The sequence below is a fragment of the Magallana gigas genome, chromosome 2, assembly GCF_963853765.1.
Source record: "Magallana gigas chromosome 2, xbMagGiga1.1, whole genome shotgun sequence".
Classification (NCBI taxonomy): Eukaryota; Metazoa; Mollusca; class Bivalvia; order Ostreida; family Ostreidae; genus Magallana; species Magallana gigas.
Window position 1 is genome coordinate 9,453,883 of NC_088854.1, and position 144,179 is coordinate 9,598,061.

At 33.9% G+C, this 144,179-nt stretch overlaps 8 protein-coding genes and 2 long non-coding RNA genes across 31 annotated transcripts; 4 read left to right on the forward strand and 6 right to left on the reverse strand.

Moving 5' to 3' along the window:
* The first annotated feature begins 14,629 nt into the window (after window positions 1-14,629).
* LOC105347796 (uncharacterized) lies at window positions 14,630-23,885 on the forward strand. 7 transcript variants are annotated; one of them, XM_066074913.1, is made up of 8 exons: window positions 14,658-14,762; window positions 16,147-17,063; window positions 20,130-20,241; window positions 21,263-21,532; window positions 22,719-22,803; window positions 22,899-23,031; window positions 23,184-23,274; window positions 23,434-23,885. In XM_066074913.1, exons 4-8 carry the CDS (start codon window positions 21,312-21,314, stop codon window positions 23,519-23,521), a joined length of 618 nt encoding a protein of 205 aa, XP_065930985.1. In that variant the 5' UTR covers window positions 14,658-14,762; window positions 16,147-17,063; window positions 20,130-20,241; window positions 21,263-21,311; the 3' UTR covers window positions 23,522-23,885. The 7 variants fall into 7 exon arrangements, 4 of the variants coding, with proteins under 4 accessions (XP_065930985.1, XP_011455307.3, XP_065930983.1 ...); XM_066074911.1 differs by having other exon boundaries at window positions 14,746-14,762; window positions 23,195-23,274; XM_011457005.4 differs by lacking the exon at window positions 16,147-17,063 and having other exon boundaries at window positions 14,744-14,762; window positions 23,195-23,274.
* On the reverse strand, window positions 19,268-20,518 carry LOC117681519 (uncharacterized). Its single transcript, XR_004596168.2, has 2 exons — window positions 20,295-20,518; window positions 19,268-20,009 (listed from the first exon to the last, which is right to left on the reverse strand). It is a non-coding gene; the product is annotated as an uncharacterized lncRNA (long non-coding RNA).
* Window positions 23,886-28,113: 4,228 nt separating the features above from the next.
* LOC109619426 (vesicle-fusing ATPase 1) lies at window positions 28,114-42,543 on the reverse strand. 3 transcript variants are annotated; one of them, XM_034446417.2, is made up of 21 exons: window positions 42,297-42,543; window positions 38,701-38,801; window positions 38,439-38,538; window positions 37,342-37,460; window positions 37,048-37,193; window positions 36,513-36,559; window positions 36,305-36,393; window positions 35,848-35,990; window positions 35,598-35,664; window positions 35,177-35,309; window positions 34,957-35,031; window positions 34,737-34,827; window positions 34,275-34,349; window positions 33,645-33,928; window positions 33,248-33,404; window positions 32,770-32,903; window positions 32,413-32,479; window positions 32,056-32,135; window positions 30,364-30,560; window positions 30,096-30,147; window positions 28,114-29,661 (listed from the first exon to the last, which is right to left on the reverse strand). In XM_034446417.2, the coding sequence occupies exons 2-21, from the start codon at window positions 38,799-38,801 to the stop codon at window positions 29,593-29,595; spliced, it is 2,226 nt and encodes a 741-aa protein (XP_034302308.2). In that variant the 5' UTR covers window positions 42,297-42,543; the 3' UTR covers window positions 28,114-29,592. The 3 variants fall into 3 exon arrangements, with proteins under 3 accessions (XP_034302308.2, XP_065930981.1, XP_065930982.1); XM_066074909.1 differs by lacking the exon at window positions 42,297-42,543 and adding an exon at window positions 39,008-39,152; XM_066074910.1 differs by lacking the exon at window positions 42,297-42,543 and adding an exon at window positions 38,904-38,950.
* Window positions 42,544-43,352: 809 nt separating this feature from the next.
* Window positions 43,353-47,428, reverse strand: LOC105347798 (surfeit locus protein 6 homolog). Its single transcript, XM_011457008.4, has 5 exons — window positions 47,318-47,428; window positions 46,955-47,156; window positions 45,769-45,900; window positions 45,405-45,551; window positions 43,353-44,425 (listed from the first exon to the last, which is right to left on the reverse strand). The coding sequence occupies exons 2-5, from the start codon at window positions 47,151-47,153 to the stop codon at window positions 43,797-43,799; spliced, it is 1,107 nt and encodes a 368-aa protein (XP_011455310.3). The 5' UTR covers window positions 47,154-47,156; window positions 47,318-47,428; the 3' UTR covers window positions 43,353-43,796.
* A 212-nt stretch (window positions 47,429-47,640) lies between these two features.
* LOC105347800 (40S ribosomal protein S18) lies at window positions 47,641-50,851 on the forward strand (the record flags this gene model as incomplete). Its single annotated transcript, NM_001305367.1, is given in 6 exon segments — window positions 47,641-47,660; window positions 47,663-47,664; window positions 48,039-48,137; window positions 48,255-48,341; window positions 49,997-50,190; window positions 50,736-50,851. Coding segments are annotated over 5 exon segments (458 nt in total), but the record flags the coding sequence as incomplete, so codon positions are not given.
* Window positions 50,852-58,209: 7,358 nt separating this feature from the next.
* LOC136272704 (heat shock 70 kDa protein 12A-like) lies at window positions 58,210-61,045 on the reverse strand. Of its 2 annotated transcripts, none has more exons than XM_066074914.1 (5): window positions 60,908-61,045; window positions 60,316-60,653; window positions 59,992-60,213; window positions 59,730-59,880; window positions 58,210-59,600 (listed from the first exon to the last, which is right to left on the reverse strand). In XM_066074914.1, the coding sequence occupies exons 1-5, from the start codon at window positions 60,945-60,947 to the stop codon at window positions 58,927-58,929; spliced, it is 1,425 nt and encodes a 474-aa protein (XP_065930986.1). In that variant the 5' UTR covers window positions 60,948-61,045; the 3' UTR covers window positions 58,210-58,926. The 2 variants fall into 2 exon arrangements, with proteins under 2 accessions (XP_065930986.1, XP_065930987.1); XM_066074915.1 differs by having other exon boundaries at window positions 58,211-59,600; window positions 60,811-60,947.
* A 3,305-nt stretch (window positions 61,046-64,350) lies between these two features.
* On the reverse strand, window positions 64,351-80,197 carry LOC105347805 (uncharacterized). The gene is made up of 22 exons (XM_066074916.1): window positions 80,013-80,197; window positions 78,586-79,656; window positions 78,366-78,479; window positions 78,182-78,255; window positions 77,860-78,005; window positions 77,069-77,175; window positions 76,780-76,920; window positions 76,203-76,361; window positions 75,751-75,871; window positions 75,485-75,563; window positions 73,733-75,383; window positions 73,500-73,575; window positions 68,128-73,404; window positions 67,728-67,949; window positions 67,260-67,334; window positions 66,937-67,070; window positions 66,687-66,841; window positions 66,325-66,408; window positions 66,060-66,189; window positions 65,740-65,835; window positions 65,574-65,641; window positions 64,351-65,353 (listed from the first exon to the last, which is right to left on the reverse strand). The coding sequence occupies exons 1-22, from the start codon at window positions 80,193-80,195 to the stop codon at window positions 65,248-65,250; spliced, it is 10,269 nt and encodes a 3,422-aa protein (XP_065930988.1). The 5' UTR covers window positions 80,196-80,197; the 3' UTR covers window positions 64,351-65,247.
* Window positions 80,198-80,502: 305 nt separating this feature from the next.
* LOC136272899 (histone-lysine N-methyltransferase trithorax-like) lies at window positions 80,503-91,760 on the reverse strand. The gene is made up of 18 exons (XM_066075961.1): window positions 91,557-91,760; window positions 90,773-90,875; window positions 90,428-90,556; window positions 89,267-89,986; window positions 88,515-89,090; window positions 88,235-88,396; window positions 87,657-87,806; window positions 87,224-87,547; window positions 86,879-87,068; window positions 86,249-86,296; window positions 85,743-85,882; window positions 83,571-83,878; window positions 82,898-83,002; window positions 82,274-82,384; window positions 81,797-81,934; window positions 81,514-81,606; window positions 81,117-81,237; window positions 80,503-80,660 (listed from the first exon to the last, which is right to left on the reverse strand). The coding sequence occupies exons 1-18, from the start codon at window positions 91,722-91,724 to the stop codon at window positions 80,503-80,505; spliced, it is 3,744 nt and encodes a 1,247-aa protein (XP_065932033.1). The 5' UTR covers window positions 91,725-91,760.
* Window positions 91,761-94,642: 2,882 nt separating this feature from the next.
* LOC105347801 (dixin) lies at window positions 94,643-117,598 on the forward strand. 9 transcript variants are annotated; one of them, XM_034446434.2, is made up of 19 exons: window positions 94,643-95,481; window positions 102,203-102,271; window positions 104,130-104,259; window positions 106,722-106,847; window positions 107,271-107,404; window positions 108,570-108,667; window positions 108,994-109,229; window positions 109,710-109,852; window positions 110,107-110,184; window positions 110,468-110,572; window positions 110,913-111,017; window positions 111,214-111,267; window positions 111,558-111,704; window positions 112,025-112,126; window positions 112,605-112,775; window positions 112,993-113,077; window positions 114,346-114,469; window positions 114,776-114,819; window positions 115,355-115,494. In XM_034446434.2, exons 1-18 carry the CDS (start codon window positions 95,122-95,124, stop codon window positions 114,807-114,809), a joined length of 2,301 nt encoding a protein of 766 aa, XP_034302325.2. In that variant the 5' UTR covers window positions 94,643-95,121; the 3' UTR covers window positions 114,810-114,819; window positions 115,355-115,494. The 9 variants fall into 9 exon arrangements, with proteins under 9 accessions (XP_034302325.2, XP_034302324.2, XP_034302321.2 ...); XM_034446433.2 differs by having other exon boundaries at window positions 94,644-95,481; window positions 112,993-113,086; XM_034446430.2 differs by lacking the exon at window positions 114,776-114,819 and having other exon boundaries at window positions 94,644-95,481; window positions 112,993-113,086; window positions 115,355-117,598.
* A 5,590-nt stretch (window positions 117,599-123,188) lies between these two features.
* On the forward strand, window positions 123,189-135,889 carry LOC117692793 (uncharacterized). 5 transcript variants are annotated; one of them, XR_010710729.1, is made up of 8 exons: window positions 123,189-123,653; window positions 125,675-125,811; window positions 126,513-126,599; window positions 126,931-127,050; window positions 128,265-128,300; window positions 128,699-128,902; window positions 129,886-129,949; window positions 134,304-135,889. It is a non-coding gene; the product is annotated as an uncharacterized lncRNA (long non-coding RNA). The 5 variants fall into 5 exon arrangements; XR_010710728.1 differs by having other exon boundaries at window positions 123,195-123,653; window positions 128,699-128,897; window positions 134,314-135,889; XR_010710725.1 differs by having other exon boundaries at window positions 123,197-123,653; window positions 128,699-128,897.
* Window positions 135,890-144,179: the final 8,290 nt, after the last annotated feature.

Genomic DNA, 144,179 nt, shown 5'->3' on the forward strand with positions numbered 1-144,179 from the left:
ATGTCTACTAAATATTTGTATTGTCAAGTACATGTACATGTATTTAGAACAAAAGTTTCTCACTGCATATCTGATCTTGCGCTGCACACAGAGATTATCGAAAAGTGAATAACATTTGCGTTCGTTTGAGATCTCATACAACTCAACACCAATAAAATATTCAATCCTATATTTTTCATGATTAAAATCATTAAGAAGAAATCTATATTTCATCAGCATTAACAGACTTTATTGGCCGAACCTTGTTCACCCTCAAATAACTTTTTTCCCACTTCACCGAATGGGTCTCTGGTTCAAAGAAGCTCCCCATGTTTTCAAGGGTTTGCTAATTCCGAGACCCATTTAGTTTGTTACGTCTCCGTTGCCGATATTGACCACTTGTTGCACTTTGAGGACTCGATACAAAAACGTGAATGACGCGTACCTTGGAGTCGGTAAAATGTGGGCTGTCCGCGAGATTTATGGCAGTGTAGTTCAGAAGCTAATTACAGGCCCTCGTCTTAACATGGATCCGTTACGTCCAATCCTTTGTAAATTTCATTTTAAAATTGTTCAGCCCTCTCTCGATAACAAATTAGGAAAACTCCTACACGGTGCAGCGACATTTCCAACGTTTTTATGTAACATTAGATTTAAAGACTTTACCCAACTATCATCTTAATTGATTGCTGTGTAGGTACTAACTATTGATGTTTAAATACCGATGTCAATATTTAGGCAATGACTAATTTAATTAAGAACGGTCATGTATACCGACATTGCCAATGAGGGTTAAATCAGTGAATTTAACTTCTGAGATTTTGCAATTGCTTCGCTGAGATTAATTTTTTTCAACAAAGGAATTCCTTTTTTTCATCCTTTTTTATAATGGAATTAAAAGATTAAAACTTTTGAATTTTATTAAAAGTTCCAAATTGCCAATGGGTTTTTTAGTTTATAAAACTTTCAATTATCTCTCAAAGCAGAGTTCACATCATATATCTCTATGGAATTTAACTCTGAATTTGAATCACAAGCCAACTCTACAAAACAACTGGAATAAAAAATAATTCTTTTAATTCTTTCTTCGACAATTTTGAGATAACAATTACATATTCTCACGTTCAATGACTTATTTTCGATTCTCGGTCAACGACGATTGGGTGCAATTAGAAAGGCCTAATATTCTTCATTTTTTTTCCTTCAACATTCTAAATTATAAGGGAACGTTATTTGTATGTGAGTGAATGCATGTCAACAATATTTTATCCATGAGTACGAGTTAAGACAATAAATAGAACAAAATAATATATACTAGTAACTATCTGTTCAAAAAACACAATTCTTTGCAAAACTGATGACTTTTTTCAAGCAATGGATCAAAACACCGTTTTTGTTTTAACATTTCATATCCGATGTACAATTTTTAATCTTTAATTTTAAGATGAAGAAACTCTTATTGAACAAAAATGATTTTTATAAACTTGATGGGGTATTGTTCTACGCGTGATTTATTTTACTCTATGTTGATCTTCTGTACTTATTTTCATGAAAACTAAAATGTGTAAATAAGACGGACAGCAAGCTAAAATTGTTACACGAAGCAGAGGTCGACTGTTGATTCAATGATCCGTGATGAGACTGAGGAAGTGACTATCCAAACCTTTCGGAACCCATGCATATTTTTCATAGACTTGTCAGTTTAATGGCGGTGGTCTCGTCTTCAAATCTATGTCCCAGGAGTAAAGAACCCGTTTTGTAAGTGTCAAAAACCTAGTTTTTACTTTATTTATACACTGGGACTATGGCCAGATAACTATTGCTACACTCAATCTCTGTAAACCTGTCAAAAAGTTTGAATTATCACGCTATATCATGTACCTACATTCAATTTTACAAAGAAAACAAAATAAGGGATAAAAGGAAAAAGATTGTTTGCCTTTTCAACAAATGTACAAAAAAATGTTGCACTTTTTCCTCAGTGGACAGGAATCTATTTGTATACTATATTTAGAGGCAAAATAATTCGTTTGTCATTGCCGCCTTTTACAAATGCTAGTCTCCTACATCGAAAAAAAAAAGAGAAATTGTCCAAGATGTTAATAGCGTGCGATCTCTCACTGATTAACAATTTTGATAATTAGCTGATAAGTTAAAGGACCATAGACATCGGTCTTCACAATTTGCTTTGAGTATTTTAATCCTTCGTTTTTAAGTCCTACATGCTTTTAAGTGTTCTATTTGTATTTTATTTGGACCTCATGTCGAAGAGGTTAAATTTCTTTAATCGCTTTGTTTCAGGAAGACAGAGGCTTAATTGATTCCTAAGAGATAAAATCTGTAGATGCTTCGCGGCAATTTATATGGAGACAAACATAAAAGGGCTATAGTATGAAAATGTATCCTATTACTTAGCACAACGTCATTGCGATTTCGTCTTTTCTTCCTTAGCCTTTAAACGAAAGTTAAAGAATTGCAAAGTTCGAATTATAAAGAATTTCAGTGTCACATGCAGGTATCCAAAAGTGCAAGACTCCCACCAGACTTCCGGTCCGAAGGACGTTGCTTGAATGGCAGGATTTTTTTTTCTTCTTTAACGTTTCGGAAACTGATGTAAATGGTTGCTTTTAAATGAATAAACATTCATCTGCACGAAAATCACAAGGTAAAAACAAAATAAAATAGTCGTGTGATAATTGTCTTAAAAAAGGAAAACATGTGTTTAAAGCAAGACAATGGTAATCAATTGCCCAATGAAATTAGGCGCGGTGTAAGTTTCATTCACGAGTTATCGTTTGCGGCGACACGGTGAAATCGACGAGACACATCCGGTTGGTGTCATTTCCTCGCATGGAAAATGTTTAGAGAAGTCGCATTAACAAGAAATAGAATCTATTGATGAAAAAACCCCACAAATAAACTAACACTATTTCAGATTACAAAAACCGCCGATAAATTTTCTAGAGTTGGATATGTTGAGGTTCATACATTTATTTGGTTCAATGGTCGTGCTGAAAAGACCAAGCTTAATTTTCTTTAATGGCCTTATCGTTTATGTGCCAGAGCAAAAGAATATTCAGAATTGATTTACTTAATTATTTATAATATATCCGCAATTTAAACCTGTTTGGGATTATATCTTTTAGATGGTCAAAATCTCAAATCTATAGTATTTTATTCAGCTTGAAATTATGCTAATGAATATTATCGAATGGATCGCCAAAATAAGAGATTATCAATCGATTTTTGATTTAAGAAAGGGATGCCTCGGGTATGTCATGAACATTTGTATTATGTTGTAGACCGAAAAGGAATCAATCTCAAATGATATTGTAAGGAGCCTTTTTGCAGTTACAAAAATTTTATATATATATATAATTTTTGTAACTGCAAAAAGGCTTCTTACAATATCATTTGAGATTGATTCCTTTTCGGTCTACAACATAATATAAATGTTCATGACATACCCGAGGGCGTTTCAGATCTTCAGTTCGACCTCTTTTATTCGAAGAAGCTAACTTTTGTTTGTCAAGTGCATTAATAAAAATCAAGAAGAGTTCAAAAACATAAAATTGCTTGTTTTGATGCAATTATTTTTAAATAAATTAATAATAAACATGAAATAATATCCAGCGATGAACACGAAACATTGCATAACAATATAGCCAGTGACTGAGCATTTCAGACGAGCGGACAAGAACCTATAAAACTCCCCATTCAAGTCTCTTAGATTTTTAAAAAATAATATGATAGCCATCTTGTATCCATATGCTAAAAGTTTAGCTGAAATTCGTCCCAATGAGTTGAGTAGTCATTTTTGACATGCATCGCAACATCTAAAATTTTGTTTTCTAAGAAAGTAGATCCATGAGTGGGTGCCTTGTTTTGGTTAAGAGGGCTCCATGGTCGTAGCCATTTTAAGACTTTATTGATCTTCTTAATAAGAAGAGCTCTCTGTCAAAATATACGAAAATATTCAAATAAATTCTACAGCTAAAACATTTGGATTCTTTCTTTACTAAATTATAGTTTATAGATTAAAATATAATACCTTAAGGTAGTCCATCAATAACTATCATATTTCATTTCTAATAGATTGCAAGGTTGATCACAAACATCTCGGGGTTTATTAAAGACTCGCCTTTTAAATTCAAAAAAAAAATTGAATATAACAAATTGATCACATTTTAAAGTTCAAAATGAAGTCTGTGGGGGAAATTGCACATTTAAATATATCTTTTTAGTACAAGTAATTTTCTCACAAATCTTTTAGTAAAAAGCTGCAAAAATTATCCCTTTTTTTGAAAATGAAAAAAAAAAATCATAATTTACCGTACATATTTTGAGACTATGATTTTATCACATTTTTAAAGGGCAGACAACTCTTCTAAAAAGTTTCAAATGCAAATCGTTCATTTAAAGCTGCTTGGTCCGATTTTTTTGTAATTACAGTAACAATTTTTTTTCTTTACAAACCATTCATCTACGAAAATTAGGGACTTTCTCCTATTTACACCAGCAGAATCAGTCTCCTTTCAAAATTAGAAATATTCAAAGTAAATAAAAATAATTTCTTTTTGAGCAAACGAAAAAACAAACCAAAATGCATCACGGGAATGTTTAGAAAAGGAAACCGTTTGGTTTCGTCCCCCGAATAATTGGGTTTATTCAACCCGCGTACACATGTTTATTTGTAATTTGTCTGATCATTTCGACCTTTATTTAAAGCGATGTCAAAGTCGTAATACAACCATACCCGTCTCGTTGTCAGGGTGATCTTTAACATGAGGCGAAATAACGCGGTACCCTTTTAAAGTTGTTTGTTTTGTTAGCAAATTTTGTACGTATTTTTCTTTATTCAAATTTGGCTTTTTTGACTGGGAAAACTACTGCAATGTCTATTATTATACATATACTTAGCATAACCATCGTTTAAAAGCGTGCATAAAATTTGATGTAAAATCGGACCAAGCAGCTTTAATTGACAACATGCACATTCCCGAGTTCGGTTTATGTCAGGCTCATAATAATTCTAAGATACGTATTTTATGTAGTTTAGATCAAACTTAAAGTTTAAAGTTTTGAAGAGATCTGGTGGGTAATTTGTCAACCGTCTAGCCTCCTTAAATATGTACCCCCCTGATTTTAAGCTTGGTCTCACTTCAAATTATCAAAAAAATAATTAATAAATGTAAGGGGGAAGGGGGTTATTGTCTACCCGTCCTCTTCTCTTGGTATTTTGAAAGCCACCAAAACACAATTTCATTCCCATTCATAGGCGTCAGAACCGGGGGTGGGGGGTGGCTAGCCCCCCCCCCCCCCCCCCCCCCCCACGGATTAGGATTTTCATGATTTTTCTTTTTTTTAATCTTTTATTTTTGCTTGTCAAGATTTCTGAGGGTTAGTCTAGCCCCCCCCCCCCCCACACACACACACTTTCAATTTGCTTCCGACGCCACTGCCATTGATAATCATCTTAAACCCTTCTCCCACGTTTTTTTTTATTACTAGTAAACTAATCAAAATGCCCATGGTAAAGACAAATCTTTCATTAACATATGGGGTTTTTATTTTCAAACTACATGTAAATTATCTAAATAACTGTGGTCAAATTCATGGATTGAACACTTTTCATTGTATATAAAACATACAGTGTGTTGGAAAATAAGTTCTGAAACTTGCTATAGTTTCTTACCCTCATCTTAACTTAATAAACTTAATCTTCAGCAAAGACCATTGTACTAAAATGTCATGTGTTAGACCACGCAGCAACATAATCATAAAATTGTTTATAGAATTCCAAGAGTGCTAAAGTGCCATTTATAAAGGATCTCTACCAGATCTCCATTAATATGTGTTTTGTGAAAAGATAATCTCCAAAAAGCTAGGTGGTGAGATTTTTTCCGAAGCAACCAACTCTTTTTTATCATCCAGAGGATTTATGAATCTGCATACCCTCCCTAAATCGTCTCGTAGGGTGATAAAGGTCTATATTACGGGTCAATATCAGAGTCCTCGAGGAGAGGGGAGTTTGATGCAATATCACTCTGCCTTCAACAAATATTTGTAGGTGCCTAAGTACTGTTTGGTCCAATGTTTATGTATCAATTCGGCGGGGACCACAAAGTTTGGCTAAAAGTTCTCAATTAATTTGAATTTAATCTGACAGTCGTCTAAACAATGAGATTTAAGATAATTGTGTAACTAAATGTTATTCTTTTGATTTTTCGTAAAGGTACCAGAATGAAGAGTGTTTGGGAAAAACTTGTTGTTTAACAATATTAACGATACGTTTATATTGCATACAAATATTTACGTTTGCTTTCTCTTTGGGGAAAATCTGTTTTCAAAATATTTTATAAATTGACAAAGGCTTAGTCTATAAATGAACAGGTACAAGAATATCCTCTTACTGTTTTCTTCAGGGATTTTTTTTTAAAGATATAAAAATAATAAAAAAGATATTAAATTATGGAAAATAAATTTGAAATATTTGAAGAGTATTTTTATCATGATCTGTTGAAAACACTCTACTATTGTGAAGGGTAGATATTTTAATTTAGTTTGTATTATGAATATAACTCATTAGATTCATGCTTCTCAAAAAATTGAAGCAAGATTTCGGTTATTGATTTCAATATCGCGGATGGTCAAAGCTATAATACAGAGAAGAACTGGTTTCTTTAAGTCTTATTTTTTTCTCTGTCTTGATTTCTGATACGTTAATGCGATGCATCAGGATCAACTGACAATCTGAGTGGGTTTAAACATTGTATTTTTTTAAATTACTTATAGCATCTAGAGTTTTTGAGAAAAAAAAACCTTTTTTTTTACTTAACCGAATGACTGAGGTTAGTAGATACATATATCGTTATTCATTTTTTGCAGGTCTTACTTAAAAATTTGAATACAGCCGAGGAAAGATAATTCTTGTTAGTGGTAAGTCACTCGAGCAATTCCCTTAACTTTAATTTACAGGTTGGAAATAAAATATCATTATATCTACACATAAAAGGCGAAATTCGTATAGGAAGATTTTACGCGATTTTGTGAAGTAAATTATGCGATTGATTATATATTGCAAGTAAAATTCCCTTGAAGCACATTTGAATGTAATATTCATACTTGATTATCAAATCAACCAGTATTACCTGAATAAAAAAAAAAAGAATGGTTTACAAAGTAAATTTTAATTGCTATCTTTACACTCATTGTGTTATAGAATTGACAAGGAGGTGAAAATAATAACATTATTTATTATAAATACTAGACTTTGACCCGTGCGTGCACGGGTTGACATTGCAAAATGATGATATTGGACATTTACGAAATAGATACTTCGACACATCGTATATTTTTTACATATACTTAACCACAATTTAGGCCTACAATAATGCTATTAATTTCACTACACTCTGCCTAGTTAGAATAATCTAACTGTGTCTCGGGATAGACCTTCACCCCAGTTAAAATTTCTCCCATCAGAGACATAAATAACAGAGATTGGCAACTCTTAGAAATCTTAAACAATATAATAATATCTAATATTCAATACTATATAAATAGTGCCTGTTTGGGAGGGTAACAGTTGAAATTGACACCCCGAGAAAACCATTGTCAACCGACGCGAAGCGGAGGTTGACAATGGTTTTCGAGGGGTGTCAATTTCAACTGTTATCCTCCCAAACAGGCACTATTTATTTTGTTATACTGAATGTCTTTTTTAAAAATTTTAAGAAAATTTTACTGCTTTTATATAGGAATAACGTGAATTCTACAGCGAACCGTACGCGCATAATTTTCGCGCATGTAACATTTTTTAATGTTACCCGTTGCCAAGTGCGTTGCTAACGCTGAGGGTAATAGTAAATATTATTAACTGCGTCTTAACCAATCAGATTTCAGTATTTAACATGAAAGTATAACAAAATATAGTATTACATTATACTATATCATATCACATAATACATCACAAATTTGTAACATGTGATATTAAAAAAATGATGTGATGTTGTATTGTTATAAGGTTAGGTAAAAGTACTTAATTCAAACTTGCATTGTTGTTCTAACAATAAAAAATATTGATGACAGAGGTGGCTTCAGATGCAGAGACTGATCTCCATTATCAAGGATGCTTAAAAATATCTTAGTTATTACTGGTCCTAACTTCACCAAACTTGCATATATAATGCGTCTTATGATACTGATGCACCTGACAGGCATGAATGCTGAACCTGAGCCATAGGTTTCAGATGCTGGAGGAGGTTTAGGTTTTAAGAGCTGTATTGTAAAATACTTATCATATTTAATACATAATATGATATTGTATCATATGAAACACAATAATTTAATATAACATTGTATAAGTCATATGATACAATATCATCTGCTATAATAAAATTAATATTATATAAATAGTGCCTGTTTGGGAGGGTAACAGTTGAAATTGACACCCCGAGAAAACCATTGTCAACCGACGCGAAGCGGAGGTTGACAATGGTTTTCGAGGGGTGTCAATTTCAACTGTTATCCTCCCAAACAGGCACTATTTATTTTGTTATACTGAATGTCTTTTTTAAAAATTTTAAGAAAATTTTACTGCTTTTATATAGGAATAACGTGAATTCTACAGCGAACCGTACGCGCATAATTTTCGCGCATGTAACATTTTTTAATGTTACCCGTTGCCAAGTACGTTGCTAACGCTGAGGGTAATAGTAAATATTATTAACTGAGTCTTAACCAATCAGATTTCAGTATTTAACATGAAAGTATAACAATATATAATATTAATACAATATCATTTTATACAAAATTGTATCATATGATACTATATAAATAGTGCCTGTTTGGGAGGGTAACAGTTGAAATTGACACCCCGAGAAAACCATTGTCAACCGACGCGAAGCGGAGGTTGACAATGGTTTTCGAGGGGTGTCAATTTCAACTGTTATCCTCCCAAACAGGCACTATTTATTTTGTTATACTGAATGTCTTTTTTAAAAATTTTAAGAAAATTTTACTGCTTTTATATAGGAATAACGTGAATTCTACAGCGAACCGTACGCGCATAATTTTCGCGCATGTAACATTTTTTAATGTTACCCGTTGCCAAGTGCGTTGCTAACGCTGAGGGTAATAGTAAATATTATTAACTGCGTCTTAACCAATCAGATTTCAGTATTTAACATGAAAGTATAACAAAATATTATATAATCCAATATTAAATTGTACAATATCATATCATTTGATACAGTTTTATATATTACAATATCATATTTAACAATTTAATGTGATACTACAATAAATTATATAAACCAATATCATATTATACAATATCGTACCATATGGTATGATATTTAATATTATACAAAATCGTATGATATGATACAATATCATAAATTGCAATATATTATGAAACAATATCATTCGATAAAATAATATATAATACAGTTTTTATAAAATACAATATTGTATAATGATGCACATTACTATATATAACAATATCATAGTACAACATCATATCATAACGTACAAAATTATTGATATACAATATCATATCATATCATATCATATAACTATTTACAATATAATGTATGATATTATATAAATAGTGCCTGTTTGGGAGGGTAACAGTTGAAATTGACACCCCGAGAAAACCATTGTCAACCGACGCGAAGCGGAGGTTGACAATGGTTTTCGAGGGGTGTCAATTTCAACTGTTATCCTCCCAAACAGGCACTATTTATTTTGTTATACTGAATGTCTTTTTTAAAATTTTTAAGAAAATTTTACTGCTTTTATATAGGAATAACGTGAATTCTACAGCGAACCGTACGCGCATAATTTTCGCGCATGTAACATTTTTTAATGTTACCCGTTGCCAAGTGCGTTGCTAACGCTGAGGGTAATAGTAAATATTATTAACTGCGTCTTAACCAATCAGATTTCAGTATTTAACATGAAAGTATAACAATATATAAATAGTGCCTGTTTGGGAGGGTAACAGTTGAAATTGACACCCCGAGTAAAACCATTGTCAACCGACGCGAAGCGGAGGTTGACAATGGTTTTCGAGGGGTGTCAATTTCAACTGTTATCCTCCCAAACAGGCACTATTTATTTTGTTATACTGAATGTCTTTTTTAAAATTTTAAAGAAAATTTTACTGCTTTTATATAGGAATAACGTGAATTCTACAGCGAACCGTACGCGCATAATTTTCGCGCATGTAACATTTTTTAATGTTACCCGTTGCCAAGTGCGTTGCTAACGCTGAGGGTAATAGTAAATATTATTAACTGCGTCTTAACCAATCAGATTTCAGTATGTAACATGAAAGTATAACAAAATATATTGTTATACTTTCATGTTAAATACTGAAATCTGATTGGTTAAGACGCAGTTAATAATATTTACTATTACCCTCAGCGTTAGCAACGCACTTGGCAACGGGTAACATTAAAAAATGTTACATGCGCGAAAATTATGCGCGTACGGTTCGCTGTAGAATTCACGTTATTCCTATATAAAAGCAGTAAAATTTTCTTTAAAATTTTAAAAAAGACATTCAGTATAACAAAATAAATAGTGCCTGTTTGGGAGGATAACAGTTGAAATTGACACCCCTCGAAAACCATTGTCAACCTCCGCTTCGCGTCGGTTGACAATGGTTTTACTCGGGGTGTCAATTTCAACTGTTACCCTCCCAAACAGGCACTATTTATATATTATCATATGAAACAAAAGTGCATCATATCATAGAATACTATATCATAGGAATCAAATAACATGTATATCATTTAACAACAAACCTATCAAGCAGGTCTAAATAAATAAATGCCCCCCCCCCCCCTCAATCTAGTCACTTTGAAAATCAAGCACCGCTTTGCCACTTCAATATTGCTTCATTTGAATCTTTTGATACTGACGTTTACGAAAATCAACATAAGGAATTAAAAAACAAATTATTGTAAAATAATGTCACATGTATATTACATTCTATACAATGTACAATTAAAATTGTAACATTTTTTCATATACCCCCCGGTATTGAGCCTATATTTCAACTGTAAAGTTAGAAAGTTAGAAATGTTGTGAATTGCCAGACATTTGTGTTTGCTCTTAAATCGTCCACCCATACTGAGTGTTATGGGTTTAGTTTTTACTACTGATGATGAAAGCCTTGTCTACAGTCACCGCTCAACATATCAATGTTTTTAAGTTTCCTTCAATTCGAACATGATGACTTCACCGGTTCCCAATCTAGTCTAGATTGTGTTAGAGTGATCTCTATAAATTTTATCTCACTTCCAACCTTCTTGGGCCTTGAAATTAAAAAAAACTGTTGATTATTTTTTCCGTTTTGTGACATTGCACGCATCGTGTATTTATTTTCTAAGGCAACCCTACTGATTTGAACCTATGTCTATTCCATCATCCAAACATTGTGCAACATTTATTTTGATACGCAAGCTAGATGATTTATGTTCGTACATAACAAAATGGCCGGTATACAGAATTCACATTCTCTCTACAAAATTTGGTGAACCCATATAGGGTATTGTTCGAATTTGTCAATTCGTGAGTGATATATAAAGGGGACTGCGGAAGTAGACGGGAGGGCCAGTACATATCCACTTCTCTGGAAGCAAACCCAAACAGTTTGGTCCTCAGTAATTGTATCCTGTAAACTCGAAAACACCAAGATTTAAAAATCGCAGAACTTTCCGAAAGACGACCAGTCGTTACTGAGGTGAGTACTTCAACATCATCGTAAATTGTCCAGCATGCCAAGGCTCATGATAACCTTTCCGTCGATGGTTGATTTAATTAACTTATTAAACATAGTATCGGTTTGATCGTCAATAAACTACAAAGAAGGTGTTGCAGTTCCTATGCTAATTTTTCCTAAAGGAGATAAAATAGTAAAATTAAAGTTACAGAATTCGATTTAAATCTTTTTTCCATGCAACGTTGTACATAAAACAGTGTAGAATTTTATTTGGAAAGTTTGTAGTAACTTATTTAAGACCATGAAATAAATCTGAAAATGGTTACACAGACAAATGTGGCAGAATTCACGCTATATAAAAGGTGAATCCTCATCATTGTGAAAAACTGCCTTCTTGAAACAAAATTAATTTAATCTTAACGTTCAGAGTAAGACAATTTCTAGAAAACTGCCATTTCCGATTTTTGTTTCAAAGAGGCATATTTTTAATAAATCTTACTTTTAGAAAAAACCATTGATGCCTTTGAAATCTAAAAACGATGTATTAAATTTTCCCTTATTAATTCATGTCTAGGTTAGTCGAATGGTTACGCAGTAAGAATAGACTAAAACTGTGTCCTATATTTTTGACTGGGTTCGAATCCCGAAAAAGTTGGAATTCTTTTTTTAATTTAATTTCTTTTAATCACATGGAAAGGCGATGGATAGAAATAATTTAAGAATGTCAGAATAAAGTTATTTAAACTCTTGTTAATGTAATATTTTGCATGCCTGCTTAATTTTTTTCAACATTACTGTGTGAAGTCCCCGATATAAACATGAAAAACATTTTCTTCTGAGCAAGAGATTTTAAAACAAAGTACTCAGTATGCATCAATGTAGAAAATTGATTTTTCACCCTTTTTATGAAATAAACTGGTATGCTGATTTCAAAGACACATGAACAGTTTGTTAAAAGCAATCAAAATAATTTTAAAAAGTTTGAATCGGTAATAAAGCTATACATTACTGAAAATATGTACTGATAAATGTGTTCTACCCTTTTATCTAGACTTAGCGTTTATCTAGATATTATAGAAACATTGGATGATTATGATTACAACTCTGACGGTTTTGAAGAGCCAGAATCAGATTTATTCATGTACCTCAAGAATGATATTTAAAAAAAACACGCTTGACATTAGTAATCAAATTGATATATGTTAACATTCGAATACAGAATACATGTATATGATTATCATTCTAATTGTATTTGGTGGCTACCGTGTTCGATAGAAATGCGCGTAAAATGTTTGTTTATTTTGCCTCCGTACGGAACACACCCGCTATGTAAATATAGTACTTAGCCTAGGTCACGCAAGCCGTTTGACTCCCCTAGACGTTTGTTGTAGAGCAAGTATTGACAAATGTTTAGGTGACCTAGACTAATATAGTACTCAACGTAATGAGTCTATATTTAGATATGGCTCTCAAGCGATACGGATATTAAAAGGTCTATGGTGTCATATCTCTGCCCCTTGTGTGCAAGTTATTTTTCTATCAAATATGTTGACATGCAAGAAAAATACGTTGACATGCAAGATAATTATGTCAACATGCAACATAATTATGTTGACATGCAAGAAAATTGCAATCAGATAAGAATTATACAAAATCTAAAAAATTCTCAAATATCGCCCACCTGTGACAACCAAAATGCTAGATGCTACCTTTTTATGGCGACATGCAACTTATTTATGTTAACATGCAAGATAAATATGCTGAAATGCAACTTATTTATGTCAACATTCAACTTATTAATGTCGACATGCAACTCATTTATGTCAACATGCAACTTACTAATGTTGACATGCGAGATGAATATGTTGACATGCAACTTAGTGATGTTTACATGCGAGATAAATATGTTGACATGCAACTAATAAGTTGTATGTCAACATAACTAAGTTGCATGTCGACATAAATATGTTGCATGTCAACATATTTATCTTGCATATTGACATAACTTAGCTGCATGTCGACATTAATAAGTTGCATGTCGACATAAAGAAGTTGCATGTTAACATAAATAAGTTGCATGTTGACATTAATAGGTAGCGTATCTAGCATCTTGAATGTCACATGTTGGCGATATTTGATATTTTTTATAACTCTTATTTGATTGCAGTTTTCTTGCATGTCAACATAGTTATGTTGCATGTTGACATAACTATCTTGCATGTCAACATATTTATCTTGCATGTCCACATAATTAATAGAAAAATAACTTGCACACAAGGGGCAGAGATATGCCACCATACTCGCTGTTTTGCAACACATTCTTTCTTTTCTTATTTATGTAATTGAGGTCTTTCTGTTGTAAATGTATCTTTTAAATAGTTTCGCTCCAACAGCTCGAAACCCAAGGCCAATTCCGCATTCAATCCCCAACTCTCTGAATTTTTGTCATCTTATTATCAAGGTATAATTCATATTTTGTTCCGTATGGCTACGTGCAAAATTTTATGAGGGAAATCTCAACAGTCGCCAAACCTATACACATACCTGTAGTTCTATGAAGAAAAGTTGGGTAAGGTTGTATAGGTAGAATGCATACGATACTTACTAAAACGTGCAATTTAAGGCACACAACAGTAGGCTAGTTTTGAACATATTGACATACATTCTGTACAATAAATCCATAAAAAAATGTACCAGTCAGTTTCATACTTTGTTGCCGTTTTGTTTGCCCGACACTTACTGTTAGGCGAACCAACCTAAGAGTTGTCATTTGTATATGTAAACAAACCAAACCACTTTGACAAGTAAAGTAAAAACATCTGCAGTAAAATTTATGAGGGTATGTAGGCATATATTATTTACACAGAATGTGGTAGGGTAAAGGGTTATCACGGGAACAAGCACTTGCATAGAGAAGATGGATCTTAGTTCATAAGCTTGCACTTCCAATTCAGTCTTAAATTCTTTCATATGATCGTTTATTGACTGTTAGATTGGCGATCGATGGGTGTAGAAATCGAGAACTTCATCTCTATCACTTCGATAATAAGTAAGTAGGTTATACATGTTCTTTATATATAAACAATAAAATAATTTGTTTGGTGATTATGCGGGTTATGTAATTTTTCCTCAATGGTCGCTACCTTGATAACCGGCATGAATCATCAAAGAAAATATTTATTGTTTATACTTCAATACTTTTTTCAAAGTCAATAAATCGATAGATAAAATTGAATAATTTAATTCTGGTTGTAACACGCTTTCTGATTGGTTGAAAAAATTATTTTATATCGTATAAAGAATGTTGCCTACGTCACAGTAAGACTAACGTCAAAAACGTATCAATCCGCCTGCATTACGTTTGAATTTTGTACAATTTAATGTCATTTTATAGATCAAATGGTTATCAACAATTGATAGCAAAAAAATTAAATTATCAGGAATGAATGCAATATTTATTAGTGTTATACGATATAAAATTGTTTGGAACAGTTTACGCTTTTTATAAACTGCATCGCGATAAACCATTTTATATCTTATAAAACTAATAAATATTTAATTCATTCCTTTAGTAAAAGTAACTAAATTTTGGTCAATGTGTATCAGTACATCAATTGAGAGAGAGAGACTTGCAAAGATTTTTCTTAAATACCAGTACTGACAGCGACATAAGTTTAAATTTAACTCATATGCTAGAACAATGGTTAAATACAACTTTGTAGTAGACAATTATGATTTTGTAAACTGAACATATCCAATAACCAACTGTTGAAGAGTGTCGTTACTAAATCATTGTGTGAAATCATTTATTCATTGAAAAGTGATGAATGGTTTTAAGGAGAAACTCATATACGGGTAATCATACATTTGCAATGGCCATACGTTTTGATTTCCCTTAAAATACAGATTATTTCGAACGAGACTTTTAATGTACTTTCATTAGTTTTTATTAATTCACAGTATCAGTAAGTCTTATCTTGAAGAAATAGGGTTTTTACAATAATTTCTAAAAACAGGGGTCAACCGTCAGCGTTTTCTTAATACCTTCCTGGTTTAGACACTCTTTTTACTCTCAGTAGGATTCTATTTACTTCTAAACAATCACATTGCATCCATTTGATTAAGTATCATTTTAGTACTTGTTAAACTTAAAACAATACGTAAAAACCACAACTGAATTCAAACAGGAATGTTGTTTTTTTCTGTAACTTTATTGTAAAAATATGGTGGCATATCACACAAGGGGCAGAGATACATGTATGCCACCATATAAAAACATTAGTAAAAGATTTTTTTTTTAAACCAGAGATTTCTATTTCTAAAAAAAGGAAGTCAGAGATTTTAAAATCTGCAGATCTAGGTAAACATTTCTTTATAATTTTCAAGGAGTATGCGATTGAATTTCTTTTAAAATGAAGTTAATTTTAATTAAGTTGCAGAGGGATCATGGCAACATACTTACCGGCCCAAGTTGCCATGAGCGGTTGTGATTTGTGCAACACTGGTAGTAGTCTAACAAACGTCTGTGAAGTTTGCAAGAAAAGTATGTGCATTGACTGTTTCCAAACACACGGACATGACCAAGCCAAGAAAATTTACAAGATAGAATTTAAAGCATCTCTGGAAACGACGACGGGAACCATCTACAGTATTTGTGTTACAAGGGACCAACACGTCTGGCTGTATACCTTTGACAGGCTAAATAAGTTGACCATCGACGGGAAGGTTGTCATGAGCATTGGCATACCTGTACAATTTACAGAGATGTCAAAGTACGCAAGGAGTATTGATGTCATGGGCGACAAAGTACTCATTTCAGCGACCGACAAAATCCTTTGCGTTAACGACGGGTCGTCTTTCGAAAAGTTCTGCGATTTTGGATCTAAGGGAGTTCGAGTTACCGGAATACACGTTACTGAAGACCACACTGTCTGGGTTTGCCTTCAGGGAGGTAGATATGTACTGGCCCTCCTGTCTACTACTGGAGTCCCTTCGATGTATCACTCACGAGTTGACGAATGCGAACAATACCCTATACGGGTCCACCAAATTTCAAAAGAGACTGTCTGGGTTCTGTACACCGACCATTTTGTTCTGTATGAACTTAAGTCATCTAGTTTGCGTATCATGAAGGTGTTTAAACAAAATGTGGATCATGGAATAGACATAGGTTCAGATCAGTATGGAAACTTGTTGGTTGCCTTAGAAAATAAATGCAAAATGCGCGTTATGTCACAAAATGGAAAAATAATAACAAGTTTTCTATTCCAAGGCCCCAAAAAGGTCGGCAGTGAGATAAAAGCTATATACAGAGATCACTCTAACAACATTTGGGCTGGATTTGAAAGCGGTGAGATTATCGTGTTCGAATTGAAGAAAAATTGAAAAGCATTTACATGTTTATTTTGAGTTGCGACTGTTGATAAGGTTTTCACTATATGTGGGACAAACTAAACCGATCCACTCAATAATTTTGAGTCTACGCTAACTTCTCATTTATCTTAACTATTTTTTTAATGATTTTTCTGCTTTGATAAAGGCAATTTACATGTACAGGTACACGCTAAGTATCCATTCAAAGTATCAGCAAAATATGTGGATTTACTTTGCCACATTCTGATAAAACCATTCGATGCTTTGTCATTCAGTTTTGTGATAACGGGAAATAATATATTTCAGTTTTAGCCCTCATTTTCTAATTTGAAATCTTATTCCATGCATCCAGTATGATTTTTTTGGACTGAAGGAATGCCTGCATTGAGTGAAGAATGATGGTTACTCATTGCTTGTATTGGGTGACTGCAAAGATGAATAAAGGCATTGTACGAATAAAGAGTCGCTCAATGCAGGATTTGGAAGACTAAAGAATCACTAGGCATTGGACGACTATGGAGTCGCTCAATGCAGGCATTGGAAGACTGAAGAGTCAATGCAGGCATTAGAAGAGAGAAGTATCGGTCAATGCAGGCATTGGTAGACTAAGGGGTCGCTCAATGCAGGTATAAGACGACTGAATTTATAGTGACTCAGTGCAGGTATTGGATGTATTTATAGTGGTTAAATGCAGATATTGGATGACTATTGATTATAATGAGTTTCTCAATGCAGGAATTAGGTGTTTTGGTTTGTCAGTACGTTAGTTGCTTAATGAAAGCATTCCATGGATGTATGGTGGTCTAGGCACAGAAATTTGATAACTTCAACCTGGTTGTTTATTCTGTTTCTCAAATGCAAAAAAAATTGCAAACTGTTTATTGGCACTATCTTTAATTATCAAGTATGTAAGGAACGTCTATTTATAGTATGCCGACTTTGATTTTTCTACAACGACGGCACTGCGCGTGTTCGACTGACTTTCGTAAGACTCTGTATTGTTTGCAGGATTAAAGAGCAAAAACAGATGTCTGGCAATTCACAACTTTTCTAATTTTACAATACAAAATAAAGACTCAGTGCATAAATCAATGTTACAATTTTTGTTCCTACACTGTAACAAAGAAGCAAGAATTTCATTGGGGAATCGGATGACATTTAACAATTATTCTATTTAATATAAAATGCAATAATGAAATTCTTGATCCGATATCCTAATCAAAATAAAGTGCAGTTTTCAACTATTTTTTCTTGTATGTAATGGTCAATTTTTTTTCACGTTTTATGGACGACAATAATCTAAAGGTGCGGTAACATGATGCAATTTTTCATCCGATTTCCAGTCTTTACTATACGATTTACAATCGATTTTCAATTTTTAAAACATATTCAATGGCATTATTGTACGGAGGCAAGTCGTTGTGACCTCGCTATTCGCAGAGAAGAAATGTAAAATAGAACGCCCCTCCGATTTTCAATCGACTTTCAGACTTTGCTTTAGACTTTCGACTTCGGTGATCATATAATTTTAGTCGAAAACGAATCGGGTGAGAAAATTGGATGGAAAATTAGATGCAAACTCGTTACGTATGACTGCACATATAATTTTTAACCAATTACACATATACATTTTTAAGATTTAATAAAGTATCACTATTAATGCACACTCCAGTGAACTTTGAATTTTACATCCCTCTGTGACGAAACTGGCATGAAAGTATTTTGCTGCATAAAAATAGATGAAATAATTTTCCTGTTATGTTGTACTTCATTTTTACCTACTCTGAAACCATAAAATAAGGTTTCGTCCACTAATACAAGCTATCAAACAAAAACCTTTGTTACATTGTAAATTCTCATTTTATAGAAGTTTTTTTTTCTTTTCAAGATCCACTACAGTTGAGGACATACTTGATATTTTCTTAACTACTGATATCAAAAAACGTTTTATATTCGAATTATACCCGTTCCAAAATGACTAAAAATATTAGATTTTTCCCCTTTTTCAGCTCGTACCATAGCAATGGTTCTCAGTGTTCATTTTTAAATTCTTCCATGCAAAATCTTTATAGTGGGATTTTTTTCAAGATTCCTTTATTAATTTAAGTTTAAACAAAAATTAAATGTGGAAATTCTGTTTAGTCACAATGGGAACACTTTAAAAATACGCTTTACTCCATGTTTTTCTTTCTGTCGAAAAATGACAATTATTTTTATTGATATACCCTGGAAATCCAAAATTACCATTACTGACAATATGTTCTTAAATAGGCATTAAAATGCCATATTGACATCTTTGCATGCCCTCTGTTATATGCAACAAGGTCACATAGCAACAAATAAACGGTGTTAGATTTTCTCACTTATCGAAGTCCATCAAAGTATAAACTATGAAGAAAATCAATGCGATGTCACCGAATTATTGTTCTTACATGGAATTGATTCTTGAGAAACCCTTTTCCACACACTCGTTTCACATACTGCATTGCATCCCTGTTATCAACATTTGTCATAATGTTGTCCCACTGAGGAAAAGCACCTACAGCCTAGTGAGTCTACAGAATTAGTTGTGGAGCATCACATGGACCGAGAGAGTCTTGTGGGTGAGCATCACGTGGGCCTCGATAATTTACATCACGTGGACCCCGACAGTCTAGCAAGTCTACAGAACTGGAGAGTGCACCAATGTTGCAATTGATATATTCTAATGCTCAATTATTTGTAACATTGTTATTCAGCAGCTTTGATAAAGTTAGCACAAATTTTGTTGCAAACGCAGTAACATTCGTTTTGGGATTTAACTCCGTTTTGGGAGTCCCGTCTAGACTGAACTCCTGGCTTTTCGCGCATTGTGTGTCAAAACCAGCGCCCTCTGCTTTCGGTAAGAAGGAATGAGTTGTGTCCCTTTGTCCTTTGAGATACTCTGTAAAACTTACAGGAATGTATTATCATAAGATTGATGGACAAATAGCTTCTAGAAGTTTTCATGTACATGCATTTTTAAAAATCTGGTATCGTGCATTTTTTACTTCATTTAAAACAGAAATGGGATGCCATACATATTGGCCTGGTCAACAATGATTCAGCGATGATTTCTATTGCCACAGTGAATACAACATTGCATTTGGATTGCGTGAGACTTCTCAATTTTAAAGGTAAATTTCAAGTAAACACAATAAAACAAACTGACATTCCTTTTTAAACTTACCGTACCTCTCCTGTTGGGTTTTAAAGACGTCGGAGTACTCCTTTCTGCACATTTCATTTTGTTCTTGTATCCCTTGAAACCTCTCTCGTCGAGGGCGATCAATGCCGATCATGGCTTTTCAACAGGAGACACTCCCCAACCCAAGAACAGGAACATGTCGTCTGTCATTGTCGGGTTTGTGCTAAACAGCTAGAATATTTACAAAAACGAATTTTTTCAGATACGGTGACACGTGCGTGTCATGTGGTTTCTTCTTTTTTTTTTTCTTTTTCTTTTTTTTTCAAACTGCATTCAGGTATTATTTAAGTAATATTAATGTATTATTTGTAAGTATAGTAATCCCAATACATGGGCCTAGCTATTTATTTTTAGAATGTGCGTTTCAGGCACGTAGCATCGGGGGGGGGGGGGGGGCGGTGATTATGGAGGCCCCCTTTCCCCCCATTTTTGGGACCATGTGAAAAATTGAAAATAAGGAAAAAAACAGTAAATGTGAAGTAATATGCAAACATAAAACACTACCCCCCCCCCCCCCCCCCCCACACACACACACACACACCCAGAGATCAGGGTTTTTTTTTATAATTCTGGGAAGTTCTTTTTTTATATTATTTGCTATTCGATATTTTTTGGATGATTTATGAGTCTGCCCCCCCCCCCCCCCCCCAACTCAAGATCGATGCAACGTGCCTGCGTTTGTTCGATCATCGTTTTCAACAAATGTATTAAAATCCATGTCAAAAGATATATGCATTCTTTGCCTTTTTTAACAATGCCGGGTATTACTTGGGTTAGTATTGAGAAAAAACATCAAAAATTGAAATATTTTTATTTACATTATTAGTTGTTTTCTTTAATATACTTTACGACGGCTATAATGATCGAGGCATGTTATTGATTTCATATAAACAATATACCGGTAATTCTTTTAAAGGTTAAAACATTCTAAGTCAAATGTTTACATTCAGAGCAAATCGAATACATGTACCACTGAGCACCATTTTCTAACCGGAACTCATGGATCTACAACACAGATGGCTAAGCACAGCTGTAGATGTCCTGAAAATCTCAGGAGATCTCCCTCAAAAGTGGTGGGGTGTGATTGAAGGAAGATACAGTGAAAAACAGCGACATTACCACACCCTGCGACATCTGGAGGAAATGTTCCAACACTTTGACAAACATTTTAAGAAACTGAACCAACCGGAACTGGTAGTCCTAGCAATATTTTTTCATGAGTAAGTACTGAGTAGTTTGATTTATAAGCCCATTTAATGAAAGGGTCCATGTCCAGATATTGATATCACAAAGAGTACAATTTAAGGCAAATGTGATTTTCTGCAAAGTGGACATGTCAATTGAATGACCGACTGAATGAAAGTGATATTGTTATTGTCAAAAAAAAGTCTTAATTGTATTTCATAATACGCAGTAAAGTTGTGTCCTATACTAGTGGTATGATATTCTATATATCATATAATTATCATTCAAATATTGTGATACGCTCCTCCTACAGTTCTATGATACGCTGTAATATTCTTTTGATACACTACCACACGTGTTACAATACTTGCACGAGAAGCTACAAATTATTTTCACTTCTTGCATGCATGCATGTGTAATTCAATAAATCTTTTCATTTTGCTTTATATTTAGCACTAAATGAGCATCTATACTACTATATTAAAATGATAGACTCTAATTTTTGGGGCTTTAATACCGATAAATCGGGAGAGTACTGTCTTTTGTTTTATATATTTTAACCATCATTGGTACTTAAAGATTACCAATTTGTCTTTATTTTTTCTCAATTAAGCTTCGCTAATTAATAATCAACGAAAATTCCCATAAAAATCACGGAAATCATCTGGATTTTTTATGGATTTTACAATCTTGCGCGTGCGCATTACATTCACGCTAACGGGATATTTAATTTATGTTTCCATGAAATCATATTTGCATGAATAAACTCAGAAACGATAATACAAATTAGTGTAAATTTTCATTGGAAAATCGTTTCGGAGCGATTCTGCAATTTTCTGCTACATTACGGGTATAAGGGAGGCATTCTAACTGTTGTGGGGGCCTTTCCCGAGACACAGTTAGATTATTCTAACTAAGGAAAATGTAGTGAAATTAATAGCATTAATGTGGGCTTATAGGTTTGTTATGTAAATGTCAACAATAGGGTGTGTCGATGTATCTATTTTTGTCCAATATGCAATGTTGACCCGTGCACGCACGGGTCAAAGTCTAATAAAAGTTATTTAATGTAGGTGATGTGACGAAGATTACGCATACTGCAGTATTTGATTCAAATACTAGTATTTTGACTTGCCATACAATTAATTTAGCACATTTAATAATAGTTAGAAGAATTAAATAAATACAAAACCCAATATTGCATATTTATCACTTTTCCAGTATCATATATGACCCGAAGGCCAATGATAACGAGGAAGAAAGCGCAGAAGTTTTCTCGCAGTTCTCTAAAGAGGTTGGCAATTTGGTAAGAAGTTTGTCACTACTAGTACTAACAAAAAATATTAACCATATGAGCTAGATTTTAATCATTTTTATACCCCCCCCCCCTCTATTTTTTAGGAGGCTGACAAGACTGATGCGGTAATGAAATGGATTCTACAGACAAAATCTCACAGCGTTAAAGAGAATTCCGATAAAGATTTACAATTCTTTCTGGATATGGATATGGCGGTTTTAGGTAGACCAAGTGAAGGTAAAAAGATGAAATGTTTATCTATTTTATTATTTGCATTCAGAGCAAAGGCAAACCAGCTTAATGTTAATTTCTATGATCACGCAAAGCAAGGGAACAAATGGATGGAATGCGTTTAAATTGCTTTCACTGTCACTATTGTCTGAAACCAGTCTTTTTCCAGACTACAAGAAGTATGCAGATCAGATTCGTGAAGAATACATCCATATTCCTGATCCGGAATACAAAAAGCGCAGATCAGCGGTACGTACATTTAAAAAGTGTTGAATGATTTTGTATGTTAGGGTATAGGGATGTTCTTAATTGATGCTCTCTATCGAAAAGAACTTTGCAACTATTAAACTTATAGTCAGTGCACAATATAAATGATTTCGCTGTTGTTTTGATTTCTCCATTACCCAGGTTTTGCGGGGCTTTTGTCAGCGACAGAGGATATTTGCTACCGACGAGTTTCACGAAATGTACCATGACATCGCCATTCAAAATCTAAAGACGGAAATATTGTGTTTAGAGAAATGATTTTTTCCTGAAAATACCGATATCCTACACACATGGACCAGTGATAATTTTTGTTAAGTGTTCATTTTTTATGTTAATGTACGAGTGTATTTATTTATTTATGTACATCTTTTGTTTTATAAAAAATATTTAGAACCATTTTAACAAGAGCTTGGACTTTGGGTAGTTGTGTCAAACAGAATTTGACGTAGGCCTGTCTATTTCATTGCATACACTCAGCCATGGCTCTTTAAAATCAACAAGACTTGTCTGGCTTTTGAGCTAAAACTACGCAATCGGTGCATATTTTGCTTAAAACCGCGTCATTTTTAACTTGTTTTGACGCAAGAAATAGATAGCTACGTCAAATCGAAAGTCCAAGGTCTTGTTAAAATGGTTCGAAAATAAATTTTGAATTCATAAATACATTCAGTTAACGTTACATGTCAATGATTAAAAATTAAAATAATTTCACTAAAATATATCAGTTATTTTGATTTAGAATGGTAACATGCTGAGAAGCTTGGCTTAGATCAATTTTAAAGAAAATGGCATCGTAAAATATAAGCACGCCGCCATAGGGCGCTGTTTCTTCCATTAACTCATAATACAAGGCATACACGGATATTAATTATCAAAGTTTTGGATTTCTGGCCCTTTGAAACCCCTAATTTCATTACTTTTGGTTTACTTATGGTAATTTATAGATAAACAACTAATGTACATTATTAATCAATTTTGTAAATTATAACAAAATATTGCTTTGTAAGAATTATGATAAAAAGAACCAATCCCTTTTTCTTGATACTAAATGAAGAGACTTGTAATTAAAAGCATATTTTGACAACAAGTGTTCAGGTATTGTTAACCGTTCTTGAGATATACATGTATATCTGGACGACAGTGTTTTAAGGACCAACCCATAATTATAAATTCCTTAACGGAAGACCTTTCAATGTATATCGTTCTGAAACTTTAGAGAGAGAGACTATCATTGAATATACCCTCATTAGGTCTTAATTATATATCAAAGTTTATATAATAACGCTGATTTAGATGCTTTTCAATTACACAATACAGTCACCTATATGTAGAGTTTATATAATTGTGTTATGCATGAACTATTTACATACCAAGCAGTCCAGTTATACAGTCCGCAGAGAGAACGTTTCCTGTCCCTGAAGAACAGTGCTCTTTTAAAATTATGTTCGTTTTTGGTATATTTCTGTGTGAGCTGTGTGGTATAAAAGGTGGATCTGTGTGTTTTTAGGTCACGTGACATTGGGATATAAATAGCAATTGCGCGGGTTTTGTGGTCATTCTACCGCTCGTTAGAACGTAGCGAAGGAGTAATGGCTACCAGTAATGCAAGTTCTGATCCGGACATACATATGTCTGAGGATGTTTTATTAGGCGAGGCTAACGGTGAGCAACTTTCGAATGACGATGCTGTGTCTTTGTTTAACAGTTCTTTGCGAAAAGCTTTACAACAGCAAAACGAAGTTATTGTAGTGTGAGAACAATAGCGATGCTGCTTCCTGGTTTTGCAGGTTTTCTTAGATTTAATGAGCTTGCTAACATAAAAGGGAAAAACATACTGTAACTTTCAAAGATTTGTATATGAACAAGCAAAACCGATGTATACAGACGTGGAAATGAAATAACAATAGCAAAGACTGGAGGGAAGTTGTGTCCTGTTTCGTGGGTAAAGCATTATTTGTCACTAGCCGAAATCGAAAACAATTAAGAGGATTATATATTTAGAGCAGTGCGTTTTTACAAATCTTCTGAAAAATATATGCTTTGTAAGATTAACAAACCTATATCGTATACAAGAGCTCGAGAATTACTGATGGAAGCATTAGAAAAAGTCGGAATAGATTCAAAAGCGTTCGGGCTACATAGTCTAAGAAGTGGAGGCGCTACAGCTGCAGCTGAGAAAAATGTGTCGGATCGTCTTATTAAAATACACGGTCGGTGGAAAACTGATTATTCCAGGGACAAATATAACAAAGACTCTGTTGATAATAAATTAAAAGTGTCTAGTAGTATTTTGATTGAATGAATTTGATAAATATATGTTGATTTGTTTTACAGTTTACAACCGTCATCTCTTTGTAAGTTCTACGTTCTAACGAGCAGCAATCCATATTCATGAGTTTGTTATTTTTCGATTGATTCAGCATATTCATATCATTATAGAGTATAATTATTTTATATTCGGACGAACGGAGTGAGGGAGAATATAATTAAAATTATGTTCGTTTTTGGTATATTTCTGTGTGAGCTGTGTGGTATAAGGGGTGGATCTGTGTGTTTTTAGGTCACGTGACATTGGGATATAAATAGTAATTGCGCGGGTTTTGTGGTCATTCTACCGCTCGTTAGAACGTAGAGAAGGAGTAATGGCTACCAGTAAATTGTTATTATAATTATATATGCAATATGTGTGTTCAATATAATGGTGTTGGTGTGTGTTGTTTGTAATGAAATATACAGTATAAACGTTCTAACGAGCAGCAATCCATATTCATGAGTTTGTTATTTTTCGATTGATTCAGCATATTCATATCATTATAGAGTATCATTATTTTATATTTGGACGAACGGAGTGAGGGAGAATATAAACCACGTGATCAGGGGTTAACCAATTTTTTTACTTCCTTCTTGGGTTTGGCCGTCCCTTTCCCCCTATTCTGACTCACTGACGGGATTCCACTAACTAATCGTGAGTCGGGATTCCACTTACTAATAAATGATTACAACGCATCAATGTATCAAGTGTCATATAAGTACTTGCAAACCTTAAAATAAAAAACAATAAAAACCAGTGAAAGCAACAAGCCAATTTCAATTCAATTGGACGGGGATCATGGCAACTTCTTCATCGGTCCAAGTTGCCATGAGCGGTTGTGATTTGTGCGAGTCTGATAATAGTCTAACAAATGTCTGCGAAGCCTGCAAGAAAAGTGTGTGCATTGACTGTTTCCAAACCCACGAACATGACAAAGCCAAGAAGGATTACAAATTAGTATTGAAAGCTTATCTGGAAACGATGACGGGAACCATCTACAGTATTTGTGTCACAAGGGACCAACACGTCTGGCTGTATACCTTTGACCGGCTAATTAAGTTGACTATCGACGGAGAGGTTGTCATAAGCATTGGCATACCTGTACAATTTACAGAGATGTCAAAGTACGCAAGGAGTATTGATGTCATGGGCGACAAAGTACTCATCTCAGCAGCAAACAAAGTCCTGTGCATTAACGACGGGTCTTCTTTCGAAACGTTCTGCGATTTTGGATCTAAGGGAGTTCGAGTTTACGGGATACATGTTACTGAGGACCAAACTGTTTGGGTTTGCTTTCAGGGAGGTAGATATTTACTGGCCCTCCTGTCACCTATCGGAGTCCCCTTGATGTATCACTCACAAGTTAACCAGTGCGAACAATACCCTATACGGGTTCATCAAATTTCCAAAGAGACTGTTTGGGTTCTGTACACCGGCCATTTTGTAATGTACGAAATTACATCTAGTCTACAGATCAAGACCGTTTTTAAACCAGAAGTGTATCATGGAATAGACATGGGTTCAGATCAATATGGCAACTTGTTGGTTGCCGAAGAAAATAAATCCAAGATGCATGTTAGGTCACAAAATGGAGAAATGATCAAGACTTTTCTAATTCATGGCCCAAGAAAGGCCAGTATTGAGATAAAATCTATTTATAGAGACCACTCCAACAGAATCTGGGCTGGATTGGGATGCGGTGGAATCATCGTGTTTGAATTCAAGGAAAACTGAGAACACTATTACTCTGAGCTGCGACTGTAGATAATCTTTCACTATTTGTTGTAATTAATGTAACTAATCCATCACACTCAATATTAAATATATAAGGTAATATCTATTTGAAGTACATGTACATTTACTTTTTGACCACAATCCACGATGGCACTACCCGTGTTCGATTGACATTCCTATGACACTGTATGACGTACATCATTAAAGGGGCATGGTCACGATTTTGGTTAAATTTCATTTTTCTGTTTTTATTATTTGCAATGCTTTAGGAATGCATTTCTAATGATCAAATGAAATTTGGGTGCCAGTCATTGAGTTTAATGCAGGATACAGGGCTCACAATTCTTAGTCATGAAAACAAGGCTCGTGCCCTATTTTTGTTTACATAGGATCAATATACATGTACCAGTAAAAAAAATTTCAAGCAGGTTTGTTTATCTTATTATTAATTTAAAGCATAAATAAACAGTTCCTAACGATTAACACATTCATTTTAGGTCTAAAACTGGAATTTTCACATCAACATTCAAAATGTATACAAACTCTTTGTTTGCATAGCGAAGAATTCTAAGCTCTGTAACTCGCTTATAACTCTTCAAATGACACTCAAATTTTGGTTGCCTATTAAAAATGCCTCACTGAAGCATTTTGAATATTAAAATCGAAAAAATAATTTTTGACCAAAATCGTGACCATGCCCCTTTAAAGGGCAAAAAAACAGACTTTCAATTCACAAAGTTTCTAGATTTATAATAAAAAATGAATCAATGCACCAATTACTGTTATAATTTTTTAATTTTAATTGTATCATTGTTCAGAGGTATTGAACAACGTAATACATGTAGCTGTAATCCTGCACTGGATTCAGGAGGATATAATTACGTTCAACAATTAATTATTCTATTTTATGTGCAGAGAAAAATCCATCCTACCCTAACTCCTCTCAGAACTAAAGTGAAGTTTTGTTGTGCATAATTTTATTGTATGGAATGATCATAAATTCTTTTTGTGTACAATGGACAACAAAAACTTAGGAATGAGTAAATATTGTAATGAATTCCAAAGGTACATTATAGTTGCAAAACTGTTACAGTAGCTCTACGAGAAGTTGAGGCTGACAGACCGTAGAGGTACAAGTCCATCCATACATTATTTTGCTTTTTAAAATCTTTACTTAATATATTCCTAAATAATTTTAATAAGTTCAAAACTGTGCACAGCTTTTTTATGTGCAATAAATATACAGTTTTGGTAGGGATAGAACTGAAGTTCTAAAGTCCGACAACCCGAATTTCCCGTAAATCTACAATTCCTTTAAAATAAAAAAAAAAACCACTATATTTGACATTGCACACTTCAATGAACTTTGCTTTTTTCATCTCTAAATGATGAAACTTGCAAAAGAGTATTCTGCTGCATCAAATATGCATTCCTTCTTCATATACAAGTTCAACTTATATTTATACAAAATATTATATATAATTTAAACTAACTTCGTGTCTATCCTTATTCAAAGCAGGTTGCAGATTGATATATCACAATAAATGTTGAGGAACACTAAAAACTTAACATTCCCAACAAATCAGTTTGGTTTGACTAGGATTATACATTGATAATTACATATTAATTAACATTTGTTTTGCGTTGTGAAGCAGTGATTTTTTATGCTGGGTTTTCTGCTTCTCTTCCTCTGAAGCTGAGACAAGAACCTTGGTTTCTGAGACAATAAAATTTTTAAAACATACAAACTTACAGATGTTTTAGCATACCTAATTTTAAAACACCAAATCCCACCTTGAATCATTTTTTAAAAACCCATGTTGATAATGGGTTTGACAGAAAATTTAATTTTAATATATTCACTTAACTGTTAATATGGGGATGGGGGGGGGGGGGGGGGGGTAGTAAAGCCTCTATAAAAATATGATGTCAAAATGAGTTTACAGGCAACAGAATGGAATGTAAATAAATTGTACAATCAGTTCCTCTTCATCTCTATAAATTAAATTAAAACTATACACATGATAGATAACAACATACTAACTTCCATTACAATCAATACATGAATTCAAAAGTACAGAACAATAATCCATAGTACAGTACTAGTATCATAGTCAATAGTACAATACTCAGTAGTACCGTACCACAGCAAGCACAAGTACAATAGTCTGCACTACAGTACCTTGGTCAAAAGTACAAAAACACTAGTCAACAGAACAGGTTACAAGTTCACACTTTTTAATGACCTCTACATTCTACATTTCTAATCCACCCTCCTCTTCTAGAACACACAAAAACTTGGGGATTCTGTGCGATTCATCAATCTACAAACACAATAATTGAAAGGTGTAGAAAATCGTCAAAGATAATATACTCTGGTAAAGGAATCTCTAAGACTATAGTTTCTTTAAAGCAGCAATGCTACATGAGATGTAATCAGAGTAAAAACCTCTATTTAAGTCACTTAAAACACACTATTGTATGTGTAAAATTGTCAAGTAATTTTATATTTGTCCAAGTTCATAGTTGATAACTCTTTAGTAAGGTATTTCATATGTACAGTGCATATTTTTTTTAAGCTGTGATGATGATGTTCAGTAAATTAAATAAGACTGAATGAAAACGAGATCCCAAGATGTTCCCACTTTTGCAGATGTCCACAAAATGAGGACTGTCAGACTCCAATTAAATCTGTCAAGTTGTAAATAAAATCAAGTTTTCAAACATTTTAATTCACAAAATGGATGCAAGCAATTACCTGTCTGGCCATTTCAATGAGAACTAGCAGTTTCTTGATACCGATCCACAACCTGTGTGAAAGATTAAAATAGAAAATGAAGTATGGAAGAATGAACAAAATACGAACTAGTATACACTTTACCATACCAGCCATTATCAGTTGGATTACCTGCATGTAAAACAATTACAGCCAATGAAGGTCTTTGGTATAAACTATAAGTCCCCACTTCAACATCCAAAATAACATGCACTGGTTCAACAATAGGTAGATCCCTAAAGTGATATACCTTTTTCCTGCAGTTTTCTTTCTGATAATTTCCAGCTCACTGCTGTTGAAAGCATCCACATTTTCTAAGACTGCCATTAGATGGTCATTGGTGGAGATGTTGGAGGCGTGTGTGATTGTTCCAAAGATCTGTGCCATGTCCATCTCCTGTAGAACGTCTTTTCTGCTGGATGTTCCAATCACCAAGAGTTTGCGACCCTTATCATAAATAAAACAACTTCTTTTTAAATATTGCAGTCTATATACATTAATTAATTATTTATCACTGGTTCTTCAAAAATAATTTTTTTTTACTATCCTTCATTACAAACTACAACAAAACTCAAACATAACGAACACAGATATAGCAATTTTATGGCTGTAACTAATTTTTATTCATGTCCAGGAGAAATTCTTGTATAAACCTGTAGAAAACTGTATATAACAAACACTGCTATAACGAATTTACAGTTTTAACAAAGAACTATAGATGATAAGAGTTAAATTTGGCCCCCATAATTGCCATTTTTTAAAGTGTTTCGGGTACAATAAAATGTTATGTTATAATTTAGAAGAGTTGATATAAAATATATTTTTCACATTTTTGTTTGATTTATTTGCACTCCCTTGCAGTATATGACGTCAGAAGTGATGCTATTTCTATAATTCAATTTAAAATCGGTCGAAAATTGACATTTGTCTCATCTTTTTACGAATGGGAAATATAGAGCACATGCTTGAACCAGGACAAATTTTTTGTCACTTATTAGTCTTGTCTAGATATATCTCTGATTAAAATATTTTGTTGGTTCAACCATGCGCTCTATGTTTACTGAAAGAAAAACTGCTTGAAAACAAGCTTTTTATGCTAAATTGCAAAAATTGCAGGAAAAGGTTGTCTTTACAATGCCATATTTCTAAATTGTGGGCACTTGAATCAAAATGGACATTAAGTAAAAACATCACATATATATCTGTACAAAGACAGTAAAATAACGATATTTCTTTTAGGGGGCCATTTTAGGCCCATACAATACATGTATATAGTCTACCCACTGGCGAAATTTTAACTTATTTTATCATTTACATAAGAAATCTTTTCTATTATAAATTTCATTGAAGATACATGAAACTAAATTGCATATATAAAATAATCAAATTCAAATATTATTTAGAATTTGTTTTTAAAAAGTATGTCTACCCACTGGCGAAATTTTAACTTATTTTATCATTTACATAAGAAATCTTTTCTATTATAAATTTCATTGAAGATACATGAAACTAAATTGCATATATAAAATAATCAAATTCAAATATTATTTAGAATTTGTTTTTAAAAAGTATGTCAACCCACTGGCGAAATTTTAACTTATTTTATCATTTACATAAGAAATCTTTTCTATTATAAATTTCATTGAAGATACATGAAACTAAATTGCATATATAAAATAATCAAATTCAAATATTATTTAGAATTTGTTTTTAAAAAGTATAAGTGAAAATATATATTTACATTTTTGTAAGTGGTTATGATATCGATTTTATAACCTATTATAGTTTGAAGTACTGTCAGCTGATTATTTCATAACAAAACAAAAACGTATATCCAATTACGACTATAACAAATTTTTTCCATGGTCCCTTGAAATTCACTTTAAATGAGTTTTGCTGTTTCACATTTAATCATATTAATGAAAGGAAAATTCAAAAGTACCTTAGGTGGAGTTTTCTTGAGTAAAACCAACAGGGCTTGCAGAACTAGATTGGAAAATCGAGGTCCAATGGGTACATAGTCTGAAACAACCAAAACAAAACCATGATAATCAATTGCATTATCATTATCTTTAATCAAACAGGGCTTCAATCTAGATGTTACTTAATAATGCAGATGTTTCATTCTCTTATTAAATTTTACAGAACAGAATAAACTGATTATGAAATATGAGGTAAATTATTTTAACATAATTTATGCCTCATTAATCTTTACCAACTGGTTGGGACTTAAGGTATCCAGATAAATGGGAATCTACTGTAATTGCACACAGTATACCACAATATGACATATACAAACCTAGCAACCGTTCTATGTCATCAACGATGATACAGCTAAGGGGAGACTTGTAAGCATCATCAAACATCTACAACGACAAGTACCAGAGCACAGGTCAAAGCAAGAAAGAAGATTTATAATACAATATTAAAACCACAACTTTCTACCTAAAATTCAATTCATTTGATAGTAAATATGGTTCGACTGCTCATCATATCTAATGGAGTGATGATTGCTCAACGGGTTGATATACCGATAATTAAGATATAAAATACTAATTATATCTATTGATAATAAATAAATCTTTTACAATGGCCACTGTCAGAGTAATTTATATATGAGTATTTTCATATCCATCCATATAGTGATATACATTACCTTTTTGATGGCCTGACACTTTGCTGGCTCTGTGAAGCCGATCATGTTCTCCGGACTGATGACCTTGATGAAGGGGAAGTCGGAGTTTTTGGCTATCTGTGCTGCCAAGGACGTTTTGCCACTGTTGGGTGGACCTAAAAATATAACACTCCTCCATAATACCAGTCCACAAGTGTTAAATTTTGAGTTGAAATGATTTAAAGTAAAAACATCCCATGAAAGTTTTCATAAAGGGTGGAGGAACTTCAATTACAATATGTAGTCATTAAAAATATCAGATACTTTTTCTTTAAACTCCCATGGAACATGACACCTGTATACAGTTCCACAGGACAATACATCTTATTTTCATTGTTATGAAATGCACATCTGATTGATTGACATGTATAACAGAAGTGGTCTGTTTCTTTAACAGAAATATAGTAAACGACTTGAAACAGAAATATAACAATAAAAGCAATAAGCCTATGGGCCCCACCTTCTACAAGCACAGTGACTAGAGGTGTAGTGGTACTGGTCTTGGCCTGGGATATCAACAGATCCCCATCCTCTAACACTCGGTGGACAGGGTCCCCCCAGGTGATGATCCCATTGGCTATGTACTTCTCAAACTCATCCTTACTACTTCCAAACGCCTGAAATTTGAAATACAGGTTTTTATTCTTCACACTCAAGACAGAATATACACTGCATCAACACTTTTCCTAATACAGTCAACAAACTTAAGATGCTTTGGAAATTAATTTGAATAAAAAGCTAAAAGTCAAACTAATTTAAAAACAAAAATAAAACAGAAACAAACAGGTCATGTACCTTTTATCTACGGTATTTTCTTTTAAAATGCTTGAGCCTCTGAATTCTTCCCCAATACTTACAGGAGTACAGTCATATTCCAGTGCATGTATGAAGTCCTTCCGTGTGATCAGCAGTTTCTCCACGGCGTCAGGGTCCACTTCCACTTTGTTTGTGGCTTTGATCAATCGGTTCATGGCTGTAGATTGGGCGGCCTTCACCAAGCCCTCAATCTCTGCCCCACTAAAGTTCTTTGTGAGGGCCGCTAACTCCTCAATATCAACATCAGGTGCTAGCTTGCCATTCTCTTTCATTATGTGAGTGTGAATGTTTAAGATTTGGAGCCTTCCTTTTTCATCTGGTAAACCTGCAGAAAAACAAGATGTGTTCTAGAAATACAATTCTGTTGAAAGAAGGAGCAATGTTAAAATTTATTTTAGAGCTTGACAAAATAAGCGCTTAGAGCTCCAGTTTAGTTTTTCTATTTATTAAAAATACTTTAGGTAATCTTGTTTCAATACCATTACTTAATCAATAACAAACTGCATTAAAGCACAGAGATTGCATTCATATTAACAAAAACGTTTTTCTTAATGACAATCCTACATGTATCTAACTAGCACAATTATATTTAATTTGAACAAAAAAAAACCAAATACTGTAATTACTGTTACACAAAATACATGTATGGTACACACATGATGGTTACAAACCTATTTCCATTTGGACTTCTAATCTTCCAGGACGTAACAGAGCTTCATCAATCATGTCTTTTCTGTTTGTCATTCCTTAAAGTAAATTATGCTTATAAAAGTCAAACATCATGTTTATTTTCTCTCCCCTCTTCAAAACAAAAAACCACAATTCAAACTGTTCATAAAGTAAAATGTTTCCTCAGACAAGTTATACTTGTAATGAGCAGATTCTTGTGTCATATGTGGTTCCTGCAACTACCAATCCCAGTTCTTAAATTAGCTTTTAATCTTTAACTATTGGTTTATTCTAAATGATTTACATTTTTCACTTCTGTACAGATATTAAAAATAAAATGTTTGCTGTTTGAAAATTGTTCAGTTTACAATGGTGTTTAATTCATTCAAGTATGGAAGTCTAATAATACAGGAATGTACATGTATGTGTCTTTTATTTGTGGGTACTCCATTGCTATGGTTTACCTATGACAAGGATGTTGTTCAGCTGATTCACGCCATCAATCTTTGACAACAGCTGATTGACCACTGTGTCATGAACCCCTGTGTTACCAGCCTGCACAACAACAAAATATAAAAAGTTCCTTTTTAAAATCAAAAGCTCAAAATTTCAAGCACGTTAAGAAAAATTAATATTGAGGAGCATTTTGGACTTCGAAGAACATCAGATTTTCAAGCGACTTACCACTGATCCTCTGGATTTACAAATGGCGTCGATCTCGTCAAAGATGATGATGTGTAGACCACTGTGAGGCCCACACTGCAACAGAATACAACCACAACTAGTCAACATAATGATTTAAAGAACTCCATAATCTTATTAAGTTAATTAATGAAGTATAATACAAATACAACAAATTTGAATTTTTGGTTTCTTAAATCTAATGACTGACTCATAGCCATACCCTTTGCTCCTCTTCCTCAGCCTCAGCAAACAGCATCCTAATATTTTTCTCTGACTCTCCTACATATTTATCCAGAATCTGTGGACCATTGATAATCTTGGGTTCTCTGGCATTCAACATTTTTCCAATTTGTCTGTATGCATAAGAAATACAGGTTCCATTATAAAAAAAGAAAAAGAAATAATGTCTGGGCATAATACTACTGGTAAGTAGCAATGGTAACCTCTCTTTTTCTTATCAAAGGCAAACATGCTTATAATGAATCAATGCTTACAGAGCGTAGGGATTTTCATTCCCCATGGCTTAATTACATTTTGTAAACTTGACGGATATAAGGAATTTTGCTTATAGTGAAGGAAAATCTCCATTCCCTCTCGTTATAAGCATGTTTTACTGTATATTCAGTGGGGATAATTTATACCTGGCCATCAGAGTTTTTCCAGTTCCTGGTGGACCAAACAGAAGAATTCCTTTCACATGCTTCATTCCTGAAATCATTGCATTGTGAGTGAAAGTCAAACAGTTTGTTACTCAATCTTTAGGTAATACATTTATTTTTTTTATATTCCACTATACTTGTGTTGATAGTACCATCAGCTGGCAATTTCTTTTGTAGGAAAATATATATATATATATAGGAAGAACTCTGTTGACTATATTTTTGAACTTACCTAACTGTTCAATTACTTCAGGAGGAAAAACTCGAGAGGCAAAAGCTCTCCTGAAAATGGCTGAAAATTCGTTGTCTAGACCGCCTATTCCCATCTTGTTGAAATCCCAGTCTGGGTTAATGATGGAGGTGAAAGCTTGCTTACTGAAACAGTTACATGTACAACAGTTTATACAAGAAACATGTGTATATAGATATATGTAATAAGTATAACTTGAATATTTCTCAATAGTATTTGAATTGATCATTTTTTTTTTAATTTACGAACAGAAAAATTATTCTTTATCTGATTATCACTTTAAGAGCTTAATAAAAAATATGGTTTAATTTCAATTAATTTTTTTTTGGTATAATATTTTTTTGTATGATGAACATCATTAAAAAGAGATACAGCACTATATTCACACTATCCTTATTGTTTTGCTCTCACAGTGCCATTACTGACACAGAACCCTCACCTTTTGGATTTTCCTGTTAAGTTGATTGTGGAGGCATCAGACTTCTCAAATACTACCGTAGTATTGGGGGTCAGCAAACCCAGCTGAGACTGTTAAATAATGAAACATCACCTTATATGCACAGTACAAGTAAAACAATAGGTTACCAGTAATGCACATTTTTGCAATCAAGATCATTTTAAGGATATAAAAGTTCCAATATACTTACTCTCTTTGTGGTCCCACTACCATCCTTCATTCTGGTGAAGTCAATTACTGCAAAATATAGCAAACATCATTAGAAAACACATTTCTGACACTCTCCAAAACAAAACAGTAAAACTGTTGACATTAAGGTGTTGAACTACAGTGGAAATCCTCCATCTTTGTCAGAAATACTTTTGCATCATGTAATTTATCACCTATGCTTTTTGCTTACTTAAAGTTATAAATAATGCTGAAGAGAAGTGTATATTGATTGTAACAACTAACATTTGCTTACAAACATTTAAAGAGAATATCAAAGGTAGAAATTGTAAAATACAATGAGATGTGGCCAAGCCGTGATCTAATTTTGGCATCTTTTGTGATCACTTTTACATCCCAAATTATTGAATACACAGTAATTATATTCTGTATAATTTTCTATTATAAACTTTTTATATAAAAAAATTACTGACACAAATTAAAATGTTATCCATTTACCCCATTTTCAAAAAATTTGTGACACACAGAAAAAAAGGATATAGAGCATGTCCATTCACCTTCAATCTCCTTGACTGCGATGACTAGAAGTTTTTTGTCTGCAAACTGAAAAGCCAGACTCTGGCCCTCTGTAAAAGCCATGTTATTGAACTGCATCAGAAACTCAGCTGCCATTTTGTCTGTGTCATGTGGATCCAAATTAGCACTATATAAAAGAGAAAATGTTAATGTACAGGAAGAGGTATTACTACAGATTAACAAAAAGATGAATTTTATTAAGAAATTTACTTATATATAGATCTTGGCATATTTTACATGAAAAACTCACTCCACATCAGTCATGATTGTCTTACTTTTTCTTTTGAAGAAAGTCAACCTCTAAGACAATAGTCCCAATTGTGTCAGATTTTTGGTTGAACATAAATGACTTTACAGTCAAATCTTGATTTAATGAAACATTGGCCCATCTTCTCTGAAAGAAAATAATCATTCTAAAATTAATCATGGTTTGGCATATACATATACATGTAAAATATTCATAAAAATAAAACTAGGGCCTAGCGCTTTATAGAACTATTATTTTGTCAGTAATTTTTTTATCATTAATGGACTATAGTAAGAAAAATTCTAGGATCTGACATATTCTTCCTCACATAAGCATCCTAAATTTCTGTCCCCATACACACTGAATCATCAATAACTAAAACATTATTAGCTGTATATTTTGAATTTGTTTCGATGTTTTATCTTACCGGTAATTGCTATTAAGATTATTCTAAAGGCAACTTATACCTTTGTTATAGATAAGATTCATTTCAAGCAAATGATAAAATTTTCATCTGAACAAATATCATACCAAAGAACCAAAGAATATATAGCAAATCAAATTTTGTACAGGACAGCAGTAATGAGTTTTGATTAAATTGGAACCCATAAATGATTTTCCAAGAGAAATATGACAAATAGAAATTAATGTATTACATCATTTTTTGTCATTAAATTTTACAAAACAATTTTCTGACTAAAATTGTTTTCATTAATTCATAAGTATTGACAATTTAATTAAGAAATAAACAGCAATGTTAAAAAGTTCACCAGGATATGAATTTTTTTGGGTTGTCACATCATCAAATCTTGTGAACCCCAGAGGGCTTCTCAGAATATTTGATCACGCATCAAGTTCATATCCCGGTGAACTTTTTAACATTGCTCTTTATTACTAAATATTTACATTTGAAAAAGGCAATTTGTCCAGAATTGTTAAAATTACCAGGATTTTATATTCATGATATCAAAGCGACAAGCTATTAATAGTAATTGCTATGATGATTGTGACATCATGAAAAAGTTCAAACAACTTTGAACTTTTTCGCTATTCTACATGTTCTATAGGAAACATATTTGCAAATGTAAATATTAATGTATAACACTGGATACATAAAATCAGTACCTGCATCAAATTGAAACCCATGTAGCCTTTCTGCATGCGATCACAGTTTTTCACAGAAAAAACAAACTTCATGTGTGGGGAGGTGTATATTTCCACATGCCTGAAATAAAAACCAAACATTTAATTAAAAACGATTTTTCATATAACTTCTATTTTCAAATGCACTTATTTACTGTTGTCATGCATGTATTTAACATCCAAGTAATCATCAACATTAAAAGATGGCAAGTCTTTAAAATAGCAAAATACAAAATGTAAAGACCTGCATTTCTTGTCATCTAAATCTTGAGGGGAGGCGATGACAAAATTGGTGGTGGATAACTCATCCGTCGGACACTTCCCCGCCTTCATTGACAGCGCCATCTGTAAAACCAATCACAAAATTTTCAATCTTTCCTGGTTAATGTAGGTCTTAATTACTGTGTTCTTGTCTCAACTTTAAAATTGACATAGCTGAAAACATACAGAGCATCAAATTTTCATTGATTGCTCCAAAGAACAGGTCAAAAGAATCTGTAGCCAAAGCAGCAGTGTATTGATTAAATGCCACTTAACATCAGTAAACCTACATCAAACTCTGCAATTCACAAAAATCTATCTTTTTTGCCTCAAAGTGTCATTTCATTTCATGACTAGTTGCCTCTGCACATATCTGGAGAAGAAAACAGTATCAGACACACAAGTGACCAAACTGAGGTGTGTAACATTGTATAGATCCTGACAAACTAGGTATTGATTTCATGTCCACTAAAGACAGCAGGGTGAAATATTCCCCTCTGACATGGGACAACACTCTATTCTAGTGATAACAATGCATTATTCAACATCAACCAGATCAAAATTTCAAGTGATATTTATTCTTTATTTTATCTCAGGAGAGCAATTACTGGTAATGTTTATTAATTGTAAATGCAATGAGGAAATTGTATCAATTAATGTTTAAAGCAACATTTATAATGAAAAAAAAATATCATGAATAATAGTTCATTATTAATGAACACATACATTAAGTTTCATTATCAAAATATACTGGTAAAATTCACATATAAATTACACATGTAATCTATCTTATGACATTGAAAACTAAAGGCCATATATCGGCCATTATGTGACAGTCAGGCTGTTAAGTGGTATTTGAGACACTGAGTCCTACATTAGCTTATTCTACCCTCTCTTTGGTCTATGAATGAAACGGTCCATAATATATCATCATTGATTTGACTTAATATTTCACTCCAGGGAAATGTTCCCTGTATATAACATGTAACAGAGTATGCACATGTAGAATAGCATTCAAAACATCAGCCAGCAAAAGTAATTAGGTCTCAATTACCAAATATAACTTTTACAAAAGCAGAAGTTGGCTTCAGGTCTTAAATTGATATTTTAAAGATAACTCCTCTGCAAATGCAATCTCATACGAGGCTATCAATGGATATCTATGCAATTATCAGTACAATAAAATAAAATTGCACAAAGTCAGTGTATGTTTAAAAACAAAGCCATTGTATCTTATTGATAGATTAATGTTTGCAATATCTTTCCACAGACTTCTGAGTACATTGCAATGTTCATAACACCAATTACGCCAAGAAGCTTCATTATAATGGCATTAACTTTGTCTTTAAAAGTTCGTCCATGAAAATTAAGCAGTTTTCATGTTATGAACTATTAATGAACCAGTGTACAAACAAAAGATAGATCAGTGTATTGACTGCATACATCATTGCAAAATTCCTGATACCAAGGATTTCCTACGATTGTTCAAATCAACACACCCAAAATAAAACCCAGCATCCTTCCTCTTCCATACAATCATCCTCTTACAGATTGATCCCACAATCAAATCAATCAGACCCATATAGAAAAAGGCACTCGGACTGGTTATACCATGTAATCAATAGCAGAGATCCCCAGGATCAAACCTGTATCAGTCTTTGTAATCTTTGCTGTGATTTACTGACTGGTTATTCAGTGGCTGCTGAGGAAGAGAATGAAATACTGATTCTGGCCATGAAAGCTAGAAGTCTGGTGTCATCAGCATCACTAAATTCGGCATTTATTAATTCGGCCTTAACATTGCTCGACATTTTCAGCATGAAATTCTGATGCTCTTATTCGCTTTATTCATTAGGAGTCTCCGTGCCATCAGATGTGTGTTCTCTGTAGTTATTTGCTTTATTCTGTGTTTTGTATCAACATTTTTATTGATTAATTTCTTGTTAAAAATGTCTCTTGCATAAAGATTTATGATAGAGAGAGAAAGAGAGAGCATTTACCGGTATTTAGCAAAATTAATCATAGCAAAACATGTCAAAGCAAATATTTATATCTGACTTATGCAAATGCTTCTGACATGATGAAAAAATGATGCAAGAAAACCTAACAATTTTGACTACTATCTTGATTAATTCTGCTGCTTTAGTTTCTTTAGCAGAGATATGAAAATGCAGATCATAGACTGAGTGTCTGGTAAGATAGGGAATCGATCAAAATTCCAATTCCAATGAGCATTGTTTCTGATGTAACATTTCAATGTTCATTGGATGGGCAAATAGTACAGCTATTTCAATGTGGTCAATGTTAACTCTACAATTTACACAAGCACAAATTAAGCAGGGTTTATATAGACACCAATGCAACCTCCCCATCTGCACAGTCAGGAACTTTTATATCTGCCACTGAAATTGCCTCCCCAAAGTTGAATACCTTCTAATGCCACTGATGACTATACCATGTCCCAAGTTTCTGCTTCCACTTCTTTTTGCTTAACATTTTGACAATCATAAATACCTTTGTGCCAAAACTGAGTTCATCCACAAGAATAAAATAAGTCCAAATTTTCTGTTTTGAAACAACCCCTCTACCGCTTCACGTTTCAATACACAATCAAAAATAGAAAGTCTATGGGGATTTTGCATTGCAGAAGACACAAAAAATATAAACCTGGATGTTACATTAAAAAAGTTCTTCTTAATGGAGAAAAGATGTAAACAATCTTGATTAGTAAGAAAAAAAATTTCGTTCATGTATTTTAATTTCTTTGGGTAAAAACAGACGAATTGGCAATGAAGAAGTCTAGGATTTTTTCCTTTTCATCGATTCCAATTGTACTTCTATTCTCGTATAAGAAGGTATATTAGAAGAGACTGCTACATGTACCTTGAAAACCTATATCTGTAGGAGGGTCTGAACTTTGTTTTGTTTTCCGACTGGCGAAACATTTAAATTACAAAGAATTACATCAAAATGTGTTAAAAGGTGATTAAATCACTATCCTAAGGCAAACTATAGGACAAATGCCATCATTTCATATCTTTCTGTATGCATATTAAAATAGAGCAACCTAATGTTATAACCTACATCACCAGGTCCAGTACAATCTCCAGATTTAGCTATATAGCTTGAATAAGCTAAATAGCTTTATCAAGCTATTCAGAGTAGCTTCATTTAGATATTTTGTCATACATTTTTCTTAAATGCACATAATTTGATAAATAGCTTTATCAAGCTATTTTGAATAACTTTATAAAGCTATATAGCTTTTTCAAGCTATACAGCTAAATCAAGAGATCTGATCACAGGATTGTGCACATGATATGTGTTAAGTTGTTTAATCCACGAATCTATACAGAAAAATTGAATGCTAAAAAATTGGTCCGTGCTTTTGCATTAGACACACAGGCTACAATGGACAGTGTAACGTAGGATATGTAACCATGCTGACAGTTATAAGAGACAAAAGCAGCTGATCGTGCTGATACAACTCGACAGACGAAATTCGGACGGATGAGTACTATGAACACCCAAAATCAAATACACCTAAAATATTGACCAAGTAATTAACAAGGTACATACCTTTTTTGGTCTGTCTGTATTCTAGAAATCTTCCTGGTGCTTATCGGTTTACTCCCTCTTAGATTCGTTCATCTTTCTCGATATGATGACTAAATTCAAAAACAATTCGGGTTTTTTCCCGGAATATGAGATCTCTTATTATCATAAATATATCCGATTTAAATTAGGCCTATATAGAAAAACAAAATCAAAATCGCACAAATCCTTCCTTATTGCAAGGTTTTCATATATCCTCTAAGTATTTATGCTATATTTACTATGTTTTGTAGCATGGTTCCATGCATGTTTTGATGATTTGGAACTTCCGGAATTTAGGAGCTAAATTTAGAATTCCACGTGTACCGTTTCTTGTCATCGAAACATGCGTCATGTGTATTTACTACACGGTTAAATATAGTCCGAAATATCTGACGTTTTCCTGGCTTTTTTAACGATTTTGACTAGAGTAGAAATATGTACCGGTAATAGGATAAAAGGATATAAATTTAAATACCAGTAGATTGAAAACAATGGTTGGTCCGGGAATCGAACCCGGTACCCCTGCATCTCTAGTCAGGTGCTCTACCAATGAGCTACCCAGGCTGATATCCAGTCCATATAGCCCCAATTACTACATTTCTCCCTCCTTAAATGATCCTCACTCTACTCTTTGCCTCCGAAGATCACCCCAAGTTCGGCAGGTCATGGCACCAAATGTAATTAGAAAGGAGAAATAATGATGGACTGGACCAGGATTTGAACCCAGGCCCCCTGAATCTCTAGTCAGGTACTATACAAACAGAGCTGACTGCATGGCGCCGGTATTTGAACATGTCTGACAGCAACATTCCCCCCCTCCTCTTAAATGATCTTCACCCTGGAAGATTACCCATGGCTCTTCCCCTGGCAGGCCTCAGAATGTATGGAATAGACCCAGGGTAAATCCCTGTACACCCTTGATTGGACCTGGATAACTAATAATCTCCATACTAAATGTAATTAAGTTTACAGGTATGCTGCACTTTTAAATAAGTGTTAAAAACAACTTCTATGCAGAAGGCAGAAAACAGTAAAATAACCAAGTATAGTGTGGTTTTATTAAAATATCTGAAACATTGGACATGGCCAACTTTTGTATATCTTACATACATTATTTCTGACCAAGTCGATCAGACAAAGAAATACACATTCATGTAAGACAATCATTCATTTTGACAGCTTTAGAAGTATGGTACATGTAAAAACATATATCACATATCATGTTCAACAATCATGATCAGATGAAGTGTTGTGTGATATTAAACGAGAAATTTTTCACTCTATATACCTGTATATCTTTCTACGCTTCAGAATCAAATATAAACAAAATTGTGAAAAATAGCAATTTCATCTGAATTAATGTACCGGTACATGTAAGACAAGTGTGCCTCTCTGGTCCTTAACATTCATTCAAGTAACAATTTTTTTCTTCATTAGAAAAATAATCAAAGATAGAGCACTTACACATAAAAAAATAAAATGCTAAAATCCTGGAATCATCCTGCCTTTCTTTTTAGCCTGTTTAATTTTCTTGTCTTTCTTGGTTTGTTTACGTTCCTTGATATTTTTCTGTCGTTTCTCTTGCCTTTTCTCTATCTTTTTATTCACAGTGTCCTGTCTCTCAGTCCACTTTGCCTTCTTTTTCTCCCTCATTTTTTCTTTCTTTTTCAGAGCTTTCTTCAGCAAAGCTGGGTCATCCTTCACTTTCTCTCCCTCAGCTCTCAACATTACACTCTGCCATGCATTTCTCTGCTCCAGTTTTTTTGCTTTTTCAGCATCCTTCTCTTTCAAGTTTTCTATCTTTGACTTTCTTTTCTCTATTTTTTCTAAGAGTCTTTTAAAGTCTTTCCCATGTAAAGAGTTTTTTGGTTTCTCCTTTTCATCATTTTTCGTAAAGTCAAATTTGCTGAACACAAGTTTCCCTTCCTTATCAACTACAGATGGACGTTCTGGGGATTTGTAACCAGCCATAGCATCACCATTTACTTGTCCAGCAGCTTTTAATGCAGGGTTTTTATTTTTCTTCTTTTTCACTTTGGATTTTAACTTGCTCTCTTTCCTTCTTAGCCTCTTCTGTTCTTGCACTTCTATAGAAGTTAAACTCCTTTCCTCTAAAATAATAAAATATTGATCCATCAAAAATTATACTCAATGTAAAATTAACTGTAGTCTGTCAGTAGAAATGCACATCAAGAGATCCAATATTGAATATTTAGTAATAAAAATTAAGCATATTGGATATGCTTGTAGCTTTGAATTGTGCACACATGACTATTTAATAATTAAGCAATACTTAAAGGGACATGGACACGATTTGACTTAAAATTTTCAAATTTTATTTTTCTATTTTCAATGTTCTTCTGATAAATATAGAAGTTTATAATGCTTTGTCAGAATTTGAAAGTCAAATATCAAGTTATAAGCAAGATACAAAGTTCATAATTCTTTGTTTTGTAAACAAAGCTCGAATGTTGTCATTTTTTCATATGTGTTGTATTGGTGAAAGTTTCAATCAAATGTATCTTTCTTTTGTTGATATAAATAGTATTTATGAAGATACTGAATTAGTTTAAATTGTTTTTACATGTCATTTAGTCAAAGAAATGGTAATTCTCTACATTACATTTTTTGTAAATAACAATAAGACTCGAGCTTTGTTTATATAACAACTAATTCTTACTTCTGTATCTCGCTTGTACATGTAACTTGACTTAAACATTCAACATTTTGGTCAATCGATTAAAATGCACTAGTAAACCATTTTACACACAAAAAATAAAAATAAATTTTTGATCATAAATCGTGTCCAAGTCCCTTTAAATACATCATGATATTTTTATGTTGTTTCCTTTTTTAAAAATTGATGTAGAAGTAAAATATATATCTTAATACACCATGATTTTCTACAAATAGCTACCCAAGTTAATAGAGAAAAAAAACAGCTAAAAACAGCACTTTTTTGGTGCAAAAAAACCCCCATTTACATGTTTTAAATTGGCTGAACAAACTCTCTAGTCTAAATTTCACTTTTTTTTTATTAAGCTACAGCTCTACAATTATGATACAGTCATACGGTACATAACTACGTACTGCCAAGTTTCTGCATCTCCAGCAGCTTCTGTTGGAGAACGTCCAGCCTCGCTGCCTTGCTCACGTCTGGAGTTCCCTCACCTCCTCCCCCTGATTTCTTGTTTTTCCCCTTATGCTTGTGTTTCTGTTTCTCTTTTATTTTGCTATCTGTTTTTCAACAAAAAAAAGGCTGAAAGGTCAAACTGTGTTTTCAATAATGCAAAGAGTCAAACATAAGTCACATATTTTTTATGCCCGTGAATTAAACACTGTCACACACCAAAAAAAAGAAAAAAAAAGATATTATAACATTTTGTGAGAACCCCTTGGATATATCTATAAATAGTTTACTTATCATATTTTAATCAAATACAGTTTTCCTTACATGGTTCATCTTCTTCTGCTGGTTCAGATTCAAATTGGATTTGAGACACGGTTTTGCTTTGAAGAGGATTAAGTTTCTTTTTCTTGTTTCCTTTCTGTTTTTGTTCCTTTTTCCTCTTTTTGCTGACATCACCTTAAAAAGTTTAAAACAAGTTTTTGAAAATGCAATTACAAAACAATTTCCATGTTTTACCATAATATTATAAGATCAACATTTCATCTTTTGAGACTTTAATAACAAAATATTGAGTTTGTTATATTCATTAGTATTGGAGAGTGCAAGTAATCAGCTACTAATACATGTATTTGTTGATTCCTTGATACGCTATACAAGATACATGTCCATACATCAATCTTAATTACTTTAGAGTTCAGGGCTGCGTTTAACAAAGGAACTTACGTCAAAGTCGTAAATATTAACAGTCTCGTAGAATGTTCTTTAATGAAAAAAATATATATAAAACCATTTGTTTACAACTATTTCAATTCCCATAATTATATTTTACAGGCATACGAATTAAACACTGATTAGTTTGTGATTAATTAGTGTTTAATAATTTGGTCGTAAGTCATAAGTTCTTTTGTAAAAGGCAGCCCTGATATTAACAAGTATTGAATATTATGCAAATAGTTGGAAGTTCTTTCAGAACCTTTTTTATAACAAGCTTTAATAAATACAAATACAAATATTTTATTGGCACAAACACAATTACAATAATTGGCAAAGGCCCAATGGATATACAGGAACATCATTGCATGTTTACAGTAACTGCATGTACAGTATATATATTTTTACTGATATATATAGATCAGTTTAACATTTCCTTAGACTAATTGACATCTGTGTTCAAAGCAGTCATTAATGAATTTAACAGTAATTTTTAAAATAGTATGTATTTCACTATTAATAAATAAACTTATCATGATACATGAAATTTCAATTTTTCAACAAAGACAGATGTTTTGTTGTTCTGTAATGGGATGGGAGAAATAATGATGGGCTGGACCGGGATTCGAACTTGGCCCCCCTGAATCTCTTGTCAGAATCTCTACCAAATGATCTTTCTGGCCCTGGTATTCGAACTGGTCTGACCGTAACAGTACAAAGAAGGAAAATTATCTAATGCCATTTATAAAATTCATAAACTGAGTGTTCCCCCAAAATTCCACATGAAAGAGAACATTACCATCTATTTCATCTGACTCTGATGTACTGTCCTCACTCTCTTGGAGAAGTCTGTCTTTTGCATCATCAGAAAAAAATGATGCTGGTGGAATGGTATCAAGAACCCTCCTGAAGAAGTCAAGGTCAGCCTCTGGACCGGGATTCACAGCTGTGTTGTCATTGTCTGAATCATCAATGTTCACCTTCTTTTTGGCCTTCATTTTCTGATCAATATAGAAAATTAAGAAAGTTACCAATCTATAGTAAACTTCATGAAGAACCACTCTAAATAAGCAACCTTGTTCTTCAAATACCGATTTCCTTGAAATGTATTTGTTTTGATCCAATTGAACTAAATTGCAAGAGACTTGAATAAATAGTTTACCTTATAAAATGGAAGAAAAGAAGAATTATTGCAAAATTAAGGGAAACATAGTGATAATTTTCTTGCACGTGTTGAAAGATTCTGAAAACAGGAAGTGCTTAATAATAAACTATTTAGGAAATGAAAACCAATACCAGAAGGAGTTCCGAATACCAGTAAAGAAAATATTTTTAAAATGCGTATATTTTCCTCTTTAAATGAAATTTATTCTACCAGTTAAAAAATATTGCAAATCTGTGCTAATTAAAAAATAAAGAGAGTCATTAGTTAAAAAAATTAATCCGGAAATAATGTTGGGTTTTCGTATATTACTTGTTGAAGCCCTTTTCCGCTGAATTATCAACATGGTTGGTTCCTTTTAAAATAACAAGTTAAATCCCATTCCATCTACGACGTGCAAAGCTCAAAATAAAAATTAGAAGTGCCCAAACTGTGCAAAAATAAATGAATTTTTTTATTTGTTGCATATTATCACTGTATACCCATTAGTTTGATTCTCACACTACTGGGAAATGTGAACTGTCAGGTTTCGAAAGATTTTTCGAGCTTTGTATGTAGTTTGGGTAGTAAAGAAGAGAACGAGCAAAAACATTTCTCGCGTCTGTAAACTGTCTAGTATGGTCTGCAAAGGAACCCACGTTTCAATATTTTTCGAACACATGAATATCGTGTTGGAATCTGAAGCGAAAATACGATTAACTGTTTATGAAATTTCTTTCAGGCTTTGATACTGCCAGAGAAGTTTCAGCACATTCTTCGTATCCTCAACACAAATATTGATGGACGAAGGAAAATTATGTTCGCTATGACTGCCATCAAGGTAAGATAATTCTGATCAGATTACTTATTGAACAAGTGAATCAATCTAATAAAAATTAGATCACATCAGAACCCTTCATTCATGATCTACTTAAGGTATCATTTTTTGCTTTTCCAGGGTATCGGTAGACGATATGCTAATGTTGTCTGCAAGAAAGCTGATGTAGATATCACAAAAAGGGCAGGGGAACTATCAGAAGAAGAGGTAAAAATATTTGTGTTGTTTAGATTATGAGAGATGTTACTTTTATAGACATTCAACAAAATAGGTGAATCATGATGAATTAATTCAGCATGTTCCACATTTATTTATTCATTTCTTTGAAGCTTTTCCATCCCAAGCAGAAATCTAATTATTACTGTTCCATCTTAGAAACGAATACATAAACATTGTTATCCCCTTGCGCAACTTGTTGCGAGGGGGGGTATAGCATCACTGCTGTGTATGTATGTGTGTCTATTTTTAAGTTTTTTAGCAAAGAACTATTAATATATGATACAAGTTAATTTTGGCTCCCATAATTTGTCATTTTTCAAAGTTTTTCGGTATAATAAAATGTTATGATATTTTTTAGAAGAGTTGATGTAAAATATATTTTTCACCTATTTATTTGCACTTACTGGCAGTATATGACGTCAAAAGTGAAGTTATTTCTATAATTCAATCAAAATTAGTCAAAAATTGACATTTTTTTTTATCTTTCTATGAATGGGAAATACAGAGCGCATGCTTGAACAAGGAAAATTTTTGTCACTTATAAGTCTTGGCTAGATTCATCACATATTATTATAAAATAATTTGTTTGTTCAAGCATGCTCTCTATGTTTTCTAAAAGAAAACCTGCTTGAAAACAAGCTGTTTTATTCTAAAAAATGCAAAAATGGCGGGAAAAGGTTGTTTTTGCGATGTCATATTTCTAAATTGTGGGAGTTGAATCAAATTGAACATGATAAAAAACGTCACATATATATATATATATATCTGTACAAAGAAAACAAAGAATTACAGTAAAATGATGATGTTCATTTTAGGGGGCCATTTTAGGCCCATATCATATATAGTCCATTGAAATAAAATCCTCTCATAAATGTTCATCAAACTTTGTACACTTCTTTGGCATGGTAAAAGGACAAACCCTATTGATTTTCATTTCAGTTGATTAAATATTTTTTAAATTATTGTTAAAAAAAAAAAAATGAAGTTAAAACAGGAGTTTATGTACAATTTGACAAAAAAAACTGTGTAATGTTAATAATTCTGAATTGCCTTTTTCAAATGTAATTATTGGTAATAAACAGCAATGTTTACTAGTTCGCCGGGATATGTACTTAGTTGATATGATCAAATCCTGTGAAGCCCAAAAAAGCTTCTCAGATTAATTGATCTTGTGACCACGTGAACTTTTTAACATTTTGTTTACTTCCCTATTGAAAAGATGACACTGAAAGTAGTTAAATGCTGTACAATTCCAAGCATTATCGCACAATTATTAGCAAAGTATAATTTCTTAAAGCAGATATTAAATTATCACTGTAAAATTTAATTAAAAATGTAAAAAAAAAAAAAAATGGTTCATTGTAAATTGTTTCGCCTAGAGTACAGCATTCATTTTGATACTGGCATATCATTTCGCTGAAGTGATAAAGAATAATTCTCTAATCAGAGGGTCAGTGTGTAGCTCAATGTATTCTGTAAAAATCTAATAGAGTGGAATTTATATTCTGTTCAATTATATAGTGCTGAAATGAGGTTTTTTTTCTTTTTATGTTAATAAATAACAAGTTTTTTTTTTAATATAACTGTTTCATTGTTTACATTGAATTACCTATTTATAATCCAGTAAATGTTTTCTGTTTCAGATTGACAAAATTGTCACAATTATGCAGAACCCTCGTCAGTACAAGATTCCTGACTGGTTCCTTAACAGGCAGAAGGACATTAAGGATGGTAAATTCAGCCAGGTCATGTCCAACACACTGGACAACAAACTCCGTGAGGATCTGGAGCGACTAAAGAAGATCCGAGCACACAGAGGTCTCCGTCACTACTGGGGGTAAGTCTAACAAACATCTGGCTCAAGTCTTGGTAATCAAGACAATTACACACTGCCCCCAAAGTCTCTGCATATGTGTCATTCATGTACTCTACTAAGAAATGAAAAGCCAGTCCACTTAGAATCTACAATCCTTTATCATTGCTTTTGAATACATTATGATAACATGAAAAGTAAACTGATATGAGTTATTTTAATATTTTTTGCACAATCATGATCAATGAATGCTATTTGTGTAGTGGAGTATGCTTTTATTAACAAGGGATTAGCTGTTAGATGTTTTCAACATAAAAATGATATCTATTCAATCCTTGTGATGGATGGTGCCATACTTTTCATAATATTAATATCCCAAAAAAGTGGAGTGGCTAGTTGACTATTAGATTGATTTTCCCTTTAATGTATGTGATTGAAATTTAATTTTTGATCTAGAACTGTTCAGATTCAGCATACATGTAGATATATTATTATAATTTACCAATATCTGTCGAAGATGAGGTAAAGTATGACTTCTCTGATCACTGAGCTGTTTTGGTGTTTTTCAGTCTAAGAGTGAGAGGACAGCACACAAAGACCACAGGAAGAAGAGGAAGAACTGTCGGTGTGGCCAAGAAGAAGTAAACTGTGTAAATGAGGGAGGAAAAGTAAAAAAAAGTGTATCAAAAGAGTGTTTTTTGTTATCATTGCTAGATGTGTAACCTGATAATCTGTACTTGTATGATGAGCTAAAAAAGGAATCATTCTTTGAGTATTATGAGGTGATAATTTCGGTCGGGGCGTGATCTAATCCAATAAAGCCCGATGGGCTTTATGATGCATTTGATCAGGCCCCGACCGAAATTATCACCGGTTGACAATGGTTTTCTCGGGGTGTCAATTTCAACTCTTACCCTCCAAAACAGGCACTATTTATATATAATACATGTGATATGATATTGTATTCCGATCAATATTTATCATATGATATTATCTTGTATATGATTTGGTACAATATCATATTGGGTATTTCATATGATTTGGCATATGATAAAAAAGTAGGATTTGATTTAATGAAATATATTATTTATGCAATACTGTATTAATATCATACAATATTGTATCATGATTTTATAGAATACTATTATATGACATGATGTGATAGAATATGTATTAAATGATACAATATATTGCATTGTATGATAAAAATATATACAATATAGTGTGAAGATGTGCATATTACAATAGTGTATCATTATTTGAAACCATAGTGTGCCATATTATATAATATTTTAAAGTACAAATATATTAGGTAGAGGGTGTGTGTGTATATATATGTGTGTGTGTATATATATATATATATCTATAGAGAGAGAGAGGAGATAAATAACGCCAAGTGCATGTGATATTTAACTTTAGTTTTGATAAAAAATGATAGTATGGTGATAGCATAAGGGTGATGCCTTGTCTCGGTGAGCTCTGTGATCTCTGATTAATTATGTTTGCCGAATGTGTTTGTTGTGAGTGATTTGTGTAAATCTTCAGATATTATGGATATTCTGCCAGTCATTTGAGATAACCGTTTAATCCGTTAAACTTTCCTTGTTGAGTTATCTATCTTGACTCTTCAACACTGTCGTTCAAACTATAATAATGGAACAAGTGGCATAAATTATATAATACTAAAATAATCATAGAAATGGCTCAATGGGAAAAGAAATGGCATGTATAAGGCCAGTCCAATCCCCAGCTATCAGAATGAGAAATGTACTCCCATTTTCTGAGGTTACAAATAAGATACTAATACTCTTCTGCTTTATTTTCTGAACATTATATCATGATCCCACACATTCTTTTGTCCATATCTGTTAAAAAATTGTATAAGCAATTACATTTAAAGGAGTAGATTTCGAAAAAAAAATGGATGATTAAAAAGGGCAGAAATTAAAGAAAACGACAACCCACGCAGTGGAGAAAGAGAGAATTTGGGCCCCGTCTTTCACACAGAGCTCAGGTATATGCAGTGAACAGAAATATAGTTTAAGATTTATTTGTAATTTTAAGGGAAAAAAATAATTTAAACCAAATGCCTCCATAAAGGAAGTATGGGGTATACTTGATCACCTTGTTTGTCTATCTGTAGACAAAAATAGAACTACTGTGCGTGTGTGGAACACTATCTTGAAGATGTACATCTGCACTTTTCATTTAGCTAAGACAAAAGTTTATGAATTTTCTTTTTTCTTGGTGTATGTATGAGCGATGCGGTTCACCCAAGACCTCTAGGGAAGGGGGGGGGGGTCTTATTGTGACGCATTCTTCAGTGATCGATGGGCTGTGGTAAATCTTATTCAATAGCGTTGAAAAGTTCTGCTGTAATTGACGTTATTGACGTAAACATGTATGTTTACAGATCGTATTTTTCCTGTCTGGCTGTATGATTCTTGTAATATTATGTGGTCAAATATCACAGAACTCTGCTTTAATTGTTCCGAGTATGTGTGTTGCCCATGCAAGAGTTACCGAACATTTGACAAATATTCACCGTTTCATCGCCTCCGATATCGCATGGTTTTTGGCATTTTGAGCTTTGAACATTTTTAATCCTTTAATATATTTTCCTACCAACGTAGTTTATTTCAAAGGTGATAATATGCTGAAAGATGGTCAGATGATCGATTTTAGTAGACCTTTTAACAAAAAAGAACAAATATTTTAGATTGGACCACCAGTGGATTTTAAAAGTAAAAAGCTTTCTCGTTTTAACAGCGGTCATGAGTGTATGTCGAATTTTAGAACCCGTTAATTACAAGTCAGAGTTGCTGTGCAAACATTCATTTATAAACTTATAATTCTTTTGGGTATATCTTATAAATAACATGAACAAATAAGCCCCCTTTTCTCTCGGCCTGCAATATCTAAACACAATAAAACAAACCCTCGTGGACTTTAATTTTGATATACTCTTTAAAAGGTTGTCGATATCGGCGCTGGAAGTCTGTATGTTTGTAAACGGGGGAGGAATGGAACTAAATTTGGTGTTATAATAGACAGGGACGAAGTGAAAAACAGAACGAGTGGGGAAAGTAGGCATTGTGCATTAACGTACCTGACGGATATTTACTTAAAGAATAAATGGATACCAATATAAAGAGGTTTATGCGTTACAATACTGAAGTGGGAATACGTTAGTTTACGGCTCATCTTTATTGAAAGGGACCTTAATTTGAAAGATCTTACTGAGGATTTGAGGAGTTTAATTTGATTTCTGGCATGCATCATGCGAACGTGGTGTGAAACTTGAGAGGCAATATCTGAAACTAGTGAAGGAGAATTTTTTGTTCCAAATGGCGTTTTGTGTAACTTGGACTGGTCTTAATCACAAAAATATCAAACATCTATATTCAACGAAAGAAACTAAATTTCCAAACCGGCGAACGAGAATTTACAACCCCAAGTCTCTCTCGTTCGAGGTATCAGAGCGGACAGGACCAAGAAGGGAGAGACGCCGACTTTATACGTATGACGAGAAATACGGCGCGAGTTTACCTCGCGCCCCGGCGTTCCGTGATCCGCTTCCGTCAGACTACGTCAACGGCATGGTGGACCGGCTAACGCGGCCCAACCCCTACAAGCTGACGCCACGGGCATGCGCACATTACCAGAGAGATTTCGCCAAATATAAATACGAGGAGGAGGATCCCAGCGACATGTGGCACCGATCACCAAGTGAGGTGAAGGGGATAGTGAGTCGTCTGATGGAACCTAACGTCTGCACGCGCTCCCATTACGCATTCACCATGCACGATGCAGATGATGACCCAATGACCCCAGTCGGTTGACTTTTGGACAGTGCTGCCAACTGTTGTGCAAATCCGCTCAGCATTTTTTTGTTTAACATTTGCTTATTTGGAATCAGTATTACATATACATAATGCATGGATGTTTCATCATTCAGCTGTTTTTGTATCTTAGAATTCTTTCTGTTACCAACATTTTATTGTATTTTCATAAAAAGATAAACTTTCTTGGCCTCTTGACTAAATGGTAAAAGGAAAATTCGGGACTGAGTGAGTTGTGATATGTATCTAATTTCTTTTCATAAAAATCTTGACTGTTCAACTTTAAATGGATATGTCGATGGTATGTTGGTTCATTAAGTTTGAGGTAATCTTTTAAAAATGCATGCAGATTGTCACCGAGCCAAATCTGCCATATGTGCAAGTAAAACATTTTCAATTTTTGTTCTGCCGAAATAACATATCTGCTGATCAATCGTGTAATGTTGGCACTTGATTTTAAATACCTACTACACTGATCATGCATAGAAAAGGATACATTTGTAAGTTTTAAAAAATATCTTCTAAAGGCAAAGGTGACTCTTAAAATGTTTTGCAGTTTTAAATGCTTAAGTAAAACTAGGTAAAGACCCTTTTCAAATAAGGAAACATTTTTTCAAAATGAAGGTATAAAAACAATTCCATCATATTCGAAAAAGATATGAATTCAGCATATGCACATAGTGCCTACTGGACCTAAAAAAAAAAAATTAAGCTAATTTTCAACAGTCATTAGGGTTATCTTTTTATCACATAATTCATAGAGAGTTCCGGGTTTTTGAGCATCGATCGTTATATTAAGACGCGATTTAGGTCCCTGGTGAACTTTGAACGCAACTACTTACAAGTTCTTAGTGATTTTAGAACTAATCGAGAATTCTCCACGTCAAGTCGTCAAAGATCGAGATTTGAACACTTGAAGTACATGGTATCATAATGTATAGTTAAACAAACTCATTCAGTTAATGATTCAGTCAATGGCTATTATCTGAGAACGTCAGAACGATTTGACAACCTGTTTCTATATCTCTTGAAATAACGTCTTGTATCTAGGAATGACCCCCTACTGGCTCAAAATTCGTCATATCTCGTCAGGAAATCTTTCTTGCGTCCTTCCTAATTTTATTTAAACAGAAGTATTTAAACGGGTTTTAAAATCTCCAGAAAAAATATCCAAAAGTGATTTAAACCCTCTTTATCCATCTCCCCTTCCTACCTTTCTTAGATTGTATTTGCTAGAAAAGTAAAGTCTACCCACTTGAAATTCACTGATTTCGGAATCATTAAGTTTTATCCTGTTTGGGTTCCCTTGGATTTCTTGGTAACGCATATATACATAGGTATAATGGACATTGTTCATCGCTACTTACACGTAAACAATTGGTTTGTAAATCTTTTAAACAAGTTTTCATTGTAAATATTTCACTTATAATACTCTCATATTTTAGCCAATATTTATATAGAGTCGACATCAGGAGATTGACTTCTAAATGACCTTAAAAATCTTCTTTTTGTTTCTTCTTGTTTTTTCGATTCATCTTTTGTAGGTGATTATAGATAAGTTTATTTCTACTCCATACATTTATTACAATATTCGAATATATAGAATACATGTGAAATAGTTATAAGTATAAAAATTTATATATAACAATTTTGCATAACTATGGTGTTCCGATGGGGCCACTTCGACCTTCGCACTTTCGCCTTTAGATCGAAGATGCGAGAGTGCGAAGTTGCGAAGGCGAAAGTGCGACGGCGAAGGAGCGAAAGTGCGAAGATGCGATGGCGAAAAGGCGAAGGAGCGATACTACTATCGCTCCTTCGCCTTCGCAACTTCGCACTTTCGCCTTCGCCTTTTTTATGGCATTCAGAAAGTCTCGGTCGATTACATAGAATTTGATGCAGGCACCGTACTCGCCAAGGTTTTCCGATTAATCCATGATATTATTTGTACGCATGCGCTAGGCCATTGTGCTTACTATGAATGTTTATAAATATTCTAATGTGTATATGTGACATATATGTTTACCAGTGCTGGCTATGCCTAATTATTATATAATCCGTATAAAATGTTATGTCCGCCAGAATGTATACTTATGCACTTCCAGACTCCTGTCACTTACCAGCTGTCTGTTTACCGTGGATCAAACACAGAAACATTCTAATTTCATTAAGCGACACTCCTTGCTCATGTATGGACCTAGAGGGGGAGAGGGGGTCCGCCCCCGGAAAATCCTGTATTAATAATTTCACACATACAGTAAAGGGGGAGAGAGGGTCCGGATTCCATCCCCCGGAAAATGTAATTTTATTAATTATATATAACAAAATCTCTAAAATATGTCTCGGACCCCCCCCCCCCCCCTTCCCTCCTTAGAATCAGTACAGTCTGTTGAAAATTAATTCAAAAAAGTTAATCGTCTACCTCATATGTCCTTTTATACAGCTGAAATTGTCTTTAAACGATAGAGAGCTCTACAATTATAAAAAGGCGAAGGCGAAGATGTGAAGGCGTGAGTGCGAAGTTGCGATGGCGAAGGAGCGATAGTAGTAGTAGTATCGGAACACCATACATAATTCAATTCTTATTATATATTTACCGTTTTGTCTTTTAATTTCCAAATCACAAATAACATACTATGACAAAAAACTTACATTTTGCATTAAATCAACTCTGGATATAGAATTAGGAATTCATTTGACTGGAGATTTTTGAAACAATTCAACAAGTATAACAACATCAGTGAGAAAGAGAAAAAATCCACTGGTAATCAAAGCTCACCGAGAAAAGACATCATCTATATGAGTCCATAATTATCATATTGTACTAAAAAAAGACGTTAAGAGTTACTTGTATATATTATATTATATTAGGCCTATTATTGTCATCTAAATTTTGATTGTTTTAAATGAAGTGTATGATTAATCATAACCCTAAAACGTTTGTTATACTTAACTGACTTATCAGTTCTCTCGCTCGAAGACAAACGTAAAAGTCTTAGCCCTAGGTAGCATTGCAGACTTACTGTTTATACTTCAATATATACTGACAATATTTAAGGACATATAACATTTTTATACACCATTGAATTGCATGTGATGCCTCATGGACGACATCCTAATGTACAGGAAACCGGTATGGCCATAGAGATGCTACAGACAAGATGCAATGTGCAGATTGATGAGCAAGTCACAAAGCGTCATTGTTCGTTATGGCAAATATATAAGGAAACAGAATCAGCCCAGGAAAGGCCTCGGAGTGGAAAACAACGCTGTACCACGCAGTCAGACTGAACTGCCATCGTGTACTGCAAGCGACGCGAAAACGATTCAACTCTTAAGGAGAGACAACACGCATGGAGTAAACAATTCTAATCAAACTTGCAGAGATAAGCTTCTTGAAGCGCTAACCGGAAAGCAAAACAGACACCCATACGCCCAATTTTGACTGCAGACCACATAGAAAGGGGACTAGAGTTGGCAAAAGATTTTGCAAATTGGCAAATCCGTCATTTGAGATCCGTACTCTTTACGGACGAATTAGAATTCTGTTTGTGTTTGCATTTTAATCCACATTAATATTGACAGATGTTCCTTACCACCTTAAGGGGTTGGGAGGGTGGCTTTGAATTTCTCTCAAGTTGGGATACATAAATCCTATTAGTTAATTTTCACCTTTATTTATTTGACTTAGTTTTGCATTAAAGCGAATACATTTACTTATATAACCCTAACCCTGATGGAAGATGTAGAGTACGGAGACAGAAAAAAGTGACTGCGATGTGGATCAACCGTGAACGTGATCGCCTTGATTTAGCGGAGGTTCTGTTTTAAAAGGTCTCTGGAGGCATTTCTATTCAAGGATCCATGGAATTGTACTTAACATTTAAAGTCAGCTGGATCTGATATGGAGTTAATTTTATCTTTCCATGTGAAATTGTGAAATGAATTTACAGACTGTCTAAAATCATCTTTCATTTTTTAAGAAGTGACATTTGGATTGGTGACGTATGTTTGAAGAAACATTTTTATTGAATACTTCTGATTGACAAAATAGAGATCTTTGATAAGTTTGACTTTTGATCATTGTTAAAGTATTCAAACATTTGGAGAATATCATTACAAAGTACCTTTTTTTCTTTTGTGTCAATTTGCGCATCTAAATTTATGTAACCTAAGAACATGTATATTTTGTTTGGCACAGACACAATTACAATCATTGGCAAAGGCCCGATATATTCATAAACAGGTATTGTTTTTATTGCATATTAGTATAAAAGATTTATTATTATATTTCACATTCACATGAGAGGAAAATATTTCTGACAATTAAGCTAGTTTTTATTGATAAATGAGAGAGTTATTTTTTACACTGTTGAAGATATATAACTGAAACAGAACTTAGCCTTAAGGATATCTGATATTTATTCAAAAATATTTGTAGTATGAAAACAAGTATATAAATTTCTTTCAAAAACTGTCCTCAAATTTATAACAGCTGAATAAATGAAATTCATCTTAAATTGCTCCAGTTTAACAATATTACAAAGTCTTTCATGAATTGGAATAGATAAGTGTCTGCCTTTTTCCATTGCAAGAGTATGTCTTTTAAATACATCAACATAAAAACACCGTTCAAAATTATCAAAAACTTGTACGTTGTGATATAATATAGATATATAATGTCGAAATCGAAAGTGATACTAGTAACTTATGTTTCCAACATGCAACGCGTGGTTGTTGAAAAAGTTTGTCAGCATCTCTTATTATTATGTAATGATAAAAATGTAGTACATGGCGTTAGAAAGATTTAAAAATTCAACACGTATGATTTATCCCTTTTTTATAGATCTTCGTAAGTAAATATACATTACATGCTCGCAAATATCTTCGTCTTTTGTTTCCTTTGAATATATTTTTTTCAAAATGATGCAATGCCATGCGAGCCTTTTGCCATTCGTTCTGAAATTATGCTAGGATTGTGGCCAAACAAAACTGCACCCCTTAACACGGCCAATCTAGCTTCTTTGGGCACTACAACTCTGTGGTCGGGAAATTCTGATCTGATGTGCGCTTGCAGAATTGGACTCTCGGAAAATCCACCAACCATTATTATTGTATCTATCTTATGATGTTTTAGTTTTTCTAATAACAGATCCCTAACGTGGTCAACAATGCCAACGCAAGCTGAAGCAAAGAAACATTTCATTAACGCTGGTGTGATTCGCACTTTGTCCCCCTCAAATCTCGTACTTTTGTTATATGTAGAGTTTTTAAATGCTTCCTTTAATTTCTGATTCTTCCGTTCCTCATAAAATCCAGAGAGCATTCCCGGGATTCGCATTGTGATCATCGTTTGATTTTCAGATAATGGCGTCCTCTTTTTCATTTCAAAGTCTTGGAAAAGTTCAATATATTCCCCGGTATACTTTAAACGGAATTCTTCCAAGAAATCTTCACCAAGAATCTCAGTCAGAGTGTTTTTGTAGTCGTTGTCCACACAGGTTCCTCCGCAGTCCCCGCTGCTTGCCTTTGCCAACTCCTTTAGGTGGTGATCTTTTGTGACTTCGTGCACGGTGAAAACAACTACTTCACCTATATAAATATAAATATATATATATATATATATATATATATATATATATATATATATATATATATATATATATATATATATACACACACACACACACCTTATACAGACAGATGTGCAAACTTCTTTACCCTTCGCGGCAATAATCAAGTACTTTTTGCCATCACCGAAGATATCATCAGTCTCATCTAGTTCGGTGGATGTTACTAGTAGTCTACTACAATATATGGAGGCTGCCTCACTCTCCAAAGCCAACACAAGGTTTGCCCTTGGAATTCCAGCCTTGGTTAATAAAATATCACAAAATATTCATTAATAATTCAAAATTTGAAAATAACCCGCCTAAAAACACTTGAGTTTGGAATGATTGCTTTATAGGCGAACAAAGTATACCCTTTCTGCTGCTTCCGTCATGAACTGCTTGGCTGGGTCTGACCACATAGCCGGAACGGTCAGCACCCACCTGATGTCCGTCGTTTTCACTCCTATACCTTTCTTATCCACAGTGTATACCATCAGATCTCGAAAGTACTTGATCGAGAGACTGAATATGTCGATGGCCAACATTTCCTTCTTCTCTGTTATGTCTGCGATCTTCGCTGTCATTTGCAGCCCCTGCGTTAAGGAAACGTTTAGATACAGTTAAAGAAATTATTTAAATAAATCAATAGCTTGGATGAGTAAACAATATAAACTGAATTCTTGTAAAATATTTACGTGTTCCTCTCTTCTCATGGTATTGTTCAGCAACATCTTAAATCGTCGGCAGAGGAAATACTCATCATGTTCTTCGTCTTCGGCGAACTCGGCATATTTAGACTCGGCTTCATATCCAAATGCTACGAATTTTCTCTCGCTGTCCAGAAGAATGGTTGTTGGGGTCTTGTAAGAAATCTGTACGGACGACGGGGCATTCCAGTCTGGGACGGTGATTCTCATTGGATCGTCACAATACTCACGTTTTAATGAGTAAGCAATACCAGAGGAGGTATTCCCAAAGTGCATAGCACAGACTAGCGAATAATGGTCCATTTTGATATATTTATATAATTTGTCTAAAGTGTAAAAATAACAAATAATTTAGAAACTATTGATATGTGTTAATGTCATTTAAATGCGAATACGTTTGGGTTTGTAAGCATAACTATTTTCTATCATCGAGTTATATGCAAGAAAGATAAATGATTTTTACAATCAGTAAAGTTCACTTACGAAACAACTTTTATATTTTCCTAATTTCCTTGTGCTTTTATATTTGTTCATGAGAAACAAACCAAAAAATCAGTATTACCCAATTTTCATTTCTTACCAAAAGCAAAAGTTGCCTTTTCCTGTGCATGTGCGCGCATTATACATTCCGCTTAGTTTATGAGGCATAAAGATACCTCGTAGTACTTTTAAAATAAAGCCTCAAAATTCAAAACAAAAAACTAAAAATGCAGATCATTTTTCTTTGCCGATAAGATAAAGATGTATACATTCATACTTCCTATGCTATACACTATCACAGTTAAAGAGATTGTGATTTCACTCAAATATACTTGTATATGCATTTGTGTTCATACAGTAAGAAATCACGTGGTAAATCATAATATTCAACAGGTCAAAATACACAACAACAGAAAACGCGAACGCAAGAAGAAACAGTTTTTGGTCTGTTTTACCATGAGCGCATGTTTGTCGATTTATCTCCTTTTAACATAAGCTTAAATATATAAATATACAGCTACCATTAAATGGAAAACAATAGACAGACCTGCGCTGACTATGCATTAAGTCTGTAAAAAAAAGTGGGCGTCCTCATTATACTATATGTATGTAGATTCCAGAAAATGTGATGATCCCTACCGATGAAAACGATCGACTTCGTTTTTGTAAATAATGAAGATAATAATTTTAATTTCTATTGATCGACGTATCAAAAAAAAAATTGACCGGAACACTTTTTCATAAATGCGATATATCATTTCCAATTTGTACACTTTAAAACAACATTATTTTAAAACCACTATTTTTTATGTAGCACATGCTATGTATAACAACGTGGCGAAGCCAATACTGTTTTTCGTTTTATGCTATAAGACACGCCCATTTTGTGTCACTCATGTTTTATGAAGTTATTGGGTTCAAAGATTGATTCATATGTTATCACAGAAAAGAACAGTTGAAAATGTAAATATATTAATATGAAGAGCATTTTTAAATATTTAATCGTTTGAGGAGATATTGGCGCCCATTTTGTGTCACACATGTTTTATGAAGTTATTGGGTTTTAGGTTTCAAAATTGATTCGTAATGTTATCACAGACAAAGAGAGTTGAAAATGTAAATGTTTCTAATTAAAACTTGCTTTAAATTGTTCCAGCAATATAAAATTTTACCTGTAACAGTCCGATATTAGTGAGCTTCTTAAGGTGGTATGGGACATCTGTCGATATCAATGCGAATTAAAGTACTTTATAATTGAAAAATTCTTACCGGTTAAGAATTTTCAAATTTTTCAATATTTAACCAAAAAAATAGCTTTTAAAAATATTTGTAAAGGTAAAAATTGTAAAACCCCACCTTAATATCAGACCGTTACCAGTGGTTTAAGTTCTGATACCCTTCAAAATCGGACTGTCTCAGTATGAAAAAATATCAGTTATCGGCCCTAACGGGCCTCAACACTGTCTGATATTTTTCATATAAAACTGTTATCGGCAGATATCCATTACTTAGATTTGACTGAATTAGACGATGAATTGAAGAAATACTGGTTTGACTTATGCTATATCCTCGGCGTCCGCGCCGGTTGTTTTTAGACCTGGACTGCGTTCAAGATCGTAGCAGCCATTAAGACTGAGCTAGGTAACAGCTACGCTGTTGAACGGTAAGCTACATGTAACATAGCCACTAAATAGATATTCGTAGCGTAAATATTTTGTGCTAGGCATCAATTCAAGATAGCAACCTTAGTTACCACTTTGTAACAAACGTGAAATCTACTTATTTAGTGATATTTTATTCATCATATAAGTTGTGAATTTAATATGTATAGTTCAGCTTGAAATTAACAAATTGTGTCCATGTCAATAGTCTTTAGCTATATTTCCAACTTATAGACCTAGATATCTACGACCTAGCATCTTCTCAAGTCAAGGGTTTCTGATCCACTCCGCTCTACATAAACCCTTGACCGAATAGGCAGAGTTTGACGGGGTTGGAAACCTCGCACGCTGGGCGTCATAAAAGTTTGCATGCTCCAATAAAAAAAAAATAAAAAACCTTGTTTCAATTATGATGTTAATTGTGCTCTCATCAATGTTGAACCGTTTTATGATAAAATTGAGACGGACTATTAAGTATTTGACTTACTGCTATCGGTTTTTTATAGTCTATCTTTTCTACAAATTTGATGTAGAGCGGAGCGGATCAGAAACCCTTGACTTGGGAAGATGACGACCTAGCGACTAGGGTAGCTGCTACGATCTTGCACGCAGCTCAGGTGCCACGTCTAAGTTATTACTTTTCCTAACTTCAACAACCTTGCTTGAGTGGTGCATATGGGGATAGTTAAAGACTTAACAGACTTGAATGCCGAGTCTGAGCCATGAATTGTAGATACTGAAGGAGGTTAAGCTTTTTAGACCGGGTTAAAGTTTAAGAACAGGTGCCCCGTATCCAAGTTATCATTGATCCTATCTTGACCATAATGCAGGGATGGTGCATCCTATGATACTTTCCCCAGATGCACAATCCAATCAAGTCTGGTAAAGTTAGGATCAGTAATGACTTAGATATGGAACTTCTTCAAAATCTTTAACTGGACCCTGACGGTATTGAATCAGCCTCCCGGGCTTTGTCTCTGTGAGCTTAAAATATGGACACCAATGTTAATATGACACAACTGTTTTTGAAATACTAAAGCTGTTGTTACATTGATGGATAATTATTTTTGGTCATTTGTAGTATAAAACATATACATGTATATGCATTTGTGTTCGTTAAATTTTTCATTCTATCATTTTATAGTCTGTCCCAAGATATTTATGCTGCACATTTAGAATATTTTAATAAAAATACACATACCTGTGAAAGAAGTTAAACTGAAATCGATGAAAGGGAAAATTTCCAAGATAACTTTATTCACACGTTATCATTTTTCCCTCGTAAAAATTCACAGGAACGAAAACAGATTTCCTACGGAAATTTATAATGGGGAATGTTGACATCTTTTCTCCATTCGGAAGTAACTCGTAATACCTCGCATAATTTTTCAACGTTATCATCCGGGCTGGTACATCTCCGCAATGGAAAATCACCGTTGACTTTTTTATTTTAGCTGACAAGTAGAGGGGGCGTTTCAAAGGGGAAATCTTGGAATTTTTTCATACTATTGAATGAACATCGCCTGAACCAAGAGGTATTTATAAATATCAAATAAATTTAAGAAAATATGCGGCAAAAATATCTTCGGTCAGAATATAGTAAAGAAAGGAAAGGTCTTGCTATTATCTCGAAATCATAGGAAAATGTCTTGAAATTCATATTTTCTACAATTGTGATTAAGTATAGTAAGGAGAAAATGCATATTGAACATTTGGCTGGCTAAGATGATTTTAACAGCTCATTTTAGCTACCAGCGTCTTACATTAATTTACCTAGAAGGACTGAAGTATAAAGTACATCATTTTTAAAAATATTCAAGACAATTTCCAATTAAAATATCTTTAATAGGGATGGAAACCCTGCATAACATAGGAAAAATCCTTTGTAACTTGTGTAATAATTTACTTTTGCCCTTTCATTTGTATTTCAGTTATATATAATCTGTTTAATCTAAAAAGAAATTCTTTCCTTACAACAGTTGCACCATAATGTACTAGTACCTATGGCAGCTGATATCAGAAAGCAAGGTAATAATGAATTAAAACATTTCAATAATATTACATTTCCAAGTCTATACAAAAACACATGGTACAAAATATTTACAATGGGTAGTGTAATATAATAATCATATGAACACATTTGGTATTGCATTACTAACCAGGTATGAAAAGCAATAAATATCAATGAAGACTAAAAGAAAAAAAAGGATACATAGCATGTTCACACTTGGTTTCATAACAGTCAACTTCATTATCATTCACTTCATCTGTACATAAACATAATTCAATAATCAAATAAACGTATCACATGTTTTTGTATTCTGTTGATACAATCAATGGTGATAGAAAAATACATGTATAAACCAAAAACCAGGGATCTGTAAGAGAGACCTGGTTAAATCATTTTTTTTGCATGAACTCATTTGATTTGTGAAAGTTTGATCTGCAATTATCTCTATAACATGATCATGCTTCAAAAAAATTCTCGATTAAAAGATGACGGTAACACGGTAAGGAAAAATTTCAGTTCCAAAACAAATCACACACCCAAATCCCCTGATATCAAAGAAAAAGTTCACATGGTTCAATGGAGACTCTAACTCCTATTGGATTTCGCTGTAATGTTAATACAACAGAAAAATTGTACGTGCTCAGCATAACAATATGGTTGGAATTCTCTTGGCACCGGTTGATGTGACACTAAGGACACCAGATTGTCCCTCAGTTTATAACAATTAGATCACATGAGTCTAATGGAACAGGGTAGATATCACAGTCGTTAGTTGAGATACCTGCGGCATTTCTTGGCGCCGCAGGTACACGGAATCTTCACCTCTTCTATAGGGAATTTGTAGTCGTAGGTTAGCTCCTCCCCTCTCTTAATTCTGGGAAGAAAACATTCATAAAAACATTAACCTTAGAGCAAAAAGACAGAAAATTGTTTAATAACTTCAGTATCTAATACTTCATTCAATTCAAAAACATCAATGTTTCTAATATCTAAGAGTAACTTGAATTTAATGAAAAAATATATTTTTTCAATGGAGAATGTTTACTACCATAGAGTCAATATAGTAGAAAATGGTATATATTAAAGGTACTTACGATTTCATAGCGAATATGACAATGTGCTTTTTACCATCCACGTTGATGACCTTTGAGTAACAGTTTGGCTGAAATAAACAAATATGATTGCTGATAATAAGTTATGTTCTTGGGTAACTCTGCAAATTATAAATGTCATGTACAGTACATGAAATATATATCTTACCTCACACGAGTGGTTGATAAACCGAGCAGCATTGCCATGCAAGGTTGCATCAATGACATCATAATCATCAATGCGGAACATGTAGCAGCCTATTCCCTACAACAGAAACACATTTCATCTCTAAGTAAAAAAAGACTTTCATAAATGCTCATTCATAAATGAATTTCCATTATATGAAGTACAAAATAAACCAACTCTAACATATTGTTCAAAGCTTACAATTATGAATTCTTTACATGGATATTTTATTTTTGGCATTAAAAATTGTATTTAGAATTTTTTAATATCATGATTGAAACCACAATAAATGTATGTCTTACTTTTCCTTCATAGTATTTCTCTCTCTTGTCTGTCAGGGAACCCCTGATGACCTCCCCTGAGTATTCGATCACCATCTCGCCCTCATCAATGTTTCTCTTACAGTATAGGCCTCTGCCATGTATATGGGACCTGAGAGATTCAATGAAATAAAAACATCTTTAGTTAAATCGACCTAGGGAACTATTTGCACCCAAAATTTAGATATATGTAACCAGGTAGAACAATGATTCTGAAGGTACATGTACATAAATGTTGGATTGATACCTGTACACTCCCACAGCTTCTCTTGCATGCTCCTTCAGTTTCCTGAATCTCATAGCCATTGGTAGGTCCATGCTAGTAGCCCTCCTAATGAAAATAAGAGCACTAAGTTATACTGCTTTAAATTCATTTAATAATTTGCTTCTCTATAGGAATTCCAAAGATCTTGACGCGAATATGCACCTGGTATGTCTATAACTTGTAGAGTATAATTTATATTTTCATCACTGAATGAACTAAAGGACTGAAGTAACTAACAGAGAGATCTTCTTCCTGGATATCTGATTTAATACCATACCTAGCGTACCTAGCGGACCTGGCAGTAACTAATACAGAGACTTCTTCCATGACATTTAATACCATACCTAGCGGACTTGTGGACCATTTCAACGTCGTTCTTCCTTTCTTTACTGCCTGGCATCTCGCGATATTGAGACATCAAGAAACTAAAGATGTCAAACGGTTTCCTGGTCTCGTATGGCTCCGATCTAATACATCCTGATGGATTTTCGGGAGGTTCCTACATAAATCATAAAACAGAAAAATCCAATTAATGATCTAATGACAAATAGAAAACATTTCACCTTCCATCTGTATAAGATTTCACAGTCTTACTTCTTCCAAGTCTGTGATGTCATACTGATGGTATTTGAAGTTGTAGTTGCGACAGTTCTGAGCCCCGAACAGCTGCTCCAACAAATAGATGACCGAGTTGAAGTTCACACCAAATAACCTGTCTGGATCTAAATCTATGAAAATGAAATGAACAGGAAATTAATAAATTCATGTGATAAGACTATGCTTACATTTTAATTTTGCTATTTTATATCTATGATTCTATATGCCTTTCTAATGCCATTCATCTTATTCTAGATATGTCTTAAAAAGATGAACAAAATGAGAGTTGAATGCTTGTTATTCTGAATTAATGTACATACTTGTAAATGACAAGTTCTTCATTCTGGCAGAAGATCGCACATCCTGCACCTTCTCTATCACCTGCTGCCAGGCCTCTGTAAAAGAAAATTATTATTTGAATACCGGTACATGATTTTCCCTTCAAAAATAAATAGGAACCCTTATGTGAACAAGATATAGGGTGTCAGACATCACTAGCGGTGCAGATTAGACTTTGAGATTTGAGGATTACTTTTTTAATCTATAACAAGAGTTATATCAGGACTTCGTAGGGTCAAATGCCATCTTAACATTGTGAACTTGGTCAAATGACCTTATGTCAGGGTCATGAACAACTTTTGAGCAATGTGTTAATCTCTGATTAAATACAAGAAACAAGATGCAACAGTAAAATTAACAAAAGGGCCCACACAAATGGACATGACAATTCCTTTATACATGTACCCCCAAATTTAGTTTAAATCCCCCCCAACATGTATTCTACATACCCTCCATTGTTTCCCCTTTACAAGAGAACCCATCATCACTTGAGATCTGGAACTGGAGTTTGGGTCCCTCCTTTTTGTTCCTGCCCAGCCTCTTGTCCCTCTGCTCCTGCTGGAACTGACAGAGGGGGGTCTCCTCCACCTCCTCCTCTAGGGCGGGCTGGGGCAGACTCATCGTCTCCTTGTGGGAGTGGATAAATGGATGGCTCATGGTACCCGAAAACCCTGAAAAATTCAGTGTGAACTAAACTTTATTTATGTGGAATTTTCTATCTATATCTTCATGCATTTTCAAAATTGTCAACTTTTTTAATACAGGGTAGGTGATTTACAGTAAAATAAATTGAAATTGTAAAATTTTATCTGGTTAAAGAAGCTGAGTGTCAAAGAATTACTTTTTTACCTGATGATTGGGGTAGTCCCAGTCTCACTTTCTGCGGGCTTTTTCTATTGTGCTTCTTCTTCTTTTCCTTTGCTTTGACCGCTGCCTTTGTCTTGACTCTGACAGACATCATGTCATAGTTCTTCCCATGTTTCCCGAGAATCGGAACAGCCTTCTCACCACCAAGTTTCTTCATTATCGCCTTCATGACTTTTGGCTGAATGGCAAAGTTCTTTTCCATGTCAACTCCTTTAGGGGTTGTTTTTATGATCCTTTTCACAATCGTCCCATCAGCCTTGCGTATGATGTATGGCTTAACTCCCAAAGTTTTTAAGTCGGGCATCATCTCTCCTTCATCTCGCTGCAGTTTTATTGAAGCTGGTAACAGACTTCTGCTTTGAGCTATGGCTGGAGGAAGACGAGTGTGAGAAGCAGCCTGGATGGCCATGGAAGAGGAAGGAAGGCTTCCACCAGTGAGAGATGATAATGTATCCCTAGAAGCTGCATCTGAAATTTTCCTGAAAATTGTCTTTCTCTCTGAAGAAGCAGGTCCAATAGGTTTGCCTTTTAAGCCTCCTGACTTTATGGCGGTTGAAAGAGAGGTTTCAGAGCGATTTTTGAGAAGTGCACTCAGCACTTTGTTAGCTGTGGTCGAAGAGCAGTGAGCCCGGTAAGTGGTACCACTTCCCTTGCTGGAAACAGTGAGAGTTGTTGTCGATGTGACACGATGAGACGTTACAGACATGTTGTATTTGCCTTTCTGAAGAGCTGATGGGTTTAGTTTTGCTAAAAGGGAAGTAGGGTCATTCAAAACTGAGGCATCAGTGGTCATTGCTATTGGTTTTCCATCTACAAACACTCTTACAAGGGTTGTGGTTGTACTTGACGTACTTGTAGGATAAACTGCATTGCTTGCAACCAGAGAAGTGTTCTGATTCACATACGGTGTTAGTTGGGGTCTCATTGGTACAGTTTTAATGGCTGGGCCTTGTATCTGGACTGGGGATTGATTCTGGATACCCTGTGGCCGAATACCAGTCTGAAGTCCCATATTTGATATTACATTTGGAACATTCTGTAGTGGTGGAATGTTATGAACTTGTGGAACATTTTGAACATACTGTGTAGTGTTTATTACTGGTGACACACCAGAATTGAGCAGATTTTGGCTGACCCGAATTCCAGCATTATTAATCAGTGACAGTAAGTAGTTGTCAAGCTGTTGAGGAATACTGGGGTTCATCAGCTGATGTGGAGGAACTGTTATCAGGTTTTGACTTTGTGGAACAGTGATCAAGTTCTGATTTGGGGGCAGGAGATACGTTTTCTGGGGCTCTGGAACAGTCACAATTGCAGAAGATAAAGCTTGGTACCCTGGTGAAGTACTGCTGACAGAATACATAGGTGTTTGAATACCACCTGTGACTATCGCTGGTTGTGGGGAAGCCAACATCGGACTTGGTGACATCATAGGCAGCTGCTGATTCACAGGTAAAATGGCACTCTGGGACGGAACAATGACAGGAGCTACAGGAGTCGGGTTAGAGGGCAGTAGAGTGTTCATCGTCTGAAGATTTGGTGGAGAGTGGGATATTACTGCACCTTGAGAAGGCAGAATCACATTTGGAGACTGCATCATAGCAGATGGAGAGACAGCATTTGCTGCTGCCAATAAATTATTTGCTGCAACAGTGATCTGGGAGGATATATCAAAGTTTTGAGGTAGCACTGAGTTTGAGGAGGAAGGAGCCAAGTTTGTTTGTACTGTTGAGATACTTGGCTGTGACTGTGCCTGAGTGAAGTGCGAGCTTGCTGACACAGAACTTAGCACCGATGTTGTAGATTGACTGGTCAAGGACTGGAGTGGAGATGACCTCGATATTGGTGTGATGCCTATGCTGCTCTCAGATTTACCCAGAGTACCAGTGGCTCTCTTATGAGCTTCAATGATTTTCTGGATATCTTGAGGAGTCACACTTGAAGGCAGATTGACTTTCATCACAGAACTCTTTTCTCCTGATGAACTTGAACCTTGATCTTTTCCATTTCCTGTGTCCGTCACATACATGGTCTTGTTTGTGCCTTCTTCTATTTTCTTTTTCAGGAAAGCTTTTATACTCTTGATTGTGGTCTCTGTATCTATTTTAGTCAGAGAGGAAAGGTCAACTTTCTTATCAGTTACTTTGTTTTGAAGTTCTAAAAGTTGAATAGGTGTCAGTTGTTGTATTGCGGGATCATTCATAATTCTATCTACAAACAAGTCTGTGGAAGAACTATCTTCCATTTTGGATTCAGAACCTCTGCTTTGTTCAGCACCTAAGGGGTCTGATTTAGATGTGGCACATTTACTGGTGTCCATTTCAACAGTTTTATCATCACTTTTCTTATTTTTAGATTCTGGATTTCTGAGCACAGACAAATTTCCAGAACTTTTTTGGGAAGCACCGATATCATCATCCAAATCACACTGGATCTCACAGCTTCTAGCTGTTGTCTGTTTTTTGTCTTTCTTATTGAGAAAATCCCCCGTCTTCTCACAAAAGATGACGTCACTTTCTGGATCTTCGTCGTCTGCAATCATTATCACTTCCTGTTCAGAAGTAGACTTCACATTAGGGACTGGGCATTTGAGCAGTGAGGAGGTATTGGATTGTTTAATCACATTCAAAATGGAGTCCTTAATATCTGTCTCACTATTCTGCCCTTTGTTTGATTTCTTTTCAATTTCTTCTGAATTTCCTTCCATTTTTTCGATTGATTTTCTCTCTTCAACTTTTGGAGTCTTTACTTTAACTTTTTCATGCTCTTCATTTTTCACACTTTTGAGTTCTTTCTTCTGAGAATGTCCATCAGAATTATTGGCTGAACCAGCTGTAAATTTTCGAGGCCGTCCTCTTCCTCTTTTAATGCCGTTTTCAAGTGCAGTTCCTGACAAAGTCTTTCCTTGCACAGAAAGTGCTTGTTTTAGCTTTTGCTTTTTAATTTTGCTGTCCCTCAAAGCCTTGAATTTTCTTGACAATATGGCGTTCCTCTTTGTAACACCAGAAGTTACCCCTGGGTATTCCAAATTAACTCCTTTCTTTCTACGCACAGGCCTGCTTTTTTTAATACTAGACAGTTCTCTGAGCTTCCTTTCACTCCTTAAGACATGTCTGACAGAGAGTTTACTTGGTCTTCCCCTTACACCTGTTTTCTTCTCTGGGGTAACTTCATTATTGGATGACTTTCTATCAGGCCCCTTCGGAGAAATTCCATCAGAACACTTTGAAGGTCTTCCTCTACCTCTTTTTGGGGTTGGAGGAGAGACAAATTCCTCATCATTTTTACCATGAGTGCTAGATCTCCGAGTGTGTCTCTCAGTACATCCAATACTTGTACTGTCTGAAGCTGCAGATTCTCTTCTTGATCTTCCCCTTCCTCTTTTAGATACTGGAGAACTTTCAGACAATGACTCTTCCTGGCTATTGCATTCCTCAGAGGCCACAATCTCTTTCTTAATGTCTTCTTCAGTCATCAAAGAACTTTTCCTAGGTCTACCTCTTCCTCTCTTCTCTATCCCAGTTTTGTCTGCACACTCTTTACTTTTGTTTCCTTCTGTGGATAAAGACTTCTTTTCTTCTGTGGATAAAGACTTCTCTTCCTCATTCTGTTCATTGGGTACAATTGATGACTTTCTTGGTCTGCCTCTTCCTCTTTTTGGTGAAACATCACTTTCAGAATCATCAACTTCTTTGGTTTTGTCATCTTCTGCTTTCACTTCACACAAGGATTTCCTGGTGCGTCGATCTGAAGAAACGGCCCTCTCTGATGACTGACTACTTTGTCTCCTTTTTCTTTCATTTTCAGTATTCTTCTTCTCATCATCTGAAGACAAGAAGCGTTTTGAACCCTTGAGATCGTTATTATCTTTGATTTCTTCTTTTCCTGTTTTAAATGGTCTACCCCTTTTTCTTGGAGACAGTTTGGCCATTATCCCTTGCTGAACTTTCCTTGGGGAGAGTTTATGCAGAACCAGTCTAGCTTTTTGACAAGAAGTCTTAAAGCTACAAAATCTTTCTTTCCTTGCAGCACTCTCAGATTCTCTCTCTTTCTGCTCAATCTCCATGACAACCTTCTTGACAACTGTCGTCTGCCTCATGGAGTATTTTCTTGCTCCGCCTTCATTCTCACTCTCCTCCTCTTCATCACTGGTGCTTACCTCAAAATCGCATGTCTTCACATGTGTCTCAAAGCTCTCCTCAGTGCGATACAATCTCTTACAAGTTGGACATTTAAATGGCCCTTTAGCTCCAGGACTGCTTTTGGCTAGGCTTTCTGCCTTAATCTTTTGTGCAATTTGATCATGTAGAGGAAGGTCACCTTTCCTTTCCGATGATGCACCACCCTGAGTGCTCCTACGTCGTAATGGATAGCTCTTGATTGGGGTTTTCTTCATCTCAGCTTTTGTCTTCTTGGCCTCTGGTGTCCGCGCCAGTCCTAACCCTTTGAAGAGATCATTCTTTTCTTCTTCAGTCCTTGTGTCAGGAATAATGGCATCTTTTACAGACACTTCATCTAATGGGTTCTGTTCTCTGTTAGAACTTGATGAAGACTCCAATGCAGTTGTCTTATCTTCATCAATGTCAGCAGTTTCTGATTCACAAGTTCTCTGTTTTTCACATTCTTCTTTATCTTTATCACATGCTTCTACTTTAATGTCCATCTCATTCTTCTCAATGTCACTCTTGTTAGTACTGTCTATTTCAGTAACTTTTACACCTTCTTTTGATTCCTTCCACTTGTCATCACTTTCACACACGTCCACTAGATCTTTGTCCACAACTACATTGTCCTCTGTTTTCACTTCCCCTGCCTCTAAGAGACTTTGAGCACCCTCACTGGACTGTTTATCTGTAACATCTCCAGCACTGAAGTTATCAGGCTGCATCACTACAGATTCAGAAGGCTGAACTTGACACTCCAAAATCATTTCTCTCTCTCTGGAATCTGGCATGGTTTCATCACCATGTTTTTCCTCCAGCAATTGTTTCTGGGCCTCACTCAAAATTTCTTCAAAAGTTGGCCTTGGTGTTGTGTAATGAAGCCTTCGAAGGTCAGGGCGTTCCACAGTGAGTTTTCTGTACCCAATCAGCTGACCCTCACGACCATACACAGGAATTCTGTCATTCCGTTTTGTTGTTTTTTCATTTGAAGTCTGCTCCTTAACGCCTTCAGGGGGGGTTAATGATGGTTCATCAGCCACCACTGTACACTCCATAGCTTTTTGTGTTACATTATCACCGACTTCTAAACTGGTGGCTGCAAAATTTAAAAAAAAATGCATTATTAAATTCTGGCATTTAATGATTCATAACAAAATGCAAATAAATAAAATATCATTTGATGATCTTTACCTTGAGTATTGCTTGTTTCTTCTGAACATGATGTAAGAGTTATAGCAGAGCTTGTTCCTTGATTTGAGTCCATAATCTGCAATTTTTGCAATTATTCATATCAATGATTATCTGTATAAATATACATGTAATCTAAATAATTTCATCAATTAATATCTACATGTATATGAGATTTTTCATAAGTTTGTTGATCTTAAGAATTAAAATCAAAGTATTCAAAAAATTTTTTTTACCTCAGTATCCATCTTCTCTATAGCAATTCCCTCTACAGCTTCTCGACTTTCAAGAGATCTTTTATCCAGGCCTTTCTCTTGCACTGATTCCATTGATTCTGGAACAGATTCCTTTTCAAACATTAGCTGTTCATCAACATCATGAATTGTGGACACATCCTTATCAACCGGACTTGATGTGGTCAGCTGATTTTGAGTCACTTCCATTGCTTCCACAGAATCACTTACAGAACGAGTTTCTTGTTCTTTCTGATCAACACCAAGTTCTCTTTCAACTTCGAATTGTTCATCTGGGGTTTTCACAAATTTTTGTTCATCATTGCAACTGAGATCATCCGACTGAACTTTATTTGTCAAAGATGAAGACTGATCAGCTTGTTTATAAGACACTGCCGAGTCTGCATTAATGCCCTCTTTTGGTGAAGGTTCTTTCGTATTCTCTGGTAAATCCCTTGACTCTTTCTCATCATCAGTGCTTGATGTTTTCCCCTGAATTTTTGAATTATTCTCTTTCACAGAGGAAAAACCAATTGGCAAGAAATCTGGGTTGGCCTCTTTACTGATTTCACCAAGGTGTTCTTCTGTTGACTCTACAGACACCATGCTTTCATCAGTGGCTTGCTCTGATCGACTTCTCTCTATGGCCTCCGTTATCATCTGAAGGTCTTCATCCGAGAGCTCGGAGCAGCCTTCAGGTAAAACAACATAGGTTTCATTCGCTGGATCCACTTCAGCTGTCCCTTCTTCATTTATTGGCTCTAGACTCGCTTCTTGTGAATTGCTTTCACCAGTTTCAATGGAGTCCTCAGCTTTGTTCAAGTCTGTGACCTGGGTATTACAGTTATCGTCTATGAGTGGTTTCACTGTTGTCACTTCTTTGTTCATGGACAGTTGTTTCTGCAGACTCATGGTAGGTATGGGAGAGAACATCCTCTCCTCAGAGTTTGCTCTGGAATTGGTTCTCGTGTTTCCAGCACTCTGATGGCCTTCAGACCTGAATGAGGGAGAAAATCGGACAGGTGGTGGTGACAATAGACGATCCACTGACTTTGATCTTTCTCGGCGGGGCATTGTTAGAGCTACATCACTCTTTCCACTAGCTGCCATATTCAGTCTATCTGCAATTTTTATCAAAGTTCCAAAATCATCCTTTTCTCGTGAACAGGGTTTTACTGTCTGTTGGAATTTTTGGGGATCTTTCAAGTTTAAGAGCCTAAGAGTATTTGGTGAGAGCACTCCCAGATTGACAGCTGGGTCACTGGTCTTCCTCTTCTTGACTACTGGCCAGGAGGAACTCAGAGAATCATTGCCCACATCCGAAGCACTGAAACTCTGATTGGAGTTGAGAGTACTGTTGAGTATCTCGCAGTCACCGGATGTATCAAAACTCTTGGAGAATCCGGACTCCTCGCCGAGTCCACTCAGTTCTAGACTCCGAGTCCGTGGCCGGCTGTCCGGGAAGAGATTGATTCCGGGAATGTTTATCTGAGACAGAGGTACGTAGTCTGGATGAGTTTCGTCATGGATGATGGTGATGTCTTTTATCAGCATGGCGGCACTCTTGGGGCTGTCTGGCTTCACCTCTACAATCCGACAGGTGTAAACACAGCGCTTTCTGATGTCTTGTGTGCTCCAAAAGACTCGTGTAGAGCTGAAAGAAATTCACAAACCAGTTGTGATTTCAATTAATATGTTTATCAGCAAAAAACTCAATCGCAATATTTCAATAAGTAATGGTATTCCTCTACTTACGAAAACTCTACAGGTAATAGTAGGTCTTTGGTATCAGAGATTGGAGATAATCTTCCTAGTTCTTCCACAGTACATGAGCCTTAAAAAAGAAATGCAAATTTAAATTTTCTATAAACACAATGACATACATGTACATGTTTAAGTAAAGAAAATCTTCTATCCCAGAAAAGTATTTCTTGAGTTGATCAAGACACATTCAATAAGATAAATCTTTGTAGTTACAGGTACAATTATTCTGTGGATAGAATACCACACCCTATACTGACCTACGATCACACTGACAGTGGAGGGGTCAAGGCCTTTGGACCATGTCTTCTTGTTGAATTTGAGATCTTCCATTGATACACATACCCTTCTGTTGACCGCAAACTTCTCCTTTGCTACCAACTGAATGAAAGCATCAAAGACAAGAGATATTAAATAGTGTAGTTTCAGAAACTTGATAGACATAGATGTCAAAGTACATGTATATTGATGGGAAATTTAGCTTTTAGGAAATCAGTCTTTTTCTGATAAAAAATCAGATAGCTATCATACTGATAACTTTATGAAATATTTTTAAATGAAATGTACAAATGCATGTACACAGATATCAAGACTGTTGATGCTGTCAATCTGGTTAATTCACAGAGTAAACAGTTGAAATAAATGTACATGTATATATAATATACATGTTCATTCTTCACAACGTAATAGCTTTCCTGTTGTTTCTACACACCTCTCCATCCACTTTTTCTCTGTGCTGGGGACAGAACACCTTCTTGTCCTCCTGGAACAGACAGAGTTCGTGCCGGGCACACATAAAGTGGTAGTTGGCTGGACAGCCCCTGGTGCAACACCCCACAGTGGCCCCCGCACGCTGACAACTGTCACACCGCTACAATCAAATGTGGAGACAACTATGAAATCCATTTTAACTTTCAGTAAGAAGAAAGCAGGCTACTACTTCTTGTATTCAATTGCATTTTATTTCCATCACATATTTTTTACATATTTTTATGGTAAAATATGTATTATTTTGCTTTTTCTGACTTTAAGGGCACTACCCCACATAATGTAACTTAAATTCATCATTAAAGAAACAGATTCTGTATTTCAGGTACATTTGACATAATGGAAACCTTATCGTCATTTAACATTGAAGCATTAAAGATTAATTTAAATGTTCATTAGAATGGCTTTTTCTAAAAAAAAAAAACTTGTGTCGAACTAACATGATAACTGCAAGAGGTGTTGATTTCCAGCTTGTAAATGAAGTAAGGTACAGTAATAATATTTCCAGTTTCTACACTTACCATGACTCGTCCCCTTGACAATGCAGTCTGAACGTTTTGTAGTGTCCCATCATGCTCCTCTTCATACACCTCGGCTGACCACAGGGCACAGTTAACATGGACCCAGTCATCCTGACCCACATACAGCAGACGACCTGCATCCTAACACACAACACACAGACAGTTAATTTACTCACACATATACTTCCAATTCTATTGAAATATCTAATGTAAAAAAGTATCTTCCATTCAATAAATTATCATTTGCAACTAAAGACAGATGTTTTCAATATTTTGTAAAAACTCTTACATTGGGATCCGAATCGCCATAGTGCCAACAGAGAATGCAGCGCCTGATGTCTTCACCGGAGTCCTCTAAATCACAGGACAGGACTTTCTCTGCATCCTCATCCACAGCTGTAAAAGAAATCAACATCCACATGAGGGTCAGACCAAAATTGTTTTAAGAAATCATTTGAGGAAGTAAACGATAGGCTATGTATTATATGTTCTGTAGAAGCAATAGAAGACGAATTTCATTTTTTATTACATTGTACATCTTATTCAAAACTTAGAACCGAATTCTTTACTAGTATTGGCTTTAATAATCGATCACTAAACATGTCAGACTCTGACTGCACTGGTTTTCTCTTATCTAACTTTCCTAGACAAATGCAAAATTTGTACATTCAGCTTTTATGTGCAGACAATCTATCCTGTATAAAAATAACAATGCGTAAACTTATTATTTGTATATTCATGTTTATAAAGTGACATATAGGTCCGATGGGCCGGGTGTTTATTCATAAAGGTATTATATCATATACATGTATCTTTATTTGTTTATAAAACACGTGTCACTATAATAAATCATTTACCTACTTACTTACTTACTGTACCTCAACAATGCCCACTATGATTGGCTTAAAACATATGTTAAGCTGCCTGATCAATATCAAAAAAGACTTTGTACACAGTTTTTTCCTTCAAGATAGTACAGTAAGGTGTTTATTTAGTGGTGTTAAACCATTTATGAATTTATGAAACCATTTATGAATCACATGACAATTGCCAGTAAACTATATACTTGTATGTACTTACGCAGAGGTACAATCTTCTTGATGGGGGTGTTTCCGACTTTCTTGAATGGTGAAGGTTGAGGAGACTTATGGGGGTCCTCCCTTTCTAACCACTGAGCATAAGTGTGGTCCTCAAAGGGAGGCAACACTGCATCTGGTAACATTCCACTGCAAAATAGATCAAAATCATTTACAGGTAATCTAGCTTAAAAATGTGTATTCCTCTATAAAATAGAGAGAAAATTCATATCAGCTATTCTTTGTTCTGAATATTGATACATGTATATAGTTTTTCATTGTCTTTATCCTTATCTTTCAAATTAACAAATCAGTAAACTACTTACGGTGGAAAATTCTGGTTTTTGTCCCATATCTGACATGCTTTAACATTGAACCATGGAAAACATTTCTCCATTTGCTGAATTAAAAAGAAAATTTCAATAAACTTGATCCCTGCCATCACTAACAACTCCTTTTAAAATATAAGGGGCAACATAGTTGTCAGCATCTTGGACCTTTGGACCTTACCTTTACAAACATGGAGCGGACAGAGTTGGTTGCCTTTTTCCTGACAAGCTTCATCTCATCTGGGTCATTTAATGCCAGGTTGATGATGTGAGCCATGTCCTCACTGAACTCATTCTGTGATCAAAAGTTAACAAAAAAATCATTTGAAAACCATCCTACACAAAAGAAGCAAAGTATTTAAATAACAGCGATGTAAAAATTCCTATAATGTTAGACTGACCACAGAGCTATACTCCTCGTTAATCATCTTCAGTTTGACTGCGTTGAAGTCCTTTGGATAGAGCCTGATGAATCCCGGTAAGAGTCGGTTTTCTGCCAGTCTCCTGGACAAAGCCTTGGTGGGGGTAACAAGACCTTTGGTCGGAGTGGATAACTGAAAAGATACACTCTTCTCCACTGTCAGGTCCACAACTCCAACCGATTTCTTCGAGGAACTCTGCACAACAGGAGATTGTGGTGTTTGATCAATGTCTTTAATGTTTTCGATTTGTTCCTGCTTAATTTCCTTTTCTGTGAGGTCAATGTTCTGATCATTTGTTTGTGGTTTCGGACCATTGACAGAACTGTCGGTATCACAGATATTTGATTGAGATTCTTCCTCCCTCACATCCGCAGACAAAACATTAGACTGTTTGTTAGATTGATCGTCAACAATGCTTGTACCGGTCACAGACTTCTCCTTCTTGGAACCATCCACTTCGTCTTTTTCCACATTTAACAACAAATCCACATTTGGTATATTGGCAGGGATTCCCTCTGTTTCCTCTTCCTTTCCTTGAGCTAGATTTTCTGAGACATCAGGGGGCAAAGGAGATTCCATCCTCACATCCTCTGTCCCTACCCTGGGTGACCCAGCACTGGAATTTGGAGATACTCCTCTTGATACTCCAGGCGTGGTCAATGCCGACAAAGTCTCTACATCACCTATTGAAATTGTGTCAGAATCATTCAAGACCTCTGCCATTTCCACATCTGACTTATCCTCTGTTACTGAAGATTTTGTTTCATCCATATCCTCATCACCTTCAAACCTGATCAGACTGTCGTCTTTATCATCCTTGGCTTTTTCCTCCACCTTCTTTTCACAATCACCCACTAGATCCACAACAGAGGTTCCCTTTTCTGAGATGTTTCCTTCCTGTTGCTGCTCCACAGCCGACTTGTTTTTACTTTTGAGAACTTTTTCTAATGAGGTCACAAAGTTTTCGAGACTTTTCTCCAGTTCCATTGTTGTTTTATGTGCATCTCCATATTTCTGCTCATTCAGTTTCTCCTCTAGCTCCTTTACTTTCTTTAACGAGATAGAAATCAAATACAATGTACTGTAAATTACTGTAATCACTGAGATAAGATTGAAGCACTGCAATTTTTTGCTGTGAAATTTAGAAGTTCTAAATATACTGTACATTTTCTTTAATTTTTTGTATGTTTATGACTATTCAGTGTTTGCATATTTTACATTTTCTTAGCTGGATGATTAAAATTGCGTTTTAAGACATTCATTTGAAAGCTTCTTCATAGTATTAACTTCACAGCTTTATCATCATGCAAAGAGCAACAATAAAACTTTACTGAATCATCAGAAAACATGGCAGGTTCTTGCAGAACTTATGTCTTTATTAAGTTGAGATTATTTTCAATATCAACCTTTTCATCGATATGCAGCAGATACTGGGCACACTTGGCCTGAGTGACTGTGTTAAAGACAGACTTCAGACCGTCTAGGAACGAGTCCTTTAGAACCACCTCCCAGTGTCGAGGGCCTCGCGGAGAACAAATCTTACAGATGTAATGGACATCATCCGGGAGAACAGACATGCGCTCATACATTTCATCTGGAAAATCAAGCAACACCAATAGAAATGTGAACTTAAATAATTAAAGAAGACGCGCATATGTATGTATATTACATGCTGTAAGTATAAAGCAAAATTGATCTTGTGAGGATAATTAATCCTGTACTCCATATTTTCAACCTCTTTTAAACCAGTACATTTTCAATAAACACCAAACTTGAATGCAAAGAACACTCAAAAATACAAGTAGGTGTACTTGTCAGCAAGTCAAATTTTTAAGACAAACTCCTACCTTTCAAATTTTTTTTAACGACAAAAAATATGATATATAATGAAACATTTTAGTTCAGCTGTGACAGAATCAGCCCAGACACATCAGACTTGCCTGTGAGTTCTTCACACTTGGCATGCACCCAGCTCTCACAGGACGCACACTGCACCATCTTACTGTCCCAATCATCATCCGAGTAACACTTGTGACAAATAGGGCAATAGTTTCCTACAACGATAATTATTTCTATCAGTAATCAGATGTTTCATTTATATCTACACTATTTCCTTAGTAAATTCCCACCATCACATTCCAACCAATTCATGTTATGTTATTGTAGCAGTATGATACTTTAATAATTGAATTCGTTTCAATTTATTGACCAATTAAATTTAAGGGCCCTCAAGGGGCAACAAGAAGATTGTTCAATAAACATTCTAAATGCACAATAAACAGTTATACAAGAGGGAAAGTGTTGCATGATTGAATGGAGACAAACATGAACATTAGCATACATGTATATTTACATGCTTAATAATCCCTTTGCATACATTGTCAAACACATTGGGATCAAAATAAATAATTACACATAATATATTAGACTGAAAGTAGTTGCATCAAGTTCTATCATCATGTGACAATGACACCGGGCACAATCAATGTACTGGTAGTGTGAACAATTACCTTTGTCCATCAGTTGTCCACACTCGTAACAGAGCTGGAAGTCGTACATCCAGGTGGCTGCCGACCCAGAGCCAGGTGTGGTGGCCCCACAACTCTTACACTTCACACACTTTGTACATATCTGTAGATAAAGATACATAATGCATTAATTAGAATCCTTTAATTTAATCATTTAATTAATCAGGTGTGGTGGCCCCACAACTCTTACACTTCACACACTTTGTACTAATCTGTAGAAATTTTTTATTAATAACAAAAGTACAGCACAATAATAATTTCTCAAGAATCCATTCAAATACATTATGCATATGAACATTTGCAATTAGTTTAGATGTTGGATACCATTTCATTTGCTTTAGGTTTGAGACTATTCACTGCAACAAGCTTGGAATCTTACCCATATATTTTTCTTCTTGGACGGTTTTGTTGGGTAGTTTGGACCTAAACATTCAGGGTGGTACGTGTTCTGACATTTATCACACTGTAGAAGCTGTAAACATTTTGTAGAAGTTTTAAACTATCAAACAAGTCTGCAACACAACCTCCCCCACCAAAAAAAAGTTACAAATCCCAAGATCTAACTTAGTAAGATATAAATTTCTCTCAAAATTACTGGTCTCATAAAACTCTAAGTCATCAATGGTTAAAATCAAATGATTTACAAATAAGATTAGACTTACATTATTCTGGCGCCCACACACTTGACATGACTGACACTTTTTACAGCACCAGTTATCCGAGTGAATCTCGTGGGGTCGTTCCTCCTCCTCCAGACAGAACTCATGGAAAGGTTCACAACACACATTGCAGTACAACATCTGAATAGGTACAGAAATGCCTCATCAAATCATATACCGTATGCATGGTTCTAGCTTGGTTCAAATTTCTTTATGCCTATATATACTGGTAACCTGCACAGCTCATTTGATTAAATTTGACCTTGGTCTTGATAGATAATCTTGACTTCCACTGTAATCAATGTATGCTGTGTAAGTAGATTATTAACTACTCAGAGACATGGAAGGATAAATATGTAAATCAAGATCAGTATGCCTAATACAGCTTTAATATTTCCAACTCAAATTTTTTTCCAAAGATTAATAGATAGTCATAGCTGAATCGCATTTTCAAAATATATGTGCAACAAAGGTGTTTACTTCATGTTTTCCTGCACTGCCACATAGAAAGCAGATGACACGGACACACATGGGACCTGAGACAGTGAGCGAGACGCCAGAGTACCAGACCTTGGTCAGCTCAAACACTTCCTGTCACAAAAAAGAAAACAACAATCAGTTAATCAACATTATTAGTTACATCAAATTGCATTTACTCAAGACCAATATTTTACTTATCATTTTTTTTATTTGAAAATGGTAGGTTTATAACAAATCTGCATCAATTAATTACTGCAATTTTATATGTCTGAGTGTGTTGTAGTCCAAACCATGATTTTCGTATGTTTAAAAACTCTAAAACTTTTAAACTGTGTTTAAAACTCTTTATCCTGAAAACTTGGAAATCCAAGATTGTTTATGTCTTATCAACTTCAACATAACTAAATCTGACTACCGTTATATTTAATTGTTTTACTTTTCTAGCAAACTTACAGACAAAATTCACTCAAATGTGCAAATTCAAAATTACAGACGAGTTAATCTGATTAAAAAAAAAAGTGGAAGCATTTTTGAATATCTAATTGAGAGGAAAATGTGCATAGATTGGGTACGACAAGAACATCAGTAATTCTTTTCATTATTGTGTGGATTAGACAACAGTACCCTATATTCGGCCTTGATCCTGTGCTGCCCCTCGCTCTGAGCTGACCAACCTCTGGCTGAGGTCACAGAGTGCATCACCATGGCGTCGGATCTACCGTCATACCCCTATAACAGAGGGCATCAACATGTAATAATAACCATCGAATGGCATCTTGCCACTCCAGCACTTTACAAACAGTAAAAGTCCCTGAAGCGTTCTATTTTACCATTCTGCATTCACTCTCTATGCTTACTGCGATGACTCACAGAACAGTTTTCTGTTTTTCGCTCACCTACCCTACTTGTTTGGTGGTCATGGAAAAAGTTCATTGTAAGAGAAACATCCTTTGGCGGTAGGTATGCAAATAAATTGTTTATCATGCATTCATGGCACCCATATTTTTGCTCCATTCTCTCACAGTTAAGTGTTTTTTACAACCAGGTAAATTGTGTGTATTGTCACAAACTTTTCTCAATCTCTTTTGCTCATTGTTTGATCAATTTAATGGCAAAGTAGAACATTCCAGGGGCCGTATACTCAAGTCAAAATACAAAGTGCTTTAAAATTACTTTATTCTAAAATATCTATTTGGTGTTTTTTCCTTTTTCACGTTTATTCTTTGTATATCAAATTCACATCACAATACACAAAAACTGAAACAATTTAATATTATCAAAGGTGTATTTTTCTTACCCTGAAGTTTGTTATCATTCTCTTTGGTTGAGAAGAATTTGATAACCTTATGCTTTCATTGGAAAAGGATTGGAATTTGGGAAAAGAAGACTGTGGAGCATGCCCAAATTCCTGCCAGAGCCTCCTACTGACATCCTCTGGGGTAAGGACTTCCGAGAATGGTCTTTTGGAGGCCAGTGATTTGTCATTATTGAGTTTGGCAGCATTGCTCAATCTATTTCCCTGTAATGCCATTCTTTGAATGACACTAAGAGCTGTCGTCTTGTTCGATGTTTCCAAAGCATCATCTTGATTGTCTCTGTATCGTGCTAAAAATTTTAAAAAACTTCATATCAAAAAACCAAGTCATCCAGCCTTAGTGTTTGAATTTGCACTTTTGGAGCAATGTCAAATTTGCATTTGTGTTATAAAAATCCTTTATCTGCCATGTGGAAGTGAAAGTAGATTTAATCAAATTACAGCTAAATTTTCAACTATGGATTGTAAATCTCTTACAGAAAAAAAGTTATTGCACACGCAAAAACTGTATCACGGCTTTTTAATCTAAACCTACAGTGTATAACGCATTAATGAAACTGTACTCCTCTATTCTTGGCAAAAGTCTAACATTTGCATGTACAAAAATAAGAGTTGATATTCCATATTAGAAACATCCAAAACCTAAAATTGGATTTAAGAATTTTAATTTATCCTTATTTAGCTGCATTAATTTTTGTAAACGTCTTAGAACTTGATATGCAGGCACAGCTCTGCGTGCATTACCAGGCTTGGGTGCACGTCTCGAACTCCTAACTAGCCTGCTCTCCATTAAAACCACACACTGTCACGGCATAAAATTACAACAGAACGCAGCAAGAATAAAAGAAAATAACCAAACACGTCGTGTTAGTCCAAACAATAAATCCAAACATAATCGTTTCTTGTTGCTAAAATTTCCCTCCACAAAATCTATGGAGGCTGCCATTATTGAGGGAGGTAACTCCCAAATGATCCGGAGAACAACAAGAGGAAGCAACTCTTGATTTTCATTTTTTTTTTTTAAAGAAAAACAATCAAACACTCTAGTACATGTATATTTTATTTCCAACATATACTTCGCCTGGTGTTTATCCACTGAAAATAAACTATTTTTAAAAAAGGTTTGCAGACTTGATGAAATTTTATTGATTTTTTTTTTCTCTAAAAAAAAAATTATCAACACATAGGTTAATTACTGGTATAATATGAATTAACTACCCAAGAGCACTTTTTGCAATTTCTGCTCTGCTTTGCTGCTAAACTGCATTTGTAAGTTTTAACATCTATATGTCTGTGCATTATTAGACCTCAAAGGTAAACAAATTCACATCATAAGTTAATTTGATTTTTAGTACATAATTCTATTTTTAATAGTTTACTTTGTCATTGAAAGCAGTTGTTGGCTATTGGTTTCTAATACCTCAAAGGCTTTTGAATATTAACTTTTATTTTTTTCAACCTAAAAAGAATTGAAAATAACTGAAAATATGAAAAGCAATTTATTGCTGTAACATACCCGGTACATATTGAAAACATTTGCCTGTATTGCATGGTACATGTAGTAATTTTTTTGGCAGATATTTTTTCCTCAACAGAAGAAAAAAATTTCAACTATTAAAAGCCATAAGACATAGCACTTTTCTTCATAACATGGAATAAAATATTTGAGCATTGAGTTTCAAATTATTCCAGATATTACACATGACCTAATATTCTTCAGTCCTGACTGCTCACCATTCATTCCAACACTCTTATAACACCATATGAATGATATTTGTTCCAATAAATTTTGTTTCCTATGCAAACATTTATGTTGAGCATAATCACTTTTAATTTAAGTTTTGTGCACATTAATTGCTTATAAAACCATCTGAGAACAGTGCACATTGAAGCATTTCATTCTGATTTATACAAAATCAAATTTTTGATTAGTAAGAAACCCCACCAAAATGTTTTGGGTGAAATCATTACACAAATTTACATATCCTGTGTATTTAATTGCTTGAAAATCCACCGAACATTGGTGACAGTGAAAATAAATGAAACCGCTGTGTGGTTAATGCCCATAAATTTAATAAACGCAGTGTTTAGGTACTGACAACATTTAAGTACATTGTACTAATATTAACGAAACCCCATAGTTAAAGTACTAACCTTGTTGACTGGGACTGGAAGAGAAGCCGTCCTTGTAAGGACTAATTGATGACCCGTCACTCTGATTGTCCGAGTCCCTGGCTCTCATCAGAGAACCAGGCGCCAAGCGGCTGTACCGAGGATATTTACACCGCCTCTGTCTAAAAACAGATTCAAATTCAAATTGTTTATGCAATTTACTTGATGTTCTTTAATAGATGTATATTCATTTATTGATTTTCTATTTAATAGTACTAGTATATGTACAAAGAATAGTCTAAACCCTTTTATCATTGAAACTAAAGCTTATCCAATTTGTAATACGCTTCTTGCATCCCAGGTTTATATGATCATCATTGCTGTGGAATTCAACATATGTTATACAGTTTTGTCTGTTCACAATTTAGCCCTCATATATTGACTATAAATACATGTAACATGATAAATTGATAGTATAAGTCTAAAGATCTCATGTCAGCATAAATAAAAATAGAGGAAAATAATGAAATTACTAAAAGCTTTTTTACATGCACGCTTGCTTCATAACTCCTCTCCCTCCAAACTTTGGCTTATCACTGTGGGAAAACAGAAAAATAATTAGCAGTCATCATTAACAAATAATAGTACACAAAAAAAATTCCACTTAAAGCAACAGGACGTTCAGTAGAAATATTGTGTGTTTGCTATACATCATGTGATTTCTTAAATAAATTCATGACTATTTTGGGGCATGTCACCATCTCCCAGTATAATTCAATATGTAATTTGTTCTAGAATAAAAGATTAAGTTTATAACATGTGTTATACCGCTATTTATTTCTGTTAAGTATTGATAATACTCTTGAAATCATTCTTCCAAATGTAAATATCCTAAAGAACTGCATTTTGCCTTTGAAGGATCAATAAATAACTTGTAAATACATTATAATAATACATGGATAGCAGGTGAAAATTGTTTACAAGTCGAGGGACAGGCTAGGAAAGCTAGACTGAGATAAGACAGAGCGAATGAGCTTTCACTGTAGTTACAATGCTAGCATACTAAATAGAGGGAAAACAGATTTATTGTTCTTAAAAGACCCAATGCAGTTCTGTAAAGAAAACCAGGTGCCCATCTGCCCATAAACAATGGAAGAGGGTGACCAAAATTTACATACAGACAATAATTGCAAACACCACAATCTTCCGAGGTACAGCCCTCACATTTCTTGCAGCGGATCTTCCGTTTTCCGTAACGGCCTTTTGGAATTTTTAATGGGGAACGAATCGGAGATTTCTTAATAGCCTGGATGTTGTCCTCTGATTGTTGGATGATGTCTTCCATAGGAATTTCATCATCTGATAAATCTGTGTAAGAAATAAATTCTCGAAATGATCTCCTTGAATGTACAATTTTGGGTATTTCATTGTGGCCACTTTAAGCCAACGTATTCCAAATGCATAGTCTGAAAATTAAAAAGGAATGGTATTTAATATTAGCATGACACTTATTCTGTTTCTACCTTTCTTTTCCAGCTGATCCTTTTTCCATAACTTGACCTTCTCTCCACTTGGTAATGCACTGAGAGTAATTTCTGGAGACTTTGGAAACTTGGCCACGGGTTTCCCCAATACTACAGCTGCTTTACGACACACATGTTTGATTCTTGGTCCCCTCCCATCAGACTTGGGTGAATCATCCGTTTCTGGAGAACTTGTCGTTGTGGTGGCAGGAGGAGAGGTGGTGGCCATGGGAGACAGCATACTGGGAGACTTCAGAGATCCCAGGGGGGAATTCATTAATCCACTAGTACCAGGGGAGGCAGAAGATAACGTGATCTGTGGAACTGAAATACAAAGAATCTTACGTACATGCAAATACGAATGAAAGCCAAATTTTCATCTTTAAATTCTTAATCCAAAATCAAGTAAATATACTCTTAGAAATGCTCTTACTGGTCACATTTATCTCCTTTGAAAAATCAGTGGACTGAGAGTTTGGATCCAGTGAGGTTCTTCTCTCTTCCAAGTTAAATAGTTTTAGACATTTATTGTAGCGGCAGTCTTGGCATATTGGTCTGTCTTTATAATGAACTGTACAGGATCCTGAAATTTTCAAGGCAACATCAGTAAGTTATGAAAAGATGTTTGAAAAAGAACATAGGAATTGTCTAGTGATTTACACCAGTAAATGACTCAAACTCATAACATTAACATAAAAATAAATTATGAATTTCCATTATGCTTCTTGTGACAATATGATTTTTTGTTACAAGTGGAAAAAACCTCAGTAACATCAGTAAGTTATGAAAAGATGTTTGAAAAAGAACATAGGAATTGTCTAGTGATTTACACCAGTAAATGACTCAAACTCATAACATTAACATAAAAATTAATTATGAATTTCCATTATGCTTCTTGTGACAATATGATTTTTTGTTACAAGTGGAAAAAACCTGTAATAAAAATCTGTTGAACTCATCTATAAAAAAAATGTTTTTAAACATTTAACGTTATCCATGTTTATACCATACCAGTAGGACAGGGAACAGCTTTCCCATTGGAGACTCTCTCGGAGTGAGACTGGAAAAATTTTCGACAGCTTTCACAGGTCAGGATACCACTTCTTCGACGAGGGGCGTTCATCCCCCTTTCACATATACGACAGATATAGTGTTTGCCATCAGAACCATCATCTGCAAGTTTGTGAACAGTTTCAGTTTACTCATGAAAAACATTTCAAATATGATGCCAGTGAATTAAATTCATTCCACTAAATATCATGCTCCATTTTACATTTCACCCATAACATACCCCCAATGGCCTGCTCCAACCTAACCCCTGAAGCAGAGGGGGCCGATTTATTTTTCTGACTTTCTTGTATTTTCTGTAATCTGGCCTCCATTTTTAACTCCTTTTTCAATGTCCTTGCTAAATCAGCTTTAGATCTATTTAATGCTGCTCTGTTTAGCTGAAATTTAGCTTTGCGCAAGATGTTGTGCCCCCTCATACGTTTCACCAGTGCCTCTCGCTCTAATTTCTCCAATCTTTCTCGTTCAGAAAGTGCTGTACATGTAAATGGTGCCACTCCAAATTTAGGTGGTGCCATTATAGGCAAAGAAGGTAATTTGGATGTTAAGGACACACTGAGTTTGGAAGGTGATAAAAACAACTTTCTTCCCTCTTGTAAGTAGTCCTGTTCGTTTAGTTTCACTTTTTCCTGTTCAATAATTTTACGCGCTTCTAATTTCTTCTCTAATGACCTCTCCTTGAACTTTTTAAATGAACTATCAGACATTTTCATTCGAACCTTCAAGCTTGGCTTTCTGGCTCGCTTCCCTTCCACGATCAGCGGCTGATCGTACAAAGGCGACTGGAATCCCCCGATTCCTTTATAAAACATGTACAAAAATATTTTCATCCACAACATTTAGTAGCATGCAAGAAGAAAGAAGGTCAAATGTTAGGAAAAAGTCAAATAACTATTTTTTTTAGAAGATAACAATAATGGAAACATTAGTACTGAATACAAACAACTATTTAACTGAGTAAAAAAGAAAACTTACCTGTTAAAGCTTCAAACTTTGGTTTAACAATTCCTGATGGTGACAAGCTAGACATTGGCAAAGATGGCAGTTTCTCTGTTTCAATCTGCAATTTGGTTGATGCATTTGCAAATAATCCCATCTCAGTTGGCAATTTTGATTCAGGTGCCAATGTTTTTGATTCTTCAGGTACCTTTACGGCAAGACGCTTTGCAAAAGCCTTGGCCGTGTTTTCACTGTCCTCCTCTATAAATCTCTTGTTTGGGATGATTACACGAGATGACCGTGAACTTTGAACCGGCAACACAAACTGTTTTTTAGCGGAGATCTTCCGCTTCGTTGTCTGTTCTGGGGACACCTTGTCTTTTTTACAGGTCTTTGCTCTCTGTAATAATTGCTTCGCCTTCCCTACTGCTGAGAATTTATCCTTCTCTTTTACTTTCTTTTTTCCTTTCTCTGAATCACAATGGTCCTCATTTTCATCAACTTCTAAAGACTGTTCCATATCATCTGTATCAAAGTTTTTGAATTTTGAAGGCCTTCCCCTGTTGTGAACAATTTTCCCCACCTTACCACGCACATCTAATCGTATTGTAAACTTTTTATATGCTTTCTGTTTCAATGTCTCAGTTGATTTACTGTCTTTCCGTGACTTTTTCATTTCTTTTTGTACTTCACCTCTTGCAGATCCTGACTCCTTTGCTTTTTTGATTACATAAGATTTTGATGGTGTGGCAAGACCTGAAAAATTGATTTAAATAAAAATAGATTTTCAAATAGTCAAAGTACAGGGTGTTACTTGATTGAACAAAGTTTTTATGTATTCATTACATGTGCAATTAACATCCCTTCAAAATATTCTGCAATTAACTTTTATTTCCTTCTATAGACATGGTTTGTCCACTAAACTTCCAACCCTATCATCACTAATAACTCATTTATCCTGTAAATTATTTTTAAAAATAATCTCTGTATTAAAATATATGTACTTATGAAAGTGTAAGATGGAATACCTTTTACTGAAATTTTCATCAATCAAAAATTCTAACATTAATTGAATTTTTTCCTCACTAAAATCAGATTTATAGATGAGCAATCATGGTATTGGTGTATCTATTGCTATCTAGTTGTTGTTGTAAACTCTCCTGTGAGAAAAATTGGGTCAAAAAGTATTACTCTTACCTTCATTAATCATCTCCTTGTATGACTTTCGGACAAGTGTTGACTTCCTATTCCGTGTGCATTCGGCGGATGGAAGGTTCTCCAAACTTTCTCTAGTTCTGGATAGTCTTGTACCAGACTTTGGTGAAACTAAATAAAAAACAATTCCTCATGTAAATTAGGTCTAATAAGTATTTTTTTTAAAAACATTATATCAAATGCAGTCCTGTTCATATTGCTTGTCATTAGAATCTTATCCTGCCCCCAACCCACCCACCTTCTACTCTGATGAATGTTCAAATCTTATATAAAAATTCATGGAACTTGCTTTATTTATACTGAGTTGGTTGAAAGCTTTTGTCATACCTGGGGAGGTAATATCACTTTTTGCTTCTTCCGCCAACACCTTTTGTAATTTTTTTTCTGCTTGACGAACATCCTCTTTTGTAAATCCTTCAAATTCATCATCCTGTAAATATATTAAGTACAAAATTTTTCACTGGTCTCAGAGAAAGATTTGAATAATTCTTTGAAGGGAGTTATTTGCATTATGCAAAAACCAGAAACTTTATTCAATTTATATGCAAATGTGTCCAAGCACACAGCACTGTCTTTTTATTAGATGGTGTATTTTACAATGAAAATAAATTCAGTATTATGCTTGTATGGTTTTTTTTGTGTAAGTGATTTGACTGTATATCAATTCTTACAAAAATGCATTTTTAAGTCAACAGTAGATATTTTGTTTAAATTCATTTCAAAAATATGGTTAATATTGAGTCTTCTATTGTTTTACAGTACATTGTAATGAAAATAATAAAATAATGTTCTATTAAACTAAAATGGACTCGCGAAACACTATAGATAGCTGACATAACACGGTGCTGATTTGTGATGAAATATACAGGAAACGTTTCATACAGATATAGGGTCCCTGTGATTCGCTACTATTTGAAGCAGATCTATGCCGTCTTACACCATTTTATTTGTTTTTCTAGATAAAACAAAGACTTAAAATTTTCAGAATCGGTCTATCAATGGGGATTAAGTTTATTTACGTGTGTTTAGATTAGAAAAATAAAGGACATCATCGAAGAAACGATCGATGGCGGCCATCTTGAGAGGACGCAGTAAAAAAGTTGGGAATTACCTCGTCCGAATCACCAACAAGTTCTCTAAACGCACGCAATCCACGATGAATGTTTGCTACAAATAATGTCAAAGGATCGTTGGCATTTCTGGCCTCATCTGCTCCATAGCGCACACCCAGGCGATCAAATCTACATCCAGGACGGCCTGGAAAACGTAAACGCGCCATGTTGATTTCACATATAACGTTATAGGAGGCGCTTTTTGTTCTATTATTAGATATAAACAAGAAATGCCCACCCTCTGGTACTGAGACTGGGTGAGAGCAGAATGTTTTAATTCGGGTATGATACACATTGATTTTTCAGGTTCATCTTTAATGTCTACTTAACAAATCACGAGGGCACCAAGATATTGATGTCATTTATTTTTATCTGTACAGGAAATAGAGGCACAATTTTACCCGCCAAATAAATAACGCGGGATTTTTCAATGTGAATGAATTTTCGAGTTGTATTATATCATGTATTTATAAAGGTTTCAATAGTATAAATAACATGGCTATTCTGCTTATACAAAATATGCATAGTATAGCTCATTTCAAATACCCATTGTCAGGCATGGTAAAATTTTGATTGTAAAAGTCAGAGACTGCTATCGTAGATTATTGAAATCATGCAACAGGTAGTACAAAGGCAATTTAAGGTGTTGTGTCTTATCAAGTTGAGGAGAAAAGTACTTTGTAAAAGATAGATAATTCAAATACTGATAACTTACTTTAAAAATATATGCATTTACCTGCAACAATACAAATTTGAAGCACGTAGATCTATGGCTTTTTAGATCAGCGTTTGATGTATTAAAATTCTAATAATTATTATTTATCCCGTTGTTTATTTTTTCTTAAAATAATTAATTTTTGCTTTTCAAACACTGACGATCTATTTTATTTCTGGACAAATAAATAATATTAGTGAAAAGTTGTATTTTAAACAGTGTAAACTCTTTGTGTTTTCCCAGAGCTTGAAGTTAAGAATAATTTTGATATTATAAAACTATAGAAACCTACAGATTTTTTTTATCTGAAGTATTATATTGGTATATTGCGCAATGGTGAACTGCAAAAATAAGTTACTCTGATAAAATGCAAAATTAAGTTACTCTGAACTTGTGCCAAATCCCATTGTAATCATATTACAATAAAATGAGTTTAAGGTGGTATATGAGTCACCTCAATGTTGTGAGTGGCGAAAAAAAAAAAATCAATTTTAGTTTTTAAAACGTATTTTTTGGTGAAATATTGTAAAATTTGAAAATTTTTAAACGGAGAAAGTATTCTAATTACATGTTATAATGTAGTTTAATCCACATTGATATTGATAAATATCCCAAACAACCTTAAACCAAACCATCAAAAGCAAGCAAGTATATTTATTTTGAGCCTGTATCATTGGTTTAAACAACTTCGTTCCGTGTATTGTTGAAGAATGTAATTACCCTAGAAAATTGTGTGCACTAGCTCTTTTTTTTATTCACCCAGGCTGATATAATTCTTTAATTCTCTTTTTCTTTTCTCTTTTTTCATTACGTTTAAATCGTCATTGACAAAAAAAATCCAAAGAATAGAAAATTAATTAGACAACATATGTAATTTTGTTGTGTAAAAAAAAAATTCTACGTATTTTGTAGAGACAAACGAAGAGAGAATGTTACTTGTAAGAGGGAGATTTTTTAAAATATTTAAATAAAGAGCTCTCTATTAATTAAGATATATTCAGGTATCCGGCCTGAACCAGCACCAGATTTTAAGGCAACGAAGACTTGGGAGGTAGGGGGAGACGGATCTGTTAAGCAAGGATAAAAATTGAAGTGCTTACTTTAAGTTAAAAAAGAACAACTTTCAACTACACTCCAGGACAAATATTGAACCCGTTCTTAGTGATAATAAATAATATGCGCCATTAATCCATGCAAAGGCTGTACTTTTCACAATAATTTATTGTAAATGACTCACCAAACAATTAAACTGATACCTTACAGCTTTTTATAAAGTCACAAAATTTATCTTGTTTTATTAATTTTATATGAAAACGCAGGGGTCCATCATATATAGAAATTACAGCCAATTTTGGAAACGGATTTTGTGGGGGTTTTTTAATTCAATATACTGTATATAGGGTATGATTTTTGTTCAACCTCCCAGACTGTCTAGTTGCAAAAATGTAATTCCTGTTCTCTTTGAGGCTAAACTCAAAACCTCTAAAAAAAAAATACATGTACAATGCAAAGTAAACTGAAACCTTTGCAAATGCACTCTTGCTCTCTAAACAACAAGATTAATTTCGACTGCTCTGTTAATATTATTTTTCACGATGCGCTTATTAATTAGTATGTTAAAAAGCAACGTGTTACAGGTTCTAACTATAATTTTAAAAAAAAAAGATTATTTTTTTATCATTTCATTGTTTTTTTTTTCTCCTATTCATAGGTTTACTCCGTTTTTTTTAAAGATGTATTTTTGTGTGCAGAGAAATTTCTTATGGTCAATTGCCACCCCCACCCTCTCCTAGACCCGCGCCTGTTCTGAACTTTATGAACGTTAACAACCATGCACAGACAGATTTTACAAGGGGCTACCCTAATAAGATTTATATTCATGAAAATCTCAAGGAATACTAATTGTAATTTCACGTCTGTTAGGAGATTATCTTTGAAGTGGGGGTAATAATAGTCCTCTACCCTCCCTACAACCCTTCACCTGTCTCCCACAGGCCATGCCCCGGCCCGAACAACAGGAAGTCAAATCTATTTCATCCCATTAAGATTCAATTCATAGTGGTCACACGTGTGAATTGATTGCACGAGTTTTAAACATCTGGTGCTCTAAGTTATTTCTCATATATTAAAGTTAAAACAGATTTAACATGTTTTATTCCGCTGTTTAGCAATATTTTATGTTTTTGTGATATTGTAGTTTATGAACAAAGAAGGGGGTAGCGCCATAAATTATTAACGATAAATACCCATTTGTAAATTGATTAACACGTTCGGTTTGAAATGCGGCTTTCTCATTGGTGCATATAGCTGAGAAATCGACCGCTGGGGTCAATGGGAACCCATAATGAAGCGATCCAAAGCGATAGTTTTAGCGTGTGATCGAAAGTGTCAGCTTTCCTTTCATTTTGCTCACAGAGAAATGGGAAATCGTAATATGCCCTCCGGATTATTCTTGTTTATGGCACCAGGTCAGTGAGATTGGCCGTCGGTCGAGTGGATACATTTTGATTGTTTTATGGGAGACCTTCGGTCAGTGCGCACATGTGTAAATAGTATACTTCGTGTTTATTCCTTACAGTCACTTTAAATAGGACAGTTTATTGCAAAAATGTCTTCTTTTCAGAGATTGTTGGTATAATTACATCAGTGATGTTTGTGTGTTCAGGGGATTATTAGACTTGTCAGTTACGCCGGCTTCTGGATTTTGATTTACTGTGAGGGTCTCTTGTACACACACTGGAGTAGATTTTTATCTAGAGAATTTAATGTGATGGTCATTCAAGAGGAATTATTCTAATCACCACCAAAGATACTGGATATCTTTGCCTATAACAGTGTGTCTTGATCCAATGGAGAGGATATCCGTCATGTCTTACGGAGAAAAACAAATGGGATCACCGCTATGTCCAAACAATCCGGACTTTCGCCGGGGTGACGGCAGTTATAACAATCTGTTACAGAGGAGTCCGAAACCTCTCAACTCCAGTTTGGAATCTCGGCTGTCTCCACGTGTTAAAGTCGGCGTGGAATTATCTATTCTTAAATCAAACTCCCCCATGGCGAGGGATAACAAAATGACCACAGGGGGTCATTACAGAGGGGGTTCCGATCTCTCTTCTACCCACGGGCCTCTTCCATCCACCCCTTCAATCACAGACACAGAATCGGACTCCAATGGAATGTCTAATTCAAATTACGATCAAAGGAAGGTTAGTATCTAAATTGTTTTGTTTTTTGATTGTGGAAATTTGTGTGTGATGGGGAGGGGGGGGGGGGCGCATGGATTGTTTTATCTTGCACTTCATGGACACAAATCAAATACCCGTTATAGTCTCAATTCATACAAAATACGTTTATTAATTATCGATTTGGGGGTAATGACTACAAGATGACAAAGCTTGAGAAAATACAGTCTAGGTAAGGAATTTTGGCAACAATGCCTTGAGAAAAAATTCCTCTCTTTTTCAATATGACTTAATACACATCGATTAATCCGATATTCGTTTGTGAGAATGTAAGCCATGTTTCAATTGTTTGTGGAAATCTTATTAGCTTTACGCATTATTGCATTAGATTTTTGTGGTAATTAAATAATAAGATAAAAAAAATGAGTAACATTGATTTGAGTTCAAAGTCATATATAAATTTTTGTTAAGGTGTTGAAAATTGAGAAACGTTAGGCGTGGTATTGTCACAAGTTTTAGACAAATTCTTTAAATCCCATATCCGCTGTTAAAAAATATTTTGAAAAGAATAGAATCGTTGGATAACGAAAAGGAGATCACCGAAAGATGATATGAAAGATCCTTTGTTTTGTGAACTGAAAAAATTGTATGGTCCATTTGAAATAACTAAACACAAATAAAAAACCGAACTTAGAAACTTAAAACCAAGTAAACACACACGCCACATTGTTTAAAATGCTCTGTCCATGAAAAGAAACTCGGTAAATATTTAAATACTAAGTTACTCTTTAAAAGACTTAAGCTTTAAGTAAATACAACACTGAATTTTTGATATTAATCAAACTGTGTGTTTTTGCCATTTGATACTGTGTTTGAGCAACACACGGGTCTAAAAGGCGCCGAATATTATCGTTAACACCCTGGGTTTTTCTTTTATATTTTTTTTTTTTTTAAGTTTATTGAAGTTACCGAGGGCATTTTTTGATAATCAATATATTTTACTCATTGTGGGATTACGCACATGTAATTTCACCGAAGTATAGTATTTTTGGACTAGTGTGAAATACACGTTTGTTTGTGAGAAGGAACACCTGTTTGTTGCATTTTTCGTACCTGTAAAATTAACGCGCTCTCCGTATGGCCGCTATTTTTTTATAACCTCATTAGCAGACACATGTGTGTTGGGGGCAACGCAAAGACATCATTTCACATCGATCGATCAATGTTTAATTGCGTTCTGTCGTCACCAGATAAGACAGAGTCTGCACCTGAAAGGCGAAGAAGTGTCTGTTATTGTTAAAGGTCGTGCAATCCTTCCATTCTCTGCCTCTGAGCAGCGTCTCTGATCCATCGTGACAATGACATAAAACTCGGTTACAATAGCTGGATATCGCTCTCTGTTGTAACAGAGTACTTCAGCTCGTGGGAATCTCGATATTTTTTTTTATTAAGAATGCCCGTTTGAATCTTACCTGGACTGCATAACTTGATATGAATGTATCGATTTCCTGACACCTTTTCCCCCATCAATAATTGAATAAAGATGTCAATTAAAAGAGAATCGCAAGAATAATACCGAGAAAGATCAATAGATAGAGTGTATTGTCATGATTCGTGATTTAAATAATCCTTGAATCAAATGATGTAGTTTTATTGTTTAACTGTATACTATTACTACCAGGTGAGTTTAATTGTCATAAAATTTGGACGAAATCTCGACCATATGCTGGAAGATATGAAGACTTTGGTTTAGTTCATATTATGACTTGTTTAGAAACATGCCATCTCAGCAGCGTATGAATCCTGCACACGTGTTTCTCATCATCACTGACCGTGGGGTTACGCTGACCGTACGGGGAGAGAGAGAGGGGGGGGGGGATTAAATGCGACAGATGATGAGATTCCCAGATACACTTAAACTTAACTATAACTCGTGTATTTACACCAACGCCTTTGTATGTTTAGAAACAACACTGCAAATAAGTTCTAATAAGATATGATCGTAAACACTGGTGCATGGTGGAAACTGAGAGACCGATAGCGTTGATAATCCAATAGTAAATGTCCATGCCGAGCAATATGAGCATTATGTGTTGGATCAACACTCAAGATCTGTAGCAAAATGGCTTGCATTTGTTTTCAGGCAAAATTGATTTGATACGTGCAACAGATTACAATAAATAAATGCTTGACCACGAGGTGTCTAATAGAAAGAAAACAATTCATCGGAGTAAAGGGACATTATACATGATTTACGTTGAATTCTCTACTATGTTCATCACTGATGTCGTAATTTTAATCAATCGTAAATTGTATGCATGAACTTGATGCGTTAATGTCCTGAAAATTTATATAAATACAACCTTAACGTTCAAAGTGTTTCAGAATGTCACAAATGATGGGATAATTTGTAATTCATTTTCTTAGTTTCTACCTTTAAATACGGAAAAATTCTTCTAATTAGCCCGATAAAAAGTTATTAAAAAACTATAATCAGGTATGTGAGAAAGTAAATTAAAGCTACGTGTACATCTGTGCAAACAAACTCAGATTTCAGTTGTGATACTTAAAAAGTTTATGCTTGATAAGGATGTCCGATGATATGCCTTTTTAAAAAAAAATATTATCTTTAAATTAGTGTATAAAAAATAGAATTACATGTAATTGCTGCCTATAAGTTAATATATAACCATTGCGTTAAAACCTGTATAAATTAATTTTCTTCCATGAATAACCACCAACAAACATTATTTTAAAATATATAAAACTTTTTTTTAGCAGTAATAAGACGAATATTGATGATTAGATAAAGTACTTTATTCGTTATCATGGTTATTGTGAAAACTATTATTAATTTCAAATTTCGCGGTAAACTAAATAATAACACCTCCCTTAGAGTCCCTACTTTCAATATGAACCGAAAGTAAACAGAATAGTCTCAAATTTTATCACAAATCATTTTATCCACTGAATACTTTCCATTATGACGCTAGTATTTAGTTTTATACACAAATTTAATCAGTCGATGAAGATCATCATTTATGAATATCTGATGACAGACTAAATCGAGCTTTAAGATATTTATTTGAGATTGCTGGCAACCCGCCATTTTGAATAAAAATCAACAAACTTCTTCAAGCGTGCACATCAACATGGGAATGTCAATCTGTCAGCTTTCATATAAAATGGATACAAAGCTGAAATAAGTAAAAACCAGATGAAATAATGGAGGTAATTTGATTTTTAACGATAGATGCTTTAAATATATAATTTTCAAGCTCTAATCAGACAAATCTGAATCATAGTCAAAATTTGATTAAGGTAGAGAACAGTGACATTGTTTACATGTTTGCTACACTACTTATATACTTGTCCATATTCACTGCAGTATAGTTTGAGGATAAGCTTCATGCATGTTGTGCATTTTTTTAAAAATAAAATCAATCAATTATCTTCAAATTTGTAGTGAACATGATGAAAGTACAAGAATTTGTTTTTCCGAAATATAAATCAAGCGTTTTATTTTTTTACCTGAGGATTATCAGCAAAAATGTACATGTCTGTCATAAAAGTTAAATTGAAATCGATGTAAGGGTGGAAATCCAAGATTTCTTCATTGATATGTCAAGATCCCTTTTAAACTGGAGGAAGTCACAAGAATGAGAAATTATTATTTCTTTTGGAGATTTAAATTTTAAAATGGTTAGAAATTGACACATTTTTTTTAACCAGATGCCTTTGGGACACTAGCACAAATTTATGTGTGACATAAATATGCATTTTTAACATGTACAGAACTGTAGCTCCCAGCTCGTCCATCCAAATTTTTTCAGACAGAGGGTACAGATCTGCAGCTAGGGTATTTATAGAAAAATAATTAAGTGAAATGTGAAGTAAGAATACATGTAATTTGGGAGTAAATATAGAAACTTTTTTATTAAGCCGCATAATAAAATGTATCCTTCAAGATTGAATGAACTTTGACTAACATTAAATCACAGCATCAATGAGCTAGAACTTTCAACCAAAAAATGTCAGTTTCAATTTTCTTGCGTAAAATATTAATAATTTCCTCTACTTTTGATTAGTTACCCCCCATCCCCCCAATAATTTCGTTCAGTTTACCAACAAATTTTTGAGGCTGGAATTAGTGCAGTTTGCATTTATATAGATATCTATGGATTAACTGTCCTGTATATTTGGTTCATTTTTATTAGCATTTATTAAAACAAGGGCTTCCAATAACTATGAAGTGAGGAGGTAAAATACTCATTTAAAAATTGCCCATACTGTATTTAAAGCCTTGTAAATACGGTGGGGTGTAAATTGAATGAAAGTTTATTAAGTATAGGTCTTTATAAATAATATGACTTGAATTTGAAGTGTGTATTTTGAATTAGAATTTTATTTTGCAAAATGGCAGCCAGATTAATATTTAGTTTTTCCTAATAAGTCAGATGGCTATAAATGATACACAGCATTTTTATTGTGAAAAATGTTTAATTAAATTATAAGCACAAAATTGTAGTACGTTTATCATGTGTTTATATTCGAGGAAGTTCACGAGTTTGTTAGATAAAATTAAAAATATGGATGCACATTTTCAATGTCATACACAAAATGTGACAAGAATTATAAGATGACACTTGACATTCTAGACAGCTAGTGGCATTATTGAGGGAGGGACACATTTAGTGTGAGATTACGATTCCATGTTGTTAACAATGAGCACAGGCTTGATTAAGTGCATACTAGGTGTAGTAGGTCTTCCGTATTTCACACATGGCTTAAGTGGATCTGGTCATCACTTACGCTACACTTCAGAACAATGTCATTTTATTGTGTAATTATGTATGAATCTTGTATACATGCAATATGACATTGGATGTTTATGGTACTATAATGCACTAATACACTTCAAGTTGTATTTTGGGCCCTAGACTTTTGCATTGCATAATCTAGATTTCAGGGAGAAATGTTAATGGCTTATTTTTTCTTGGATACAGATTTGTTGTACTAGTATTGCTTGTTTTGTTTTTTTAGTATCGGTGTATGTATGTTGAGTGTTTGTATGTTGACTATTTGTATGTTAAAAAAAACCTCAAAATGTATCACATCATTGAATATATACATATTTATATGGGTTTAGTTATTGTACATCTTTCAAGAAGTGCATATACATATACAAATATTTGTAGTATTGTATATTGTTTTGCGGGCAAAAATATTTGAAAATTTCTTAGAATTGAAACTTGTTGAAATGCACAATAATTTAAAACAAGTATGTATCTGTCAGTTTTACCACAGATTGACGTGACAGGGGAAGGGATCCCTCATCATTGCACTAGATACAGTTTGTCTAATCAGTTCCAAATAACTGTTGATAGAGCAATAGACAGAAATTGTCCCCAATTAGGTGTTAAATGAGTAACAAAGGACATTCAGCTGCAGACTTTGCTATATGCATGTAATAATGTTAGATATGGATCGTGATTGATCTCCACAGGACTGGGACCTGATTTGATGTGCAATTACCAACTGATAGAGATAGGTATTAATAGTCATTGCACAAAGGAATACAATACTCATCCACAGTTAATGGTCTGGTGATAACAAAAGAAATCATTTTATGCATGTGATGGGATATCCTGTATCATGAATATTGGATTGGGGGTCTCTGTTCATGTCAGACAGACTTTCAAACTGGGCTGCTTCAATATTAAAGGGTCAGTTTTGGCCAGTTAATGTGACTGGAAATAGCAAATCTAAGTACCATTTGTTTCCTGTGGGTTTTTATAAGCATGATGTGGAGCGACAGCATAAACACCACTCTCTTGGCTTTTCCTGAAGAGGCAACTTCCTGGAAGGAAGAGAGTGGTTGGGAGGAGATGGGCCTCTGGCTGGTATAGACTTTAGTTCATGTTGTGTGAATTCTTTGTTCAAATTATTATGTGTAGATTTGCACTGTGGATTTGGATTTTTACGTTTTGATTAAGATTTAGGATGCTAAAACTTATAAATTTTAAGTTTTTCATACTATTTAAATTTAAAATTCATAACAAACCAGTGTTTTTGTGAGCGATTTTAGTGTTTGGATAAGTCTTCTAGGCCAAAAGAATAAGTGTAATGATAGGGATTTGCTAAGTTAATTCAATGGAATTTTACCCAGTTAAAATATTGACATTATTATCCAAAGCATATTAACATAAGAGCAGACAACTGGTGATGGTGTAAGTTCTGTGCACTAAGTAGCTGGGTCATGTATATTAGGAGGAATTCTGGCCATTTAAATTCAATTCAGTGAAATTTTATGGACCCAATTGAGGGATAGACAAGAAATTTGATGTTGAAGTGACAAATTTGGATTTCAATTTCAAAAGATTTTTATGAGCGTGCCTGAAAAAGTGTTATTTAAACTCAGGGTTCCTTTGCTACAAGAATTTACATGCCTGTGTGAAAGTATTGTTTTTTGTGATATCAGAATTTCAGTTGGCAGTCAGGCATTTAGATGTATGTGTTTCAATTCAGGAATATATATTATCCTATTTCACAAGATCATATAAAAGAAAAAAAGAAAACAAGTGACTGTGAAATTGGATTTCTTCCCTCTTTTCTGTGATAAGCAGATGCAAGCACATGCACAATTCATGCTTGTTTGTGATGGCTCTCAATGTCACATTGGAATTGTAATGACTGTCCTGTGAATCAATGATTCTGTTCTGATATTGGACTTTGTTTTTACAAGATGTCGGAATCTAGTTCTCCCTCCAAAACCCCTGAGGATGAGGGGTCTAAATCGTGGGAGGATTGGCAAGTAAGTCTCCAACCCTACATGTATATCCTGGTTGTGTCTTTCTATCTGACTCATCTTTTGGTTTCGGATAGATATCCTGTTTGTCTACTCCTCTACTGCTTTTTTGCATGGAGAACTTTTCTGTTTGAGTACACCCCTTTTATTTTCTATATGGAAGAATCAAAATCTTTCATTTGTGATGTCATTAAGTTTCAATATTTTGTAGTGTAATATTGTGGCAGCCTGTTTTGGTTTTTCATACTCATGATGTGCATGTAAGATGCAAACATGAATGTTCTAGTACATGCAGATTGAAAGATAAATGTACAGATAATGCTGTATGTATGTGAATGGTATGATGTAGCATCCCTGTGTATATTTATCGACCCAGACAACATGAATCCACTGACTCAACAAGTGATCAATACACAAATTCAGCATGGCTTGGTCTTGTAGTCCTACAGATTGTCAGATTTCACATTCAGGAAAATACAGACACATGTATGAGCAAGACTGTTATAGGGAGCAGTAATTAATGCCATGAGTAATTATTTCAAGTTCGAAAATAGAGAGTACCGGTACTTATACTGGTTTTAGCATCATTCAGTGTAAAAAAAAAATGAAATGAATATACATGTACAAAGAAACTTCTGTTGTTGACATGCTTATTATGTGGGTTCAAAACATCCCCAGACCTGTCCAAATATACTGGTAGACCTTTATTCTGTTTCAATTGACACTTCTCATTGTTGTCTGTGTGCAACGTTCCTTTGAGGTAAATGTCTCGCAAACACACCAAAATAATAACAGTGTAGGGCTATTATGTATTCAAGAATAGGGGAACCTCTTTGTGTGCATTATGAATCATATCAAATTATTTGTTTTCTGTGTATTTACAAAGCCAATATTGTGGGTGATATTATTGCCGTCAGAATTCAATCCACCTTACAACCAGACATTTTACAATGGAATGCTTTATGAAAAAACTGGTTATCAGCTAAGCAAACAAAATCGGTGGAATAAAAAAGTCTTCGCGTCCTTATCATAACCATTGATCAAGACATACTTTCACTTGATTTAAGTTTTTCTACTCTGGTAAATTGTATAAATTGAAAACTAAAGAGAATTTGTAAGAACTCCATGATGAATTGGTAAGTGAAGTTAAATGGTAAAAAACGGTGCTTTTGAATATGAGCAGTTATTGTGTCATATATCTGACAAAAGCAGAGAGCTGTTGAGGATTTAACAGGATTATACCTGGGCTTTTAACTGTTTGATTTACTACAACCCCAACAGTGTATTCGTTACCGAGAGATGAAAGCAGGTGGAGAAACTATGTAAGGTAGCCCCCATTTCTCACTGTCCTCAACAATCATTTGTGAAGCATTTGCATGTGTGGCAGAAAATGAAAGGTAGAAAGCTGAGCATGACATCAACTTTCCTTTTCACTGCATGTCAGTCACTTTATACTATAGATCATTTTCATTATGATACAATGAACTATTTATCTGTATAGGTACTGTAGATTTAGTAAATGTTATAAAAATGGTCATCCGTCAAGTGCAGATAATGTGAAATATTGTTATAAAACTCTCATCTTATTATCTTTATGACCTTAAGCATTCATTATTCAGCACCAATATTATTAACATCATGTAAAGTGTAACAGAATATTTTCAATATGCAAACAGTAAATATAACACAGATTGCAAATACATGTATATTGAATCTGGATAGATCAAACACTGAATAAAGAATCCGTGGTCTGTACATGGAGTTTCAATCATTTCAACAAAGAAACAGATTAAAATAAAATATATGAATCATGACGTTAATCAATACAAACTGTTATTAAATATCAATAATTTTTCTGTTATAGAACCAGCTGCATGCTTATGTAGCATGGGTAAACTCACAGTTAAAGAAGAAGCCGGGAGTGAGGCAGATCGAGGACCTCCGTAATGACATGAGGGATGGGGTGGCCATAGCAGAGCTCATTGAGATTGTCTGTAAGTATTGTAGCCATAGCAGAACTCGATAGGATTGTCAGTTAGTATTGTAGCCATCATATAGCTCTATTTGAGATATGGAGTAGCCATATGAGAGCTCAGTGAGATAGTGTGTAAGTTATGTAGCCATAAGAGAGCTCATTGAGATTGTAAGTAATGTAGCGTTGCAGAACTCATTCAAAGATTGTAAGTAATGTAACCCTAGTAAAGCTCAGTGAGATTGTAAGTAATGTATATCCATAGCAGAGCTCATGGAGATTGTAAGTATTGTAGCCATCAGATAGCTCTATTTGAGATATGGGGTAGCCATATGAGAGCTCAGTGAGATAGTGTGTAAGCTACGTAGCCATAACAGAGCTCAATGAGATTGTCTGTAAGTAATGTAGTCATAGCAGATCTCAATAAGATAGTTAGTATTGTAGCCATTTAGTGAGATAGTGTTAGCTACATGTAGTCGTTGAGATGGTCTGTAAGTAATGTAGCTGTTGCAGAGCTCATTCATAGATTATAAGTAGTGTAGCCCTAGTAAAGCTCAGTGAGATTGTAAGTAATGTATAGCCATAGCAGAGGTCAGTGAGATTGTAAGTGATTAGCCATAGTAGTCCTCATTGAGACGTAACTCATGTTTGAGAGGTATGAATACTTTGATAACGAAAGCAGAGTTTACTGAGATTACTACCGGGGTATGTAGTCATAAGTACATTTAGGAATCAGTGATGAGTTTTTTAAAGCATTTTTCATTTACTGATTATAGTCAACTTTTAAGATGTACTAACGGATTATGATTATAAATACATGTATTGATAGTCAATAGGCCAAAGAGATGATTACCAGGTAATGATCATTGATATAGAAGTGCTGTGGAAAACAACAGTTTAACTACCGGTACTACATGTACTGGTTTATGATAAAAAGTCCAGGTTTTTATTGCAAAGACAAGATTTTATGAATGAATCTAAGACTGGATAGTAAACTTTTTCTAAATGTAGACTAATTGTATACAAAGTCCAAATCAGTGTTAGAGTGCCTTTGTAACAAATATTTACAGTAAAAATTTAGATAGAAACCATTGAAAATGTTTACTGTGGACACACACATGGAAATATGTAAACAAGTTGGACAGACAGAAGGAGTGTTAACGTTGTAACATTTACACAATGCTGTATTCATGAAGATGTAGTGACATTTGACAGTATAATGAACATATTTTAGTTACTTCTTTTTAGTCACAAATTATGTTTGTTAACTGGAGTGCATGTCAGTACTGAAAGTGTTAAAATAAGTAATGTATATGTACTGATAGTTGACCAGTAATTGATTTAAATGTTACTCTGGCGAATTGTCTAGATTTCTGTCTTCTTGCAGCCTTTTTCTTTTTTCATTTGGGAAGGGGGGAGCAAGCAGTCTGTTATTTATTGATTTCATTTAATCTGTGCTGCTAAAATTATTTTTTAATAAAAGAAAAGGATATTGGATACTAGAAATTGAGTCAATAGCTTGCTATTGCATTATTTGAAAATCTATTGTTACATTATTTTCAGTCTAAGCATATTGATTAAATCTTACATTGAAACTAATATACCGGTACAAATTTTGCAGTGTGCTTTTTGCAATTGGTCACATGGTTTTTCCTCTATTTAACTTATGAATCATATTTTTTTATAACAAAAGTTGACCTGATGAAAAGTAAACAAGCCATTTAGACAAAAACTTGACCCATACAGCTACTGGTCTAATCAGATTTGATGGATTAATGGGATTAGTGTGATTGTTATTTGTTAAGCCCTAACACAGATAAAACTTTTTGACTATGTCTGAAAGTAAGCAAGGACCTAACCAAAGGGGTTCTTAGCAGGTGTAGTATGTCTACTTGGCATTGATCTCTTTTATTTGTTCAATGAAAGCAAGAGATTTAATTATATTGGACCAACCGCTTTGCTGACAGTAGGGAGTAGTCATTATTTCAATAGATAATTGGCAAGCAGATAAGAATCAATGTTAACTGAGGTAATAGAGATCAGATAGTGTGATTAAAGGGAAGTCTTCTGAATGAAGGATCATTTTGTGAAACGTTATACATGTATTTCAATATTTGGTATTTTTTTTAATAGGAAATGAATTTGAGCAATTATAATAGGAAAATTAAGGGAAAAATTGATATTGAATCTATGTCAAGTGATTATTGAGGTACACTTAAACAGTCTCAATTTTATCAACCTTCAGGTTTTTATTATTTTGGTATTTGTTTTTTAAACTTGATATGATAAGAACAGTAGTGTAAATAACTGCAATACAAGTTTTTAAACTGTTTAATGGTTTGCAAGTTGAAAAAGTTAGCCATTGAGTCGTCAGATTTTTTATTCTATGGTAAATGAGCTCGTCTTATTTTTTAGTAAATGTTGTAACAAGTGTTGACAAACTTTTTTGCAATAAAGATAATGGGTTGGACTACTTATTTCCAGCGGGTGAACATTTGGGTGGAATACACAGCTGTCCGTCCTCTACAGCAGAAATGAGAGAGAATGTGGACAGAGTGCTGCAGTACATGGCTGCCAACCGTATCCGCATGCATCACACAAACGCCAAAGGTACATGGAGAATTTATGAACAAGAACATTTGACTGTTAGACTCGATTACTGACCAATTGTTATTCATTCCAGTCAGATTTTTTCTACATACCAGTATCCAGTTGTTTGGTATTATATCTGGAGGGATGACTGATAGAGAAATTTTGCATTTGGTTTATAGACTGTTTATCATGAACTGAAATAAAGCAATCATAAACGGAATTTCCTACAGCTAAAATCATTTTCACTCTCAGAAAATTGGCCTTTAATGTTGAAATTAACCTCCTTTAGGGATGGGTGGAAAATTAAAGAGCAGCAAAAATTGCTAAATGAATTTCAGCGGGAATATTAATGTGATCAATAAAACCTACACTAGCATGAAATATTATCTGTTTTCTCAACAAAATCACAAGTTTTAACATCGAATTGAATATCATTTTCAGATATTGTGGAAGGCAAGTTAAAGAGCATTATGAGGCTGATTTTGGCTTTAGCTGCTCATTTCAAACCTCAGTGTGTCAAACATTCCACTCACCAAAGACGGCTGTCGGGATCTGCCATGACCGGTCTTGTTCAGGTATAGAGGTCAAAGGTGAAAGTGTGAGCAAAGGTTGCTGTGACTTTACACTTAATGACATCAGTAGTTGACATATGATAATATACATGTACATGTATTGGAATAACTCCGAAGTGAAGTGATGATATGATACATATAATTAACTTAACGAGGCCGTGTACAGAACGAGTACGCACGCTTTCGCGCAGCGTTTTATTTGTATTGTGACGTCATCTTTTTGCTTGTTTGACGCCATGGCGTGATAGTTTTATCTGCAGATATTCAGCGAAATTTGTTGAAAATGGCTCGTTTAATGCGTAAAATTAATGTTATATTGTGGAATAAACATAACTGTCTCGAAGTATAAGCTATATTTGGGTCGGGTTGAAAAAGTGAAGAGGGTTCAGCAGGCCAAACCCTCTGTCACGTTTTCTTAACCCGCCTAAATATAGCTTAATTCATATATTTCAAGACAGTAACCATGTATTTTATATTAATGACCCTTAATATGTGATGTTATATATTTTTTTTATTATTTAAATATGTCTGAAGGCTTTAATAATACTATAAAGATCACCTTTTCCGCCTTTGTCAAATAAAAAATAGCCATTATCTGACAAATCTGGGAAATTGGGCATACAAAAATCAACTTTGATAAGACCCCAGGAACAAACCAGGAGGTAAAAGGTTTTTTTTTATTTGACCTTTTGATGCCTTTTAGCAATAACTTTAATATGTAGAACAAAAAAAGAAATCCCTAGGGCAGAAGTTTAAAAATATGTGCAAAATTGATACATTTCAAGCGAAATCCCATAGGGTCCTATGTTAAAGATTAACAAACTTTGAGATGACCCCCTAAACAAATGGTGTGGTAAATGTCTTATTTTTTAATCTTAAAATAATAATTATATCAGTAGAAATTCAGGTAAAACATTTCATTAAAAAATCTAGGGCAGAACAAATTAGACCCGGCCTCGTTAAGATGCAGCTGTTGTTTGGGGGCTAATGGTATTTAAGTGGGTTCATTTTGGGATAAAACATTCAATACATGTATTATGATTGAATGAAATTACCACCGAAATGTCACAATGATTAACGTAGCTGTAGACTGCAGACATTTGTTAGGACTGCAATTAAGCATGAAGTATACTAGGGAATACTGTAATTAATACTGTATTGATTCCAGGGAGCTTCTGCAGCTTTGACGGAGGCTCGCAGAAATGCAGCAAAGGCCGGTAATAGCTTCAGACGCAACCGACCACCTACTAACTATGCTGATCGCAGGTGTGTTGTAAAGAATAAAGAAAAAAAACTTTCGTTGTTTGAAATAGTACATATGAAAGATATCAAAGCAAATACCAGAAAACTTTGCTGATAGATAAAATGTTAAAATGATAAACCAAAATCAGATGCACTGACAGGATATTTCCTTACTTGCAGTGTACATGCATGGCAGATGTTATAAAAGATATAACTGCTCAGAGCAATAAATGTATTAATTCCATGGACTGGTTATCTTTTGAATAAAAGAAAAAAGTGTTCACAGGAAAACAAGAAAGTATTTACAGGAATATTCTACCAGTTTCACAATGTTCATTTTTGTCCATCAGGAAAACGTATCATGGCAGTAGTTCTGACCAGTTCAGTGATTCAGACCAGAGTTTTGGGGACCAGCGGAAGACCTTATTGGGTCGAGATGAGGGGGATGGAGCCAGTGCAGACAAGAGTCCTCTATCTAGTGCACATATACCCAGCACCCTGACCCAGCATCCAGCAGCCAGGGGAATGTCATCCTCACTCTCCAAAAGTCATTCCTCAGACCAAATATCAGGTATTTGGCAAAGAGGTACATTGTTTTACAAGAATGTTGTTAGGAACATTTGGGCAATATCAAAGTGCATTTATTTCTTTATTTTTGGAGAGTTCTTTTTTTTTTTTTTGGTAAAGTAAACTAAGAGTTATTTATCACGGTTAAGCAATTTCTTTCTGTATTGGAAGTGGACTTTAAAAATATCTTATTTGGTAACTATTATGCATGAGAAATTATTTCATTGGAAATAATACTGCTAAAAATAGAATGATATAACCTAATACAAACTCCCAAAACCAGCTTTAGCTATTTAAATGTGTAACACTGTGACTTAATTACAACTAGACATTTTGTCCATAGAACACCCCCCCTTCCAAGAAAATAAAGTTCTTAAATAATTTGAAAATTAAAACCTTTCAAAAATAGATTTCATGTTTACTGAAATATTTTATGATATAACCTATCCTATCTTCAATAATGAGCAAATTAAAAGTAAATGACATATATTGTTGATAGCAAAGGACAGTGGAACAGAGTTAGAGGATTCTGGGTCCAACTTAGTCGAGCGTTCTCATTTTGATGACTTGGTGACGGAGTACATTGATGTGTATGAGGATATGAAACATACCAAAGATGATTTACTGAAACTACAGGACCTGGTAAGTAGAATCTTGTCAGACTTTAAAGAAAACCATTTGATGAGAAGTTATGCTTGATTTTTTAAACTTTTCCTGATAATATGTCCGACAACCGTTAAACCCTAAACTTAGATGATTCAAAAAAAGATGGATAGCATATTTGTCCCCAAGAAAGAAAATTAGACTACTAGCTATTAGTTTGCACACGTTTTGTGGATTAGGAGTGTAAAAGTAAAATGGGAAGAACAGCAATAGAGTTTGTTTGTTTTTGTTAGTTACTGTGTGGGGAACCACCAGACGGGGAGGAGGGAGACAAGTCTGTGTTGATGGGGTCTAGTCCAGAGGAGCAAATTGTAAGTAGATAAAAATATATCTACATCTACAGTGTATGTGATAAAGGACTACATGTATAACTATTGTAATTATGTAAATTCTGTTCATTTTAACAACTATTTAAAAAAAAGATTATAGTTTTATTCATGCATTATTGTTTTCATCTTTTACATGTATGTCAGTTTGAAATAGTTTTGACAATATTTTTATCATTGATTAAGGATTCCTTCTCTCAGATTTTCAAGTAATTAGTATAGATTCCATAAGTGAATGTTTTTCTCTCATCAATGTTGACTTTTCCAGGCAATATTAAAGAGTCAGCTGTTACAGTCTACAATAATACAGAATGATTTACGAGAGGACCTGTCTCGGACGAAGAATGAGTGTATGCTACTACAGGGAAACAAGGTGAGGACTTTTGATACACTACAGTAAAACATGATTTAACAGTAAAACATGATTATAGCAAACACACTTATAATGAATGGACACTTAAAGCAAAGTTATTTTCATTCCCCAAGGGTTTAAAACGTATTGTAAAGCTTACGGATATAGTGAATTACGTTTATAACAAAGCAGAAAAACCCGTCCCTGTTACTTGGTTATAAGCATGTTTTACTTTATAGGAAAAACTCAGAGTTTGAGCTTCTTTGAATTTGTTATGCATGTATACTCCCTTTTAAAATTGTAGAAATATTAAGTTGCACTAGTGTAGCTCTGTTATTAACCTGTCTTTGTTTTTGTGTAGGGGGGAATACAGCAGAGGTTAACAGAACAAGATGAGACGATCAACCAACTGAAGCAAGAAATATTACGGAGAGATTTTGACAAGCAAAACTCAGAATTAGAAAAGGTAGAGATAATGAACATAAAAAAACTTGTACTCTTGTAATAGAATAGTTTAAGTGCTTACTACTTGTATGTTGGTGTAAATGATATCTATCAAAATGACATAGGGTTTCAAAAGGTTGATGGTTGTATTGTTGCAAGAAAGTTTTCAAACTTGTGTAGATACATTAATTACAAAATACCATTTATCTATTTTACAGATTGAATTACGAAAGAATATGCAAGAAAGAGACAAATCAGTTTTAGATTTAAAGGTAAGAATATGGGTTGATAATATTCATTTTCAGAAGTCTTGATCGAATTGCATTACATAGTGAAATAAATCTTCTGAAAAATCTGATTAGTTAAATGAAAAGGGAATTAAGAGAAATTGGTATGTACATGTAGGTATGCTAATTTAGAAACATATTTCAAAAGCATTCACCAAATGTTTTTTGTGTTGAAATGCACTTAAATTTTTATTAGTTCAAAGAAGACATACAGTAAACCAGTCTTCTGTATACTGGGATATTCCAGTAATTGGTTGTATGTAAATGTTATACAGAAAGAGATGGCCAGAAGAGACCAGCGGATAGACCAGCTCCAGAATGAGCTACAGATGCAGATCCAGGAGAAAGAGTCCATTACCAGGGCTCTGAAACAGCAGATCTCCGAGCTACACGACCGGCTGAGGGTTGTAGGGGAACATGGGGTGAGAGACACTCGGCTTCCTTTGTGATCAGTTGTCTTATACTTGTACCATTCAATGAAAGATAGATACATGTAGCTCAAATTTCAAACCTTTACAGTAAAGAGTTACTTCTTTAAGCAATGTAATCAAATGTTATACATGTACTTTTGCAGAGGATAAATAAAGTGCAATTTTTGTAAAGTATTGGAAACATAAGATTAAAAAATTAGACTCTTGTGATAAATGGTCCATGTAAATGAACATGCACATGTTGTAATAGTGATAACCATAATTTGTAAATTGTGAAGGAGGTTGCTAGATGGTGTAACATTGTTTTACAGGCCACTTTAAAGGCCAGAGTTGCAGTGCAAGACAAAAGAATGGCAAAGTTAGAAGGAAAGATTTTGTCATCTTCTGATCGGGATTCCTCCGTTTCCTCACAGGTAATCATCAGGAAGTCTCCATTTCTTTTACGGAGTTATCAGTAACTTTTAGGCAAAACAAATTGATCTGTTTTCATGGGCCAAAAAATGTATATAATATAAATGAGAAAATATCATGCTTATTTTATTGTGAAAGTTATCTGAAGAAATATTACAATGAAAGGGGGCATTATTTTAATTTTATTTTTACAACTTCATTATTAAATTACTTATTTCCCCTTTGAAAATGTTAATAAAATTGATGAATGTTTTTTTCTGCCCACTGAGGTTTGTCTGTGTAGTATTGTGTGTAGTGTCCTACAGTGAAAACACTGTACATATGCATGTTTGGAGAGTATGAGTCGGTGTTAACAAATATACTTGTATGTTAAATGCATGTACATGCAATGCTTTAAATTGACATCCCATAGAAGGCTCTCTTGTGAAAGTATAGTGATTAAGTGATTGACATTTTTAACTGGTTATATTTTTTTTAAAGGGCAGTGTAGATGATCTCCAGGTGGTGAGGGATTCACTAAGCAGTTTACGGGTGTGTTTTAAGGGAGGGGACCCACAACTCCACACCCTGGACACCCTGGAACATAGTGTCTCATCTCTTCTAGAGAAAAACCAACAAAACAACAGTACATCAAGTAATGGAAGCCATCAGGTAAGTGTCCACTTCTGGTTAACTTAATGCTTTGAGTATATTGGAAGAAACTTGCTGTGTAATGTGTATAAAAAAGAGGAGAACTAATAAATACATGTATCACACATTGTTATGTGAACAAAATTGCAACTGATTTTGATCAATGTATTTAAAAAGCACCTTGTTTCCTTATGTATGATATAAGATCAGTGATTATTGCTCGATTTCATGATTGTAGAATTCGTACAGCAGCAATTCATCGCGGCGAATGAACTTTGACTGTACGGGTGATGTACGGAGATCCCCTATCACAGCCATACCAGGTAGTACAAGTGAGTGCATTAGTTTGCTGTGGTCTCTTACAATACTAAACATGGGTTGTGGATCACAAGGGGTGGACTGAACTGTTGTGTGGGGTGGATCCAAGGTATTTCTGTATCACACTTAACCCACTGAGAAATAATGGAGCCCTGTAACATGACTTGAATGCCTTTTTTGTGCAGTGTGTTACATATGTCCACTCACCAATTGTTATTAACTTGTGGTTTGGAATTGTGCATGCACTGCTGGTGGAAAATATCACAGGAGAAGTTTGAATTAATGATTAATTGATAAAACTCTTTAAAAGAAAAAACAAACTTCTTCCTCATTGTACAGGTAACTCTCGATGGCTCGAACTTCGATCCCTCGAAGTTCTTGATCGCTCGAAGTGAGTCTAGGGTCCCGATTTTTTTCCCTATATAACTAAGCAAATTTACTCTTGATTTCTCGAACTCTTGATCTCTCGAAACCCTTGATCCCTCGAAGTCAAACTGAAGTCCCGTTATTCATAATCTATAGTTTTTTACCCTCGATACCTCGAAGTCGCCCTGTATCTCCAAGCGCTATACCTAATTAACACCTACTTGGTCATTTAAATTGCTCCAGGCGTTAGACGCGGGACCGTGTCACGGGTTGTTTATTTAGGCGACACTTGTCCAGCAAGGTGATAATTGTTTGATGATTGCCCATACCGATACCTAATCTATAATCAACACCAACCGTTTTACGATAATTTGGAGACGCAATGAAAATGAGAAATTAATTGAGACGAAACGATGATATTGAGCCATGGTCAAATTTTAGAATTATAAAACTGTAAAAATTATGTTTAGCAGCATCATTGTCATTATAATGATTATTCCTGAACAAGTTCCTATTATGAATTTATTTAATACTTGTTTTATTCAGTTTTAAAGAAAAACATCAATTTCTGTATATTTTACTGAAAAGAAAACGTTGTTTAAGCACGTGCGTAAGGTTAGCACTAAATAAATGGCTGAATCATAACATCCGGTAAGACTAATTTTAAAACCCGTCGGTCAACCTGGAAAATTCCGAACTCTTGAAAACTCGAACTCTTGAAACCTCGAAGTTTTTCCTCGGTCCCATGGACTTCGAGCTATCGAGAGTTACCTGTATAAACATACTTGAGAAGAAGTAACACTTGGGAGGAAAATAACTATAGAAATAAAGTATTTTTATTTTCTTCATTACTTTAAAATACAGTGTAGGCTAATTTTTCATTATATTTTGTTTTTATTTGCCAAAGGTTTCTCAGTCAATCAATTAGATGGACCACCTAATGGAAACATAGGAAAGGGCCAGAACTCCACCAAAGTGCTCTACTTCACGGACAAGACAGTCAATCCTTGCATGTGTACAATCCAGAAAAGGTTGGTATGAGTTCTTGTAACAAAAGTCTGCATTTTCTTGTTTAGCTTCACTCCCAATGCCTCAACTTTGTCAAGTTGTGATATATAGATTCAGTACTAAATATTAGAGATGTGTGTTTACAATAACGATATCATTTGGTTGCACTAGACACATATTGATGATAATTATTTTCATAGAATGATCACTAATTTTCAAAAGAACAAAAGCTGCTTTAGTTTTTGACATATAAACCTTACTCTAAGTATGTAGCTAGCTACTGATTTATTATAATACATGAGGTAGATTTTGAACCCTTTCTTTGCCAGGACACAAAACAATTCAAAAGAAAGCTCTGTGTGATGAGAGATTGGTAGGTATTGAACTCTAGTTAACTAGGTAGAGTGCAAAATTTCCTAGCCAAACCCTTCTGTAACTTGTGCTGTGCTCTCGGTTTAGCCCATTGTGCTGTGCTCGGTCTAGCACCTTATAAATGGTGACAGGCTATTGTGTGCTCTGCTGTGAGAACCACTTTCATGTTGGCTTCAAAGTGAAAATCCCAGTTTCGTCATCTGCCTTTTGAATATAATCATGGGAAAATCCCTTTATATCAGCTCCATTTATATTATCTGTGTGAAACGGAGACCTGATTTTTATTATGATGAACCATTTTATTTCATTGAAATGTGCATTATATATCTAAAAGCAAAACTTTCTAGTCTAGAGTATCTATGAATTAATGGACTGATATTAGAGTCACTTGTACTCTAATTTGTTTGGGAGGAGTGTTTTGTTCTTGTACAATGACAAAAAACTCCAGGTGATACAATTAATCTCTAAAACAATAATTATATAATGATGTTGCTCCATTTAATGTATATGAAATGTTTTATTTCAATGTTTTTCAGACTAGGGGAAATAACTCTGAAAGACTTTAAACAAATCCATGATAAGAGTTCAGGAAACTACCGATATTCTTTCAAAGCTCTGGACCCGGAGTTTGGAACAGTCAAAGAGGAAGTGATGAATGACGATGACATTATTCCTGGTTGGGAAGGGAAAATTGTCGCATGGATTGAAGAAGACACCGGATAGCAGCCGAGTGAGGAGACTGATTCTATAATGGCTATCGTGTTCTTGTGATACCTCAGCTTTCTCGTCTATCCTGCCTATGTTTGTTGATCCTTAGACTTTGTTATGTTTTATTTGTGCTCTTTTACTGTTATCAAAGCAAGTCATGCTTTGAGATTTTGGGCTCAATGGGCAAAATATTTTGCTAATCATATTTGTTGTGAAGGTTATCAATGTCAAAGGTTTTTCTATGAGACAGGTGCTTCCAGAAAAGAAGCATATGATTACATGAAAGGCATGTCTCATTATTACAGAAAGTTATTTAGGGAAAGGAAGAGGGGAAGTTACATATTTTCATTCATATTCAAAGAACTGTTTACATTTTTTTGTAATTTTAAATTGAAACAAAATGTATAGCAAACGATCTGATGTCTCTGGATCTGAACAATGCATATTTGCATAAACATGTTTTCATTTGTCTCATTTTGATTGTATTTTTATTTTGTGAGTGCTTTATTTTTGCAACAACCAGGAAATATAAATGGTTTTATTTTTGAATACGATTGTTTATATTTTTTCTTTAATTACGATTTATACGATATATACAATTCAGAAAGTATTGTAAAGGATAGTTTGCAAAAAGAATGGCATCTTGAGTAAAATATAATTTATAGTACTGTACTTTGGATTAAACATGTTTGTAAGATAGACATTAAAATGTAACGGGCAAAACATTATGATGTAACGGACATGATATTTATTATTTTTTCGGGTATTGACATAATTATGTCTTTTTGTGCAATAATGATATTTTTTGGCATGTGACAAGGCAGTTAGACGGTGTTGACACTAATTCTGAGTTAAAATGTTGTCCATCCTCATCGTTTCTTGGAACTTTGTTTCTTGGTTCTAAGAAGTTTTCCTGTACATGACCGTGTGAAGTAAACAAAAGGCATAAGATTGGATAAAGTTTGGTACCTTTATGCATACTTTTGATTGTAAATTATTATTACTTAATTTTTATTTAATTAAGGTGTCTCAAACAGTTAGTCCATTCTCTTTTTTGGTCTGTGATACTTAAGTCGTCAGCTGGTAATCATATTATTCAGACACTATTCGAATCATTGCAATGATTCACTCATACATAGCAAAAATGAAACCTACATGTATTGTACTTAGATTTAAAATGGCAGAAACAGCAGCAATTATCTGGATAGTCTTATTGATCAAATTTCATCGGCAGTTAGATTTCAGTATATTATTCACTTTTTTTTATGAAATTTACGACAATTCATTTTGATCTGACAGTTTTTTTTCAAACATTCCCAAAATGGATTGCATTATAACAATACAGAAAACTTAAGGTATGGTTTGTTACTAAAAAATGCTACTACCAAAATATCACTATACCAATACATGTACATATATACATTTAGGATTTTTTGCTAATATTTAGTACCTTAATATTTTGACTCTTGTTGCTTGTTTGTTATAAATTCATGTTTTCCAATCTAGTCCACAATTTTACAGTGAGAGTGTTTTACTTTGTCAGGGATCCGGACATTCCTTGTTAAATATTAAAACTGCATTCAGTTCAGTAACATTCCTGAATAACTGGCATTTACAGTGTATTTTTTGTGTAAGAACACTTGTTTTTGCTGTTACTCCCATTTTCTACAACTAAATATCTGTTAGGAATCAAGTGATTTTTTTTTTCATTTACTTGAATCCTATTCCTTTTTTCTTTTCTTTTTTTTTTTTGAGCTAGATCTGTATTTTTCACTGTTCATAGATATTTGTCTCATTTCTCATCAGGGTGGCTTTTGAATTTTAGATGTCCACCCCAAAGAAAGAATGCTTTCTGAAGACATTTACATACATGTATGTTTAAATTTATTCTGTGTGTGTGTTGTATAGTGATCATCAGTATTGCCTGGTCTACACAATTTTATGCAGACATCATTGCCTAAAGATTATATTATACTGCCTTACAATAAACAATTGAGCATGCAAGAACATGAGAAAGGTTCTTTTTCTGGTTATTTTTTTGCATTTGTGAATAAATGTGGAAGGAAGTTACAGATGAAATCTTTTCTTTTCTTTTTATTAAGGACACACGAGACGTTCCTTAATTTTATACATTTTCCCTTGATATTTTATTCCTTATTTATTAACATTTAAACCTGTCAATTCCCAAAAATTCAGGGTACATCACCAGGCTCTTTTCGGAGCTGGAATATTTCAAATTTTCCTTAAAATAGCATGCAAAATGCATTGGAATGCTTATAAATAAAGCCATACTATACATTTTCAATTGAACACTTTATATCTAAATAAAAAAGAATCATATAACATAAAAACATGATTATAAAGTTACTAAATAGAAATCTTCACATTGAGGAGATAGGGAACAAAAAAGAAAAAAATGGAAGATAGGTCGCATCTGACCTTAAATATAAGAATATGATGATACATGCTAGTACATGTGGATAGAAGAAGATTTAAGGGTGACATACGATACACAATGAATGTTACTGTACATAAACTGGTACACAATGAATGTAACTGTACATAGACCGGTACACAATGAATGTAACTGTACATAGACCAGTACACAAGGAATGTAACTGTACATAGACCGGTACACAAGGAATGTAACTGTACATAGACCAGTACACAAGGAATGTAACTGTACATAGACCGGTACACAAGGAATGTAACTGTACAAAGACCAGTACACAATGCATGTAACTGTACATAAATTGGTACACAATGAATGTAACTGTACATAGACCGGTACACAAGGAATGTAACTGTACATAGACCAGTACACAAGGAATGTAACTGTACATAGACCGGTACACAAGGAATGTAACTGTACATAGACCGGTACACAATGCATGTAACTGTACAAAGACCAGTACACAAGGAATGTAACTGTACATAAATTGGTACACAATGAATGTAACTGTACATAGACCGGTACACAAGGAATGTAACTGTACATAGACCAGTACACAAGGAATGTAACTGTACATAGACCGGTACACAATGAATGTTACTGTACATAGACTGGTACACAATGAATGTAACTGTACATAGACCGGTACACAATGCATGTAATTGTACATAGACCAGTACACGATGAATGTAACTGTACATAGACCAGTACACGATGAATGTAATTGTACATAGACTGGTACACAATGAATGTTACTGTACATAGACCGGTACACAATGCATGTAACTGTACATAGACTGGTACACAATGAATGTAACTGTACATAGACCGGTACACAATGAATGTAACTGTACATAGCCCGGTACACAATGAATGTATCTGTACATAGACCGGTACACAATGAATGTAACTGTACATAGACCAGTTAACAAGGAATGTAACTGTACATAGACCGGTACACAAGGAATGTAACTGCACAATGAATGTAATTGTACATAGACCGGTACATGATGAATGTAATTGTACATAGACCAGTACACAATGAATGTAACTGTACAAAGACCAGTACACAAGGAATGTAACTGTACATAAATTGGTACACGATGAATGTAACTGTACATAGACCGGTACACAATGCATGTAACTGTACATAGACCGTTACACAATGAATGTAACTGTACATAGACCGGTACACTATGAATGCAACTGTACATGGACCGGTACACAATGCATGTAACTGTACATAGACCAGTACACAATGAATGTAACTGTACATAGACCAGTACACAATGAATGTAACTGTACATAAACCGGTACACAATGAATGTAACTGTACAAAGACTTATTTTCACCTGCATCAGAATTAATCTTCAGGGGCCATAACATTCAACCCAAGTTGTAGTTTAAAACACTATACGGTACACATAATCAGCTATAATGTAAAATCTTCACCTTTAGAGGTGAGTAATCTATCCTTTCTCTTGGCTATGGGATGTCTTATGGATTTCCTGCAACTGTTGACCAACTGTGCTTCCTTTAGCCTTAGTGGTTAAAGGGCCTTCCTAGTTCGTTTTGAGAGGAGTGGACTGAAAAACCTCTGGCTTGCAAAAATGATTTATGCTTTCCTTTTGAATATGTTGAATATATATAGCTGAACGTACTGTACATTTAGTGTTCACAAAGTCACACATGAATTCTATTACTAATTACTGAACAGTTATATGGTATGGATTCCCAAGTGTAGAAGCGTCATTATAGGATTTGGAGGTTGTAGTCAAACCAAGACACATTGTCTACTGACTCTTTATCATGAGAGCTTAATGAAAACTTGAGTCAGGGCAATACATTAAACATCATTGTACCCCACAATGCATAGAATATGGTGAGGGGCCCCATGCAGTGTTGGACATGTCTTCAAACATCCATCCCTTTGTCTCCAACTTTACAACATTTGGCTCAGTGTGCAGCCCTGTTTCAATATCAGGCACGTACATAGCATCGTTTTTGAAAGTGGGGGGGGGGGGGGGGGGAGGGGGGCCAGACTCATAAAAAAAATCTTCACAAGCACAAGGGGGGGGGGGGGCAGGTATACTTTTCACTTCAATTTAACCGTTTATTTCCTTATTTTCGATGAAATTTTTACATGGTCACAATAAAGTGGGGGGGGGGGGGGCAACTCCATGTTAATTCATTTTTTTTGTATGTAAATCCAAGAAAAATCTTTGCTCCACAAAAAAGTGGGGGGGGGGGGGGGGGGGGGGGGGGGCGGCCCCTGATGCTACGTGCCTGAATGTTACACTTCCTTTATTATACATTTAAAAGCAAATGTTTTTGTTGCAGGTGCCCTTTGATAGCAATATCTAAGTAACTGCTGGTCCTAACTTGCATGGATGATGTGTATTATGATACTGATGCACCAGATAGGCTTGAGTGCTGAATCTGAGTCATAGGTTGCGGATGCTGGAGGAGGTTAAGGTTTTTAGAGCTGGTTAAAGTTTTTGGAGCAGGTGCCCTCTGGTGATTATATCTTAGTTACTACTGGTATTAACTTCATCAAACTTGCACGGATGGTGCGTCTTATGATTAGATGCAGCCTACAGGCTTCAATGCTGAACCTGAGCCATAGGTTTCAGATGCTGGATGAGGTTAAGGTTTAAAGAGCCGGTTAAAGTTTTTGAAACAGGTGCCCTCTGATGATGATATCTTAGTTATTACTTGTCCTAATTTCACCAAACTTGCATGGATGGTGCGTCTTATGATACTGATGCACCTAACAGGTTTGAATGCTGAATCTGAGCCATAGGTTTTGGATGCTGGATGAGGTTAAGGTTTTTGGAACAGGTCACATGTTTTATAGATAATAGCTTGCATTGTTGATTTAACTAAATCATAAATGAAATGCAGAGGTGGCTTCAGATGCAGAGCCTGATCTCCATTATCAAAGATGCTAACAAAATCTCCTACCTCACTCAAACCTGCTTGATAAATAGATGGGTGTGTTGTTAAATAATATAACATGATTCCTATGATAAAGTATTGTATAATATGATACACTATTGTTTAATATGATACAATATGATATCATATGTTATAGTTATATGATATGATATTGTATCAATTTTTTTATGTTTAATGATATGATATTGATATCATGATATTGTCATGTTTGGTATTGGATTTTATGATACAATATTGTATATTGTTTTGCCTCGGACTAGAATGTCTCGACGTCATTGGATGAATCGCGTCACGTGATTGCCTTATAAATTTTTTTACACGACGGGTGTCAAAATTTATACGGCAACATGGTGGACGTAATGTTATTTGAGCTTATTTTTAACACAAACGTTCAACCAAACCTATAACTTTTAAGCCCAAAAATATTAGGAGTGAGTCCCCCTTTGCCCGTGACATGATTATGTTACATGATTATGATGTATTTTGTGATATGATATTGTATTATATAATACTTTATTGTATTATATATTATGATATTGTATTATGAGATAAAATTCAATTCTTTATAACACAATACAATGTCATATCATATGTTACTATATCATTGTTTATTACAGTATTTTATTGTATTATATGATATATATTGTAAGTATGATAGGATGCAACATTGTATTTTATATTATTGTATTGACAAACATTGTATCTCCTAATACCATATGAAATGAACATATGATTATCATACAATTTTTTAGGTGATGTACGATATTGTGTCAAAACAGTATCCATGACTATCAAGATCATTAAGTATGATTTTCATATAAAATGATTAAGGTGGTCTCATGAAGGTGATGCCTCATAAAGGTGATGCCGCGTCTCGGTGAGACTAGTAATCTGTGATTACCTGTTTTCTATTTTGTAATTGGGCTTATGTGTTTAGAATTGTTTCAAAAACACTGCTCTTGGTTTTACGTAACATTTAATTTCAAATTAGGATTCAAATGAGTGAATGCAACTCCAATGTGTAAATATGTTTTCGACCTTGAATATTTCTATGACATATTTACTCTTGATGTTTACTTTCACAGCAAGCATTGAGCAATCACTGAAAAACATATGAGCAATCTCTCTCTCAGGTGAAATAAATATAGAGCTATTGGGATAAATTTGAAACGCTGAATAATGATGATCAACATCTGATTTTAATTTATCCAAATTATTTTACAATCATAGTGTCCAACTAAAGTATCTGTGGTTACCATTCTGACGCAAATAGCTTTCATTGATGCCATTGTAGAAGTTGATCTACATAGAATCACTTGTTTAGAATGATCAGATCTGTGGGGCGTGTATTTTACTTTGGTCACGAGTAATACTGTTATATCATTGCTTTCATTGATTGTCACTCTCAATCAAATTCCAATTAACATATTCTTCTTAAATTAGAGGTCGGATTACATTAATAAACTGATCTATTTCGGATGTGAAAAATACACTCGTACAAAAACGGTAAGAAAAAAAGGGAGCATACATTAAAATATAAATGCATAATTAATGTCAATATTCAATTATATTTACTGTTTTATATAAAATACATTCGAAGCAATTCTTTAACTCATAAGATATATTGGTTCAGAAAGCTAAGAACATGGCTGTTGTTTTGCCGCGACATGCAAACCTTTTTAACTTTGAGACTATTTTCTTTTCCACAACAAGCGACGCGCGACCATGTATATGTTGGTCAAGTTTTCTTCCAGCAAAAACAACCTTCCCAGTGTCGCCAGCAATACCGACCACGGAAAGATTTTGTGAGCTGCAGATCAGACACGTGCATACAAAGCCTTGATGTCCAGGCCGACTTGTAGAAGTTGCAAAACAAAACAGGTTCGTACTTAACTTACTAAATATCCATATGAGGACTCAGAAGATTTGTTAAAATAGCGCGTTATATTCATATTGTATTGCTGGAATTAAGATGTTGATCTTGAGTTTTATTTAGATACTGTATCATGAAAAAAAATACAAATTATTGCTTTAGACTTCCGTCTGATTTTTGGAAGTTTGACTGTTGACTGGTTTTAAAACCTCTAAAAACAATAGTTAACTTTTGCACATTTTGATATAGCTGTTTATCTGTAGCTACAGAACTATAATTGAGACTGAGACTCAGAGAGTTAGCGATCTAAGTTCAACTTTCAACTTTCTTTATTGCGTAAGACATACATCTTATTATACCCCCGCTCCGAAGGAGAGGGGGTATACTGTTTTACCCTTGTGTGTCTGTCTGTCCGTCCGTCTGTCTGTCTGTCTGTCTGTGTTCACGAGAGAACATTTATTGGGTTCAATTTATGTCATTGGAACACTTATTGGGTACTTTTGACTTATTGGGTATACCCAATAATCCAATTGCTTTCATTGTGTTCCAGAGACATTTACTGGGTATTGGATAACACAAACCCAATAAATGTTTGTCTGAGATTTGTCTATGAAATCTAGTCCATCTTATGGACTTTACTGTTTGTTGAAATCAAATTCTTTCGGAATGCCTTTGGTTTTATCATCAACAATGAAGAATTCAGAAGAGTTCCAAACAACTATGACATGTGATAAGATTATCCAATCAGAAAGTAGCAATGGCTACTGAAACAGATGCTAGATGAACATATCACCTGGAACTAGAGAAAACCGATTCAAGGCCTTATTGCTATCTGGATAAAAATGTAAGTTAAATTTAAGTCTTATTTATTTCTTTTCTTTTCATATCTTAAAAGATATTGACATAATCTATTTTAATCATAAACAACTACTTATATGGAAGAATTAGCCAAAGTACACAACAAGTTTGTCAATGTTTCTTGTGTTTGTTATAAAGAAGTTTTATTGTAAAACTTTCTTTCAAGAAGATTTTTTCTATCTGCTAGTTTGTTTTTGGCATAAATTTTTATTTCCAATCGTTTTACACATTGATTTCAGTTTTCAAACTGGTCTTTTTATGTATGTAAACAAAATCATTGCACAATCCTTGTTTACATTACAAAGCCTTCTGTCACAGTGAACTCTTTATATTGTATAAAACCTAACAACTGACAATCATTTCGATTAATCATTTTAAATGCCTTATTTGTGCATTCAAAATAGCAAAATAATTTTTTACTAAAATTGTGACCATGTCCCTTTAATACTTTATTCATAGTGATTGTTTAGGTAACTTTTTGTCTTAAAAATTGACATTGTTTCAATGATTAAATTTTTTTAGCGGTTCCAAATCAACTATAATCACTTCTTGGGGTCTAGCATAGAAACATTTCGGGAAAATTGTAAATGGTAATAGATTGAAAATACAGGTAAACATCGGTATCTTGAGCTTGAAGTGATTTCAACAAAATTTCGAGATATCCAGGGGTTCAAGATATCTGAAGTGGCTTTCTGATTAATTCCATTCTTATATTTACACGTGTTTCAGTTCCTGTCTATTCCAAATTCTTCTACTATACTCATAAATGACTAATATAAACTTTGATGAACTCAACTGTTGGGATCCTTAACCCCTCATTTGCTGGGACTGTGTATACGTATATGAAATACATATCAATATTGGTACAAAAATTAGATTATTAAATCAATGTTTCGTTTCAAATATGACTTAAAATTTTTGTCACTCGACGGTTTGCAACTTGCAAGGGATGAAGCACTTACCATGTAATCACTGAAATTTATCACGTATGAAATGAAAAATACGGCTTGAAATTTACCAAATAACACATACGGTATTTATTATCTAGCTAATGCACACAGTATATTTTTGTATTTTTTGTGTTTGTAAAGCTAATGTATTTTATATTAATTTATTGCGATTTTATATTAATTTATTGCGCTCATCAGTCCTCATATCTAGTAATTATATTGAAAAGTGGAAACGTTTCACATGTATATGATAAACCATACTCACTTCACAAGTTGTGTATTCAATATATCCGTATACAGTGTGTTTTATTAAACACGTTTCCGATATTCATGGCTGTGTTTTATCTAAATTTTATAGATATGTATTAAGGTGGTATGGGATGGGACATCTGTAGATATGACTGTGGATTCAAGAACATTTATTTATTATAATTAGAATACTTTCACCGGTTTAGAATTTTCAAATTTTACAATATTTAACCCAAAAAAAGCTTTTGAAATAAGATGTGCCCCACACCACCTTACATGCCCAAAACACACAAGCTGCCATCTTAATAAACTATGTCTCGCATGATTGAGGTAACAATACATGTAGTTTTGAAAGGTGTAAATATTGCCGTGGGCAGACGTGTGAAGTAATGATACCATGCAATTATGTTCAGCTGTTAAAAAAAATGACTCCATTTTTAGATAAATCAGGTAAAATTAGCGTTTCAGCCCTTCAATATACTTTTACATAAGAAGGGTATTCGAAAATATGTACCATATTCGAGATATCAGGAGTTTTTAAAATCATTACATTTTTATAGAGATTGAACGGTCGGGACTAGCGGTAGACTTCAACATAAGCAGGGTATTCGAGATATCTCTTGTTCGAGCTACCAATATTTACCTGTGATAAGATTCATTGGTATGGGATCTTTAGAAACCTAATGGCTATATATGTACATGTATATATTGGGTGCAGTAGGAAAGTTGTGTGGACCTCTTTGGACCCCAAAATGAACAAATAAGCTAACTATGTCATATACATATACTTTTTCTTTGTTTTTTGTAGAATCATGTGATGATGACCCTTTTGATTTAGCAGAATCATGTGATGATGACAATTTTGATTTAGCAGAATCATGTGATGATGACCATTTTGATTTAGCACCTGGAAGAAGAAGTCAAGCCTGGATGAGCTTTTTAATGGTAAGTCAATGTCACATGCACAATGTATGTACAACATTTGTGTAATGTATGTACATGTTTTATGATGTATATTTACTATAATTGTACCTCAGAGGCACCTGCATGAAATAATACATCTTTTTCATAATAAGAATATATACCCTATACCTAAAAATACACAAGGTACACATCGCTGCCATCTAATAGATTGGCTTAATTTATTTAAAACTAACACTTCAGTCCGATTTTAAGTCTGAAACTCAATCATAAAACTATTTTTTATCCTCTTGGTTTTGCAGTCTTTCATATACATATAATTAAACTCAATTTCTAAATGACCATACTAGGAGACAGGCTAAGTGCCGTCACTAACACCTTTCCGAGTTTTCTCTGTTTCTTTATCGCGACTACCATTTATATCATGTTCTGGATCAGTGTTCCTTTCAGCATGAACCTCTTTGTTGTTATTAAATTCACATTAACTGCCTTATATAATTATAATTATATTAGTTAATATATCCTGGTTCGGGAGAGATTTTATGTTTTATTCAGTGATATCATGACATCAACCTCCCCGCCGTAATGTAATGTTTCATTGATTTTCATTGGTTAATAATAAAGTGTTGACCAATGAGATTTAGGCTTTTGTAGTGTGCCATTTTTTCTTCGGAACATATCGGTGGTCTTTATAAAAAATCTGAAACATTTCTTTGTTGTTGTAGAATTACATCATGATGATGATGATGATCAGAGCTATACTGACATCTGGACAAAGAGCAAAAATGGAGCCCTGGATTCACAGTTTAAAGGTATGTTCAACATGCACTTGTATAATTATGTATGTATATAATTATATTATCTTGTACCTGTCAAACAATTTAAGTTTTTTTTTGATTCTGTAGAAAATAGAGTTGAGCCTTGGATAATATAAATAATAATTTTCTAAACATACCTAAATACATTTTTAAAAAAAAGACTTTTATTGTAAGTTGTTAACTTATTATATTGCATTATTTCTATTGGAGACAAAGACAAATTTTTTTAATTCATTGTGAAGTGTCAGCTGCATGGACACAATGATAAAAGAATGCTAGCAGTCATATGAAACACACACACATAAATATAAATTCTAATTTGTAGATTGAAAGTTTTTGTGAACAGAATTTAGGTTAGCAGCATAGAAAAATCACTGCATGCAGACCTTTCAACTCTGGAAAAGAAACCTTGGGCACCCAAGACCTTGTTGAGGCCAGGGGCAAGGTATGTGCATTAAATATGTATGGGTTCCTATGTGTAAAAATAATCATAAGAGAAAACTGCTATTTGTAAACTGAAAGGTTCAGAAAGGTTTCTGGCAAAGCTATACCATTCAGTCAAGTTTTTGTTAACTTTCAGAAGGGCAAAGGTTTATCCTAGGCCTAAAAAAATATTGTTTGTGTCCGCTTTCCCGACCGACCCTTGCTTTTACCCGCCGACTCAAAACTTTTTTAAAGGATTTTTGATGGAAAAACGTTTATTGTCGTTTTTATCCGATTTGGAAAAAAATTACTCAAAATTTTGGTCACAAAAATGCTTGAAGCAGTTACTCTTCTCAAATCAGTGTAACTCAAACGTTTTGTTTCAAAATGGCTATATGTTTCCATGTGTTATAGATTTTACTAATGCTCTCATCGTTGTCAGAGGAAGTATCTGATATATAATATCATTTTTTTGTTTTCTTAAGACCAGCTTAATAGTCAGGAATGATATTAAAGTATTTCTCATTTTATACCATTCAGCAGTCTCAGTATCTAACCGGCATGTATAAATATTGCAATATTATAGAAAAAAAAATATTTGAAAATAATAAAAAAAAAATTCCGACCGACCGACCCTGTACTTTTTTTCAGCATGAAAGCGGAAACAAACATTTTTTTTATAGGCCCTATGAATTTGATTTATGATATATATTATTAGGGTTAATCATCGGGCAGTTACCTTGGATCTGAAAATTTTGAATTAAGATATGCAAATAAATAATTATGTATGTATATAAATTAGTTTTAAATTACATACATTTTTATACCACTACTTATCGGTAGTACATGTACTCTAAGCTTGTACATTAATTTGTGAACCATGAACAGATTGTGTTAACAATTTTCTGTCTGTATAAATAGATGATGTATGCATAAAACAAGGAAGTTGAATCATCTGAAAATTCTTATTTGGGACAGTGATAATAGTTAAAGTGAAAATTGACCTAAAAAAATTAGAAAAGAGAGAGATACGATGCACTACAGTATACATCCACTCCCTGATTTGATATTTAAAATAAAACAATTTGTAATGAATAAATAAAGGTCATGTACATTAGGCATTGTATCATATTAATGTACAAATTCCCGTGCTTGTGCGGAATATCATCTATGTTATTAAATAGAAATTAAATTTGATTTCAATATTTAATCAATATATTTTTTTATCAATTGCAGAAATAGCAAGCAGTCTACCTGACCTGCATGAAAAATGTAAGTTAATTTTTTAAACTTTATATTGATCATGATATTTGACATGTTTGATATAAGGGAAAAAAATACAGAGATAAAAATACAGTCCATCTTGCCCAGTGAGGTTATGTTTTAACATTGAAATGCTTTCTTAGGTCAGTATATCCTTCCAACTATTTTTAGAATCGGTAGGACAAGAAAGTAGTGCCTTTAAGCAAAATAGTTCCTATATTTGCAGAGTGTATAAGCATATATTGGGACATTTTAAATCAGAATGCTTGATACATGTCAGAAAAGAGGATTAGCAATTTAAAAAGCAAGTGTCATAATTAAATTATCATTTGAAGGAAAGAATTGAAATTGATGTACTGCACCCTTTCCAAAACTGTGAAATTCACTACATTGCATTTTCAATACAGACACATTTTGCCGGGAAACGAATCTGACTTCACATTACGAAATTTTAACAAGAGAGAGGCAATTTGATGAGCTTTCATTCAAGAGGTCCTTCGTTGCTGAACGAAAATTAAGGCTTTGGAGCTATGAACCTGAACGTTAACATTACCGCCTCAGATGGAAATGCATTAGTGGACAATACCAATATTGAGCTCCATGCTGGTAAGGTATATTCCTTGTTTATTTGCAATTATTATGATAAACGTGCATTTCTCTGTTGTACATCTTCTCAATTATGTGAACAACCTAAATTTCCAACAAGTTCAATCATTTAAATAACTCATTCTATAAGAAAAAATCCATCACAACCCCCACCCCAACCCTCCCACCCCCATCCCCTTTGGGATTTTCAGAAAACCAATTTAATGAATGAAAGAAATTCTGATTTTGACCCAAATGTAATTTATTTTGAGTTTTTATATTTAAAAAAAATAAAAAATATCGCATTTGTTTTTTAGTGCGATCATTTCAAGCGAGTAAAAGTGAACGTAGATAAGTAGAAAGTTTCTAGTGAAGAAAAAATACTTCATTTAAGCAGTGTCTAGCTATCTACATGTAATATTAGTTTGCATTGTAAGGGAGTTGCATTTAATGCCTGGTAGGTTCCAATTCTATGTTTATGATTATTGATGTGCATTAAATTTGCGTAAACAAATCTGCCATGTATGTGAAATGACTTTGTAGATGTACGTATGCACACTTTAATATGTGAAAGCCTACCATGTTGCTTAGTACTTAATCCATAAAACCTATCCTTGTTAATCATAATCAAAATATTAAATGAACTTATCTGTAATCATTTTATGTATATATCTACCTGTATTTATCTATTCATACTTTTGAAACAATAGATTAATTTTTGGGGGTGGGGGTTGATATTGAATGTTTGAAGGGGGGAGTGTAGGTGTAGGTTTTTTAGGTTGTACACATGTGTTGTGCATGGAGATGTTACAGTAGTTGTTTGTTGTCTAGCTGTTCTCTCTCTCTCTTTCTCTCTCTCTCTCTCTCTCTCTCTCTCTCTCTCTCTTTCTCCTCTCTCTCTCTCTCTCTCTCTGAGTTTTAAATATATGGCTGATTGTGACATGAAAATGCAAATGTTGGGGATAGTGTTTGATACATGTAGAATTAAATTCAAAAAATTTCATTTTAGATACCTTGTAAATTGAATTGGAACTTCATCAAAGATTAAAACACAACATTGAGACACACTAGATGTAAGTAAAATTTATTTATGTAACAATGATGTCTACCGGGTAATTACACTTGTCCAAGTTTGAAAGAAGGAACCTGTAAAAACTATATATTCAGTATCTGACTTGCAGATAATTACTGGGAAACTTTATATTGATCATACATATTTCACAGACTTAGTAGGTATTTTTATTCTTCTAGATTTTAAACTCTAGTTAACTGACTCTTTTCCATAGGATATGTTTTTATATAAATGTTACCATGGTTATCATATAGAAGAGTAAGAGAAACCTCCTTATTAGCAAGTTCCTTTTCCTTATGACATATCGTTATAATGGGTTAGGTAAATGTGGTGCGTTTCTTCTGAAACTAGGGTTAAATAAAGTTCAGCAAATATTACAATATATGTTTTTTAAGAACATCAAATGCTAATGAACTAGATGTTGTTTCATTAAATTTTGACTGGACAGTTTCTTCAGATGTAATCCGTGTGTATCAATGCTGCAAAATCCATGATTATGTATTGATTTTTTCCCAATTTGGAATCATGGTTCTGTATGGTGTCTGGAATGAATATGTATAAGCTTAGAGTTGTAAATAACCACAATGACTGTTTCATATTGGGTATATACCTCTAACTATTTTTAGAATCGGTAGGACAAGAAAGTAGTGCCTTTAAGGAGGTTGGCACATAAAATAATAGTAATGTAAATCATCCGAAAACCACTTCGATATAAAGATGGGGACCTAAAATGTTCATTTATTTTATTTGTGATCCATGTCACATGCCATTTTTTAGCTCACCGAGACAAAGTCAAGGAGAGCTTATGCTATACCCTCGGCGTCGGCGGTGGCGTCGGCGTCCGGACCTGGTTAAAGTTTTTGTTGCAGGTCCTGTATCTAAGCTATTACTTGTCCTATCTTCACCAAACTTGCATGGATGATGCATCTGGACCTACTTATGGACTTGAAAGACTTGGATGCTGAATCTGGGTCCTAAATTTCAGATGCTGGAGGAGGTTAAGGTTGTTGGACCAGGTTAATGTTTTTGTTGCAGGTGCCCTTTGATAGCAATATCTTAGTTACTGCTGGTCCGTACTTCACCAAACTTGTATGGATGATGCGTCTTATGATACTGATGCACCTGACAAGCTTGAATGCTGAATCTGAGCAATAGGTTTCGGATGCTGGAAGAGGTTAAGGTTTTTAGAGCTGGTTAAAGTTTTTGTTGCAGGTGCCCTCTGATGATTATATCTTAGTTACTACTGGTCCTAACTTCACCAAACTTGTATGGATGGTGCGTCTTATGATACTGATGCACCTGACAAGCTTGAATGCTGAATCTGAGCAATAGGTTTCGGATGCTGGAGGAGGTTAAGGTTTTAAGAGCTGGTTAAATAAAGTTTTTGAAACAGGTGCCCTCTGATGATGATATCTTAGTTATTACTTGTCCTTACTTCACCAGACTTCCATGGATGGTGTGTCTTATGATACTGATGCACCTGACAGGCTTGAATGCTGAGTCTGGTTTCGGATGCTGGATAAAGTTAAGTTTTTAGGAACAGGTCACATGTTTAATAGATGATAGTACTATTTCAAACTTGCATAGTTGATTTAACTGTAATATGAATGAATCGCAGAGGTAGCTGCAGATGCAGAGCTTGATCTCCATTATCAAGGATGCTAAAAAATAAATCTTAGTTATTACAGGTCCTAACTTCACCAAACTTGAATGGATGGTGTGTCTTATGATACAGATGCACCTGACAGGCATGGATGCTGAATCTGAGCCAAAGGTTGCGGATGCTGGAGGAAGTTAAGGTTTTAATTGCTAGTGCCCTCTGATGATGATATCTTAGTTATTACTGGTCCAAACTTCACCAAACTTGCATGGATGATGCATCTTATGATACCAATGCACCTGATGGGCTTGAATGCTGAATCTGAGCCATAGGTTTCGGATGCTGGATGAGGTTTAGTTTTTTGGAACAGGTCACATGTTTTATAGATGATAGCTTGCATAGTTGATTTAACTTTATTATAAATTAAATGCAGAGGTTGCTTCAGATGCAGAGCCTGATCTCCATTATCAAGGATGCTAAAGGAATCTCCTACCTCACTCAAACCAGCTCGATAGATAGATGTGTTTGTTGATAAATGATTAACATGATTCCTATGATATAGTATTGTATGATATGAAACAATATTGTTTGATATGATACAATATGATACCATATGTTATATTATAAAAAGTTATACGATACGATACGATATGATATTGTATCAATTTTTTTGATATTTTATGATATGATATTGTATCAAGATATTGTTATGTATAGTATTGTATATTATGATACAATATTGTATAATATTATATTGTATTTTTAATATATTATTTTATCACATGATACAATTACATAAGATTTTGCAACATATTATATTGTATCCTATAATACAATATTGTATATTCTATAATATGGTATCATACAATATTGTATAATATGATATTGGTTTCAGTAATATAGAATTATATCACACGAAATTGTATTATATGATATTGTAATATTATATAATATTGTATCATACGATATTGTATGATATGAGATTGGTTTATATGATATATTTTCATATCACATGAAATTGTATTATATGATATTGTAATATATATTATTGTGTCATATGATACAATATGTATAATATAATAATGTATTTTATAATATTTTACTTTATCACATAATATTGTATCATTGGATAAGATACAGTGTTGGAATCAAATTATATTGTATTATATGATATAATATCATATAATGTATCAAATATGTTTCAGTGTCATTCAATACAATATCATACTATATTATACAATATAATATCATGTTTCAGTGTTATGATGTATTATGTAATATGATATTGTAATATAATACTATATTGTATTATATTTTATGATATTGTATTATGTGATCAAATACAATAAGGTATAACACAATACAATGTCATATAATACGTTACAATATCATATCTCATTATTGTTTATTACGGTATTTTATTGTTTTATATGATATATATTATAAATATGACATGATGCAATATTTAATTTTATATCATTGTATTGATTAACATATGAACATATGATTATCAAAAAAAAAAATTTATCAGATGATATTCGATATTTTGTCAAAACAGAATCCATGAATATCCAAGATCATAAAGTATATAAAATGATAAAGGTGGTCTTATGAAGGTGATGTCTCATAAGGGTGATGCTCCGTCTCGGTGAGCTTAGTAATCTATGATTACCTATGTTTTGGAAATATAAGGCCCCAAACAGAAATGATTATTTTCCTGAAATGTTTGCTAAAATTTGACATGGAAATTGATAATTTGAAGAAATCAAACAAATATTTATAGTTTGAACTATTATTTAGCTATGATTTTAATACGGTTTGAAATTGAACACATGTAGTGACTATGAAAGTAAAATCTAAGTCAAAGTTTAAAAATTCTTGCTTTACTGGTGGCTTCAAAGTCCAGTACATAATGAACACAACAACAGATGTTACAAAATTTTGAAGTAATCAAATTATAATGCAAATAAAAAAATTATAGTAAATTGTCATCTTTCCAAAACTTTGCATACAAATAGACATACATTTAATGTCTCATTTAAAAGTAAAACAAGTAGGGGTCACATCTCAAAAATTTGAGATAAAGCATGAAAGAAATAAGCTAATTTTAGGCCAAAATTGGAGTTAATTTTTTCTTAACTTCTATGAAATATAAGCTAAATATGCCAAAATATACCGATAGAAATATCAAAATATTGTTTAAATATGTTTTTAGAACATTATGAATATATCGTAATACACAAAATATCTAGAAGTTTGGTCTGCGCTGAAAATTAGGAAGCTAAAGTAACAGTACTCTAAAACTAGTGAGTTATGAAAATTCCATGTTATTCCAAATTATGGAAATTTTCATTTAGTTCTTGAAAACCTTCCACCACAAATTATAGTCCCTTACTAAAATGTAATTTTGGTAAATCAATTTTATTCAATAAAGTTTATTATGCATTGTAAAATATGAATATACCACTAGAATTAATATGTGATGCAGAATTTTCAGACTAGAGGTGACCCAAAATGGCTACCCAAAACCTAAGGAGCGAACCTCTTTAAGCAAAATAGTTGCTAAATTGCAGAGTGTGTATACATTTATTGGGACATTTAAAATCAGAATGCTTGACACATGTTAGAAAAAAGGATTTGCAATTTTAGAAGCAAGTGTCATAATTGAATTATCATTTGAAGGAAAGAATTGAAATTGTTTGACGTACACCCTTTCCAAAACTGTCAAATTTAATACTTTTACTTTCATTTTCAGAGTTTTTCAGTACAGACTTCACACCATAAGATTTTAACAAGAAAGAGGCAATTTGATGAGCTTTCATTCAAGAGGTCCCTCGTTGCTGAACGAAAAATAGGGCCGGAGCTATGAACCAGAACGTTTACATTACTGCCTAAGGAAAATGCATCAGTGGACCGGAACGTTTACATTACCGCCTATGGAAAATGCATCAGTGGACTATGCTCAGGCGTTTCATGTGGATACGAAGGTAGCGAGCATTGCAGGAAAAATACACAGCTAGTGTTAGAAAGCGTTTAATGGGGTTTACCATCAGAAAAATCTGGTAATTGAAGTGGTGAAATGACGGGCGGCTGCCAAAAGGGTGCCCCTTTGGCTGGACAACTCATACAGTTTTCGAGATATAAAGGTTTTTTGTTTTGCAGATCAATTGTATATATAATCGAGATATGCATTATTGCTAGGATTTTAACTTTTGTAAATTTTTGCAAAAAGTACCCACTTTTGAACTCGTCATTTGCTTATAAGGTACATCTTTTGTGCAAATAACTCCTCCCAACAGTTTTGAAGATAGGGATATCTTAATTTTGCAGATTAATTGTACAATCTCAACCCCCATAAACTTGAAATGATGACCAAATATCTTAAAAACAAATGGGATCTCCACCCCTAAACAATAAATATTCTTGTTCATTGTGTAGGTCATTACCTTAGAGGGTGGTTATGAAGATAAACATTTACAATTTTCTTCAATACAGAATGTTGATACAGGAAAAACATTCAATATTTTCATATTATATATTATATATAGCAACAAGAGTAAAATGGTCAAACAAAAGGAAAAGGAAGTAAGGGAATATTTTTCAGACTGTTGCACATCAAATACACTCCCATGAATGAAAATGTGCCTAAGACTTACAGAATGTAACTAAAAGTGCGGAAGAATATTGTGGAAAAGGATATGGGACACCATAAAGAAAAAATATTGAATGACCTTAAAAGAGTTAAAAAGTAATAAATTTGCTAAGATTTGCACTTTTGATTGAGTTATGTCTTAGTGTACAGGAATTGTTAATAATATATGTGTGTGCTCATAGAAAAGAACATCATGCATATGCATTGTAATACCAGTAAATATCGTATTGAAATTGTTGATCATGTTAAGATTTTCAAAGTTTATGATGAGTTACAGTGTGTCTAATTCCACACATACAAAATTCTCTGTCACTGTTTTAAGGGAAAAAAAAACAAATTGTACCAGTATGAACATTTTTTGAATATTTTTGGATGTGCATTTTTTATGAGTCAGCCAATGACTGTTGAATATTTAAACTTTCTCTGCATTTTTGTATGCAAGCTGAATATTATGCCAGTTTAAAGGTCCATGGAATGGTCTGTTTGATCTTCTTAACCATACATGTAAGATGTCTGACAATCTTTCTGTAAGATTTGATAAATTCGTGTACATGCATATGCATTTGTGTATATTTCATATTTGATGATAATTGTTGAAATTGTTGATAAAGTTGAGATTTTCAAAGTTTATGATAGTTATGTAAATTGATCAATTTTGAGTTTATGATCATAAATTGTTGTTTAAAGTTCCTTTAAGTTGTTGTTTTTCACTTTCCTTAATAATGATGCTCAATTTTCGTTGAATTTATGGGTGCCTCTTATCCACAAATTAACTTCGTCCATGGATAAATAATTAAGGGTTATAAATAACGTCCCCGCAAACTTGTAAAATTTAAGCAATCCACGAATTTTAATGATTTCACAGTATAGTTGATGCATTTAAAGATAAAGTTATCAAAAACTTGAGTGTGTTAAAAATTTTAAATCAAAGTACTGAAGTAATGACGGGAGTTAATTTTATTGATTGTTGTTTATCTTAAAATCAACGATGTGTAATTTTGTATGGTAAGTATAATATGTAGTTTCATAGCTGTATTCAAATAATTTCGCACATTTTTCTACTATGAATTATCGGGCTTTTCCAAGCTATAGACGGAAAACCCCACATGAATCATGTTGTGTAATATCTAAGAATAGATTTAACGCCATCAAACTCTACCATGCATTATGTATCAGTAATTGAAATATATCTTCAAAATTGCATCCCAGCAATATTGAACTTTGGCGAAGGAATACATACGACTACAAAAAATATCTAAATTGTTTGTACCATTTAAAATCTGACTATTTTCAAGGTATTTATAAATAAGTTTCTGTGAAAAACAATAGTTCGGAATACATTACAACAAAATTATTAATTATTTCCAAGTACTAAGTCTTGTCAGCAGTGATGATGTGTGCATAGGTCCGAACACTGTTTCAATTTCCGTTTGCCATAGTAACTGCATAGGAGAGTTGATTAAAATCAACTCACAAAAATTACTCGAAGGAAAAGCATACATGACTGCAAGTATAAATACCGCATAAAGGGATTTTTTTTACGTGTCACAAAGAAGGTGTTGCAAAACAGTGGGACTATTCCCTAACGTGATAAGGGCCTTTAAATATCCGTATCGCTTGAGAGTCACATCTAAATATAGACACATTACGTAGACGACTATATTTGCAGAGTATGTTCCCTACGGAGGCAAAATAAACAAACATTTTACGCGCATTTCTATCGAACACGGCAGCCACCAAATACAGTTAGAAAGATAACCATATACATGTTTTCTGTATTCGAATGTTATCATATCTCAATTTGATATCTACTGTCCAGCGTGTTTAAAATAGCATTCTTGAGATACATGAATAAATCTTATTCTGGCTCTTCAAAACCGTCAGAGTTGTTATTATAATCATCCTATGTTTTTATAGTATCTAAATAAACGCTAAGTCTAGTAAAAAAAAAAAGTACAAATTTTCCGTACAAATTTTCAGTAACCTATTGCTTCATCACCGATTCAAACTTTCTAAACTGATGATTTTGTTTGCTTTTAACAACCTGTGCAAGTATAACTTTGAAATCAGCATATCCGTTTATTTCATAAAAAGGGTGAAAAATCAACTTTCTACATTGATGCATACTAAGTACATTGTTTTAAAATCTTTTGTTCAGAAGAAAATGTTTTTCAAGTTTATAACGCAGACTTCACACAGTAATGTTGAAGACAAAATAAGCAGGCATGCAAAATATTACATTAACAAGAGTTTAAATAACTTAATTCTGACATTCTTAAATTATCTCTACACATTACCTTTCCATGCGATTAAAAGAAATAATTTTTTTTAAAAAATCCAACTTTTTCGGGATTTGAACCCAGTCAAAACTATAAGACACGGTTTTAATCTATTCTAACTGCGTTACCACTCGACTATCCTGGCCATGACTTAAAAAGGGAAAATTTAATACGTAGTTTTAAGATTTCAAAGGTATTAATGATTTTTTCCAAAAGTCAGATTTATTAAAAATATGCCTCTTTGAAACAAAAATCAGAAATGGCAGTTTTCAAGAAATTGTCTTACTCCAAACGTTAAGATTAAATTAATTTTGTTTCAAGGAGGCATTTTTTCAAAATAATGAGGATTCCCCTTTTATATAGCGTGAATTCTGCCACATTTGTCTGTGTAACCATTTTCAAATTTATTTCATGGTCTTAAATAAGTTAGTACAAACTTTCCAAATAAAATTCTACACTGCTTTATGTACAACGTTGCATGAAAAAAAGATTTACATCGAATTCTGTAACTTTGATTTTTCTATTTTATCTGCAACTCCTTTAGGGAAAATTAGCAAAGGAATTGCAACACCTTCTTTGCGAAAATGGGAGAGATATGTAATATTTTTAATTTGCGTCAGTCATTTCTTGCATTTTGAAAAGTTTCTAAAAGAAAAGAATATGGGATATTATTTCTGTGAGTTTAAAAAATTAAAATATAAAAGTGGTCGCGAAAATTACCTGTAGATCATTGCAAAAATTACAGATATGCGGTATTGCATACATGTTGCAAAGACAGCACTTTAATTAACTCAGATGTTTCCCTGAATTACTTTGTTGGTTAAAATTGCACATTTCTGTATTACCCAGTAAGCCACACACTTTTCCATGCTTTATTGGGTAGATGTTATAAGGAATAAACCCAAAAAAGCATGGACAAGTCTCTGACTTAATGGGTAATGGATACTAGTATAGGTATTTACCCCCCAAAACAGTGACAGTGTTTTACTTACTGTTTACTTATTGGGTTATTATAAGAACAATACCCAGGAAAGCATGGGGAAGTGTAAGACTTATAAGGTATAACCAACCAATAATGGACACGTCTGTGACTTATAGGGTATTACCCAACAAAGCATGGGCAAGTCTGTGACTTATAGGGTATTACCCAACGAAACATGGACAAGTCTGTGACTTGTAGGGTATTACCCAACAAAACATGGACAAGTCTGTGACTTATAGGGTATTACCCAACAAAACTTAGACAAGTCTGTGACTAATAGGGTATTACCCAACAAAACATGGACAAGTCTGTGACTTATAGGGTACTACCCAACAAAACATGCACAGGTCTGTGACTTATAGGGTATTACCCAACAAAACTTGGACAAGTCTGTGACTTATAGGGTATTACCCAATGAAACATGGACAATGATCAATGCTTACTTGGGTAATACCCTATAGGTCACTTTATATGGTAATCCCCATATCTATGACCTAGTAGCCCCCCCCCCACTTTCTTTAATGTTCATAATCAAATAAATTCCTATACTAGATTAAAACAAAGTAGGTCACAGGCCTGTTCGTTCTAATTTGAGTATTACTTTGTTGGGGTACTGTAATAATAGACTTTAAAAAATTACTATTTTATGCTTTGTAAATTATTAAAAAAAATTCATGAATTAAATTAAAAATATTTATTTTAATAATTTTATATCATAAATGCATGGTAATATCTAGAATTATGTACCCAAGAAGTTGATGGACATTTGTTGATACCCAATACATCTGCAAAGAAATTTAACCCAATAAATGTATTCTCGTGTGAAACCATATCATGTACCCAATAATGATACCCAATAAAGTTTTGGACACTAAGTACCCAATATATGTCTAAATGTGTGTCTCTCTGTCTGTCCGTCCGTAACAAAAATTTCTGTCGCATTTATCTCAGCAACTATTTATCGCAGATGCTTGAAATTTTAACACAGTGTTTGTTAAGGCATGCCATATCGTGGGATATATTTTTGTACCAATCGGACGTCAACTTCCTGTTAAATGACGACTTTGCTTATTTTTTAACCAAAATTTTCAAACAAATTTTCGTCAAAGATTTCTCAGCAACTGTTTATCGCAGTTGCTTGAAATTTTTACACAGTATTTGTATAGGCATGCCATATCGTGGGATATATTTTTGTACCAATCAGACGTCAACTTCCTGTTAAATGACGACTTTGTTTATTTTTAGCAAAAATTTTCAAACAAATTTCCGTCAAAGATTTCTCAGCAACTGTTTATCGCAGATGCTTGAAATTTTCACACAGTATTTGTATAGGCATGCCATATCGTAGGATGTATTTTTGTACCAATCAGACGTCAACTTCCTGTCAAATGACGACTTTGTTTATTTTTTGCCAAAATTTTCAAACAAATTTCTGTCAAAGAATTCTCAGCAACTATTTATCGCAGATGCTTGAAATTTTTAAACATTATTTGTTTAGGCATGCCATATTGTGGGATATACTTTTGTATCAATCGGATGTCAACTTCCTGTTAAACGACGACTTTGTTTATTTTTACCCAACATTTTCAAACAAATTTTCGTCAAAGATTTCTCAGCAGCTATATATCGCAAATGCTTGAAATTTTAACACACTATTTGTTTTGGCATGCCATATTGTGGGATATATTTTTGTATCAATCGGACGTCAACTTCCTGTTAAATAATGACTTTGTTTTTTTTAGCCAAAATTTTCAAACAAATTTTCCTCAAAGATTTCTCAGCAGCTATTTATCGCAGATGCTTGAAATTTTAACACACTATTTGTTTAGGCATGCCATATTGTGGGATATATTTCTGTACCAATCGGATGCCAGCTTTCTGTTAAATGTCGACTTTGCTTATTTTGCATATTCACATCAGAGCGGGGGTATCACTAGTGAGCATTGGCTCACAGATATCTTGTTGCATATGAAATTTTTATAAATAATATGTGCAGCACATTGCATGGATTTTCTAACAAATGGTAATAGCAATGAATATGTAATACAGTGATGATAACATTGGAGAATGTCAATTCAATACATCAATTTAATTACAGTTGTTTAAAAAATAGTATATTAGTCAACATGTAGTTTGAAGGCATGATGCAAGAATTTTCCTAAGTTACAGAGTTAAGTGTCAATTGTTCTTATTTGTTCTCCCCCCCCCCCCCACCCCCTGTATTTTACCCGTCAACGCATGTATTGTGTTACGCGTATATGTATTATTGTTGATTTGATTCGATTTATTTTCAACACTAACAAAATTATTTAAGAAAAAAGAAAATGACAATTGCAATTAATTCTGAGAGTCATATTGATATGCCAAAATGATTTAAGTATTATTATTTAAGTACTATTTTAATGAAGTATATATTTTGTCTATAATAGTTATCTTTCTGTCAACAAACAAAATATAAACTGATAAAGGACTATTTAGATACATATGGAAGCATCGATTAGACCAATAAATGAATTTATCTATAAATATTCATTTTTTTTTTAATTTTCCAAATTTACTCTTTTTAAGACATGAAGAAAATATATCCCAAAGAGTAGAAAATCCTTCGGATCATTTTGAAATATAAACTTGTGAATTTAATTTCACTGGAGATAGTACTTTTCAAAAAGTTTGTGACAGAATATAAAATCGAGTTCTTTATCTGTATGCGGTTCCCCTAATGAATAAAATTGAATACGTCCCTTATTAAAGACGCAAAAATAATTTGATTCAATTTATAACGTAGCTTAAAGTTTACAAAATCTATGAAAATTTGTTCTTTTGTTATTTATAATAGTTTTCCTCACCACTGCTCTACACAATTTTACCCTTTATTTCGTTCATTTTAGGCTGTGAATAATCCGATAATTGAAAACGTTAACGTTACAGCACGCATTTTTGCATTCATCATTCATGTAAACACACAAACAATTGTCGACAATTTTTTTTAGAATTTTCTAAGAATCAAACTACTCGTTATCTCGCTATTATCAGTTTAAACCTGAGTATCATATTGTAATTTTAATATAGAATGTTTATATAATGTATATTATGTTATTTGTATATTCTGATACAACTTAAGGAAATAAACTTATTATATTATTATAACCAGGAAGATTCAGGATATTTAATACTATTCAATGATATTTATACGATGCCAAAAAAAAAATGTTACCCGATATATACATGAAGCAAGAATGTAAAAAAACTTTATATGGATCTTCATGACTTTTAAAGTGATTAGCAGTTTCAGCATTTTGAATAAAATCAATTATAATAAATAGTGTGGTCTTAATCCTAATTAAAATATTTTTGAATAGAGAATGAAAAATTGTAGCATAGATTATGTTATAATATTTTAGCAATGCCAGATATAGTAACCTAAGAGCGGGTTTTTCATTTCATGCGAAAAGGCATGGAAAAAATAAATGAATTAAGTTTAGAAGTACATAACACTCCCCCCTCCCCCCCCTCTCTCTCTCTCTCTCTCTCTCTCTCTCTGTAGATCCGCTCCTGTGCTCGTCAATATTTGTAGATCTTTCACTTCAAAGGCCAAACAAAAACTAACGAAAACATGCTATTTTTCAACAGGTATTGTCCCGTGTTCCCAATCAAAGGTTCAGGCGCTGACAGGAAATTGACACTTCAATTATAAGGCATCAAACCAACACGGCATCGGCGCGCTGCACGAAGACTCCCAATGGATTAATTAATTCAACAAAAGAACCATTAATGACACTGTTTAAAATCCTTGACTCTTTTAACGACCAATTTGATAAAAAAGAATATATCAAAGAATAAATCTTTGAGTGATAACTGAATGTGTATTAATTCTGTGAACAAAACAACTGTTGAATGATGATTGTCAATAAATCAGTATTTCAGTTTGATTGTTCTTTTAATTGGAGGTATATTTGCATGACACATGATTTCAATCTAATAAGAAGACATATATTATGTCATAAGAATAATTTTATTTTTGTTTGACATGTCGTCTAATAGTATTGTTGTGCACTCATCCTGTATATTTTAAAAATTGTATGTCCCCGTATATATATCTAAATCTAATAATAACTGATTTTTTTTCTGTATACACGCTCTTGACCAACTTATTTTCTCGAACCTCGAAAGTGTATAGTATAAAAATTCTGAATGAACAAGCATTTGATCTGTTGTTAGGCCTAATGTCATTAAATTAGGGACTTTATATCGAGAAAATAGAATTTAAAAAATCTCAATCGGTTTCAAAGATTTAATAATATTGAAAAAAAGTCAATTCATCAAAATTTGAAGATGGGTGGATAAGGCGTGTAAAATGCCCATACACGGTCGGACAAGATACTGAAAACATAAAATATCAATAAATCTGATATTTAAAAAAAAATCAATTAAAACAATATATATTTAACATATCATTGATTTTTAACCTATAAATATGTTTAATACTTGGAATATGTTGACTCAAGCAGGTGTATACGTACCAAAACCTACAAATACTGTCATTTTTTAGAACTTCAAAGCATTTTCTTTTATAGAGTGGGTCTGTGCTCCATATTTTTCTCATAGGCTAAATAAGGTCTAGTGGAAAACAAGCCGATTTCAATCAACAAAAACGTGGAGAGATGACCGACTATGCATTAAAAATATCATTTTGTATCCAAACAATTGTACGTTTTGAAAAAATAATACAAGTCCGTAAATTCGTGGCCAAAGTCACACATAGTATTTAAACAGCCTACTTTGTTGTGTCTGAAATGGCCTAGTGGTTAGAGTACCTGACATAAGCTAACCTTATATTTCTAGGGTTTTTATGTTATGGGTTCGATACCACCAACTTCACCCCTGCGAATGTTATTGTCATTCAAATTTTAGACCACGTGGTTTTATTTGACCCTTTCAGTTTCGCAGTAAAAATCGTACCTCGTGTATAAAGTATATTTCACAGTATCTAGGTTCTAGTAGTCAAATATAAAATCTAGAGGTTTATTGATTTTAAACTTTATTAATTGGTGAATAAAATGTGTTCTAGAAATAAATGTGACTATACAAAATCAGTTTTTGTCTGCTGTTGCAACAACTAACATGCTTAAAAGAGATCCCTCCTGAGGATTAATTTTCGATCCGCGCCTGACCTAGTAATAACATCAATAGTGAAACAGACTATACCATTTTATGCAGAATGTTGCTTGAAAATGGCCCGATATACTAAGTTTTAATGCAAAACAGACAAACATTATTATTTTTTTCAAACATGGTATTGCACACCACAAGCATCAAAAATGGCTTTGATTTTATTAAGCAACCCAATGTTTATATTTTCAACCGTGTTTGAACACGAACGATAACTCTGTTGTGAATATTATCGTTTATATAAATAACCGCTAGATGGTAAAATAAGACATACATCTTGAAAGCTTTTCCCGTTCTAACATAAATCAAAATAGGATATGATATGAAAAACGACCAGTACTTACGTATTTTGAGAATATTATCCGAACACTTATACTTCCGCTCGAAATTTCACAGGAACTGAACAAATATCGGTGAAGTCTCGTGAACTTTCATTCGAGCATCTCTGGATTTATTAATTAATTAGCAACGATAAAGAAAACATTCCGAACACATTCGCAGGGGTGAACTTTTCCGGCAAGATTTGTTTTTCTTATCTTTTGTTAAATA

What these genes read in the sequence shown, in the direction of transcription:
- LOC105347796 (XM_011457005.4), top strand. Translation starts at nt 21,312, where the DNA reads ATGGATCTACAACACAGATGGCTAAGCACAGCTGTAGATGTCCTGAAA. An exon ending in CTAGCAATATTTTTTCATGA is followed by an intron (nt 21,533 to 22,718) that starts GTAAGTACTGAG and finishes TCACTTTTCCAG; the next exon opens with TATCATATATGACCCGAAGG. An exon ending in TTTAGGTAGACCAAGTGAAG is followed by an intron (nt 23,032 to 23,194) that starts GTAAAAAGATGA and finishes GTCTTTTTCCAG; the next exon opens with ACTACAAGAAGTATGCAGAT.
- LOC109619426 (XM_034446417.2), bottom strand. Translation starts at nt 38,801, where the DNA reads ATGGCGCTGTCAATGAAGGCGGGGAAGTGTCCGACGGATGAGTTATCC. An exon ending in GAACAACATCCTTGTCATAG is followed by an intron (nt 34,350 to 34,736) that starts GTAAACCATAGC and finishes ATTTACTTTAAG; the next exon opens with GAATGACAAACAGAAAAGAC. An exon ending in AGTCACTGTGCTTGTAGAAG is followed by an intron (nt 32,904 to 33,247) that starts GTGGGGCCCATA and finishes TTATATTTTTAG; the next exon opens with GTCCACCCAACAGTGGCAAA.
- LOC105347798 (XM_011457008.4), bottom strand. Translation starts at nt 47,153, where the DNA reads ATGAAGGCCAAAAAGAAGGTGAACATTGATGATTCAGACAATGACAAC. An exon ending in AGCAGAAGAAGATGAACCAT is followed by an intron (nt 45,552 to 45,768) that starts GTAAGGAAAACT and finishes GTTGAAAAACAG; the next exon opens with ATAGCAAAATAAAAGAGAAA. An exon ending in GGAGATGCAGAAACTTGGCA is followed by an intron (nt 44,426 to 45,404) that starts GTACGTAGTTAT and finishes TTATTATTTTAG; the next exon opens with AGGAAAGGAGTTTAACTTCT.
- LOC136272704 (XM_066074914.1), bottom strand. Translation starts at nt 60,947, where the DNA reads ATGCGCGCACATGCACAGGAAAAGGCAACTTTTGCTTTTG. An exon ending in CCATGAGAAGAGAGGAACAC is followed by an intron (nt 60,214 to 60,315) that starts GTAAATATTTTA and finishes TCCTTAACGCAG; the next exon opens with GGGCTGCAAATGACAGCGAA. An exon ending in CTTGATTATTGCCGCGAAGG is followed by an intron (nt 59,601 to 59,729) that starts GTAAAGAAGTTT and finishes ATATTTATATAG; the next exon opens with GTGAAGTAGTTGTTTTCACC.
- LOC105347805 (XM_066074916.1), bottom strand. Translation starts at nt 80,195, where the DNA reads ATGTATGAGCGCATGTCTGTTCTCCCGGATGATGTCCATTACATCTGT. An exon ending in AAAAACCAGAATTTTCCACC is followed by an intron (nt 78,006 to 78,181) that starts GTAAGTAGTTTA and finishes TCTATTTTGCAG; the next exon opens with TGGAATGTTACCAGATGCAG. An exon ending in TAAAGGGGAAACAATGGAGG is followed by an intron (nt 67,335 to 67,727) that starts GTATGTAGAATA and finishes TTTCTTTTACAG; the next exon opens with AGGCCTGGCAGCAGGTGATA.
- LOC136272899 (XM_066075961.1), bottom strand. Translation starts at nt 91,724, where the DNA reads ATGGCGCGTTTACGTTTTCCAGGCCGTCCTGGATGTAGATTTGATCGC. An exon ending in AGCTGTTCCCTGTCCTACTG is followed by an intron (nt 87,807 to 88,234) that starts GTATGGTATAAA and finishes TGAAAATTTCAG; the next exon opens with GATCCTGTACAGTTCATTAT. An exon ending in GGATCAAGGCCGAATATAGG is followed by an intron (nt 82,385 to 82,897) that starts GTACTGTTGTCT and finishes TTTTTGTGACAG; the next exon opens with GAAGTGTTTGAGCTGACCAA.
- LOC105347801 (XM_034446430.2), top strand. Translation starts at nt 95,122, where the DNA reads ATGGAGAGGATATCCGTCATGTCTTACGGAGAAAAACAAATGGGATCA. An exon ending in ACTAACTATGCTGATCGCAG is followed by an intron (nt 108,668 to 108,993) that starts GTGTGTTGTAAA and finishes TTTGTCCATCAG; the next exon opens with GAAAACGTATCATGGCAGTA. An exon ending in AGCCATACCAGGTAGTACAA is followed by an intron (nt 113,087 to 114,345) that starts GTGAGTGCATTA and finishes TATTTGCCAAAG; the next exon opens with GTTTCTCAGTCAATCAATTA.